General features: G+C 39.3%; 2 protein-coding genes across 2 annotated transcripts in view; both read left to right on the forward strand.

Annotated features, from left to right (window-relative positions):
* Nucleotides 1–20,105, forward strand: part of LOC139708666 (growth factor receptor-bound protein 2-like) — a 23,631-nt gene extending 3,526 nt beyond the window's left edge. Inside the window, exons 2-8 of the mRNA XM_071620601.1 lie at nucleotides 168–265; nucleotides 804–932; nucleotides 3,015–3,147; nucleotides 14,946–14,996; nucleotides 16,972–17,016; nucleotides 18,697–18,753; nucleotides 19,855–20,105. Of these exons, the coding sequence (XP_071476702.1) occupies nucleotides 168–265; nucleotides 804–932; nucleotides 3,015–3,147; nucleotides 14,946–14,996; nucleotides 16,972–17,016; nucleotides 18,697–18,753; nucleotides 19,855–20,052 (711 nt within the window). The 3' untranslated portion in view covers nucleotides 20,053–20,105. The remainder of the gene's footprint in view (nucleotides 1–167; nucleotides 266–803; nucleotides 933–3,014; nucleotides 3,148–14,945; nucleotides 14,997–16,971; nucleotides 17,017–18,696; nucleotides 18,754–19,854) is intronic.
* A 9,086-nt stretch (nucleotides 20,106–29,191) lies between these two features.
* Nucleotides 29,192–107,160, forward strand: LOC139708660 (zinc finger ZZ-type and EF-hand domain-containing protein 1-like). The gene is made up of 70 exons (XM_071620594.1): nucleotides 29,192–29,274; nucleotides 39,313–39,355; nucleotides 40,758–40,836; nucleotides 43,118–43,271; nucleotides 43,975–44,184; nucleotides 44,989–45,115; nucleotides 45,380–45,479; nucleotides 45,935–46,147; nucleotides 46,927–47,058; nucleotides 47,876–48,007; nucleotides 48,614–48,730; nucleotides 49,455–49,561; nucleotides 50,215–50,298; nucleotides 51,136–51,234; nucleotides 51,689–51,771; nucleotides 52,327–52,382; nucleotides 54,012–54,101; nucleotides 54,944–55,006; nucleotides 56,478–56,637; nucleotides 57,658–57,759; nucleotides 58,437–58,546; nucleotides 59,298–59,415; nucleotides 60,765–61,140; nucleotides 61,809–61,879; nucleotides 62,550–62,654; nucleotides 63,197–63,437; nucleotides 63,945–64,066; nucleotides 64,932–65,054; nucleotides 65,605–65,777; nucleotides 66,275–66,440; nucleotides 67,327–67,438; nucleotides 68,350–68,495; nucleotides 68,976–69,270; nucleotides 69,794–69,882; nucleotides 70,737–70,827; nucleotides 73,100–73,173; nucleotides 74,574–74,642; nucleotides 75,577–75,668; nucleotides 76,123–76,296; nucleotides 76,995–77,120; nucleotides 78,249–78,379; nucleotides 79,839–80,011; nucleotides 80,465–80,606; nucleotides 81,890–81,941; nucleotides 82,649–82,762; nucleotides 83,614–83,657; nucleotides 84,865–84,984; nucleotides 85,576–85,665; nucleotides 86,594–86,707; nucleotides 87,548–87,623; nucleotides 88,769–88,850; nucleotides 89,661–90,082; nucleotides 91,189–91,360; nucleotides 91,996–92,127; nucleotides 92,973–93,129; nucleotides 93,684–93,754; nucleotides 94,452–94,556; nucleotides 94,908–95,075; nucleotides 95,955–96,191; nucleotides 96,661–96,761; nucleotides 98,243–98,395; nucleotides 99,298–99,382; nucleotides 100,535–100,630; nucleotides 101,516–101,695; nucleotides 102,290–102,433; nucleotides 102,850–103,018; nucleotides 103,902–103,989; nucleotides 104,417–104,590; nucleotides 105,461–105,839; nucleotides 106,424–107,160. The coding sequence occupies exons 1-70, from the start codon at nucleotides 29,206–29,208 to the stop codon at nucleotides 106,625–106,627; spliced, it is 9,468 nt and encodes a 3,155-aa protein (XP_071476695.1). The 5' UTR covers nucleotides 29,192–29,205; the 3' UTR covers nucleotides 106,628–107,160.
* The last annotated feature ends 5,684 nt before the right edge of the window (nucleotides 107,161–112,844 follow it).

A 112,844-nucleotide genomic window follows, 5' to 3' on the forward strand; every position in this document is an offset into this window, starting at 1 on the left:
ATGTTTTTGGTTAAACCATTTTAGAATTCTTTTATCTCAGTAACAGCTGTTGTGAACGAGCCACTCTGTGTACAATGTACAGCTGTAATTGAAACTGAAATGAAACATGGTTCCTTTTGATAATGATGGAATTTTCTTGTGAATTTGTATTATTTTTATTTCTGCAGGTGATACGAAGAGAAGACAAACACTGGCTACTCGCTCATTTGGGTGCCAGGCAAGGCTTAATACCAGAGAATTATGTCACTGTAGAAAGGAGCCATGGGTAAGTTTGCTTTGATGCAGGTAGAGCTTGGCATGGCATATACATGACTGTACACGTGTACTACATTGCAATGTGTAGCTACAAAGTCTACCAATATACAATGTAAGCATTTCACCATGAATGCCATGAAAAAAAAAAAGGAGCAAAAGATTGGGTAGAAATTTAGCAAATCGAGTTGGGTACATCTGAAAGGCTGTGTAACTTCATTACTAGGCCTACTACGTACTTTTATCTAGCATGCAACAGCTGCCAGCACGGACATTTCTGGGCATTTTGAGGAACTCATCTTCATCTCATATCATAGTCCAGACATGTGTACAATACACTGAGACATTGACAGTATATTTTGTAATTGTCTGAGGGAGAAATTAGTGTGTGTTTTATGGCATATTTGTTCAATGATTATAATCCTTTCGCATGGATTAATTATCAGATGGATATTCATGTACTGGGACACCAATACTACTCACACAGTGCAACATGAATTCATTCATATGTTTTTTATCCTGTGTGCCCCCCCCCCCCATATCTTCTGTAGATGGTACGTTGGAAAGATTACACGAAAGCTAGCAGAAGACCATCTAATGGCCATGCCTCGTGACGGTGCCTTCATGATCAGAGACTCGGAGAGTAACCCCGACCCAGGAAATTTTTCCCTCTCGGTCAAGTGAGTATTCACAGATTTTTCGTGGAAGTGCTTCTCACGCACTGTTGACTTCTCATGCAGGAGGTCACCTCATGACCCTGTTTCACAGAAAAGCTGCTCTTAATAGTGACTCCTTCCAATACCAGGGGCGGATTGCCAGAAATTCCATAAAGAGGGGGCGCCTTTGCAAAAGTAAAAGGGGGGCGCACGCACCCCTCCCCCACTTTTTCCTTTATATTTCTTTTGTTTTAACACAAAAATAAAGGGGGTGCGTGCCTGGTGCGCTCCCACCTGGATCAGCCACTGAATACACATGACCTCAAAATTTGATATTACAAATTCTTCCACAGCAAGAAACAACAGGTCCCTGCGAGTGTGTGCAGTGCACTCCTGTTATAACGAACATGGTTATAATGAAATTTCGGCTACAACGAAATAAAAATTCAAGCCGCAACATTATCCGTTCTATGTTTTTTTATTGTTTATATGTCCGGTTATAACGAAAATTCCATATAACGAAAGAAAACTGCCGGTCCCAAGACTTCGTTATAACGGGAGTCCACTGTATGTCGTGGTGGCATTTCAACCAGTATTTCTGCGCACCTCTACAAAGTAATTACAAATTGCCTACTCCTTCTAAATTCTGTTCTGTTTAAGCCATGTTTTGAACTGAGCCAGTGAGAGACAAATGTGTGGGAAGGGCAGTGGTTTTCATCAGCAAGACTTTGAAAGCCCCCTCCTGCCCCCCCCCCCCCCCATTTTTGTCTGAAGATTGCCTGGATTGCTGTGGAGAATTTGAGGCATAAGAATCTAAGAAGAACTAACTGTACCTCCAAAGTTGGTATGAAGTTAAACCAAGGAGGTTTTATACATGGAGTTCCAACTGGCTGTAATTATTCAAGCAGTTGTCAGATTTCTATTGATGTACAAAAGAATTCCACAGGTGCACTTTCGCCTTTGATGATCGATGTTCGACGCCGCTGTCTTGCTGAGCAATCTGAAGATTCATTTTGAAAGTTATAATATTGGCCATATTTTGCTTATTTATTTATTAAATGAAGTGAAATTTTACGTAATGATAAAGCATGTAAAACAAAAGTCGATCCCGTCCAGAAATTTATGCAGAATTGTAAATCAGAGCTGTATCATGTGAAAATTCTTAAAAGTGTACCATCCTGGAAAGCTGATTTTATCACTTTTCCGCTCATTTCCACAAATAAAACTAATATGGAATTAATCTTCAAGTATAATTCTTTATTGATAGATATATCAGATTAGTGCCCGGGTATGCCCAGTCGAGTGATTTTCATCTTTATTTCAGCATTTTTTGCTCAATTTCTATTCGCACAGTATCCTCATGTCTGTACCACCTACCTTTTATGAGAAGGGATAGCGAAAAGTAATTACCATCACAAAGACATCTTCCTTTGAAAGTGGCTAGTGATTATGCAATGAGACACGAGTCAATTGTCTTCGTATCTGCGCGGCAGATCCTGTTTGGCACATGCTTCAAATATTTTTGAGCGGCGGCTTCGAACATCTAGCAAAGGAAATATGACAGTTGTGACTCCATTCTCTAGAACCTCTTTGGTTAAACAAAATAGTCTATGATATCAGTTGAATTCTGCATCAAATTTGCCACCCAAGTTGCATTTGTCAGTGATTGTCCTAGTCCTCTGTATACAAGACCACCTTTGGTGCTCCCTCAGTAAGCGTGTCACTCTAGGAGTAACAACTCCTAAGAATTTCTTGTATGCACGAAACTTTCGAGAATTTGCAGTGGAGACAAGAGTCACATATCTAAACTGCTCACCGAAGTTCAGCAAATCCCTCCATTACTAGTACACGTGTACATTTGTATACATACTTATGGTTTTTCATGGTTGGCATTTTGTGAAAGTTTCATTCTGCGAAAGAGACTGTTGGCTCTAATTTGTGCAAGTTTCATGCCGTAAATATTTCTGGTTAAACAGTATTCCATACACTGATTGAATACTCAATATCATTCCTGTGCTGTCCCATTGTTAGCAATATATCTTTTTACCCCCCCCCCCCCCCTTCTATTTGTTGTTTTATTATCATTATTTGTTTCAACCACTGCAGGTTTCAGAATGCCATTCAACACTTCAAGATCCTGACGGATCAGTCAGGGAAGTACTTCCTGTGGGTCGTCAAATTCAATTCACTAAATGACCTGGTAGAATATCACAGAACAAACTCCGTCAGCAGGACACAGGTAGGGACCCTGAATCCTTGTTGGTTTGCTGAGTTTTCTCTCTATCTATTCTACAAATGACTTTGATATGTAACTATCAAAGTGTTATTACTGTACGTGTACTTTTTTACAGATTTCCCATATGGCAAAACATGTGCAGACTGTTCAGAAAGCTGTGTCTGATTCCACTCTAAAACTGCTCTCTGTCTTGGGCAAAAGTTCATCACGCATGTTGTATCACGGTACTGCCAGAACTGTAGAGCAAGTCTACATGTCCAGATACATTTATTTGTAGCAAAAAAACAATCTACATGAAAAAAATAATGTACTAAAATAAACAAGAATACTGTAAACCGAGAAATGTTCGCGTGCATTTTAATTTCGCGAATTTCGCGAGCGCGAAGATTCGCGAAATTAAAATGCACGCGAAAGTTCTTGTCTACATTATATACATTGAATACCAGTTCCAGTTCGCGAAAATTTCATACCGCCAAAAAGGCCGTTGGCTCCAATTCGCGAAAAATTCATGCCACGAATATATCATGTTTTACAGTAATACAATTGCCCATGATGTCTAGTCTGAACTCCTCATATTATTTGTACAGCTTGTACCAGGGACAAGTGGGAAAGATGGTTTTGCCATCAAATTTCTTGAAATTGAAGTCCACTGTCCTATTCAAATGATGATTGCAAAAGGTTAACATGCAGAATTATGCAAAGCTAAAGATAACCAGTCTGCAGAATTTCAGAAAAGATGGGCTTTACAGACAAGACAGTGGTCTCTACCTATCCAAATATATATTCTAACAAGTTGCCCTCATAGACAACTACAAGTACTTTGTATACCCAGCGCCCAAGTAGACGTACATGTAGAGATTGATATGGCTGTACAGGTTCTAGCGTGCATGGGACATGTCCTCTTGAAATGTTGGTTTCATATTATTGGCTTGTCTAAGTGGTGTGAGCGACATAAAACTTACTTTTAGCACAAGTAGTTCATGGTGTAATTTTCCTGGTATCGCATCACAATTTGCTTTGCATTTGCCATGCTGCTGCAACACCAACTATCTTTTGTATAGCAGTGTTCTTCCATAGAAGTGTACAGGATGCTATTTGAAAAACTATTCATCAGCTAAAATTACTAGTCAGAATTGAGTTTGAAAATTATTCCCTATAGTTGACCTATGATTTGTATGTACATTGTATTCTGTGTATTTGTCCTTGTGTGTATGGCTTTGTTTTTTTTTTTTAAATATATGTTTGTGTGTTTCCAGCTTTGTCGCATTGATGCATTTCAAATGCTGTATAGGAGTGGTCGAGTACAGTGTACAGTACATAGTGTTGTGTTGTGCCTTCTCATCATTGTGTGGCATTTCAAAGTCTATTTGTATGCTGGAAAGGTCTCCGTGATATATTCACCCGTCATTCATAATACATTGGCCTATCTAGCAGCTGTACATATGGTGCTTGGGTTGTGCATGCACGATTTCTTATAATGTCAGCATTCACGTGTGCAGTTGAACACACATGATGCAAACTCCAAGTGGAATTATGGTGTATGATGGGCTTCTTGAGTACTCAGAATAAGTGTCCTTACAAACGTTTTGTAGGCTGGCACACACGTACCTAGGAAGAGAAACATGCTATGACAGGATTATGTGCTTCGTTATCAAATTCTCCCTATCCTACATAACTTTAAAAACTCAAATGGTGGTGGCACTATTCAGTTTCTGGAACAGTGTGTTGACAACACTACATGTACGCTGGTGCATAGCACGATCTCTATTTTATGTCATGCACTAAAGGCATGATGCACTCTATCTCCAAAGTACCATAGTTTTTTAGATTTTCTCAACAATTGTTACATGTTGGACAAAGAATATTAGCATATAAGCTCTGAAAATGCATTTCTATTGTGGAGTGACAATATCTTTTGATAATCATGACCGACAGAAAGAGAAAAAATAGCTATATCATATGCGATTATCGCATGTCTATATATACGCTTTGCCTGTGCCTGCTGCACAGTAAGTCTGCATTACTGGAAGTGTACAAGTGAACACCAAAAGTGTAACCTTGCTTGACCTCTGCGTGTCGCGTGTGGGTGCGTTAGATCACCTCATTCATTTGCATGTAACATATGGCCAGCATACGGACCCGACCGCTGGCAGCAAAACGTTTTCATTTGTATGCTATAAGGCAGAATTGAAGATTACTGCAATTTGTTTATGATGTATGTTATTCCAATTCCAATTCAATCATTTATGTCTGTGTCAGGATATTTATTTTGTTTATTTACTTTCTACAAAAAGCATACTATATATTAACAAGATTCAAATGACATGTAAAACATTAGAAAAACATCATATTTTGTCAACATTGTAAATCATAGAAAATACCATTCAACATATCTCATATTAACATCGATAATCGGACATCAACACATTGGTATATCTTGGTATATTATTATGTAGACTGTAAATGCAACTAATACCACTGAACTGAACTACATGTAATATCACTGGACTGATCAGGGGTGATTTATTTCCATGTCTTGAGGGTACAATAAAATGATACATGTATCATAAAATTCTACAAATCATTTGATAACCACATGGAGTAAGGCACAAAGGAGTTTCAGCTAACGGGATGTTCTTACTCTGATGGATTTCAGTCTCCTCCCATTCGTCAACATGTGCTGTCATTACAAATGGGCATTTCTCTGTCCATTGCTGTACTCCATTATCACGAATTCAGCCACTCGCAGAATTGTCTGGAAGTCCCAGTTCGCGTGAAATTACTGTGTAGAATCGCTATTAAAGATTTATGGCGTATACGGTAATATTCTGTCACAGTGAATACCAACATTCGTCCGAGATGACAACTATGTCATAGGGGTCTCTTTTGCATTATTTCGAAGTGATGGCATTTTCACAAACGAGTGAGTGATCATGACCTTCGTGCCTACATCCAGCACTACAGGCCACCACAAAAATGACATACCGGTACTTTTAAATCCTTATTGTTAATTTCCTGTGGTTAGTCTTCAACTGCAGAGATCCCCTTGAAATGAGGCTTATATCCAGACACACATGTTTGCATGTGCACACCCTACATTGCATGTTGAGTGGGAAGTAAATGCATACTTGTACGGAAGCAAACTTACAGTGTAGGTCTCTTTGTTTTTGCCTTATCTTCACACTTTGTGATGGTGCTGGAGGCAGCATGGTTTGGGGCAACCTGTCCGCCTGTCCTTGCACAATTTTAGAGTAATATTTTCTTAGGTTACTAATTAGGAACATGGAAAATGTTCCAATGGAACTTGTGATTGTACCATGCTCAGTGATCATCCAAGACTATGATTAACTTGACAAAAGTGTATGGATTGTGTGGTCTACAGCCAAAATTCGGAGTGAAGGTTAGCAGTTAAAGCTACAAATTTAATTTAAGAAATTTGTGTTTACAATAGCATGAGAAAACTAGTAAAATTTAATCACAAATAATTGGTCGGTGCAGAGCAGTGAATTCACAGGTCTGTGTGTCTATGTTGTAAGTTTTGTTTTTATTTGTGATCTTAAGACAAGTTACAGCCAAAACTTTGGCATTATGTAATTATAAGGTGACGCAATTTGATGAAATCTGGTATAGGTATGAGCAATGGGAGAGCTATTTTTTCTTCAGGCAGTCTTAATCTCAAATTTGGTTATTTAATGGTCAGAGGTCAAGGTCATTTAAGTAAGAAAGTACAGTACTGATGTCTCCTGAAATACTTTAGGGAGCTTGATCAAACTAGCATTTATATGCAAAGATACACTTGTAAAAGGTGACAACATTTTTTTTTTCCAGTTATCTAAATGCCAAGACTCTGAAGGGTCAAAGGGCAGAGGTCAGGAAGAAAGTTTTGGGGAATTTGAAAATAGATGGTGCAGGTCAAAAGGTCAAAATGGGTGATTATGAATGAAAGAGAAACACAGAGAGTCACACACACTCACACACCCTATATACACATGTACACTGTATACATAAATGTACATTGTATGCATATGTCCGTCTGTCTCCCTGTCATTTTTATTTTTCCATCTCTTTCTTACATGCCCGATCCTTTTATTCAATTCAGTTACTGTTAACGTAAATATTTTCATGTGATTAATTCTTCTTGTTGAGAGGCTCAAAAACATTCATGGGTTCTTGAATTCATGCTGCACAATTTTCAACCCATTCAAAATGTGCAGAGAAAATTGTGAAGATATGTTTTGGTTTTATAATTGGCGCTAGCCAAAAGTAGCACGAAGTATGCAAAAGTTAATGTACTGAGAATATTTCCATGTTTTATTCAGTTATTGTTTACATTGATTGTCATTAATTTACTTTTTCCTTTTCTTCATGAAGTCAAAAAGTCCATACTTACTTTGGAATCGTTAAAAATATAAATTATAAGTTCCATAGCTTTCTTTGATTTCTATGTATACTACAGTCTGTCAGTGTCATCTAATAAAGCACAGTGTACATGTAAGTTTACCTTCAACATGTTGATTCTATAAAGGACATGCACAGTGAATAGTTGAACTCTTTTTTTTTTTATTGATGTGCAAGAGCAGCATACGGTTTATTCCTGCATGGAAATAAATAAATGATTGTACAGCTGTCCAAGCTATTCAGGCACAGCTAGTTCCTTTTAACTTTGCTCACCCAGTCGTTATTTGCAGAACAATAGCTTAAAAGTGTACAAGTTACAATGTATATCATTGATCAGTAATATCAAGCAGTTATGTGTATTTGGCCTGGTAAAATAATGCTGGTAGAATACTGTACTTTGATATAAATAACATGTGTGCATTCCAGACATCAAATGTGAGACGTGAAGAGTTATTTACTCTACCATAAACTTCCAACACAAGTACATCATCAAAGAAGAGGAATTTCATGCACAACTGACTGAAAATACATAACCCATGACTTTTGCCCGGAGAGTACGCAGTACTGCACAAGTGAATGAACAACCAAATGGCTTACCCAACCAACTCCAGGGTACAAGTGCTTGATTAATTGGCCAGTGCAGTGTGTCAGATCGTGATATTAAACAGCTGCCCTGGAAGCAGTACAATGCATATTGCAGGCATTTATGAGTTTGTGTTGTATCCTCCCCAAAATGAGGTAGTTTTAGTATGTTGCAAATTGCACATTGCTACATTGTATGTGCTGAGGTAGAATGTTGATATGCAGTAGGTGCACAATGAATGTGATAACATTTTGTAGGTCTTTGCCTAGTAACAAAAGAAGGCATTCAGTGCACATATTCATATTCTATTCAGGTCAATGTGTTTAAAGGTACCCTCTGTTTAGTTTGATGACTCGTGCCTATCTCTGTAGTTCTTGATTTGAGATGTACTACAATGATGCACATTAATGTACCATCCGTGCATGAAATTTATGCATTCTTATATAATACCTATGAAATATCGTACTGAAACATACATGTGATACACGTGTCCAGTCACAAGTTCTGCATTGTGTGTGTGTGTGTGTGTGTGTGTGTGTGTGTGTGTGTGTGTGTGTTATCACCTGACGTTGCTCTGTTTCAACACATTTATCTTAGTCATGAAGTGAGTCATGTGCTATTCTCGACGTAGTGAATCCAGCCCCCTTCTTTTCACAGGATTCAGTAGATCGTAGCATTGCCAAAATGCATTGTAGGGCGTTAAGAGCCGCTCAGTTTTACAATAGCAACTGCACCCCAGCCTCCCCAACGCGAGAAATGCTTGCCTCAGAATTGTTTACAAAAGGTATCTGGGAAAAAACAAAATAGGAAAAAAACAGATACACCCTCATCTTTAGTTTGGAAATCAACCAAATGGAAGGGAAAAGTATTGTTGTCAAGAAGGTTACTCTTGTATGTGTTTTCTGGCATTTGCTTGTTTATTTGTGTGTCTCCTAAAGTGACTTAAAAAGGTATGAATGAGTTCTGATGAAATGTGCAGGATAAATGCACAGTTCTATGCAATAGTCACCCTATATTCCTGGAGAATATTTGTATTCTTTGAATGCTAGTAGGGGCTGTTTATTACTAAAGCCAAATAGATTATGGGGAATTCAGGATGCATGATGAACAAATGGCAAGGATTGAAAAGTAATGCAGTTAGTTACGATTACAACACATCCTGTATTCTTAAGAAGGAATTAGTCGTCAAGTCATTTTTGCAATGTGTTTGAAAGTCTGTAGAATTTTGTGATTATGTGGAGAATTGTGTAGCAATTCCTGGATGATGCAGGACTTTTTTGATTGTCCAAAACTTCCAACTGCAACACATTGGTTTCATTATGAGTGTGGAAGATCTCTCAGCCACACCCATTGTATTCTTTATCTACACTTACACATACAATGTAGGCAGACCATGACAAGGTCAATTACTACATGTATCAGGACTATGTAAATCTATACATCTGAGGAGTGTCTCAGAATGTTGATTATGAACATCAAAACTCAGTATGATTCAGCACTAAAACTTACTTCTTGGAAGAGAAATACAAGCAAAATCCCATTCAACCCATTCTATGGAGTAAATTCTAATACATGTTCGTCTTCATGTCAATCAGTGGATTGAAAATGGAAACTTTTATGTTCTGCATTGAAGCTTGAGCATGTTATGAAGAGCAGACACAGTTTTCAATATTTGGGACCAAGACAATTGTGATTTGTAAATAAAAACTATATTTGTAAGTGATTTAGTCATCTGGTTGTTTGTTGTGGGGACAATATACTTCCTCTTCTCAAGTACAGTACTCTTTGTGATTATACGTACATGTTACTTATGCATTCTGAAGCCGTTTTGTCGGGGGGGGGGGGGGTTAGGAAGAAGGGAGATGGTTTTCTAAATTTTCTTGATTGTCAGTTTGAATATTGATGTCATTTGGAGTAAGTATTTTGCAGTGGGTTCAATCCTATGTCGTTTTAACAGTTTTAATAACAGTTTTAATGGACTGTTTGTACAGTCGTTGCATTGTGATTGAAGAATGCTGTCATTTAGAAGCAGAGTATAATGTTGCTTCAGTTCACTCTGCTTTTTTGCGAAGTAAGGGTTAACAGGAATAAGAAACGCATACGCACATTATACACCAAACAAGAGTGAAAATGAACACAGTCATGGTGATTATCTTTGCCTCAGTTTGGTGTTTGTGCTGATATCCACAAATACAATACAAACTCTCCATTACGTCTTTCATGCGATGAAGTTTACCGGCTCATTTCAGAGCATGTTCTCTGTGGACGTCGTCAAAGTGCAAAAACCCAGGTACGCTGCATTAGTACAGGTACTGTGTACATATGTCATGTCGCACATATCCGTATGAAGACACACATTGGTACAGTGACTCCCTCGTGTGAAATGCTGATCGTTCTGTAGGCACTGCACGTGCAGTCAAGCAGTTCGACATTCCATGCGATTCCACTGTGTCTGGAACGGTGACAGAGTCTCAGCTCTAAGGAGCCTAGCTCCAGACCTCTGTACGAGAGTGATGAAAGTGGAGGGAATGAGAGTGAGAGATACTTCCTTGTTATTACATGTTCGTACCTGCTGAGTGTTTGTGGTTTTGGTGCTGTGTTTTCCTATATGAGTGACTGAGCAAGTCACTCTTGGCTCGAACATAGCTCTGTGAGCTTGCATAATGTCTTACTTTTTGCTTCCCTCTTTTTGGGGTTCACCCCCAAGGAATTAGGCAACACTCAGAGGATAGTGTATATGAACAATTCACCAGTAGGGCTCAACGATAGATGCATGTTCAAGATGTTGTAAATGGGTCAAATTCTCTGACACACTACATAGTGTTCTTTCTTTCTGGATCATATGTTTGTGTTTGTTTGTGTACTTGTGTGTGTATGTAAATTGATACATGTGTTTTATTTCTGTAATACCATACAGTGGTGTTTCGTTACTGACTTGCCAAGTCTTGAGAACATTTTATGACCACCTGATCACCAGTAACTTGATATTGTTATGGATCAGATGTGTCAATAATTAAGCTTGAAATTGTTCTGAGAGAATTGAACTTGCACCCCTTTAACATTACGAAAATTTTGGGGACTGCAGTTTATTCTGCATCAGTGGTCCAACACGTCATTGATTTGTCTTGTGTCCTAATATAAAATTTAAAATTATTGTTTTTATAGCTAAGAGGAATACTTTTTATGAATATTCATTTACTTATCTATAGATGTTATTTGTCAGTTAAACTACTTGTAATATTGTCCTTTTTCTTTCACTTGTGTGTACATGTAGTTGTATACACATATTCAATGTAATTGTCCAGGTCACTATAAAAGAAGGGTATATAAATCACACATTACCATACTGGTCTGCTGTTTATATGGGAGCTGTGCAAAAGTGCAGCATGTAACATGTATATACAAATAATGATGCTGGTAATATTTATCTTTGAGAGGTACTGTAGTTGACGTACAGTGTAGACCATTTATCACAATAAAGGGTAGAGAGTTACTGCATGCAATATGCATGCTGCATGCACATATGTTCATATGTACAATGTAGGCCTACTAGTACATATAATACATACTGAACAAATTTTTTACAATACATTATACAATGTACAAAACATGTACATGAAGTACAGGCTGCACAAAGTCTGCATACAAGCATACATTGTATGAACAGATACACTTGGATACGGGTTGTACAGTCTACATGTATGTGCACATGCATGCTATACAATTTGGTAGCAAGTTCTCAAATCTCATAGACTCTTTGCTCTGTGTGTATGCAGTAAGAATACCAGGAATTTATGAGGCAATGTTTAGCAGGGAGCCAAAATACATACTATTAAAGAGGAAGTGTTTAAAGCTAAAACTTTGTACTCAGAATGGCTCAAAATTCATATTCCACAATTTGGAATTTGCTTGCAATATATCGGAAACTCTCCTTAAAAAAAAAAAAAAAAAAAAAAAAAAAAAAAAAAAAAAAAAAAAAAATTGAATAAAAAATAATTAACTTGTCTGACTGACATAGTTTGCTGAGACAATGAGTTGTTTGGCAGTATTTCGAGATCAAAAGTGTAAAATGATGAAAGTCAGTATACCGAACACCTTTTATTCCTGAAGCACCCACCCCATTCAGTATAGTTGGTATTATAGAATGATGCTAGTATGCGTTGATTGAATTGTGTCCAGGCAGTGGTATTGAATTGCATGCAGACTTGCGTGAAGTGGATACCGCTGTGACCCGATATATTATTATCGATAATCGAATAAAAAATCCCGTAGCAGCCATGATCTGGTAAGCCCGAGATTGTAGTACTTTTGGCAAAGCTTTTTGGCTAATAGTTCTCATTTTTGTTATTTTACACAACTTAAGTTGTATTATGACAGCATTATTTAAACATTTTATATTCTTATGTGTACAAATTTGATAAAGAATTGACAGGTTTGCAGATATATGAGAACTGTATTTTGGCTTTAATGGTATATAAATGCCACAAATGTACTTTATAATTATTAGGTACAGACCCCAGGTTTTTTATTATTTCTAGGCAGCAAAGTGCATTTGATGCAAATGGCCTTTTGTGCACAGATGTAAAAATGATTGACATGCACATTTCGTTTCCAGGCCCTCTTTATATTCTGAGGGAATTCCTGCCCTATGCATTTCCCCTCTAATGTAAATGACACACTGTGTCATGTATTCCCACAAGGGACACAGTCCATTCAACATCAGGGTTGGGTATGTTTTCTTTGCCAGGTGAAGACGACAGGCTCTACACTGTAAAAATACTTGTCATTCATCTATTATGTATACGACATACAATATATACAAGTACAACTACAATGTATAACCTACATGAGTAGTACAGTTGTATTTACAAGACATCATGTGTTGAAGGGACTCACTCTAGTACATGAAATATGCATCATCGACAGAGTTACAGTGTATCTATAGAATGAGTTGAAATCCTTTGTTTCATAATATTTAAGCTTTCACCATTTCTTTATCTTATCTTTACATCCTTTCATCTTTGAGCGTGCCTTGATCATTTCATTCCGTGGATATGGTGCAATACAAATTTCAAATTGCAAGTGTTATTGCTATTATTTATATGGCATACAGATGCGTTTGTATTAGGCAACTTATGCTTTCTTGAACAGTGGCGCAAATTACAGTTTTGTAGGCTTGTTGGGGCATTGTATCACCGGAGTGTGTTTGATTGGATCCTTCTAGCTTGCAACAATATAACAGTTTGTGATGTCTTCACCTATTCAATGTGTGGCCTTTAGGTTTACTCTTTTGTTGTTTTTTCACTTATTGAATTGTTGTTGTTTTTTATCCTATGTCAAAATACTTTCAGAGTAATGTGGTCACATGTGTATTACTAATAGGTAGAGAGATTAGATCAGTACAGAGTTTAACTATCCCATGTCCTTGGACGAGCTGACCCACTAGTCAGTGGTCAGTGTTGCGATTGCGATCTTACGATTGTGTGCATTCCAGTGTCCAGCATGCGTCGTGCATCCTGAGTGGCCCATTGTGCCTCTCTGCCATATTTGTCACATTTGCATCTTCTGACAATTTGCAGCTGGATTTTGACCAAACATGGCAGGATTCATCAATGGCAGAGGGGGTCATACAGTAGTTCATACAAGTTGTCAACGTTATGTCGGCTAGCCCTTTATGTGCTCAGACAGTGTGCTTTGATAGCATACATACAGTTGTACCAAACTGTTTTTCACCAGCATTCAATAATCCATCCAAACTTGACCCAAACGAAGATTTACATGACCTAAGCAAGTTTAAAGGGATTGTACAGTTTTGGTTGAGACCTACAAGCAATTTCAGGTTTCTAACATTTTTGGGGTGAGATAATGAGAAACCTCTTATGAAATTTGAAAGAGCATGTAATTCTATGAGGAATTCAACGTTTATTTGATGAAAATTGGTTTTGAAATGGCTGAGATATCCAAAAAAGAGCGATTCTAGTAAAGTGTGGGACCCACACTTTATTATGATCGCTTTGTTTTACTTTATTTTTTGGATGTTTCAGTCATTCCAAACCCGATTTTCATAAAATAAACTTTCAATTCCTCTTAAAATGGTGTACTCTGTACTATATCATAAGTGTTTTCTTGGTATATCTCGCAAAAAGCTAAAAGCCCAATTCTCATCTCCACCAATACTGTACCATCCCTTTAAGAGACACAAAAGTACTGTTGTCTAGTGTACATCACAACGTTATTACTGACTCTGTCTGTGTTTGTGTGTGTGTTTGTGTGCATAAATTGTGGCCACCGATATACAAGCATGTAAGTCTGTCAGATTAAAAACAAAACAAAACACAATTTGGAGAAACTGATTTGGGTTTGATAGTGGCAAGTTGGAAGTGCCCATAAGCCAATGCATGAAATGCAATACCTGTGCCTGTCAATAAAAGTACATGTACCACAATTTTTCGCGAAGAAAACTTGGGATGAAAATGTGCGGCTTTTGTGAACGTATTGGCATAACTCCATGGCAGATGCATAAAGTTTGAAAACTTGTTCTGTGTAACAAACGTGGATGACTCTTAACTTTCTTGTGCATTTAATAGGTCAACTGTAGATTCTGGTCATTGTTCATGCCTCTACTCTCAGTAGCTATTGTTGACAGTGCAGCAATACAGTACCATGGATCATTCATTTCAAGGCCTCGGTACATCATGTATTTTTTTTTTCTTACCCTTGATCAATAACAGCTGGCAGACAGTGATACAATCTGCTGAGAATCACCTTCAACGGCAGGCTTGATAACTTTTTCATATTGTTTTTTCTTTCCTACTTGCAGGAGATCAAGCTCACAGACCCTTGTGTTCCACTCGACAACAACGGCCTAGGGGTAAGCTTGCCAGAATTTTCTGAAGTTCAGTACTAGCACTATTTGAGGTATTAATACAAGTGATACTTGACATATGTAGGCCTATATGAGTAGACGAACTTGTGCCTGTCAACTATTGGGTGCACATGCTCAAGGTCAGAGATCCAAGGTCAAAGATCAAATGAAAATAAAAAAAAAATAAATTAAAAAAAACACCTTTTTTCCCTCCATATCCTGGAAATGGCTCATTTTATTTGCATGAAACCAAACATGCACGTACTGCCTGGCAGTGATTCTGTTGAGGGGGTCATAAAACAAAGGTCAAGTGAAAATCCAAAAATCTGTTCTTTGATGCTGAAATTATACTATTTTCTACATATCTTGACAATTATTCAGTGCATATGTCTTGCACAGTGATTCTGTAAGGAAAAATTTGGGCCATGGAGTCAAAGTTGAATGATTATGTTAGAATATCTCTATCTTTGCCTGTATTTTGAAAATAGCTCAAATTATCATCCTGAAAATCGGATATTACCAGCTTTACTGATTATTTGAAGAAAGACGTCGGCAAGGGTCACAGGTCAAGTGAAAATGCTCAAATTCTTGAATTCTTTCTCTCTGAAGCAATTGACCCATCCAAATGAAATCTGGTTCAAGATATAAACACTAAACACATTTGGTGTTGTGCCATCAAACTTTGAAACATATCATTTCAATTTTGTACTAACCATTTGAATTGTTGGTTGATACTGTTAAAAATGTGAACAGACTTACAGGTAGGGAAAATAATGCCATATGATGGAAATGTACAGTTTGTACCAGTTACCATCCCATAGCAACATTTTTAGGTCTTTGTCATGAAGTGTATTTCTTAGAAACATGAGTGCATATATGCACTGATAGAATATTACAGATGTAATGTACATTCGAAAGTCAAACTTAAATTTGAGCATGCATGCAGGTAAGTGGGAGAAACCCTGAAAGAACTTGTGTGTATGTGTTAGAGTGATTGAAAAAGAGAAAAACCCTTGTGGAGGAAAATTCATACTAGATTGCCCTTATTTGAAAGTGAAAGAGTTATAACAATATCTTCACAGTGTTAGAATAATCATACAGCCAATCAATTGGTTGGTCACAGACTGTACTCTCAATTTCACTTTTACTGTTGTCACATGATTGGCATGTTATATGCATGATTAAAAAAGAATGTAAAAAAATATTTATATCAGTGCTTGACACTAACTTTCTTCCTTAGTGGCCCATTCGGGCTACTAAAATCTTTGAATTTAAAATTTTGTTGGCCCGAAAGGAGAAATGCAGTGGCCCAAAAATAATGGGAAATGTAAGAACTCATTTTGGATTTAAGCTGCCTGATCAGGCCACCAAAAGAAAATTTGGCCCGGGGACACCAGGTAAACCGCTAATGTTGATCCCAGTATTAAATACACATATCGCTGTTACGGTGACAACATTTCATATCTCAAAACTGTCAAAATGTTCAGGAGATTGAAAAAACATGGCAGCCAAAACACTCTCACAAATAGGATTGCCTTTCCTTGGACATCCAGTGGTGGCTTTATTTTTGGGGTAAGACAGCTACAGACAAGCCTGTAGGATGTGGACAGGAAGTCACTTAACTGAGTATCTGACAATTAATCCAAAAAAGTAATTTTCTCAGAGATTTGAAAAGACAAAGTCTTGTCACCCCACCAACTGTGTATATATTTATTTATTCACAAATATCGTGGAATAATTTTCCAACTCAAATTTGATTCGCAACTTCAGCTGATGAACAATATTTCAAATGGTATCCTGTACACTTCTATGAAAGAAAACTGCTACACAACAGTTAGTTTGTGTAGCAGTGGTGTAAAAATGCATAGCAAATTGCGATGCGATGCCAGGAAAATTATTCCCTGAATATAAACAGGTACATTTCATTTGCATGTTTTCCACCATTCAAAGATCTTAAACTCTGGTCCCTTTACTTTGACAGGATATGCCGGGAGCAGCTCACCAACACAAAGACAATGGCATGAAGGTAACCTGCCTTTTCAAGTCCTAATTAGCGGAGTATACTGTATACGCCATTATGTTTTGCAAGGTTTTTATTTCTTTAATTTTGCTAGTTGGATGCTTCTTGCAAATTTAATGCCATTCATGAATATCAACTCTAATCCCAACATGAATACAACATGCACTTGTACATTTCTCTGTTCGTTACTTTACTTCTCAGTTGTGAATCTAATCACGTGCTAAGTCTGGAAGTCCCGAGTCGAAAAAAATATAAATAAATAATAATAATAAAAAAATTGACTGAATATAGTATGGTGCATACAGTTTGTGACCCATTCCAACCTCTCTCAGAACCAACACATTAATCTTCTAGTGAAACCTTGAATTACAGTGTGCAGTTGCGGCTGATAACAAGGTGCATGAATTTGAACACAAGTAAAGGTCGAGTCAGAATGAGTCATACACAATCAAGCACCCGGACAGTTTGAGTCACAAAATGCACTGAAAGAGAAAAACCCTCCAAATTCTTTTGAGTGATGAAAAAAAAAGCAACAAAAGATATTTGCTCATACAAAGTGGAGTGTCCTCCTAACCTCTGTGCAATCATAAATTATCAAGTTGTGGAGACATCATGGCCTTATATTTAGTATCATTTCAGCATATTTAATAATCAACACCAAAACAACAAATTTGATGTTGCACATCATGTGCTCTATTGGTTTACCTGACTGGTTTTACGTGTGGTATAGCTTGGCAAGTGTCAAGCACATTTAGCTATCCAGTGCCCTCACCATATTTTCTCTCCTGATAAGTTTCTGTTAGCCCATGAAGTCATAAAAACCAACATTTTTGTGGTTCAGTTCTGCATCCTGTAGATGATGTAAACCAGTAAATTATTATTTTTTTTTTCAACTAAAATTCCTTGTTTTTGTTAGTGTTGTGCAGGGCTGATTGAACCTTTTGTTCATATCTGTGTGTTTTTTTTTCTTTTGTTACAGAATGCTCAAATGGCTCTGAATTGCCCAATTCATAACTGATGTTCAGTTGGCTACAAATTTCACACTGTCGAAGTGTCTGTATTTTTCTCAAATTGGCAAATTTGCATAGATTTTATTGATTCAACCAGTTCCAGCTTATCTTTGTCCATTACAAGATATGCAGCGGCATTCAGAGGTGCCAATTCATTGATGGCAAAGATGATGATTTCTGCAGCCAGTCCGCCCAGGACTTTTGGAATGAGTTAAAGGGATGGTACGGTATTGGTGGAGATGAGAATTGGGCTTTTAACTTTTTGCGAGATACCAAGAAAACACTTATGATATAGTACAGAGCATACCATTTTAAGAGGAATTCAAAGTTTATTTGATGAAAATTGGGTTTGGAATCACTGAAACATCCAAAAACAAAGTAAAACAAAGTGATCGTAATAAAGTGTGGGTCCCACACTTTATTAGAATCACTCATTTTTTTATATCTCAGCCATTTCAAAACCAATTTTCGTCAAATAAACGTTGAATTCCTCATAGAATTACACGTTCTTTCATATATCATAAGAGGTTTCTCATTATTTCACCAAAAAATGTTAGAAACCCGAAATTAGGTCTCAACCAAAACTGTACGATCCCTTTAAGAGGGCTAGTTATCTTGAAGCACCTTTGGGCTGTCATTTTAGCAGAGAGTCTTAACATTACTGTTGTTCATTCAGCCTGTCCAACAGAATATGCGAGGAGCCCAGCCACACAGGGACGATAGCATCTGCAAAGTAAGTAGATTGGAAGGCAAAACCTTAGTGAACAGCTATCACATGGGAAAGTTTGTGGGTTGTAGTATTCACAGTGTCCCCGGTACTATGCAGAGACTCCAACTCTCCCGTTTTCGACGGGAGATCTCCCGCCGAAAACCCTTTTTTGCAAAATCTCCCGTTCTCCCGCTTGAGATTTGATTTCTTCCGCACTGGCTCTGTGTCTCCCGGTGGAAAGGATTTCTTACTTATTGCTATCGTACAGTATGTTGAAAAAATAAGCCTTAGATAGCAACAGAGAGTCTAGAACCCTAGGAACTTCGCACACATCAACTTGGAGTCTCCCGTTTGCTAGGGGTTTCGGGCGGGAGAATCTCCAGATCAGAAGGTGCTTGGGGTTGGGGTCTCTGATTATGAGGTATTTGAAACAATGTCATTCATGATGCTAGAGAGAAGGGTACTGGGGTAAGTGCCCATCTGCATATTTTAGAATGTTTGTTATAATGATACTACAGGGATGATGATGATGATCATGTACCATAGTCCTTCTGCGTTGATATTGGCGGAGAGCAAGGGCATCCTGAGAAATCGGCAGAAATCTGTTTCTCCTTTCAGCCACTGTTGTTTGATGATGCTCAGGATTAGATGTCAGATCATTGCAATTAGAGTGTAATGATTGTTAACTGATTCGCTTTGTTTTAAAGTACATTTAGAAGTCAATATCTCCACCAAGTTATTAGTCCATGTACAGTGCTATGAACTGATTAGCAGTGGAGGTCTCCTTCTGAGACCACATAGAGTACAGGGAGGGATCCAGGAATTCCATAAAGGGGAGGCGCCTTTACAAAATTAAAGGGGGGCGCACTAACCCCCCATTTTTTCTTTTTATTTCTTTTGTTTCAACAAAAAATAAAGAGGGGGTGCGCACCCGGTGTGCCCCCCTCTGGATCTGCCACTGGAGCAACACTTCTAGTCGTCTATATCTCTAAATTTGCATATATTTGATTACAAATGTGTGTCTTTGGCACAATTTCCATCATGTATAAAAGATCAATGTGCCCCCTTCTCTTCCCCCTTCCCACTGACCCTTCCCCCTTTTTTTCTGTTTATACCTCCCTGCAGTGCAAGGCTCTCTACGACTTCACCTCTGAGGTCGACAACGAGCTGTCATTCAAGAAGGGGGACATCATCCACCTGATCTCCCAGCCGCACGCCGAGTGGTGGGAGGGCGAGATCCGGACGCCCACGGGGATCCGTTGCGGCATCTTCCCAAAGAACTACATCACAATACACGAGGGCAAACTCCCCGGGGGCTACTAGGAGGCGGTTGACGAGGCGGCTGAGTCTTCGCAGATCGGTTACGGTCTTATAAAGAAAGCAAATCCCAAAATACACTCACCACAAAAAATGAGAGCGAGATAGAAGGGAAAAAATATCAATCAATTGCTCTCTCTTAGTTTCACGCAAAAACCTAATGAAAGGGAGGAGATAAAGATAAGGAAAATATGCTGTCGTCTTCATGTTTCCTTCTTTTTATCATCTTTCTGCAACTCTGAGAAGAGCGCTGTTGTTTTGTTTCTTCAGTGTTTGATTTGTAGTAGCACTATTTTGCCTATATCAGAACTGCGAAAAGTTAATCACATATCATGTACAGACGAGGGGCGAACTGTGTACATCGGCCCGATAACCCGGATGAGCTGATTGCCAGCTTGATTGGTCCGAGGACCAGATTTAGAATTCCAATATAAAGACTCGTAGAGTGCTGAGAGGTCCCAAGTAAGAGTGTTCAGCATGTACAACTCTTGCTGAGAGTATCGGTTCATAGCATAACCTCCTCTCACCTTTAAATGGTCTGATCTCTCACGGGATAGATACGGTGAAACAAACGTACGGTCGAACAAAACTGTAACAAGATGTGAAGTGAAACAACTTGAGTGAAAGCTGGTGTAGTCTCAATCTAATTTTGCTCATTTACGACTGTGCATAAACATAAAAATGGCCATGGCTAATGCGAAAAGCTCCCGTGATACAAACGCAACATGCATGCCTGTAAACGTGTGATGTAAACAACGCTCTTCCTCATCAAGGCAAGTGCTTGGACTCCACAGTAATGGTTGAGATCGTAGGAGTAAAGCTCGTCTTGACATGGAATCCAAAAATATAAATAAATATATATCATCTATATTTTTTTCTCTTTTTTTTTACAGTAAAGTCAACCTTGCACACCAAATCGGTGGCCTGAAGTAGTCTGTGGCCTGTAAAAGTTGTGACTGCACTGTGAGCAAAATCTAATATTCCCGTCCGTGTGGTATAACATGGGAACAAGGCTCTTCAGTTGTCCCAGTACGTAACCTTGCATGACAGGTTGCTCCCGATGTCCTTCAGCAGGGTGTGTCACCCCACCCTGTTTGCCTATGTCTTTTTCCCCCCTGATTATATTTAAAAATGCTAATGGCGGAAAGATCTCGGTCTTGTATGCACATCATTTGCTTGGTATTCAAATCTGTATGCAAGCTTCCCATCACAAAGAATTCTTGTGAACTTCTGCACATCCTACCTGGGATTTTGTCAGAGGCTTGGTCTATGTATTTAAATGCAGATGTTTCAAACAGGCTCGTTACTTTGGGGTCCTGCTCCAGTGTTAGCATAGAATTAGTCAAATGCTTGGAATCATTATGATTTATTTGCCTCTTTTGAGGTGTTTTCTGCTGTCCCGCGATTGTAAGAGTTCATAAAGGTGTGTGTCCAAATGGTGGCGGAAGAGTTGGCAGGCACATACTGAATAAAATGTCCCATTATGTGGCATCATTTATCTTTCTCCTGCCCTCTTTACCTTTTTTCTTTTATTTTTTTCCCTATTCAAAGCTTTGATTCCGATGGATGTGTGAGCCATTTCAAGCTTCTAGGGACAGTTCATGCGAGATCTGTGACAAAAAAAAAAAGAGAAGAACATTGCTATTTTCAGAAATAGGCAAGTTAAACATTAAGGGCTACAGTGCAAACATGAAAAAGTCCAGATTTAACTGCAATTTACCTATCAGAAGAAGGGGTAATTCCATGATGCTTAGAAAGTGAGAGCTCCATATGACAGGAAGCTGAAAATACGATGGAAATATTGAAAAAAGAAAACACCCTCATAGATGGAGCTGTCATATGATCGTCGGTGAGCAAAGGCCACACTGTTGGGTTACATTTCTGCACTATCGTGTTGAATAATAGACTCTTCCGCCTCTCATTGGACAGAGCAGTATGACCAACCGCTGGTTTGTAGATCATAAATACGAGCATGTGACTAATAAGAAGAATGTGAAAGCAGTGCAATAGGCACGTCGTTGACCAGTATGATACTATTTTTAGGTCATGGATGTTTCTGGTCCTGATGCCAGGACAGCAGACCGTGTATTAATGCGCCTGATGGTTTTATTTGCATCTCTCTATATATATATCTGACCCAGGATTGCTGACATTCACTAGTGCTATGTTAGGCAAAGCACCTCAAAGTGTGATGGTGTTTGGAAGAAAGTATGTGTCATGGTACATTTTGAATATATCAGGTTATTGGTTCATTCTGCCTTTAAGCCAGAGCTAGGGATCAAACTGCTTGTCTGATATTTGTGTAAACAGAGTGGTCAGTCCTTTGCGATACATAATTACGTAAACCTGATCCTTTTCTCCAATTTTGCACTGAAACTTTGCCCTGTGAACACTACGTTCTTCTCTTACTAACCTAAGTAAAGAAACCTGAACACAATCATGAACAGTGTTAAATTTTTGCTTCATCTGTGGTGTGCTCTTTGTTAGATTATTGGCCAATTATGTACTGAAAGCAATAAATTTGATACAAAATTTTGCGTTATCGACGTGCACCATGTCTCCCTTAGAAAATAAAGTGGTATAAAAAAACCTCAAACAAATCATGCTCTTAAAAAGTGGAACAATGACTGTTCTATTTCTAAAACTGTTTAATGCAGAAGCTAGAAAATGATAGACTGTGTATACACAATGATATGTATATAATGCATAGGCTCATATCACCTCAAATGTCACACCAAGGTGTCCCATCTGCTATTTAAAGTCAACTGAATGTCACATTGAGAATGTGTAATATTTGCTGTAATCGGGATGTGTCCCACCTGTTCATGGTAGTGGGCTTAGATTCTTTACTCAGAAACAACCAAAGAAACTCCAGCGAGATTGAATACTCCCATATTCCTTTGGTTTTTTTTTTTTTTTTCATTGCCATCTCAGCAAGTTCTGAATTTACTAAAAACTCCTTTTATCAGATAGCATCAGAGGATGATAACTGATGCAATTTCAAACAAGATAATTTGCATTCATATTGTATTTTGAAGCAATTAACATTTGCCATGAAAAAAAAAGGAGAAAGTATAATGTATACATATGTGTATGATTTTTATATACAGATGCTTTTACCCCAAACTCTGCATTGTGTTCCAAATGCTTACTGTCCTCATGAAGTTCATATCATTGAGTCTTGGCTGCATTTTTTCTTCGTGTTTGATGCATTGGCCCGAATTCACAAAGATAGTCTAAATCAGAATGATAGTTTGCATTAAGTCCCTGGACTAAAAGCAAGCATGCAAGCAGGTGAACCTTCCACATGCATGCAACAGCATGCATTCGTTATGTCTGTCGGCGGACTCCATCGTAAACACACATTTACACAGACAAAATAGCATAAACCATGGACTAGATTTCAACTATCTGTGTGAATTCGGGCAGTTAAGTCTGGAAGATGTTCCAAATTAGCAATCAAACCTTTTGATTGATATGCCACGCCAGAGAACATGGTTGTAAGAGATATTCCTGGAGTAAGTCATGAGGGAAGTATGTAACCTTGGCTGGATTCAAACTCGGATAAGTTTTGAGATGTCGTCAATATGAAGCGTGTGGTGAAACTGATTTAAATTTGTTGCATGAATCAAAGCCAAGCTTGTCGTCTGAGCCACTTCAGCTCAGTTCCTTTGTCCAATTTTTTTATAAAAGTTTTCTTTATGTTGTAAATAGCTATTTCCAAAGCTGATATTTCTGTAATTCCAGTCACAATGAATACTACAATGCAGCTATCTCTTGTGTATGTTTATGACCAATGTTTGTGTTCTGGGAACAAAGGGTACCCAAATATACCAAGTAAGACAGTAAACGATGCGTGATGGCATGCAGGACACGGAATAGTTTCGGTTTTACTCTCCTCCCACTTCCGATGTTGGATTATTGATGGTGAAAAGGTAATTGTCTGCTTCCAGCGCATGGAGTACAAACCAAACCTATGTCCATGTGCTTCATCCACCAGCTTTAATGATTTATCTGCAGGAGAGTAAAAGGTGAGGCAACTTCTTTGCCGATTCTTCTGTACCTTCTTCTGCCTTGTGTGTGTTGACGTTGACCTCATCCCTATTACTATTACCTGGTTTAGTTTTGATTGATTCAAGATTTCAACCTTTTCCTCCTCCCTTGCCCCCTTCCTATAGTCCTATTCTAGCCATCCTTACAATCTAAAGTGCAGACTAAAGGGCAATTGTTCCTGTTGTAAAAGTTTGGTTCTGTTTTTTTTTCTTTATTTCAACTCGGCCAATTGTTGAAATTGACGTCATTGAAACAGAATGATTCAGGTTAAATATAACATGGCAGGCTTGTTACTCAGATACCAAATAAGTGTAATTTTTGGTACCTTTTTTGGTCTAAAGATGTATTTTTCATCAGTATATAAGGAAGTGGCATGGTACTATGCTATTCATTGCCTGTGTTATTACCTTTTTCTTTCTTGTATTTTTACTCTGCATGTGTACAAAAGCAATTGCCTTGTATTCCTGTCACCATAGCATATCAACTAGGACAGTACCCTCTAGGACCATTATGCCAAGGACATTTATCCCTGAGTAATTCTTGGCCGGACAGATATCCCACATTAACTTCCTCGTGGACGTATAACCTCAGGAAAAGTATGCGCAGACAGTGGACAAAGAAATGAAACTAGGTAGTCCTGTACTTTTCTCAGCAGGACAATAGCATCCTGGAAAGTAGCCTTTTGTAACCATCAATCCACTTGAATCTCAACAAATTTAGGGAGGGATGTCCAGGGATGGGGTGGGGAAGGGGGGGGGGGGGGAGATAGGAATGTGCTGGAGGGAAATTTGATACATTGTGTATCTGGAATCATTATGACTGAACCGATACCAACTTGTTATGCCTTTGGTTCAGTTTTAAGTGCAAAGATGACATGCTGTTCTTGCGCACTTCTCTCGTAGATGTGGGCAGCCATTGTGAGCATTGTATTTGCAAAAGAGCAGCAAGGCACAATTATCGTGTCCAATATTGATAAAGGAAAGAAGGCTGTATGCTACTTTCTGTCGTAAACGTATGTGCGTTGTATGAATCTTGAATTTTTTTTTAAAGCTTTCGTAAGTAAATGTTTGTGTGTGGTTGTGAATTGTAACACTCTGATATTATATGTCAACAATCAAGGATTTTTTTTTTTTACTTTGTGTTCAGTTGTTCATTGTTATCCTAGGCATATGTCTTTTCCTTTTCTTTTGCTTCAGTATGGTTTTGGGATATTTTAGTCCTATTTCCAGTTATTGGAGAGAAATATGATCATTTAGATGCATTGTACATATATAAATATATATATATCTATAATTGCATTTTATTTTCTGCAGAATGTAACAATGAACTTTCCTCTTTTTTTTTTGTATCAAGCATAGTGTACTTATATTCACTTAGTGATAGATTAACTGTCATCTTTGCTATTGAAATATATGCTATTTCTTTAGTTCTTGTGGTTATATGACTGTATGTATTAAAAGCTGCACTGGAGTGTTTATTTAGTGCACTGATGGCCTTTTATCTATGACATGGAAGGAGATTTGTGTTATGCAACTTGGAGTGTCCTCTATCAGAAGTTTTTAGCAGTTGAAGGGGACAGAGTGAGGTGTCGGTCAGGTGAAATGGTGCTGAATTGAAGTAAAGGGGACTGGAACTATGTTTGCATTTTTTTTGGGGGGGGGGGGGTGGGTGGGAGGTATTGAAGTCGGCCAAGTCTGTCAATATGTGCTGTCAAAGCAGAATTAATTCATGCATTTTTCCAGTCCCTGCTTTGCACACGTTTCATCAATGTATGGAGTGGTATGGATTATTGCAATCTAGTCCCCCTCCTCTTTGTAATTTCTCTTAATGCATGAATGATATGTCACCTAGCTGTATCTCCATTCATTGTGTTTTTTGTGTCTTTATTTTTTTTTTATTCACATATTTTTTATGTCTGGATTTGAAGATGCAAATGGAAAGGCATGTTCCAACTAAACTAAGTACATGCAAGTTGTACATATGAAAATCTGCAAAATGCCTTTACCTTGTGTAAATAATACTTCAAATAATTCATGACCACTCATCTGTTTTGCACATCATCATGTACACATTTAGATTGTTATTAACAACCTTAAAACATGCTGTAGGTATCCTTACACTCATACTTGCATAAGGAAAGCATTTCCACGTATGTGGGACATTTTTTTTTTTTTTTTTTTTGGGGGGGGGGGTGAATTTGTGAGTCCCAAGCCTGATGAATGATTTCAATAAACCACAATGTTGCTGTACAAGACTGCAAATAAAGAACAGAAACAAACATTACTACGTATGGTTAATAAAGAAAGGAAGACAAAAATTGTAACACATATAATGAAGTGTATCATGATTTGAATTTTATTGAGTATGGTAACATTGGCAAATAAATACTAATTTTCATGAATGCAGAGTGTCGTTTGTAGTTGTGCCTGGAGTTTGTTGGTTGATACTGTGTTATTGGTGCGGGAGATGGAGAGGAAGGTACAGTGTACTATGGGAAAAAGAATTCATTATATGTCAAGCTCTCCAGTCACTTCATCTCTGGAAAGAATGTGAAAAGTGCCCATTTATTTCTACCACCAACTCTTCAGCAACTTGTTAATGCTCTTCTGCAGGGCTCTTTCTTTGCTCCACTGAAATTTCATTTTCCAGCGAAAAGAAAAAAAAAAAGAATTCAAAAGAAAACAAAATTATGACATTAAAGTAAATAAAAATAATATGATATTTTAAGCATATCATGATTGTAAATAGATTGGAGCTGCGTTTTCAACAGGGAAGTGATAGAGAAAATTATATATATATATATATATAAACATGTATATATATATATATATATAGTAAACGAATCAGTAGAAGAAGAACGCCGTAAAAAATAATGGGGTAATAAATCCTAGATCTTGAAGATCTAAAAAACGGAGCATAGCTCTCAAATACTGAAAGGCAAGGTCACACTCTTCATCAGTGCCCATGGTGTGACAAAAGATCTTAATCAAACCCGTTGAGTTCATTTCATTTCATTTATTGTTTCTGCATGGTACAAATCAAATCACTTTAGAAAATATACACATTGATTCATCATTTATCATGGCTAACTTTGCATATGAAAAATAAAGAAATCATTGTAAGAGAATACAGGGATATAATACAAGGAAAAATCAAACTGCCATACAGGAGGATTCCAACTAAACCAAGCTTAATATTTGGGGCCTCATTATATACACAAAGCAATGAATATACAACTTTGATAAACTATTGATTCACTCAACTACAGCAAAACAACAGTTTGATTGCAAAACAATTCAACTCTATTCTTGTTAAAGGGTGTGTACAGTTCTGGTTGAGGTGAGGATTTAGCTTTTAACGTTTTGCGAGATATTCAGAAACCACTCTGAGATGTCAAAGAGCATGCAATTCTAAGGGGTATCAAAAGTTTATTTGATGAAAATCGGTTTTGAAATGGCTGAGATATCCCAAAACAAGGTGAAACAAAGAGATTCTAATAAAAGGCGTGGCCTGTCGCCTTTTATTATTATCACTTCTTTGGATATCTCGGCCATTTGAAAACCAATTTTCAACAAATAAACGTTGAATCCTTCATAGAATTACATGCTCTTTCATATTTCATAAGAGGTTTCTCATTATCTCACTTAGAAATGTTCAAAACATGAATCCCCACCTCTACCAGTACTGTACAGTCCCTTTAATGTGGGGTATTTGCAATTAAAACTGTTTAAAAACATGAACTATTAAAAAACAACTGATATGCTGTATTTTTACTCATAACTTTGAATGTACTTCTTGTTATGTAACAAGTGAGGTATCGCTGGAAAGGTTTTATTTTGCTTTATCGTCTTGAAGGACTTTATAATTTATGTATATATATATATATATATATATATATATATATATATATATATACAGTACAGAAATGTACTAATTCTACTAATTCTTTTACTTTTTATATATATATATATATATATATATATATATATATATATATATATGTATATATATATATACATACATGTTATCATTTTGCTTGTTCAAAAAAAAAATACAGCCACTGAACTAGATAAGTGAGTATAACCAGTAATGTTGTTAGTTGTTATTGTACAAGTACCGGTAAATGCAAAAACAAAACTAAAACTAAAAAGATGTCTTATTCATCAAGACAGCTTTGCACACTTATGATCGAGGAAACTGAAGATCAAAGAGGGGATGTGTGAGTACATCAAAAATGTTTATAGAGGAGGACATGGGAGTAGAATGATGGTTCATTCACTTGCAGAAGAAAAATTATACATTTTATTGTAAATGTCTGCTGATAAAAATTTATGTTTGCTATCATTTCATTTGAACTGATTGACAAATTGCCCTTCGATGATGTACTAATGAAGGGCAATTTGTCCGTATCAGTTGCAATAATTCAAAACAATCAATGTAAGAATTTAATCAATTTGACTGCTTAGCTAGTATTCTTTTTTAATTGTACAGTATTTCGTCTTTCTGTATAGACCTATCTGCCTCTCCCCTCTCACACACACCTCTCTTACACGCATGACTAGTATAGATTATATGTTGTAAATGAAATCATGTACACACACACACACAACACAAACATATAATGTGTACACATAACAGCTACGGGTATAGTCATATGACAAATTAATGTGATATGATGACACTATCACCTTGCCCCTCATGCCTTGTAGGAATACTAGTAGCATGTGGTATAGCGCCCTCTCAGCTCTGAGACGGGTTTTGGTGGTTTTAATAAGTATGGATGTTCCATTTGTTGAAAGGGGACATAAGCATAGAAAAGCCCTGAAAGCATTTTAATACCGAATCTCAAATGCCATCGGTTTATACAAATTATGAACATGTAATAAAAAAATTTCAAATGTGTTGTTTCAGTGAAAAACTGTTGCCTGCTATCACGCTCAATGACAGTTTTACTCCCAAGAATTTTGCTGATTCACCTCAGCCATTTCTTCATCGCCCAAAATGTCTGCGCCCTTGTAGCTGAACAGATAGGGAAAGACATTAGCAGAATCCCTTGTTTACAAAAAGAAGTATAAACTGACTAGTGATATTATCAGTTGTAATATCATGGGAAGCAGTGCCAGTAGTAGCGCAAGTGGAAGCGAAAGCGATGAAGAAAACAGTGACTTCGAGACAGTAAGTTATCTCAGGAATTTGCACCATGACTACAGAAAATATTCATTGCTTTGTATGCATTAGAGGTCTACATAAGACAGCTGGCGAGGTAGCTGTAGGCTACCTTATATTTAACTACACGCAGCGCTGGCGACAGCGCTGCACCTCTTTTCCTTCGCGGACGTTGTTATCGTTCACTGTTTCCTTCATGAATATCTTTATTAATCGTGGAAAACTAAAATATAAGGAATTATCGTAATCTATGACCATCATTCAATAACCGGTATGCGATTTTTTGTTTAATTACGTCTAAAACTTACCGAAATCTATGGCTGAAATCAGGTCTGTAAACGTCCTTACTGCTTCACTCCTCATCTGCGTGTTAAATGAATGGCATTCACTCTCGTATACTACAACGTAGGTAGTCGGGGCGGAAGTGATGAGATAGTCGGATGACCCCGACTAAAAAAGTTCAAATCATTGCCGGTGCAGCACGCGCGGATCTACTACAAGCTTTACGTAACACATGAAACGCACGGGCGCACGGGCGTACGTAAAAAGCAACCACTTCTGAATGCGCATGCGTAGTAGTTTGTTGCTTTTGTGAAGCTCTCGAAGGAAAAGTTGCCACCGCACGATCTACTCCGAAAAATTCAACAATAAGGTCTGGATACCAACAAAACGCCGAATTCAACTCAACCATCAGGAAAATACGCTGTAGGTAAGTGTTGCAAATTATATTACTCTTAAAATCATACAAAATAAAAGGTATTTTATGTGATTTTGCGGTCAATAGTGACGGTCGTTTACAACGTTGAAACACTAACACATGTCAGACCCTGTGCGCAGCACAGTGTCTGGTCAGGCTACCTTATATTCTACTCTACTCGTACAGTGCAGTGCAGTGCATGATGCATGTGCAGTGCAAGTGGGCCGTGGGTGGGTGGCCAGTGTAACGTTAGTCAGTGAGCGTGAGTGTTAAAGACCTAATAAAATGGTTTAGGCATTTTTTTCTCAATGATGTAATAATATTAAATGTTAAATTCTAAGTAATTCTATGGTTGTGCGGGTTTTTTTACTGTTCTGAATTTTGTTCTATATTTGTTAACATAATGGATGCAATTTCCTCGGTTTTGGAAAACTTGCTATACTTTCACCGCGTGCGGCGCACTATCACCTCTAAATTGTGATGACGTCTAAGAACGGAGTCGTTCACGACCAGTCTAGCCGTAGCCAGCGAGCTGGCAAGGCTATGCTAGCGCAGCGCAGCGACAGCCGGCCGGCGCGGCCGGCGCGGCCGGCGGCTGTACTGGCTAGCGCTGGCGGGGGAGCGAGCTAGCGAGCGCATAGCAGGTGCTGCGCTGCACTATTGTCATTGGCTAAGCCTTTAGACAAAAGAATATTTAATGAACTGTATCGGATTTAATACTGCCAATAATACAGACTACAACTGTGGTACGCTTGAATATCCATTATTTTCGGCAAACTCGTGAAATAGGCCCCACCACTGCGTGTCTGTACTAAAAAATAGTGTAATACTACGGCGACTCGCCTGTTTCAGCCCCACCGTGTGGCGTTCATCTCGGTAGGTAAGCACGGCGGTGGGGCTGCCTTCCACAGTGAATACTCGTGAATGCGGCGAAAATGACTTCATAATATGGTCCTCGACTAATTTAACGGCCAATTTAACCATAAATACAACCCTACCTAACCCTAAACCCAAGGAGGACCAACCCTTGCTAGCTATAAACGCACGGGTACGGTGCACGCGCACTGCGGTGGGGCCTATTTCACGATAGCCCCACCACCATTGCGTGTCTGTACTAATACTACGGCGACTTGCCTGCTTTATAGGCCTAGACCTACTCGTGAATCCAGCCCCACCGTGGCATTCATCGGTAGATAAGCACGGCGTTTGGGCTTCCTTCCACAGTATGATTTTTAGCATAAAACAAAAACTTCTCGACCAAAATTGACGATAATTCTTGGTATCGTTTTTCTTTAAAAATGGCGCATCTAAATTACTGATAACAAATATTGCAGAAACTGACTATGGGAAACTGGTTAGGCCTTTTTTTTTTTTTTTTTTTGAGCCACGACCCACCCTGTAACAACATATCCCCCTAACCGTTAGGCGTTAGAGTGTAGCCTCTGTACTACTACCAAAGATTCTGCTATTACTACTTACTAGTCTACTAGACCTAGTGCCGTAGTGGTAATAGTACTACTACTAGTAGTAGTACTAGTAGACTACTACTACTAGTAGACTACTATAACTACTAGTAGACTGCTACTAGATCTACTTCTAGACTACTACTGGTAGTTTAACTTGTAAGCGCCGGCCGACGGGCCAGGCCACGGCCGGGACGCTCCCGCTTGCTTGCTGCGGCCGAAGTAGCCGCTCACTTTGTGATCGAGCTGGGCCTGTTCTTCTAATCTACTTACTAGACAAACAGTTACAACTTACAATGTCAATCATGTAGAATACAGTATATCCTTTCTAAGGTTAAACTATATGGGGGCATACCAGACATACCACTCTGTATTTCCCAGGCGATCGTTTCCGTGAGGTCTATTCTCGGGCTTGTTGCCATGTTCATACGCTCTTGCACTGGCAGCGGGGGAGATGCAGCTGGTTCATATCGGTAAGGTACGGTGCAGCCCCACGATAACGTTCTGGTTCATCAGCTGTCTCTCCCTCCCCATCTTCCCCTTCAACTTCATGTGCCTCCTCTTCTTCTCCGCTATCGTCAGAGCTGCAGTCTTCATCATCATCATCAATGTCGAAGTTTACCCATATAGGGGAAGACATTATGCTCGAGGTACCAGGTATCTGTGCAAGCTAACTTAGTGATAATGTACGTGGTAATGCGTACATGTCGACAGTCAGTGGGTCGACCGGGAGCGCACATCCCGCGGGGCCCGGGCCTGGCCGGGCTAGCTATCGTGTACGCGCGTGTACCAAGCTAGTACAGAGTGCTTGTGCTGAGCGGCGTCTGCTAACTGAGCACAACTCCGTGCTTATACGTCATCAATCGGTTCAGGGGTGTTGGTCACGTGACTATCTTTTTCGCAAAAGCTGCAACGGGGTCCTCCAAAAATGTGATATTTGGGGGAGTTTCTAGAAGCGATAAAAACCGGAACGACACTGACAACATATTTACATTGATAATCATGACATATATTTTACATTTCTTTTGCATATTAAAACATTTTGCAAGCATTTTATTAGGTCTTTAAGGGTAGTCGCTCGTCGTTCCTCAGTGTGAAAGTGAAACAATGTTCCACACTGTCTGGTAATTTATTCCCCAATTTTATAGATTTTTGGATACCCTTGTGCATTGTGTCTGTACTATGAAAGATGAAGCCTATGTTATCACAACACTGCATTACTAGTGGACAAAAAATGTATTCTAATTGGTCTTCTAGAAAATCTAGACCTTTTTATGTGTAACACTAACAGCTACAGCCGTCAGACTTGAGGTAAATTACGGCGCTAACGTTAGACTGGGGTTAGACAGAAAGATCCGTCTGTCAGGAGGAGTCTTTTATTTTATTGACGTTGTCGCTCTCCTCCGTAGACAGACGGAAGCTGGTATAGTGAGGTGCCTGCACCTCGTCAGGGGCCCGAATACCGTCACCCCACTTAAAATTGTTTTGAGCGCACTAAACAAAAATGTATGCCCGGGACTGTGTTCAGTACGCTTGAAACTTGGCAGGGCTACCACAACCAAGCAAATTGTGGTGAAAACCGAACAGTTTTTCGCGAAAATCTGAAATTTTCATAGGGCTATAGCCAGTATAGGAATACGTGTTATAAGTCACCCGCACGCATCTTTTACGTGTATGTCTGTGGGAACATCACTGTCACCCGCACACGTCTTTTACGTGCTAAGTCTATGGGAGAGTGGGTGACGAGTTGCGGGCCCCTTCCTCAGCGCGCAACTTTTTCGCATCGTTCGCATTCGACGATGATAGATGCAAATTTTCAATATCAATCAGTGAACTTGTGATTCCATTGGAATTTTCAGAATTTTTCCTGTATGTGAGTTGGATTTCAAAGAATTTCAGTAGCGAAATGTGATTCAAATATGGGCAATCATTAACTATGACGAGGTGCGGTCACCCAAGTATACTCTGAGTCTATACATTGCTGTGTGGAAGCTCTACTACCACTGTCTCTATGGAGAATTGGGTTAGGTATCTCACCCTTCTTGATTGCGTCTAATTCACAGCCCTAGATTGGCAAATTTAAACTTGTATAGCAAAATCAACATTTCAAGAATGCATTGCACTCACCAGATTAATGAATAATTCAATATTTTGGTAGAATTTTCATGAAAAAAGATGCAACTTCCAGCCCGTCGCGTCGGTACGGTTGTAACAGCTCGTCAGCATATGAATCCGTTAGCCAATTACATGCGAGGTAGATTTTCCTAGTGTTTTTTATTAAAACACGTACCTCGCACGTGATTGGCTAACGGATTTAAAATGGAGACTTACTGCTAGCGAATGGTGATGTTGCGATATGGAAACAAATTTTTGCGATCCAACCTAGTTACTGTGAGTATTTCGATTGCACAATGTGAGAAAATTACCCCAAATATTACTGCATAATGTGTCATGTCATGTCAAACTTGTTTGAATGTTAAAAAGCGGTATGAAATTGGGTTTATCAATAACGTTTGGTCTGTGCGCGACTGCTGGCAGAACAGCCCTATAGGAGCGAGCATCAGAGCCTTCGGTCTGTATAGGAGGGGATCCGTGAAGCCAGACGCAGTCTCTGTGGAACATATCCCCGACGACCAGATACAGACCGATCTTTCGGTCAAGAGTGGGGTGTACAATGTACTTCCACACCTCGTCAGAATGATTTTGAAACATGCACAAACTCACCCCAGTTTGTCAGTAAAGCAAGTTACCCATTTTTCAACCGCCTAAATTGCGGAAGCAAAATAACGAGCATGATTCGAACGCCTGCGCTCATTGTTCGACCCCATATGTCCATGCTTCGAATTCGCGATGTACCACCGTGCGCCGCCTATGAATGGATTAGTGCACGTGCCAGGCGTAGACGAAACTGTATACATCGCGCTATGAGATCTTGATACTCGATATACTCCACGCTGTGCGAGAGATTCAATGCATACACGTTGCGGTCGAACCTTGGCGATATCACAAATTCTGGCACAGTGGCATGCAAAATATAAATAGCACGTAAATGCACAAGTTGTCTCAGAAACTGCTGCCACCGTGGCTGTAGGTGTACACACCATACAGATTCATTGCAGATAAGCGGACTAGTAACCTTGAAACTTGGAATGAAATAAGTCTATATGTGTTGCTTAGATGCAACTTTACGTACCCGTTACTTACCCATTGAACTGCTTATGCGAGCTGACCTGGGAGGGTCGCGACAATGATTTCAGGGGTCCGGTGACGTGGCCCACTGTTGTGCTCTTCGGAACACGTGTGGAGGTAGATGCATAGTTTGAATTTCGCACTCGATTTGTGCCATTTTTTATTCATGAATGTCAGGGAATTTATATTCGTAAGAGTGGTCTATTCATGGAAATGGTCAAATCAAGGGTAACATATTGCATTTGAGTCTCCAAAGTTGAATAGATTGTAGAAGTTGAGTTTTAACACTTTTACAAGTGTTGGAAAATCTCAATCACTTGAAATGCTCTGTATATACTCAAGTGATCGACACAGTATGAATATGTTCAGCACATGCAGTAAGCCTTAAGGGGCAATCGTTTGTTCTGAATGCAGTGATCACAGCAGCTTTTTCTATGGTGACTTTGAAAAGCTAAAATTTGTTTTTCTCTTTTCCTCAGCCAAGTCTCGCAATAGCACTTTTGCTCCAATACAATGCAAGAGTGCGCGCATGTGCTGCCCCTTCTATCTTTCTCTTTTTTGTCCTATCTTCTCTTCTTTCATTTTCAGGCATTCCTAACTTTCCCTTTCCTTCCTATCAATCATTTCTTTGTGGCTTTCCTCTAGCCTAACTTTCTCAATTTCCTCAGTCTTACTTTCTGCCTTGACCATCTAACGCGTCATTTGTTCTTTGTTTCCAGTCTTTTGTTTGCATTCCAGTCATCGAAATTGATCATTGAAAAGAAAGAGAGAGAGAGAGGGTGCGTTCGAGCGCTCTAAAGCGAACCAAAGCGAACTGAACTAAAGCGTACCGTACCGTACTGTGCCAGTTTGGGAGCGTTCGAATGCTCTGTTGAGAAAGCGTACCTCTCGAGTTATTTTTAGAAAAGTTCACGCTTGTTTGTAGCAAGAAGGTCATTCACCTTGCGCTTGACCTACTTACCCCCCCCCCAACACATTTGTACAGTGAAACGGAATGCCATCGTCTTGTAAATTGCCCAATGAAATCCACTCTCCCCACAGCTCTCCGCAGCTGCCCTTCCTAACCCAGTAATGTTTTTTTTTTTTTTTTCCCAGTCCCCATCTCCTCTCTTCCCCTCCCCTGCACCTGTCGACCTCTCCCCTCTTGCTATCTATACACAAACATCCGACACACACACACACACACCCACACACACACAACACGAACAACAACTCCAAACCTCAATCAGTCGCTACTGCAAGACTCGGTACTCGCTGAGGAAAAGGCGGGGAAAAAAACAACAGGTTTACACGTATCTTTTTAAAGATACCATCAAAGAACTTGCTGTGATCACCCTGACATTGCTACATTCAGATCAATTGCTGTGGTCGCTGCTGTGCCGTGAAGGTGTTGTGAATACCATGCTGCGCCGTCTGCTCCTGTGCAACGCAGTTATCGCAGAGCGAACTAGCTGCGATCGACATATTCCAACAAGTGTAAAAGTGTCAAAAAAGTCAGATACAAATATTCGTGGCTGTTGGATTTTTAGAGTGAGTTTGTGCATGTTTGGAGATCAATTGACGAGGAGGTGCGAAAGTACATTAGCGCCTAAATTTACAGTAAATAGAATCCTAGATAGGCCTAGACTTTAGTTTTAGAATAGAACTAAATTTACACAGCAAATTCACAAACAGTTCGAACATATATCATTACAGATAGACTACTACATCTACGGGTTTATAATAGATCTAGGCCTAGATCTAGACTAGATATACAGTATAGGCCTACCTGTATTCACTGTAATTAAAATTTTCATGTTATGCTGTTTGTAAACATCTAAGTTAGTAAAGTAAGCATGGTAAGAAATCAAATAGATTTTACCTTGTAGTACCTATTACTACCAATCACATCTTGCTCAGTACTACATGACTATCTTGCACCCCTTAGGGCGTAAACTTGCACCATTGGTACATGTGGCATGTAAATGTGTTCAGCTGAAAATGGCCAGCTAATTGTTGTGATGAGTTGTCAAGGTTAGCTACCCTTGGGTGCTCCACTGTCTCCACTGTGGGAGCGCCCTTAGTGAACAGCATAGTATTTGCATATATGCTGGGAGAAAACAAATTCAGGCACTTACTAAAAGTGCTATTTTTCCAGCAAAACTCCAGTGGCTGGCATTATGTTTTACATATACCTGACATTAATCCAATATATCCAAACTGTTCTCATGGTTTTGAAAAGACGTTTTTCTTCCTTCATTTTCTTTCCGTAATTCACAACAGAGAGAGTGGTCGGGGGTTATGTCTTTGATGCCTACGTACAGGCGGTGATTGGTTAGCCCATGCGTATAGGTTCCAAATCTTCAATTTCACACAGTGAAAGTGTAGAGATATCATGGCAGTTTACATTGTAATCTATACTTGGCCAAATCAAGAAAATTCATAAATTTTGACAGTAAAGGGCTATTGGAGGAACCAAATTTCACCCATCACAAGTTATCAACAATTAACCTACATTCGAATAAAAAATGAGTCAACTTTTAAAGTATAATTTCATGTCCAAATACCACCATGGATGATATATGAAATGCTAACGTCCGCTGCCTGAACGCTACCAGGCTGGTCGCAGTTGAGGGTTAGCTGGCTCCTACTATGTTTTTGAACTGTGGGAGTAATACAGCAATTTCCTATAAGTGGGTTTGTTTTTTGTTTGTACATACCTCTGAGCTCCACTAAGAGATTTCTCAGGTGATTGTTTCAATATGTGTGCAGTTACAACCACCACTGTCCCTATTCTGTTAAAGGTGCATAGTCCCGGTAGTGTAGAGGGTGCTGTTGATGATACTGCCGATCACCGTTAGCATTGATACGAAGATTACCGAAGTTGAGCTGTCATCAAGAGTAAAGTGCGTAGGTGTTGCTAAGTAACGTTGCCTTCGTTGTCTTCTCTGCGCATCGCGCAGTCTGTAGTAATGCCAGGATGCGTGCATATGTGCTTCTTATTATGACATCACAAAAGAAGTTTGCTGAAGCTGCCATCCCCCTCAGCCGAATCATGAGCCGAACTATGATCGGACCATTGACTACAGTGAATCGAACTTCTTCGGACTCGGGGAAGTGGGCCACAGCGTAAGCGCTAAAGAGGAGTCGGTAGCGTAGGTCTCTATAGGAAACTTGTGCCGTGCGCCTGTTTACTCATTTGACTAAAACATCAGGACCATGCACCTTTAAAACTTGAGAAATATCATAACTCCATTTCTCTTCATACAAATTGTATGTCGTGGATGTTGATGAAAGATTTTACAGTGATTCTGTTTGTTGCATTTTATTTCTTGCTATACAAGTAGAGTCAACATCAATGTGACATGAAACTGCACTATGCACATGTGTATATAATGTTAGAGGTCATCAAATATACAGAAATAATGCTGTGTTAATGAACTGTAAAAAATTGTAGTTTTTGGAGTTTAGCCAGCACCTTAAGACTAGTGATGAAACACTTCACGTACCCGTAATAGGGATTCTGGTTTATCGTATATGGGGAAACATGCCAGCGGAAGTCGATGTTCCAGAGTGTGGAATGAAAATGTATTTTTGCAAATGCTAATGTCCTTTTTAGGCAATGGCATCCAGTTTAAAAGTTGATACTTAGAGAAAAAAGAACGAAAGGGAAATGTTGCTTAATGATGTATCTAGCAACAGCTTTCACTTTCAGATTACTTCTGAGCGACTGGTTGATATTATGGTAGCTCAATTTAAGTAATGGTCATTAGTGAGATTAGTGATGATACAGTAAATGCAAGGGAAAAAAAGAAAACATTCCAGCATATATGCAGAAGTACTGTCGCTATCAAGAGGTCTCCAGACAAATGTTATCATAATGCTGATAAACCATTTACTATTACAGTAAATGGTTTATTCTTGCATTACTCTCTACATGTGAGTGTGTATGAAGAGAGAGAGAGAGAGTGAGTGAGTAAGGGAAATCTACATAGTCACACACAGATTTGTACTTTTTTGAAGCGTTTAGGACTTATTTTCAGCCCTCGGCCATTAAAAAAAACCCCAGATTCATATATGTATACAATACCAGAGACTCTGACTCTAGCGTGCAGGGTCATAGTTAACTCAATTTCTGTTTTTTGAACTGGATGCAATGTTGATAGGGGCCTTAAACACAATAATCTGTCATTGGTGTATGAGGGACAACTTAACATATTGTGTCAGCAAAGAGAGCTCTTGAAATCAGCAAGCTGCATACATGTTCATTATGTTTAGATTAATGCTGTAATCGGCACAAGTGCTGTGCAACCATAATAAGGCTAAATTTGTTGTCATTTTTCAAACTTGACACTCGGTGATCACACTCAATACTGAAAAAAAGATGTCTGGTGCATACTACAGAGTGTGACGTATGGGGAACATGCTAAACTGTTACAAGCATTATCCTTTAAATAAGAACCTGCAATATGATAATGTTTATTATGCCTTTTTAATAGAGCTGTTAAGGAAATTGTGAGATAAATCTTTTCATAGATGATCATACTTAATAATTTCCGTTGAGTTCTACATTATAAAACTTTGTACAATTCCCAATAATAAGGCAGAAAGGTCGCCTCAAACTTGCAGATTTAATACTTCATAGCACCTTGAAAGTTATGATTTCATTTCAAATGTAACATGTTTGTTTGTTTGTTCTCTTTGTTTTTTCTGCATCAGCAGGTCGATGAGAACAAACCAGTGCTAGTGGCACACCCTCCTGGTGAGTCTTGATGTACAAAGAAAGAGATGTACTGAACATACCATTCTCAATGTGCTTGTTGAACTCCTAGCCATAATGGGTTTACTGAAATTAGTTACTGTAAAACATGATATATTCGCGGCATGAATTTTTCGCGAATTTGAGCCGACAGTTTTTTTTGCGACATGAAATTTTCGCGAAATGCCACTGGCACTCAATGCCTATAGTGTAGACAAGAATTTTCGCGTGCATTTTAATTTCTCGAATCTTGGCGCTCGCGAAATTCGTGAAATTAAAATGCACGCGAACATTCCTCGTTTTACAGTATAGTGTGAACTCATTATATAACAATCATTAGTATACTCTGAACAGAGAAATTAGCGAACATTCTGTCACAGTCATTGATGATCCCAGTAATGATATTGGATCTGCAAAATGGTTATATGATTATATGGACATAATCTGAACCAAGCACAATCCTGTATTTTGAAATGCATTTGTCTGGATGCGTACATTTTCGTACAGCCTTCAGTAATGAATGTCGACAGGATCCTAGAAATGAATTTTTTACATGATTGATATCACACTGAAATGGCACTCCATGGTCAAATTGAATCTGGCCATTGGAGTGCTATCAAACACAGATAAATGAGAAGGGAAGCTAAAATCAGACATAGAATAAATGAGTGAGAGCTGTTCAAAGTTCCTCCTGCTTTCACATGATTACTTGATGTTTAATATACATGTATGGTACTGTACATTGTAGATTGTGATCTGGAGTATCCCCATTAATTTACATGTACTGACTCAGTGTAACATTCTACCTGCCCTCTCATCTAGTGAAAGATAGGAAAAACAAGAAGTAAAGCTGTTATGCTCTTTCACCGTATCAGTGTAATCGTCTAAGCAAAAAACAAAACAAAACAAAACACAACAACCCAACAACTGCAACAAACAAAACAGAAACAGAAATGAAAAAGGCACGTAATTAATTTGCAAAAATTTAAGATATTTCAATGTAAAAGAAAATTAATTTTTTAGTTAGTTACTGGTACTCTTGTTCTTGTGGCCTAGATATTTGAATACATTTCAAGTTGCATGAAATCTTTATTTAGAATGTTTGTTCCTTTGCTTAGTCATTCATGCAGTAAGTACTGTCATTTGAAAAGAGGAAAGGATCAGTCTGTTGTAAAATTGTTCAAAGCTGTGAATGACTGTAAACAACAAATAATGTATGAGAAGTGGGGGAAACTGAATGCTTTGTTTAGAATACTGCTTTAAGTTGCAGATTTACTTTTCTCAGATTTTTTAGAGTCGTTGATATGCAAGGGTACTTGTATGATGCATTTTGTATTAAGTTGAGTGGTTTATTTATTTCTTTTTTTGTGTCTTTATTTTGAAACGAAATTTCTGTCTTTAGCAGAATTGGACAACCTTAGTGACCTGGATCTAAACCAACTATTTGATCATGTGACCCTCCGAGAAGCAGCCTCCAAAATAAGGTACACAATAGATATGCATTGCTTATTTTATGTTTGTGAGCGTGTGTGCATGTGTGAGCGTATCTGTGCATATCTTTAAACAGGCATTGATGTTGTTTGGCAGGAATGCAGTACTTCAGTTTAGTGTAGTTCTGCATGATTAATAGCAGGCATAAAGTTTCTCTGATGCCACGATGATTCATGGTTTCCTTTCCAACCCACTGCTCAGTTCTTTTTGATGTAAAGAGTATTTATAGTTTCAATTATCAAACATTGCTTGTGAAAATAATCAGTGCAAGCACTGAATTTGAATCTTTGTGTATCTTTAACATTAAAATTTTTGCACTGTCAATTTGGACCTGGCATTTGTCATGTTCCTATCAATAAAATGTGCTTGAGGTATGCTTTTCAGAAAATGCCTCTCATGTGCCAGCAGAAATACACAAACATAGTTAAAGATATGTGAGTGTAAACTCTGTGGGAGTATGACCTGGTTACACATAGTAGAATGTGATGGCCTACATGCTCATTTTAAGTGAGCAGTGTGCTTTTTATGACAGAAACAGGCATTCTTATTTTTATATATTTTTTTTCAATTTATTATTATTAGTATTATTATTATTATTATTATTATTATTATTATTATTATTATTATTATTGTTATTATTATTATTATTATTATCATTATTATTATTATTATTATTATTATTATTATTATTATTATTATTATTATTATTATATATTTTTTATTTTTTTGCTGTTGATAAAGTGCGCTTGATGAGTTATCTATAACCGGGTGGGATGCCAAATATATGATTGCTTTGACGGAGATGATAGTGACTGTTTAGTATGTGATTTTGTGCCTGTGAACAAATAACAAAACTTGGTAGAGTATATATCTACCACATGTTATCTTCATCAGTTCAGATAGTTTCACACAGCTTTCCCACAAGGATGCCTCCCATACAGTGTATGTGTAATCTTGTCAGATGCGTAGACAGAGGCCCTAAGTTGCAAACTTTTATATGTGTAGTCTCCAACCAAGCCTGATAAAATATGCTGTGTCATGGTGATAAAATCTTTGTTAACATCATGAGACACATGTTGATATTGATATGAGTCTCACATAACACCTACACTTTGTACCCTCAGATTGTTGAAATAGAATTGTGTGAGAAAAGATAGTTCTCTATGTGCATCACTACTTTAACTCTTTATATGCCATGATGTAAAGCCCCTGTGTGCCACATTATTCTGAGACAGCAACGTAGGCATGCTTTTGGAAAATATTCTGTTTTTCAAATGTGTGTAATTTTTATTAATTTTTGTTACCCTGGACATTTAATGAGCAAAGTTGTTGAAAAATGGCAAGCTTTGCTTTGATGTAAATTGTATGACAAATCTATTATTGTTTTTCTATCAAATGACCAGCAGCTGCATTATTGTAGAGGCATGACTTTTACACACAAAACAGTGACAGAAACTTAGAATTTACTCTAAAATCCAGTAGGAAACGCCTCTTGATAGCCAATCACCACATAATATGCAAGCTAACTGTACATATGATAGGAATGGGATTGCGAGAAACGCTTTCATTGTACTGTGGCATTTGGCAATTTATTGATTTGGGCGGGTTTGTGTTGAGCAAAAATATGCAAACTTGGCATGCCGTTGACTAAGTCGAGCGTGCGAACACGGCACCCAAAGAGTTAAGTAGCATTTTGAACAGGTATATTGTGTACCCTGGTAGTCCATTTCCAGGTACATTCTGATCTCTGTGACCGATTCTTCCTGCCCAAATATTGTATAAAACTTTGCAGAATAATTCATGTAAGAGTTGATAGTTTAGTCAAACATTCCTTTTATTTGTTATTATCATTTCATTCATTACGATGATAATTATTTTGATGATTATTTCTATTACTGCTACTGATCTTGCTGCTTCTACTGTTACTGCTGCTACTACTATAACTGAAATTATAATTTTGATAATAATGCACGTTCAGTGTGCCCAATGATACATTTGCATACTTATCATTATCTTCATTAATGTAATGGTTATTGTTGTGGGTTTTTTTTTTTTTTTTTGCTATTTCTACAATCATTGTTTCGTAATCGCCGCTTTTTCTCGTGTTGGTCAATATCTTCATATTGCCAGTGTCATGGAGTATAGGATTGTGCACCCACTATGGAGAAATATACATCCCTTCAATGGCAGTTTAAGCATCTTGAGGTAATGAGCTGAATATATACCAATGTTGATTCTGTGTGTCTTTCTTGTTCCATCCTATCTTGTTCCAAGGGATGACATCCCGGAGACCGTTGTCCAGCAGCATCATGGTCACCTGCTGCGGTGGCTGGAGGAGCGGTTCCAGCGGAACGAGGAGACAGTCTCCCTCACCCAGTTCTGTGATGTCCTCATGAACAGGGGCGTCAGCCGGGAGGAGTGCACAATAGTTAGTACCTAAAGCTCAAAGCTGGTTTCCCTTTACTACTTGCTTTAGCATTGCTGGAATTATACAAATATTGCACAGGTTTAATTTTGTGTTGTTGGCGGAGATGTCAAGTTTTCAAGGGTGGTTATGATGATGCATATTGCATGACATTGTGAATACCGGAAATTGTGTTGCATCTCCACTGTTAATATCATAAACTTAAGCTTGTGCATTATTTGTTTTATAAAATGGGTGCATGATATTAGCTGGTAAAAGGTATTGCAACACAACTGGGTGGCTCTTCTATCAGCCTTGCAGACAACGGTGTGAATCAAAATAATTCTTTTTTTTTTGGGGGGGGGGGGGGGGTTGTGCCACGGGCACAGCTGCACAGAGCAATTTATAATCTGCTACAGGATAACACGCAGTGCAATTTTTTTCTGCTGTGCATATTTTGTTCTCATTCGCACTTTTTGCTCTCTTTTGCATTAGTACACAAAAAAATAACAGATCTTATCTGACTCATTTCAGCAATTCTGATTGGCTACATTCATAAACTCATTTTATGATAGTTTTTAATATGTCCCAGTAACGTCTATCTTTTGGAACTGCGTAGATATCCCCGTTTGATGATATCTCCATCAGCTTTGTGGACATGCTGTATGATATGTTTGGTATGTGTAAGATTTTGACCTTCGTTGTGTGAATTTTACTGACCACTCAGGCATTTGACCAGTTTGACGTGGACGGTGAGGGTCAGGCGTATGTGGAGTCCATGCTGGATGCGCTGCGATCGTCCAACGGTGCAAACCTGCGGGGAGAGCTCTCCCACGCCATACGGATTCTGACGGCGTGCACCCTCACGCCGGGCCTGATTGATGTCTTCTCGGCAGAGAGGGAGAGTGTCGGGCAGCATGGACAGAGACTGCTAAAGGTATTCTCTAGATCTTTGATTGTGAAGTCAAGTGATGTGTAGCTGTGAGCAAAATGTGGCACCATTTTTATCGTGTCCCATCAGACACTGCTGTCATAATTTTACCGGGTTTTTAATGCTGTCAGCCTTAAGTGAAATAATGATATTCCATGAAAAGGCAGCATTTCACTTACGTGTTTTCTTAAAGGGGAATTTAGCTAAAATATACATTATCTGTATGTGAATTCAGTGAATGCATAAATATTAGTAGTACACTGTAGTGAAATCCAAGGAAAATTGGACAATCCATTTAGGTTAAATTCATGATCTGTCATTGCTAGATGAGAAGAATACAACAATATGTGATGTCACAGTATTTAAAGTCAATGATATGAAAAAAATATACAGCAAATTCCATGAAATTCCACACAGTCCTCGGACTTGTTATTGGCATATGTTAAGGGTAGTGTTATATCCTCTGCCTTCTAAAAGAAGCAAGTCAAGTGCTCATACATTATGCCTGAAATATGAAAATATCTTGACTTTGTTGTAACTGAATGTTGGTTAATCATCAATTAAGGCATTACATGGGAATGTCATGTGTGTGACACAAGTAAATGTCAGTGGGCGATTATGGCTTGTAATTTCTGAGTGTTGGTTAATCATCAATTAAGGCATTACGTGGGCATGTAATGCATGTAACAAAACGTGAATATCAGTCGGCAAATGTGGCATCAATATCGGCTCAAAGCAAGAGATGAGGAGCTTGTTTACATCACTGTGATGATAACCTGACCTCTGACCTCTGAAATTCTTCTTTGCCAGTACCTGCTGCGGAACAGAGCCCCAAGCAGTGCCCTGCCTTACCCATCCCTAGACGGCTTCACACACACCACCACTATGAGGCTCTCCGTGCTGGACCAGCACCTCCAGGAGAGGCAGAGGCAGTCAGGTGAGTGGAAGGATGCGGTCACTATCACAGTTGCCACGGATACCAGAAACTCCTAGGCAGCATCCGAAGGGGTTAAAGGAAATTGTACTGATATTTGACAGTGTGTCTTTTGCCATGAAAGTCAGAATCTCTCGTAAACACAGAAATGTTTAGCTTGTGCGTATTTCAGACTGACATAAGATACATAAATGTTTAGCTTGTGTGTATTTCAGACTGACATGAGATGCATCTTTCTGTTTTTATGCCACAAAATGTCTGCTTTAGCCTTGAGAGAGAGCTTTGAAGTGGGAGGAGGGGAGGTAAAGCTGACCACCAAGTGCTTCAAGAGTCTGCAGGTGTCCACCAACCCCAAAGATGCATCCAGGTAAGCCCTAGATTAGTGCTGATCAGACAGTTACTGCACATGTTGGCAGAGGCAGACATTCATGGCATGTGATATGTAAAGCTAAGGATGAGTATGTTGCTAATGGTGATGATGATGATGATGATGATGATGATGATACTTGAAACTATTGTTTCAAATATTGTTTCAAATCTCTTCTAGAAACTTCCTTTAAAAATAATGTAATTGTTGTGTGGGAGAAGACTCGGCCTATAACAGTAAAGGTTATGGTTTGACAAACATGCACATAGTTTAATAACAAACTCAAAGTTATGATCAGTTGAATATGCGTAGTGGTACAAAGTCCACAACCCTCAATATCCAGTTAAAGTCAACATTGAGAAGAGAGGAGAGGGGTTTTCCCCTTTTAAGATTATGTTGAAGATGACACTGTCTCACTGCAGTTTTTTTTTTCTTTTTATATGTTGTGTGTGCAGGTTAACGGACGGTGATCCCAGCACTCACTGGCAGTCGGATGGCCCCGCCCACACCCACTGGATCCGCTTCAAGCTGCGACCGGGGGTGTGCCTGAAGCATCTCTCCATCCAGGTCGCCCGTAGCGACCAGAGCTACATGCCCCAGCACGTGGCCGTCCTCACGGGCCACTCCCCCGTTTCCCTCCAAGAGGTGACCGAAGTCAGGATAGCAAGGTATTGTCCACCTTCCCCCTTTTTTTTTCTCTCTCTGGAACAGCCACATCTCTAGGGTGGTGCATATAAGCAAAAGATCATGAAAGCTTCTTAGTGAAGACTAGTTATGTAGAAAGTGTTAACAGTGTCTAAGCTGGCTACTGGTATATAGACATGTATGTGTATATATACATATAACATTAAGGAGGTATCTTCAAGTATAATTAACATTAACGATCAAAATGGGCAATGAACATTGCCCATTTGTGTCCTACAGTAGAGGTGCAGCTTAGAGAAAAAATTTTTTCCTTCATTTCATTTCACAAAATATATATTTATCTTCTCTTCATTATTTTTGCTGAGATGCATACATTTAATATGCTCAGAAATAGCATTCATATGATAGAAGTACATAATTTTTGTGAGTACTGTAATTTTTAGTCATTTTACCAACTTTTAGTCTCTTATTGACTGTAGTATGAGTTCATGTTGACAAAAGTCAACAAAATGTGTGCATGTTTTTATTTTTGGTATCACATTACTATGCAGAATGGATGAAAATTTTTGCAATGTGAATTATGCCACACATAGGGTAGACCATATATTTGCTGTGCAGATGAAATGAACAACATTTGCATAGATAGGAAAATATTGTTTGTTGAAGTTTGGAGATATCCACAAGTATCTCAAAAACTTTTCCCAAAAATGTACAGGAAAAAAAACAAAATCCCACCAATGAATATCCCACACTCTAGTTACGATGTTGACATGCTTTGTCCCATTGGTTTACCACCCGCTAGCCACATCACTGGAGATGTTACCCTTCTGGAGAATGCCAGGGTGATTCGGCCGTACGTCCAGATTAGCATCAAGAGGTGCCAATTTGAGGGCTGTGATGTCAGGATACACGGCATCAGAGCTTTGGGCTACAGGTAGGAAGAGTAGACAAATTGCTTTGTCTTTCATCCAGTTTAAATCACATGTATATGGGTTAAATTTTCAAATGTATAGATTTACTATTACTGAAAATGAAGAAAACAAATTGAAGTTTGTATTTTGTTAGTACCTTTGGCAGAAGTATACGTAGAATATTTTGTATTCTCAGTTGTTTTGAATGTTACAATGTCACTTGAATGTTTGGGATTATGTTTGATGATTTGTTCAAATAGATTAGAAACTTCATGATGGTTATTACAGTCATGTTTAACTCTTGAGGATCTGACTCATGAGCTGTAGAAAGATAAAGGTGATGAAGCTGTTTTGAAGTGTAGTGAGAATGATAAGGTACAGTGATAAGGAAGAAGATTTGATCTCTGTTCAGTAAAGTCTAGAAAGGAACACACCCAAGGCCACTCATACCATTTTGAAATTTGATTGTTGAAATAATTGCTATCCATAGCTCACTCCAATGAAGGATGTGGCCATTCACTTGTACGGACTGTGTCAATCCTATGCTTGGAAAGCAAGCCGTTTCATGTGTTTGTAGTGCTCTTTGCAACATTTGCTTCTGTGAGAATGAGGAAAATGGGTTGTTGAGACAATTAGCCATTAGTCAACTCCAGTGAGGATGTGGCTATTCAACTGAACAGACTGTGTTTAATCCTTTGCTTGCAAAGCAAGCCCTTTGAAGTGTTTGTAGTGCTCTTTGCAACATTTGTTTCTGTCAGAATGAGGAAAAGTTATCCGTCAAAATACTTCTTGCTTTATGCATCCATAATTTGGTTTTTTGTTCACTTGTAATACCCATAGGATGGTGCAGAAGTCAGAGGTCAGTGTCAAAGATGCGTCAGCCATGTGGTACTTCTCTGTCTTGGCGTCCACGGCAACCGCTGCCATACCGACGGCTCCCCATCTGCGCAGTGCCATTCTCAACCACACAAAGTACGTGCTATTTTTATTTCAGAATGCTCAAATGGCTGTTATGCACATGCATTCATACTCTAAATGTGTTGGTTAATTCATAAAGTTGCATAAACCATTGTGTAAACAGCATCCCCAAATATTTCATTTTGTTCAATTTATTTGGTTTTGTCAGTTGTGTTATATTTTGTGAGGGCCATCAAAACTGTGCCAGATGTAATACTTTGCCATTAGTCTGCGAAACAAACAGAACCTACCCCATAGCCGCATTCACATCACCCTTGAAATTTCTTCAGAGATAAAATTCCCAATGACACTCCTCTGGCATGAGCTTCTGAGTAATTGAACTGATTTAGCCAAGCTTTGAACAAAAAGAATTATAACATCAGGACAAGTTTTCAAATTTTTATAAATCAGAAGCTGGACATGAAACTTATGTCGCGCGGCGTCTCAAGTCCAGTTTCTGATTTATAAGAATTAGGAGGTTACACTTCGACTAGATGAGTAATAATCTACAACAGGTCATGGCAAGTCATCAGGTAGAGCTTGGCCTTGACATGACAAAAGTGAGAGGTTTGAAATAAAGCCTGTTTTTTTCCCCTCGTGCCCTGTCCCTTTTCCCTCCAGGATGGCGCTGTCCCACATGCCCCCTCTCTCCCTGATGCCGCAGCAGCTCTCCAAGGCCAGCTTCCTCAGCCCCCATGTCTTGGACCAGGTGGCAGAATTCCTGCACAACATTGCCAGGTACTATAAAACTAAAAACGTTCGAGTGCATTTTAATTTCAGAAGAGCCAAGATGGCTAGATATGCGAAATTAAAATGCACACGAAAGTTCGTGTCTACACTATATGCATTGAATGCCAGTGACAATTTGCAAAATTTTCATGCTGTGCAAAAGGCCGTTGGGTCCGAAATAATTTGATGCCATGAAAATATCTTGCATAATAATGTACTTTGGGGATTTGCTCTTAACTCTGTGCCCTTCTGTAAAATTGCACATTTCAGTGGCTGCTTTGTTTTAATGTGATACTTTGCATAGCTTGATGTGAGGCCCAAATCTGCCCACAGGTGACTTGAGGAAAGCAAGTGAAACTTAGCAGGGCCATGAAAGCTGATTTTTTGCCGAATTTCTTTTTGGTATGCTCAGATTTAGATGACAAGGAATGGAGCAATGTTGGGAATGTCATACCCTCCCAACAACACGGGATGTCTTCTTTTCTTTGGATTCATCATCTGTAAGGCTAGCCATGTCATGTGGATTAAATTTAGTTGAACTGAATCACAATTTGTGAGGTTGTTGCAGGCAATCTCAGCTTTGTGATGTGTATTGTGAAGTAGCAAATAACTTGAGGCAAGAATGTGTTCTGGTAAAAAAAAAGAGAGGAAATGGTAGCCTGATATGTTCTGTGAGTTGGTTGATATTTGTCAGCACATGTTGCTACTAATTGCTGTTGTTTTTTCCCCTCAGAAATGATGACGGTGAGATGGAAATAGAGGGACTGAAAATCCTGCTGGAATTTGCCCTGGCACGAGGGAACATGGCAAGCATCTTGAAGGCTCTAAAAGATCTGTTAGGTAAGAGCAACACTGCCCTCACAATCTTGCTGTTTGGACCCAGGAGTCTTGGAAAGTGTTTGGAACATACGGATTGTCCAAGTAGTCGACAGGTTCTGTGAATGTTAAACTTCTCGGAAGGGAATTGTACGTAGCAGTTCTGATGGCTAGCAATCTTTGTACATTGATTGTCATTATAGAAGGTTTGATTGTAGGAGAGTTTTCCAAATGCAGGAAAATTGTCTGACAGAGACTGCATGTTATTCATTGAATAAAAGAGTTCCCTTTCACCATTTGTCCTAAGCAAGGAAGTCATCACTGTAAGTGAGCTCAAGATGTCAATGTAACAAAATAATTGTAGGCCAAGCTGTTTAATACTTAACAACTTGAATATATGTATCGTGTGCTTCAACCTTTTGTTTTGTCTTCCCTGATGTACAGGGGAAAAGAACAGAATAAAACACATAAACCTGTCATCTATTAAGTTTATTCTGTTTTCAGGACTTGAGCACAAATAATGATCCATACACTTCCATTTGATCTTTCTTGTGGTATTCAGGCAAGAATGAAATTAGATACACAAACTGTCAGACTTATGCTGTCTGTGAGTTATTTGCTTTGTCGTGTAGTCTGTGTGATACTAATGGATGTGTGTGTATGTTGTTTTCAAACAGATCACAAAGACAGAGAGATAAGTGGAGCTGTGAAGATGCTGAGGAATCTGAACACAGTGCGAGATTCCATCCTCAAGAAACATGGTAAGTGGTCATCCTGGGCAATGTTTAGGTCTGTGTTTTATATGTATCACCTAAAAGTGAGAGCAAATTGGAATGAAACAAGAAACAGACCTAAGTCCACAAATAACATGATCAGAAGTACACAGGGTGTCATGTTTTTTTCTCCATTAACATGTTGAAGACTAGTCCCAAGTATACCTGGGTAGATGGCTATGGGAAATGCATGTAGCAACAAAATCAGCTCACCCTCAATGATTTAAGACTTAGTGGGGTAGATGTTGGTAGCATTCTTCTGCGTTTACTGGTATTTTTATGTAATTGCAACTTATGACTTTGCTGCTTTAGATATCATTAAACAATTTTTTCCCCTCAAGGTAGAAATTTTTCCTTCATTCCCTTTTAATATTTGCTTGTCAGTGGCAATGTATACAAAGTACAGTGTATGGAGAGTATCTATTGATTCAGGCATTCTGTTGTAGCAAACACCCAACATATCAAAATATTGCCATTACTCATATTATTGGTTATCTTTCTTTCTACGTGATTAACACAATTGAGAATGTGTACACTTTCAGTCATGATGGAAAAAAGACCCTTAACAAACAAGATTGAATGATCAAAAAGATGGATGAAATTAGGTATGCTTTTCAAAAATAGTAGGAGGGTTTTGGAAATTTTTACACAACCAGTGAGGAGTGTTGGAATCAGACTGGTCAGCATTCTGTGTGTCACACTTTGAAGGCCCTATGCCTAGCATACTGTAGCATTGCATCTCTGATTATCTCTGTCACACACTCCCCCCCCCCCCCCCCACTCCATCCCTCCTTAACTTACCCCTTTTGTCATCATGATGTATAGGGACTCAAATCAGCATGACATTGGAGGGCTGCGACGGCGGTCAGAAGGACTCCACCACGGGACCCAGCAACGTCCTCGGGGGAAACTGGTCATCGACAGGTGAGAATGACCACTGAAAGAATGTCAAGTAGTGATCTGAAGAGCTTAGGCAGGACATTTCAAAGGAAATTGAAACCCAAACATATACTGTATATGCCGAATATTTTGCAAGATTTGTATTTTCGCGAACTTTGTGAGTTGGGTGCTATTTGCGAATTTAAAAACACACAAAAATATTAACTCTGAACCGACATGAATGTGAAGTGCACGCTTTTTTTTGCAATGTGAAATGAAATTTAACCACTAACAAAATTGTCGGCAATATTAGTAGAACACATCACTGAAAGTTTTAGGAAAAGCAGACAATCTGTTAGGGTAATGGTGTAATCATTAACCTGCTTCCATTAAGCAAGCACCACAGAAAGCTCAAAAGTCATCTCATTGATGTCAATAGACCAATGTCCAAATGGAAGACACCTCCACTATTAAATTCTGTTTTGTTCTGTGTCCACAGGCTATGTGTCTTCGGTTACGTCACGGGTAAACATGTTCTTCACAAAGGACACGCCCTTCCAGATCACAAAGGTCCAAATAAAGGTAAATAAAAGAAAAAAGAACAAAGCGCAAGAGAGCATAGTGACTGGTCAGTGAAAAAATATCCTTTTAATGTCCTAATATCGGTGAAATGTGACAGATTATTTAGTGCTTATATAGTTGAATGTGAAAATAGCAAGATTTCTGTGTTTATAGTGTGCCACTTAACGGACCCTGAACTAACCTATTAAGATGTACAGAACCTTTTACCAGGCTCACATTTATACACCTCACTGGAAAGAAGCATGTGTTACTGTGCACAAAGGCCAGTATTAAAAAAGGGATTGTTAATCTAGTCCGTGGATAATGCAAATGTTGATTGCGTAGATGCACGTGACACAGTGCGTGAAGACAGATAAACCTCCATTATTGAATGCAAGGCCTTGGATTGATTTAAACTGCCTGAGCAAATTCAAGCTAAAATGTTGCACTCATGTGCTGTGGCAAGGCTTTGAACCCTGGACCCACTCGTTGATGATACACTTTGCCATCCACAAGGCCACGATGCATCCTGATGCAGTAAACTTCTCATGTGCATGTTTCACTTTCCCCATCCAGGTTGCCAAGGGAGCCACTGGAGCCAAGTGTGGTCTAATCTTTGTCTACAATGATCCGTAAGTTGGTGTATTTTCTTATTTATTTTATTTTTATGCCTCCGCCAACGAAGTGGCCGGAGGCATTATGTTTTTCGGGTCGTCCGTCCGTCTGTACGTCCGTCCGTCTGTCCGTACGTAGTACGTACGTCCGGCCCATTTTGTTTTTGTCAATATCTTAAGAACCGTGTGGTGGTTTTACATCAAACTTGATATGAGGGTATATCCTGGGGGGATAATACTTTGTGTGGATTTTAGGGTCACGGGGTCATAGGTCAAAGGTCACAGGTTATTTTGTGAAAAAAAAGGTTGAAAATTCATGTTTTTCTCCATATCTCGCAAATGGTTCAAGGTATCTTCATGGAACTTAGTATATATGCTTGTTCCAACGGGCAGTGATTATCTAGGGAAGTTGGGGGTCATGGTTCAAAGGTCAGGGGGTCAAAGGTCAAGGTCAACTCCTCAAAATATCACTACTTTCCTTATATTTATGCAATGCCTGAAGGTTGTTGTTTTTTTTTTAAACTTGATGTATACATGTATTACCCAATATATATTCTGTGGGAAGTTTCTTGCCAAAAGGTCAAAGGTCAAGTGAAAGTGCTGAATTGCACTTTTTCCTCCATATCTTAAAAGTAACTCAAGGTATCATCATGAAACTTACATATTTATGCATGTTCAACCTAACAGTGATTCTCTTTGGAACTGTGAGGTCAAAGGTCAAAGGCCAGGTTTAGATAATGCTATTTTCCCATTTGATACTGAAATTATACTTTTTCTCAATACCTTGAAAATTACTCAATGCATAAACTTATAAAAGGGTCAAAAGTCAAGTAAAAATCATCAGTTCCCCAAATACCTGCACTCTGACATTTTAATCATTCATCCAGTTGAACCTACACTGTAGTTCTAGGAAAGTGAACATTCAGCACATTTGTGTCAAACCTGACATTTTAATATTTTGCCAATTGTGTGAAACTGTCATCACACATTGTCAAGACATTGTACTATAGACCTATTAGGAGAACCATGCATTATGGCGGAGGCATATCAGTCGCCGTAGCGATATATCTAGTTTTTTTTAAATCCCGGCACATCTCCCATGCCTCAACCAGAGAAAATTAGAAATATCTAGGGGGAGGAGATAAAAGCAACAACACTCCTCTTTACCAGCAGAGTCTACTTCTAGGCATTGGATTGGCACACGGAGCAGCAAATGATGTATGCAGAGTGGATTTTGACAACTGAAATGTTAGGAAGAGGAGGAAAGGGTGAAGGTGCTGGGTCCTCAGAGAAAATTTGCAAATATTAAAATACAGTGGTAAACTGACCAATTTACAGACTATAGCACTAAAGTGATTTTATTGCCCTGTTTCATGTAATGATGCCACATGTCATAGTGTTTTGGTTTTATTGCTGTATTGTCTCCTTATTAAATTATGGAAGAACAGAATATTTCTTATCAGTATCCTCCAAGTGTCTGATGAATTAAATCATATATGAATTCATATTGTAGCTTGCTGTTGTTTTACATATTTATCATATGGTTTCTGTGGAATATTTATCAAATTTTGCCCTATCAGTCAATATTTCTTATTAATTGATTATTTGATATGCATATTTGTGTATTTGTTGATTTTATAATTACAGGAAAGGCTTTGACCTTGACCGCCATATATCCATCTTTGAGAAGTACGACACTTGGTCCTCATCAGACTACAGGTTGTTCCAGGGTCTCAGGTTGGTTTCCTTTTGTCGACTTCAGTAGATCCTTGTTATGTGACAGGTCAAGACTTATTAAACTATACAACAGTATTCCCCCTTTTTTAAATTCCCTCTTGGTCAAAAGGGAAAGATTTTAACCCCACGTGACCATCTGCCCCAGACAGTTGAAGAAGTTTAGGCTTAGGGTAATGGGGGAAAAAAAATGATTTAATTCCAGTGTGATTTTTCATATAGGTGTCGAGTGATTGGTTTAGAATGTTTCTCTTCGGTCTCATATTATAGATAACTTTGGTCTTGATATTGTGATTACATGAGGTATAAAAGAGGCACCCGCACCGCGCCAAGGGGCTTAAAACTGCCACTCTGCGTAAAATGGCTACAAGCGCACTGACCATAAATGTATGCATTAGACTGTATGAAGTATGCTTGGAACTTGTACACAGTTACCACAAGCAAGCAAACTGAGGCAAAAACAGGCCAGTTTTTTTTTATAGCCTATAGGTGTGATCATTGCCCCCAACACACTTTTCCTTTTACATGCTTTGTCTATGGGAGTGCAGGGTGGTGTGGGGGGGGGGATGTGGACACTTTTTTTTAGCACGCAACAAAAAAATTGCGTCTATCGCGTTTCACAATGATAGCTACAAAATTTGGCATCGATCACTGAACTTGTGATTCCATTAGAGAGCATTTTTCCTTGATGTGAGTAGAATGTCGTAGAATTTTAGTGATGTATTGTGTACAAAATATAAACAAAAAAATAAACTATGGCTATGTGCGGGTTACCCAAATATACATCGTGCCGCACCATTCTTTTTATTTGTAGTAATAACCTCTTGTTTCTTTCGTCTTCCCAGGGCTGCTTCAATAGGTGGGAAGCCAGATAACCCAGTCGCCTACTTCAGTCTAGACAATGACTGGTAAGAAGTTGTGTTAGTGATTCATCATGATTATTACATAAAGATTGTGTCCAGTTAGCAGAGTAATTACATCACTCCAGTTCATGAAGAGCTTAGAATGTTTTGAAGTAACATGTCAAATCTTACCACTCTGTATTTGCAATCTGAAACTCAGAGCAAGAGAACAATCGCATGAACTGAATTATAGAATGATAGTCCCAGTAGGTAGGAACTTCTCCATTTGACAAAGACAAAACGAAACAAGAAAATGAAAACAGAGGACCAATATCAATTGTTCACAAAAACTCCAAAAACAAAGCAGTGTGTGCCATTTATTGTAGGCCTAAGCACATCCATGCATTCTTCTTGTTCAAAGAATTGCATTGGTTACTCGTCAGAAAAGAGATGCAGTTTGAATCACTTACATAAATGTACAAATATCTCAACAGATAAGCCCCACACCCCTCATGACTGCATGACCTCCTTATCCCCAGTCAGTCTAGTTACAATGCAAGATCTTGACAGCAACTACTTCTTTACATCCCTAGAACACACAAATCTGCTGGTGATCATCCATTTATCTCATGTGCCCCCAAATTATGAAATAATCTACCACACCATCTCCAGAAATCCTCAAAATCTGATTTGTTTTAGTCAGTGACGTTTGCTCTGTCCAGGAAACTGTGCTCCCATTGCTTTACCGTAATCTTAAAGGACAAGTTCACCTTCATAAACATAAGGATTGAGAAAATGCAACAATATTAGTAGAACACATCAGTGAAAGTTTGAGGAAAATTGGACAATCGATGCAAAAGTTATGAATTTTTTTAATTTTTGTGTTGGAACCGCTGGATGAGGAGACTACTACAGCTTGTGAGTCATACAATGCGTACAACAGTATAAAGAAATATAAAAGAAAATTCAACATATTTTCACTTTTTTCGCATAATAAAAGAGCAATTGACTTGCCTCTTTCTAAAGGCAGGGGGAATAATATTACCCATAACATTTATCGGTTACGAGTCAGGGGAATGTGTACTTTTTTCAAAAGATGGAATTTTGTGAAATTCTCTTTATATTTTCCTTATATTGTTGTATGCATGTGACATCTAAGTTATTCATACACTGCAGTAGTCTTCTCATCCAGCGGGTACTGCACAAAAACTTCAAAAATTCATAACTTTTGAACGGATTGTCTGATTTTCCTCAAACTTTCAATGATGTGTTCTACTAATATTGCTACATTCTCTCAATCCTTATGTTTATGAAGGTGAACTTGTCCTTTAATGTCAGAGTACAAATCATAGGTCAAAATACATTTCGCTCTTTGTACTAGTATTTCAATTCTTTGTAATGCACTTTGTAATATGAGATAAAAGTGCTATGTAAATGAATTATTATGTTATGTAACATTACATTATGTTGTGTTGTGTTGTGTTTTGTTGAGTTATGTTACAAATGTTAATGCACTTTCTCTCTCCTGCCATCCCAGGGATGAGGTTGAGGTCTTGTTGGACCAGTGCTTTGTGGGCCAGTATGCCCTCATCAAGTTCCTGGGTCCGCGAGGGGAATCGGCAGAGAGGATAGGGATAGTAGGAGTCCAGTTCTATGGATTCACCCGCAGCTCATCAGTACTAGATAATGTGGACATCGTAAGTCAAGTCAAAATTCATCATCATGGAAACAGCTAGTAGGGTTTGTTACCTCCGCCAAGGGAGGAGGTCATGTTTTCATTACCGTTTGTTTGTTTGTTCGTGTGCAAAATAACTCAAAAAGTTGTGAACAGATTTGGATGAAACTTGCAGGAAAGGTTGAGAATGACACAAGGAACAGATGATTAAATTTTGGTAGTGATCTGGAAATTTTATGGATTTTATGAAAGATTTTTGATATTTTGGCAGGTAGGGTCAATGAACTTGGGAGTTCAAGCTGCACATTTTTGAGGTTTTCATACGCGCACTGAAGTGCGTGCTCTAGTCTCTGCTAGGGCAAGGCGCGCCATGCAGCTGTAAGTTGATGACGTAACAAAAGGCTTCTATATTGGGAAATCGGACAATTTTCAACGTGCATACGTATGGGGGAAATCACAGATCTCTATGGAAGAACAAGATCATTGGTGGAATAACTAGGGCCTACTGCTTGGCGGAGGTCTGCGCTCTCAGAGTGCTCCTCTAGTTTTGTTTTGTTTTTCTTTTTAGTTAGCTCTGTTATATAAGAGATTCAATTTAAGCAGAGAAATGTGAATGTACACAGGAGCAGTTACGCATATTATGAGGAATATTATTAGAAATTAGTCTCATGCTTTGTTGAAGACATACCATGGACCTATTTTCTGTAGGTGATATTTTGTGGATGTCTCCCTTGGAGAGTGTGGGACCATGAATGTGTGACAACGTATTGAAGTCAATTTGTAGAATTTCCCTTCATTCCTTGCATCATGACATTTAAGAAAATTTGAAATATTAGTATTTTATATTTTGCCTGTAGAGCTTGATTGAATGATTTGCTAAAAGGAGGAAAGAATGAAGACAAATACAGGGAATAAATCGTCCTACAATGGATCCACATGAACATATAGTTATGAAAAATTATGATGGCATTGTGAAGATAACATGAAGGCATTGTGAAGATAACATGTCTTTTATGTTCAATGATGCCATCTTGACTCACAGTCCAGCGTGGCCCCTCTGCCGTATGACATCAATGCCCCCATCAGGACAGTGGTTCTGTTCACTCAGGTCATCAGCTTCATCGTACGCATCTGTCAGGATCTGGTGAGTTCTGGAAATACTGTTAACTACGCTTCCTTGCTGTGTCATCTTCTGACATTACCTACTACAGTGGACTCCTGTTATAACAAAGTCTTCGGGACCGGCAGTTCCCTTTCGTTATATCGAAATTTCGTTATAACCGAACAAATAAACAATAAAAATACATAGAGTGAATGGTGTTGCAGCCTGAATTTTTACTTTGTTGTAACCGGAATTTCGTTATATCCATGTTTGTTATAACAGGAGTGCACTGTATAATGATATGTGGACAAACATCACAACGTGTGTGTGATTAGGGTTTTTTTTTGTTGGTAATATAAAAAGAAAGAGGGGTGATTGATGAGTGTGATGGTAAGTGAACTTGCTGTGAAAGGCTGATATTATGTATGTCCTCACCAGAGTTATTCTTATAGACCAATCCAAGAATCGATTTGTGTATGACATAACTGCGGTGTCCTGTGAGCTAGCTGCAATATCTATCATGCATCCACCATCCATGTACATGCGTGGGACAAGGCAGTGAAGGCAGATTGTGCTGCCAAATCATATTGGTGTGTAGGCCCAGTATACTTTTGGTTAGAAAAATAAGAATAATGCACATCAATGTTTAAATCATTCGGTTGTCATAATCAATGAAGAGATGGTTTAATTTCTCTCTCAAAAAAATCATCTGAATATAGGAAGTGATGAAGAAACGGAAGGAGGGCAGCGTGAGTCGCATCCCGGTACCAGACATGCAACATCTCAGCCTCAACATCATCAGCCAGCTCTACAACACCATCCCACAGAAGTGAGTGCTGGTATTGGTGCTGCTAATCACTGGCACACAATTTTCATACTCGCAAGCAAGGCATATCACCCCTCACACTTCTTATTCACTGAAGTTGATCAGAAACTTAGGGCTTCATGGATTTGTGGATAAGATAGCCCCCTGACTTTGGGCAATGAATGTGGGGGTAGCAAAAATCAATGTACTTGATTTCAACAGTAATGGCACCAGCAAACTGAGATGCTTTGAGATAAGTTGTTGCTTTCTGGGTGTTGCAAAGCCCACTTTGGTTAGCAGACATTGGGTATCCAACAATGACCACTGCATCTTGAAAGAGAGAAGGGGGGGGGGGGGAACAGAAAGATAGGAAAAGATGATTAGAGCAAGCAGCATTGGAGAACATTCTACTTAATTATAATAAATTATTTATGATTATAATAATGCTGAGAATTATCCTCATGATAACAATGATAATGATGATGAAAACAGTATCAGCAGCAACAAAACCAACATCAGTATCAGCATCAACTTATCAGCATTGACATCAACCAACATCAACATCAACATCAACATCAACATCAACATCAACATCAACATCAACATCAACATCAACATCAACATCAACATCAACATCAACATCAACATCAACATCAACATCAACAGCTTTAGCATAAGCATTAAGATGTATTTGTCAATATTGGTAGGCATGGTCACCGGAAGAAGGAGTTAAAATCATAGACGTTGCCTTCTCTTTCTCTCTTTCTTGTCTCAGTGCTCCTGAATGGATCCACGCCAGAATCCTGTGCCTGGCCCTCCTTCACATCAGCCTCCCCAACCTGGCCAAGCACAGGGAAAGAGAAGCCCCTCAGTCCGGGGACCAATCCCAGGAGGTGAGTCAAGTCTTGATCCAAGAGGCTGCCGAGTCTCACTGGTTTAGTGGTAGGCTCCCTGAAACTTCTGTCTCTTCATATCCTAGCAAGTGAATACACAAAAACCATTCCGATACAGGAAGTATTTTTGCCTGTTGAGATACTGATGACATGCAAGCATTTCCGTGATTGCTGTTTGGAATGACCCTGACTATGATTTGTGAATGTTGGCAGCCCCTTGGACAGATGTGATTGTATCGTGGCAAGAATTGTTGGGTTCATCGTGGGATGACACCAGTTGCTGTTAAGACCCAAAAAGATATATCTTTGCCATTGTGACCATCAATCCTATGATTTGTGGTGCAGGCGGGAGGGGGGACCTTTCAGTATCTTTTCATGAAGCTTTTAACTCTTTATGTGCCACGTTCGCACGCCCAACTCAGTCAACGGCGTGCCAACTTCACATATTCTGCTCTAATGCACAAACTCGCCCAAACCGATCGATAAATCACGTAATGCCACAATACGATAAAAGCGTTTCTCGCAATTCAATTTCTGTGACATGTACAAATAGCTTGCATTTTATGCAATGATTGACTATCAAGTGGTGTTCCCTATTGGATTTGCGAGTAAATTCTAAGTTTCTGTTATTATTTTGCATGCAAAAGTTATGCCTCTACAATAATGTAGCTACTGGTCATTTAAAAGAAATACAATCATAGATTTGCCATGCAATTTGCATCAAAGCAAAGCTTGGCATTTTCTCTAAATCTTTGTACATTACATGTCCAGGGTAATAAAATCTATAAAAGTTATATTGATTTTAAAAACAGAATGTTTTCTCATAGCATGGTTGCGTTGCTGTCTCAGTATAATGTGGCACACAGGGGGTTTACACCATGGCACATAAAGAGTTAACAATGATGTGACTGTGCCAATTGTCAGAAAGAGTTTCGCAGTTTGCACGGTCTGGTTGAAATTGCATTGGATCCATGCTTTGTCTTTCTGCGGTCTAGTGAATGTCAAAACTGCCAAATCTCCCAGAATGTCGCAGGAGGCTTCCTGAAAATATTCAATATCTCTTCATGTTTGTACAGGAGAGTATAAAGCTTCCCCCTGATTTTGGAATTATCAAAATGCATGTAAAACATGAGAATCTCTCTTGATTGTTCTTTGGAATTTCCATGATTTTGATGTGAGAATTTTAGCAGCCCTAGTATGTGTTTTCTCATGTCCCTTCCACTGAGTAGCAGGATGTCACCATGTAGATTACTTGCGTGAATTTCTTACGGTATACATTGTACCTTCATCTGGACAAGATTTCAGTTTGCTAGGTATAACTGTTGGAGAAGTCTTCCTTGACGTTTCAGGATCATGCCAAGCTTGAAAAGGTAAAGCAGGAGACACAACTTCAGGTGACGGTGACCCAAGCAGACGATCTCCCCAGTCTGCAGGCTGAAACAACGATTGGCCCGCAGCAACCTGAGACCTCCCGCGAGCATAGTGACAAAGTGATGGCGGCAGCGGGGTCTGCAACCCCGGTGAGTGATGCCGCATCGGCATCATCGGCATCACGAGAAAGCGCTCTGCCGGCGGACGAGGCCGACTCTCCGGCAGTCAGGGAGCACCGACAAGCGAGGGAGCTGTTCAACCACTTGTGCAAACTGGCCAGCGACGACGTGGGGGAGAGTCAAGACGATCCTAAGGTGCTGCTCAAAATAGCCGCGCAAACATGCATCTTGGATGGTAGGTTGACATTCAAATTACAGTCAAGATTTCTTTTAACACCACATTTGAAGTCCTATTTTTATTTCCTTGTTAAACCTTATATCTTACTGCCCTAAACAGTTGTGATACATTAATAAGTGTGTATTTATGTATTGCTGATGATGATTAATGTTTTTGTTTATGTTCATTCCACATATGACAGTGTTAAGCAAGGAAAGCTATTTTTTCTTGAAGGGAATTTTGTAAAATTAATCGTTTTGGTCATGTAGGAGCAAGGGTGCAGTACTGTCTAATGTGGAAAAACTGATATGCTTCATGAGAGTCTCAAAATATTTTCAGTGTAGGTAGCAACACAACCTTGTTGTGTCAGTATGTTAGATCATAATTTGACTCTGAATAAAAAAGTAGGAACTTTTGTTAAGAAATTTTGACATTTTTATTTTTTGACAGTCATTTTATGTTGTTCAAATCTGCAGCCGTAGCAAATCTGGGGAAGCTACCAAAAAAAAAAAAAAAAAAATCCACTCTTCGATATTCTGTAGAATTACATGCATGTAAATCAGATTATGCTAAAACTTAGATATTATCATCTTTCCATCTTTTTGCACATTTGATAGAGTGCTTTAATACTCATGACAGTGCTAGTTTTGTTGAATTGAGTTTTCTTTTATTCCCCTCACTTTAAGGTGCTGCTGTGTTCTTCCCTGGAAAAGAAACAAGAAGAGAAGAACTCTTCAACATGATGAACTCAATGGTTGTAAGTAGAATAAGCTCATATGTGACTGAATTATCAAATTTCAGTTTGTCATGAATAGTGTACGTTGTGCTATTTTCTGTGCTATCTCATACCTGTTCAGACCAAGTTTACTTGCTCACATTATCTGTTTAAAATTCAGTGATTCAACAAGAAGCATTCTGCACATCATCAGGAATTTGTGTAGGAGAATGTCCAAAGTAAAAGTCTCCATGTGCCTTTGAGACCATGAAATCAAACTGAAATCTTTCAAGGATGCCAAACAGAATCACCTTATTGGCTTACACTGTATTTCTTTCCTAACTTTATCCATGTCACTTGCACATGCATCATCATTTCTAGGGTAGTATAGTTCAGACAAGAGTCTTGTGAAGCACTGATCTTGAACTATCAAGTAACACCTAGTTCAATGAGTTTGGTATGAGGAAGGTATCCTATAATGTTAATATTCATCAGTTTTGATCAGTTATTCTGTGGACGCTCATCAGTCAAAAATTTTTGATTGGAGAACTTCACTGGTTACTCCTGTTGACAGTTGCTCAGTCTGAAAAGGTGTAGTACATTGTACATTGTAGTCTATGAGTTGTTGCTGTAGCAGCACATTTAATCTGTTCATTCTGCCTCTCGTTGTTTGTTCACTTGTGGACCTTTCTTTTCATTGTTGACCGTGCAGACAGGAGAGGACACAGCAGTTGGTCTCGTGTTCCAGTCTCTTTGTCGTTTCTTCAGTACTGTCGACCCAAGCGGTCTGCTGGAACTGCCTTCAAACTCTCAGGAGGTAAGTCTAAGTGGTCTCTGTAGGAATTTGGTTGATATGATGTTCTCATCTATTTGAGATTGACACAGAAGTCTGCCTTACACTTATGATAAGATCAATTTTAATTGTGCCTGTATGGTATATGTGATACGTAGAATTAGCCTTTTGTGAGGTACAGTAAATGGAATGAAAATGTCAAATTGTGGACAGCACTGTAGCCTACTGTAATTGATGTTATAACTTTTCATTATCATGTGTCATCATTATCATTTTCATAGACATATTTATAATTTTCATGGACATCATTATCATTATATTTGTCATCACCTTCAGTTTTATTATCATTGATCAACTCCAGTGACATTACCATGGTTATCACCATTATCCGTTATTATTGTTTTCATCAACATGGTCACGCTCACCACCATCAGGATTGTTATTTAGTTGTGGTACACTGTACATCATCACCATGATGACTATTTATTACTTGGTACCTGTTCGATATCTCATTCTAGTTTTGTTTTTATTTTTTATTTTTTTATTTTTTTTTCTGTTTTTGTCAGGAGTTCAACGCCGGCTCCGTGCTGATGGTCTTCGACACCCTGCTGTCAGTCTCCTACAAGGAGTTCGCCGAGCTGGTGGATGAGGACGGACCAGAGAGTGCTGCACCCTCCGGCCCCTCCCACGTCTGCAGCCTGCTGGGGGCCCTGCAGACCAGCCTCCTGGGTTGGGCCAAGCACTGTCTCACCGACTGCAAGGGAGACGCCAAGCTCAAGGCCATGGCCGGAGACGTCCTAAGGGACTGTGAGTTTGGAGAACTCTTCTGGTTGTTGGGAAGGGAATGGGGAATGTTATGACTGGTCTGTTCAGGTTATAGACTAAGAATAAGGGAAGGGCATAAATAGGAGAAGAAGTTTGAAGGAAAAGAAAGATCATTACTTTTACCAGTACTGTGCTTCGTTTATCATTTGGCATATGAGTTTAAATCAAAGTTTCTTTGCCACGTGGCACAATTGTCCCCAAAGCAAATATTAATGGACGGGGATTTCTAATCTTTGTCATACCTATTGATTCATATTAGCATTGTTTAACATTAAAGCATTTCTTTTTTTTGGGGGGGGGGGGAGGATTAAAGGGTGGTTAAGTTTTATTGTTTATACCAACTTTTTAGTTTGCTTCATTTAGAAAACAAAAAGAATCTCTATCTGGTTATTGGTAACAATGTTATTAACATTTTATGTGACTATTTGTTCTGTGAAATCAGCCAGTCCTCAACGGGTTAATGTCCACATTCGATTGATTTTTGTACAGATTGCGGCATGCAGTGCTCCTGGGCTCGCAATGCCCTGTGCCTTCTTCAGAACCAGAGAGGGGCGAGTGGTAGAATCAAGGACCTCACGCACACCTTCATTGCTACTTCCTTCAGGCAGCTGGTAAGCACAACTCACTCTGCCGAGACTGTTGTTGGCAGCAAACCTTCCAAAGAGATGGAGAGTATCACCCTTGCCTCTGCGCACTGAATAATTTGAGAGGTCAAAGAGAGTGAATGGAGAATCAATAGAGGAAGATGTCATATCTTTGGTCATTTCGTTGAGAAATATAAGCATAAAAGTTCGACATTGGTTTTTTTCATGGTTTCATCATTAATGCTATTTATTATAGATATATGACACTGAAGATTCTTAATCCACAGTACCAGTGAGTGTACCTATATCTCATTTGTTCTAAAGATACTTTCCCTTTGTGTACGATTGTGACTTTGGACACTTCCTCTAGTGCTATTTGTTTATTTTTTATGAAGTTGACTTAAAGGTCCAGCCATGTTGGAAATTATCCACTACTCTTGTAGTAGCATGTTATGTACCCGGTATTTCTTGCAGTGCCCCATGGTAGACTAGTAAGATTTAGATCGTTCATTTTCTCAGATTTCAACCACTCAGACATTGGCTAGTGAGGTGGTGATTATTCAAATGTCAAAAAAGGCCATTTTGCCAATGCATGATTTCTGTGTGCCTCTCCGTCCAAAGTTGTTCATGGCAACTGGAACACTTCCCCCAGGTTTGCTCAGCGACTGAAGAAATGCCTACTGGGTAACAGTTATCAAAAATGCATTAAAGTAGCAATGGATGTCTTGAATTGGTTGCTACTAGGTCGTTATTAGGACACCAAAAGGTTATAAAAAAATAGCACTAAATATGAATGCTTCAAGGAAGTGCCAGTGGCCCATTCAAGTGATAAAAAGATATCAGTTCAATGAAGATGTGACCCAAGGAAACAATTTGATGGCTACTTTCACAGGTTCTGTGCATCACCCTCCTGGCTGACATGGACCTCCCCTACTTGCATCTGGCCCAGAGACTGCTGAGCGTTGCCGTGGCGATTAGGGAACTCCAGATCAAGCTCAACATCCGCTTTTCAAAGGTTGGCTATCGTACCTTATTTTGAAAATATAGCTTTGTGAATAACTGTTAAAGTCTGTCTATATGTATGTATGTATGTATGTATATGTATGTAGGATGGTATGTATGTATGTATGTATGTATGTATGTGTGTGTGTGTGTGTCTGTGTCTGTCTCTCCCTCTGTAAAGCAGGAGGATTACTTGTTACTTACAAGAAACTTTAAAACAATGTGCCAGTCTCATCAAGATATTTCTTGCAATGACCTTTTGGGAGCATTGGAATTTACAATGGTGTGTTGATTATTATTACCTCCAACAAGGAAGGAGAGAGTAAATGTGATCATCAGTGCTGATTTGTCTGTTTGCAAAGAACTCAAAAGTGGTGAATGGATGTGAAAGAAACTTGCAGGAAAAGTTGATAATGACACAAAGAACAGATGATTTAATTTTGGTAGTGATCCAGGAATTTTTATAGATTTTTGAAGGATTTTTTTTTCAATGAGCTGCTTGGCAGAGGTCTGCACTTTACAAGTGCTTTTCCTTCACTATTGTTTATTTTTCACCCATCCAGGAGGGAACCCCAGTCCAAGGGAGTGCCAAGGAGGAGGTGGTAGTCCTCCGTCGGTGGCACGTGGAGTCAGCTCACAACTATGACAACAATCAACATGTGACCCAGATATTCACCTGCCCTGGAGCAGACCTCTTTGAAGTGACCTTTGACCCCAAGTGTGAAACAGAAAGAAGGTATGGGTATTCAATTTTTTTTTCTTTCTTAATATTATCAATTTGAAGTGGGGAGGAAAACTGATAGATGTTTTCCTGGTTTTGACTCGCAGATGAAAGAATGTATTAAGAGCAATATTAAATGAATCAAAATACTTGACTGTTCTCTAACTACTTTTTTTTCTTTACTTACTATGTCTGCCCACATCATGACCATACACAACAAAAGAGTTGTTTCAAATGTCACTGAAAGCTGTCTTTGGGGTACAGTAACGGCTGCTATGCATCATTGATTTTGACATGTCCTGTTCTTGTATGAGGCACAAAATACTGGGAAAACCCCCCAAAACATTGCTTGAGATACAGTATACTGTAGTTCATTGTAAGCTAACTATGAGTCCTAACATCAATGACAAGCACCGTGTAGACATAACTGGTAGTTAGGAACTACTATACCTATCATAGATAAAGCATGACCGTGTGAACATGCCTGTCTTTTTTTTTATCATCTCGTGCAGGTATGACTACCTAGAGTTCACCGACTCCAAGGGAGTCAAGACGCGGTACGATCAGAAAGTTGGCAGCGAAAAGTGGCCGACCAACGTCACCTTCAACAGCGGGCATCGTCTCCAGTTCCTCTTCCACTCCGACAGCAGCAACAATTTCTGGGGCTACAGCTTCTCAGTGAGTTGTGATCATTTTGTTGTGTTGTGTTTTCATTTTCTCAGAACACATTTGTCACGGTGCTTTATATGATGTAGTGTGTTCAGGCCTGGAAAAGCACAAGTCTGAACTCCTCCCTTTTTTCAATGATTATATGATTCTTTGTATCTTTTAACCCATTGAGGATGATTTGATTTTGCTACAACACGCACTTCCCATAGACACCTGCCCGAGTATACTCGGAACATGTCCTCAACAGGTTAAGGCGAGGAGTGTAGCTGGTGTCATTCAATTTGACAAGATTCAGACTGGGTGCAAAGCACAAATGAAAGATTCTGCATTCCTTAGAGTAATTCGATCAGACATATATTGTCACCACCACAGCTCTTGCGTCTTATTCATGCAGTGCATACCCTATAATATTGCACACTGCTTCCCGACTTAATGTGTTTCTAGATGCATCACAACTAATCACTCTGTTCTCAGCATTGTACAGATACACAAACATTCGTTCCATCGATTGTGCGAAAAGTATCATTGTTGTATCAGACGGTATCATATACCATTTCTTGATGTGAAAATGTCCTCCTATAAGGGAAACATAAAAAAGGATCCATAATCACATGATCATGTTAGCTCTACTGTATTTCTGATTGCAGTATGACTCACCCTAATGATATCATGTTATGGTATGCTCCAATATTGTAACATGCGTGATATCATTTTTTTCATCAACATTGTCTGTTTTCAATGAATATCAAACATAATGATTAAAAGAAATGAAATGCTATCAATCTGTGCAAAAGACACTATCATCGTTTGTTTCATCTTTTTAATGATGAGCTCATCCCCAGTCCCGTCTCTGCTAATGGTCGTTGATGGCTGCACCTGTTTCTTGCCCCTGTAGGTGGTGGCCAAGGGAAAACCGGATGTATCCCTGCCCTGGCTCTTTGACCTCCAGCTAGGCCTAGCCAAGCTGATCGGGACTCTCGGCTCCCAGGTCCTGTCGCTGAAATCTGGTAAGGTCTTACCCGCCACTTGCATCGTAGTCTCACCGAGGCTTTTAGTGACCTTGTACTCCATGACCTTTGACCCCTCCAACTCTTTGAACCTCTGAAATAAGAGTTCAAGGTTCTAGTTGAATTTCAAGTGGGCAGAGTGTGTTCACCCGTTGAGGACGGTTTGATTTTGCTACAACACGCATTTCCCATAGACACCTGCCCGAGTGTATTCGAAACTCATCCAGTCCAGACTCAACAGTCCAGTTTGGGATGGGCTTATTTGTGGATTGCAGTGTTACATTGCAAACTCAGCTGAGACCCCGACACAGTGTAGATTTGGAATTAGTTACTATGTACTCGATATTTACCTTGCTCTCACTGTCCATGATATAGAATACCATTCCAGTCAGATTGTTTACTCAGACATAAATCAATGTTTTGATTGATTATAGGTTAGATATCATGCTGACTGTGTGTTCCTTACATTTTGCTGCCTTTCAATTTGAGGATGAATTGAATTTCATATCAATGATGTAATTGACTCTCAACTTGATCATAAACTGAATTTAGAATTCATAAATAGCCAAGCCCTAAAATGGACTCGACTTTCATTTGAAATCAGTTGTGGATGTTGAGGTACTCATTATTTGAGTTGTAACAGGTTTTGATATTACAATGACTTGAATCTAGGGATAACCTTCAACCATGATATGAAATGGATCTCATGATTGGGTTGTCATTGTTTAATAGTTAATTATTATTATTGTTATTATTATTGTTATTATTATTATTATTGTTATTATTATTATTATTATTATTATTATTATTATTATTATTATTATTATTATTATTATTATTATTATTATTATTATTATTATTATTATTATTATTATTATTAATTTTTATTTTGTGTTGTTTTGGTTTGACAGAGAGACAGATGTGTGAGGAGTTTTGGGAGAGTGAAGAGGAGAAGCACCAGGCACTGGAGGCCCTCTCCTCCCAAAACTTCTTCCAGACCCTCTTCCGTGGTGGCCACTGTGTGGGAAAGCCCCTTCGGTCACTCTCAGGGACTAAGGTGAGTTTGTCTTTTTGACCTTTGGACCCTTTTCCACTTTTCTTGAAGGCGGTGTGTACTCTGAAATTGTGTTGATAGTGGTTTTTTTTTTTTTTTTTTTTGCTTTGACACTTACCTAGCATAATTAGTATTACTATTCATTCATTGAACGTCTTTTTAGATCTGTATAGAGTTGTTTCAAAGTGAATGACAAGATCATGTCTTTTGAATCACTACCTCAATCTGATATCATTGCCCTGTTGGATGCTAAAATGTACAGTTTATGCGAACATTTTGAGAATGTGTGTATATGTATGTGTGTGAGAAGAGAGTAAGAGATAGATTAATAGAGAGATGAAAACACGAATACATGCATTGCATTTGTGAGAAGAGAGCGAGAGATGGATTGATTTGTAGACAGATGATGAGATGGAGGAAGGGAATATGACAAGACTAGCACTACTGTATGAACTTGTATTTCTCCCTCACGATCTTTGACAGAGTCTGGTTCCTGTTGGAAGCAAAGTGCATGCATTCTTGCAGCGCGTCGCTGAGGGTTCGCAGGTAGAGGAGAATGGTGGAGCGAAGGATACCTCCGGGGGCAACCGAGACCAGGAGGAGGAGGACGACGAGGACGTGGCCCTGAGGGAGACAGCGCGCCTGTTTGTAGAGGAGTGCCGCAGCAAGGGCCAGACCCCCAGCATGGGTGGACCGGTCATCACCCGGGCGGTCCAGGCTGTCTTCGGTGCCCTGCTCTGGCACTCTCATTCCCTCAGGGAGTTCATTGACTCCCACGGTGAGCATTATATCACCATCAAAGCTTTACATTTGCTTGCTATTTTCATTCCATTCATTCACCATCCAAGGGAGGAAAAGATACACACAGACATATTTGCAAACAAATGTGTATTTGCAAACAAACATACATGTATTAATCACAGAGATATAAACAATAGTGAAGTTTTGATAGCCCCACTGAGATGTGTCATATGTATTTTTTTGTGTGTGAAAAGACAGAGAGGTGCAAGTATGAATGTGGTTGCACAATAAGCCCTTCTGTTGATGCTCCCTTGTCTTAAAATCATGTAGTTGACTTTAGAGAAGCAATTATCATCTAGGAGACAAGCTGAATAAAGAGCAAAAGACAGAAAGAATATCTGTGCTAAATGTAGCTCTGAGAGCACACTTTTCTTATCGTACTGTTCATGGTATGGAGCGATGAAAGCATGCATCATTTATTGTATGCATTGAGAATCAAGAGAGCCAATATTCTGTTTTATCTATATTCTATCTGTATTTTTATTTATTTATTTTTACAGTTGGTGGTGAGGACAATATTAAACCCATCCCAGTAACCGATGAGATACTGTATGCGTTCCGCACGGCTGAGGGACTGCGTCCTTTTCTGGTAAGACTCTCTCTCTTTCTCCCATCGCATGTGTTTTGTCCAGATGTTTGTCTTGAAGGGATTTCTACTTTTATTTTCACATGGTCCTCCTCGATTGGGTCATGTGGGACAGCAGATAACGGTGAAAATTTCAGCAATATTGAACTGAAGAAATGATTTATACTCATTAAGTTTTATAGGTTCCCTGGTACATACAACTGTGTCAAGCATTGATATGCCTCATCTCAAGACCTTTCTCTTTTGTTTTGTCTTTTCAGATCTTATTTTTTTTCTGACATTTCCCCTCTCTACTTGTGTGATAGTGACTACCAAGAGAGGTGATTTTTTTTTTCAGAATGTGAAAGTGGAAGTCCCAAAGTGTAAACCACATACATTTGTATGCTTGCTAAGAATTGTCCTGTACTAGGATTGTATGATGTTTTCGAATTTGATTATTCAGATATTTTGCAATGATTATTTTACTAGATCGATATACTGTAAAACATGATATATTCGCGGCATGAATTTTTCGCGAATTGGAGCCGACGGCCTTTTTGGCGGCATGAAATTTTCGCAAACTGCCACTGGCATTCAATGCATATAGTGTAGACAAGAACTTTCGCGTGCATTTTAATTTCGCGAATCTTGGCGCTCGCGAAATTCGCGAAATTAAAATGCACGCGAAAATTCCTCGTTTTACAGTACTTCATATATATGTCATTATCTCACTTTTGATGTGCAGTGTATCATGATTTGTGTACTGCAATCATGTCTCCAATGCAGAAACAAAATCATTCACAAAAAAGTACTATCTATTAATCACAATGTTCTATCTATTCAAGTGATAATTTCCTGTCTTTGTTTTCCTCCCCAAGGCCAATTTACGACAGTTGTATGTCTGTGAGGAGGAGAAGAAGAAAGCTTCCTCCCCCACCCCCAGCAGCAATTTTAACCCGGATCATCCAGGTAAGAGAGAGAGACTTAAAAGATATAAACCTCCAAAGCAGGGATAGAGGGATATGCGTCAAGAAATATTTGTCGTAAATAGAGATAGAATGAGATGCCCCAAGTTATATATGTCCAAAACAGGGATAGTGAGAGATGTCCCAAGATATATGTACCCCCAGAGTTGGGATAGAGAGAGATGTCTCAAGAAATATAGCTTCAAAACAGGGATAGCAGATGCCCCTAGTTATATATTTCTAAATCAGGGATAGAGGAAGATGCCCAAATATATATATCTCCAAAACAGAGAGAGGGAAAGATGCCCCAATATATATTCCTTCAGAACAGGGATGGACAGAGATACCTCAAAAATATACCTCGATAGCTGGGATAGTGTGAAATACTCCAAGATTAATACCTCGTAAATGGCAATAGTGAGAGATACTCCAAGATTAATACCTCCAAAATGCAATTAGAGATGCCCCAAGTTCTTAATCTCCAAAATAGGTGAGTTGTATTAAGAGATGCGCCAAGATATATATTCCAAGGGCAGGAACAGAGAGAGGTGCATCAAGAAATATACCTCCAAGACAGGGATAGAAAGAGATACCTGTAGTTATTTACCTTAAAAACAGGGACAAGGGAGAGAAATGCCCCAATACTTTCAGAGTAGGACTACAGAGAGAGAGATGCTTCTAGAAATATGCCTTCATTACAGGGATACATTGTAGATCTTGTATGTTCCTGCTGATATATTTTGCTAGAAATCATATTTTCGTGGATTGTGCTTTATTTCTTTGTTATATCGTGATTGATAAAAACACAGCAGAAAATAAACTTTTAAGTAATTGGATGTACATGTATAAAGATAGAATAAAATGCAAACATGAAAACAGGTCTTCACTAAGTGTGAAGAACAAAATTGAGAATTTGAAGTAAGGCTCAAAAGTTCATTTTATTGATCATGCAAAGTAGATTGTGGTAATGTATGTGTGTTTGCGTAAACTATAATGTCAGAGCAAATTTCAGATGTATGATGTGTGCAGCTATGTACATGAGTAGATTATGTGACCGTGCACCACAAAACAAACAAAAAGTGGCACCCCTTGACTTCACGTGACAACTCAAGAAAGGTGAAATGGGTCAACCAAGTCAATTTTGAGTTTTCCATATTTTCTGAAAGAGCTATTCTTCTTCTACATTATTCTTGAGTTTGGGATCATGAAATGAATGGGAAAGTGCATTTTTTTCAGTAGTCTTTCTACAACCCTTTTTTGAAGAGTAGTGAGATCAGGTATGTCTAAGAGGCCCCTTTTCATTTCTTGATAACCCTTTGCAAACTCTTCACTTTCAAGTCTGATAACTTTTGAAAGGATAACACTACTGCTTTGAGAGGTGGTATTAATCACGGACAGAATGTTTCAATAGAGCATGCTCAATTTCAATTTAATCTGATAATCCCTTCATTGTTGTTGCTCCAGTGGTTTACATCCTGTTTTATGTCCCATTCATCGCAATAGCTAGCACGGTTTGGTAAAGATTAAACGCTTGAATAGACAGATAGACCCTGTACTTCAGAGCCTCTTTTCTCGATTCGCACTTTCCAAAGTGAGCGCTTTCTTTCCAATATTTAGATATGTTAGGAGTGTCCATTTGAATTGAGTTATACACCATTTTAAAGCTTAGAGTCTGCCCTTTTAGAATCTGTCCTTAACTAAAAATCCATGTCTGGCGACTTTTTGTTTGTTTTGTGGTGCAGGGTCACATATATATATCAAAGATTGTAGATGAACAGCAGTTGATTATCATCCAGACACAGTTAAGTTTGAGAACCTTTCTAAAAACGTCAACTGCCTTTAGTTCGTCAGTTGATGATTCATAGCATATATTGATAAATAATAAGAAGGTTCTGCTTGCCCTCTGGCAAAGAGTATGATGCAGATACGATGGCATGTTTCATCTCATTCCCCTGTTGGGAAACTGGCGTGATTCACACCGACCCCACACAGCCAACAAAAGTCAGTAAGAGGGAATCAGCCAGCCGCATCCAGCGGTAGGAAGAAGAAATGAAGGAATTGGGGAGGAGGAGGAGGAGGAGGAGGAGGAGATGTTGAAGAAGATTTGCATATGGTAGACAGGTTGGAGAAGTTGATACACACAAAATCTCAAACATTCTAGGAGCATCTACCATTGTTTTACTTGAGGTTTTGCAACCAAGTTGAGAGGCAGTGACCCTTGTGAATATTTATTTGAATCTATTGTTTTATTCCTTCTCTTTCTTTTCTTGTGACAGTCAATGTGTGCAGAGAAAAGGCTCTCTTTCTCCTCCAGTTTCCACCTCTGACCAGACGCGAGCAAAAATCCAAGGTACGAACCTCACTCATTAATGAGCTGTTGTGGTTCAGTGGATGAGGAAATGAACCATCAGTCTTGAGGTTTGTGGTTCAAGTCCCCTCTCTGGCTGTGGTGATCTGAGCCCCTCGTCCCCATTGCCTTGTCCTTCAGAGGCATTTGAAAGCTGTTGGTTCTGTGGTTGCTTGCTTTCAAGCATTCACCTACCTCCTTAAAGGACAAGTTCACCTTCATATACAATTGTGTACTGTCATGTGGATTGAGTGAGAGCAACAATATTAGTAGAACACATCAGTGAAAGTTTGGGGAAAATCCTACAATCCGTTCAAAAGTTATGAATTTTTAAAGTATCTGTGCAATCACTGCTGGAGAAGAAGACTACTACAGTGCATGATGTCTCATGCGTACAACAATATAAGGAAAATAAAAAGAGAATTTCACAAAACTTGACTTTTTGAATAAAGTGCACATTTCTTCGACATGTTACTGACTTATGTTAGGGGTAATATTATTTCCCCTGACTTCTGAAAGAGAGAAGTCGAGTGTTCTTTTATTATGTGAGAAAAGTGAGAATATCTTGAATTTTCTTTATACTTTCTTTATATAGTTATACTCATATGACATCACAAGCTATAGTAGTCTTCTCATCCAGCCGTGACTGAGCAGAAACTTCAGAAATTCATAACTTTTGAACGGATTGTCCGATTTTCCTCAAACTCTCATTGATGTGTTCTACTAATATTGCTGCATTCACTCAACCCACATGTCTATGAAGGTGAACTTGTCCTTTAACTGCCACAAAAAGCAAATTCTATTACAAGATACAACTTTAGTACCTTTTCCGTATATGCAGGCAATGATCACGTGTGCAGTGTGCAGTCACATTCAGTAAGTTTCCAGCACTCAAAACTTAAGTTATTGCATAAGAACAGCAGTGAAAGTAGTTTTAATGGAAAGAGATGTGTTCTTTTTTGTGTACAATTTGATCAAATTTTATGGTGCTGTGCTCCATGACTTTGTAAAGATGAGCTTTTGAGATGATTTCAGTACATTTCCTGTTTTGTGGATATAAGCAGATATATTTTTCTCTATATGCCAATTTGCAATTCACAAACTCCTCCTAGGTGCTCAAAATGTAATGAGGAATTATCAAGATTTCAATGTGAGAATACAACATAAAGAAGGAAAAAAAAAAACGTGAGAGAATAATGGTTTATGCCGATATAAAGTCCCATGTTCAATATATGTTTATTGTAAAAAAACGATCTGCGTTAATTTCACTTGAATATGCAGAAGTCACACTGTACTCTAATTTTTTTATATTTTTTTTTATGTACGCAAATGTCATATTGTAATGTATACTTTTGTTGGAAATTAAATAAAATGAAATGAAATGAAATTTTTCATTTGAATAGCCAAACAAAGGCCTGGTGCTGAGGAGCCTGTCCACAGCTAGCGTCACCACGGACCACGAGGGCTTTCCGGTGAGAATTTGTCTTTAGTCCTGTGTCCAGTCCGTTTGCCGTCATTCATTGATGTCTTTTCAGGCACGACCAGAATGGTCTGCCATGTGGAGAAGCCACAACAGTACAGTGATTGTGCTTAAAGGGATCGTATAGTTTTGGTTGAGACCTAATTTCAGGTTTCCAAAAAATTTTTGGTGAGATAATGAGAAACTCTTTACGAAATAAGAAAGAACATGTAATTCCAAGAGGAATTCAACTTTTATTTGATAAAAATTGGCTTTGAAATGGCTGAGATATCCAAAACATAGCAATCCTAATAAAAGGTGGGACCCACCTTTCATTACGATCGCTTTGATATCCTTCCTTTTTTGATGTCTCAGCCATTCCAAAACCGATTTTCATCAAATTAACTTTGAATTTCTCTGAGAATGGTATGTCCTATACTATTTCATAAGTGGTTTCTTGGTATCTCGCAAAAAGTTGAAAGCCCAATCCTCATCTCCACCAGTACTATACCATCACTTAACAGTGTCTCTCTGTCAAATTGGCTCAAAGTCTGGACGGCTGGTTTGGATAGTTACTGACCAGCAGAGACGTTGATCAATATGACAAGTTAATCAGGCTAGAAATAATCAGGCTTAAAATACATATTGGTCTTTTTTAGGAATGGTGTTGTGTACCCTCTTGCAAAATTATGGCCAATAGTGCAAGATAATAATTATGTTTTCATCCCAACCTGCTACATGTACTAGTACTTGATTTGGGATGCATCTCGTTCATTATTGAAAACACAAAAGCAAAAAAGCGGTAGAAATGTTGTTTTATTTTACATTTTGGTTAGCAAGGAAGAGTGGAATGAAATGAAAGGAGGTAGCTGTTGGTTCGAGGTGACTTTGAGCACTTTTAGAGAGTATGATTCTTATACCAGATGTCCATATCTTGTTGAAAGCAGGGCCCTGTTGAAGAGGAGACTGTTCTCAGCAACTACCCAGAGTTCAAGCTGGTGCTAGACTTCATCAAGAACCCCCATCTTGACCATAAAAGGTAAGTTCATGCATTTTGTCAACTTAGAATGTAACGTCAGTGGGATGACATGACCTCATGTCTCAACCAGCATATAGTCAAAAACCTTACTCGATGTAAAATATCAAACATGCTGATTTGAGTTTTAAAACATTGCAATTATTAATGTATTCCAAAACAATTTTTTTTTACTTTATTTGACGTCAACGCTGATGTTAATTTGCGAAAGAGTTTCTGAAATTAAAAAGTTGTTTGCCTCTCCTGAAAATTCATGATCTTTTAGGTATGAGGTCTTGTTACCCTAGGGACAGTACATGTATATGTGTGGCTTTTTTTCCCATCAAGAATCACTACCTTTCTAGATATGTTTATGCACAACATTGAGGATGCTTTCCAGGGGCTGTCCTTTAGATTATTAAAACCTCTGCTCTGTCATTCCATAATCTTTCTTTCTTGGTTTATGTCTTACCTCCAGGGTGCAAGCTATTCTCCAGACCAGGGTTCAGAGTGCCCGCAGGGTGTCCGAGGTCTACCAACTCGCCAGCGACTTCCTGACGGCACACAACCACCCAAACATCTTCCACGTCCTCTGCGTCCTCTTCCTCAAGGACATGCTGCTCCAGCGCCAAGTCGGCGGGGCGCCCCCAACGTGAGTTTTAAGTCCCGAGGCTGCATGCAGCTATGCCTTGCACACAGGTAGACTTTAGGGGCATCCGGTCCAAAAGTGTGATATTTTGACAAGCACTTGCATCCATACAAGCCGTATCTTGTGGTGCTAGTTTTTATCCTTACATAGGTACATGTACAACTGTGTTGTGATCATATATACATAATGTACATACCATAATGACACAGAGGGAGATTACTGTGTGTTCTGTTTTGATATTTTGATCAGGACTAAAACCTTGTGGTAATATAATGCACTGATGGAAAGGTATTTGCCACAATTGTATGTTTACCATTAATGAGTGAATAACAGGATTAATGAAAGGAAAGCTGAGATGAATGAATAAATGAACTAGTAGATGACTGTCTTAATTGGCTTGTTGATGAATATGCAAAAGTAGTATATTGTCATAACATTAAGATGACCTGAAGATGGTTGATGGAGTGTATCCATACACATATACGGATGAATATCATCCTTTTATTGAGTGAATAAGGGAAGTATGAATTCTTCGATGAATAAATGAGGATCAAATAGTATAAAAAGGGGACTTTTGATAAGGGGTACATTTTTAAAAGAGTTTGTGTGTGTGGTATCCGTTCCATTTAGCACACCTCTTCTAATGGGCTTGATGTTGAATGAGATACATTGTGTAAGTTCACCATTTTTTACTCTTCTAGGCACTATGCCTCCAGGCTTGAGGGTTGTGGCTTGGAGCTGGAGAACAAGGTCCGCTCAGCTTACTACCAATTTGTCAGGCAGCTCGTCACAGAAGTCAGGGCGGAAAATGCCGACCTTTCAACCGAGTAAGTAATTTTGTGATCCAAATGAGTGTATATCGGAGGAGCATCATTTCTTGCCCACTCATTGTCTTCTTTTTTTTTCTCCCTTCATTTTAATGTTAGCAGTGACAGTTATGACTGGGAGAAAACCTAACCTGTGCACGACTTCTACTTAAATACTTCAGTACATGAGTAATCTAGTTAGTCACTTCAGCCAGTGCGAAACATGGACACATGAGCTTCCTCGGAAGGCGCTTTGCTAGGTGGCTGTGATTTTTGCTGCCAAATGCTGGTAGCTAAATTTGGTAATTCTTGTTCTGGGCAGAAAGTTTACGAGTACAAGAGAATGAAAATTAAAAATTTGTTCATATTCAATATCTATTTCATTGTAGATACCAGCAATGGCAATGGACACAGTGGCCTAAGGTTATATTTCAAAAGAGAGATCCAGTTACTGTGGCAGTACTTTATTTGTTACCCAGCAGCTACAATTTGTACCATGGAAACTGAAATTTATCATTGTTTTTTGTGTGACTCTGTAAACTGCTCCTTTGAAATGGAATCCAGATCAGAGCAGTCTTTGTAGAGGATTAGACCTTAAAGGGATCGTATAGTTTTGGTTGAGACCAAATTCCAGGTTTCTAACATTGTTGGGTTAGATAATGACAAACCTCTTATGAAATATGAAAGAGCATGTAATTCCAAGAGGAATTCAGGGTTTATTTGATGAAAATTGCTCTTGAAATGGCTGAGATACGCAAAATAGAGCGATTATAATGAATGGTGGGACCCACCTTTTATTGTGATCACTTTATTTTACTTTGTTCTTGAATGTCTCAGCCATTTGAAAACTGATTTTCATCAAATAAACTTTGAATTTGTCTTAGAATGGCATGCTTTGTACTACTGTATTTCCTAAGTGGTTTCTTGGAATCTTACAAAAAGTTAAAAGCCTAATCCTCGCCTCCACCATTGCTGTACCATCCCTTTAAGGAGAGTGTTTTTCATATCCCCTTCTCCTTCCCTATTCCTTCTTTGTGGTTACTCATGCTCTCCCTGTCCCCATCTCCTGTAAGTTTTGAGCCCCACACTTGTCAGTCACTTGACAACTCCTCTTCCTGTTTTTTTGCTCTCATGGTAACTCACACTAAGGGAGAGCAAAGCCGCCTTCAGCTGCATCCTGAACCTCTTGCTGCAGCTCCTGGACGTGTCGTGGGACCCCAGCGACTGGCAGTTTGTGGCAAGCATCAGTGCTCCCAGTCTCCTCATGGACACAGCAAGGAGTAAGCCGACATTCAAAACGTTAAATTTTATTTCATCTGAGGTGTGAGGATTCCAGTCAGTTGTTGACTGTCTGTTGACCGCTGTGCGTCATCCCAAGACCATTTTTCATGTTACATGTAGTTTTCTTTTTTTGGAAACGCATAGTGGCATTTTGACCAAACCTGTGAGGAAACTTTGTAAAGGGGGAAGGGAACACACAAAGTTGAGTTGTTATGTACAAACTGCTTCAGGTACATACCTCATCATCAGGTATTCACCAAACTGCATGAATCATTCTTAGAGACAGGTCAAGACAAAAGTTTTTTTTTTTTTTTTTTTCAAAATGTGCAGGTTGCCCCTGTGGGGGCCCCAGTGCCAAAAAGTGTGTGAATTTCAAATGTCATCTCTGTTTGTTTGTTTGTTTGTGTGTTTGTTTGTTTGTTTGTTTTCAATGTCCTGAAGGAAATACAACCAATTAGTATTGTACATACAGTACATATTGTTATATGTTCAGAATTGCTTCATACAGTGCTCCTAGTGACCCACCATTTGCACTCTACATTTTAAACATGTTAGGGAGAGGGTAAACCCTTCCATTCTCAACCTTAAGACTCATTATATCTTTGGACCTTTCTTCTTGTTAACCCCTCCATTCTCAACCTTTAAACTCATTATTTCTTAGGAACTTTCTTTTATCAACCCCTCCATTCTTGACCTTTAGAGTGATTTTTTTTTTTCTTTGGACTTTTCTTTTGTGAACCCCTCCATTTTCAACCCTTAAACTCATTGTTCTTTGGACCTTTGTTTTGTTAACCCTGTAAAGCTCTCCTTTAAAATCCTTATTCCTTTGGACCTTTCATGTGTTAAGCCTTCCGGTCTCATTTAATTTTGTTTGTTTTTTCTTTTTCTTTTCTTAGTTACCAGGCAGTTATCCAATTTTCAATTGTCCTACAGGGGCCGTAGAGAAAAGTGCTTTTTTGATGTAGTTGTTCTGCATCAGCCATCAAATTTGACATCTTCTTTGTTTATTAAAGGTTACTTGGTGTTTGGTTTTGATGTTGGGCATCCAACATTCATTCAGCATTGCGAACCTTTAGTCAGCCGTGGGAGGACATTACATTGAACTACTTCCAGCATAACAAAACCCAAACAATTATGATGATATAACTGGCGATATTTACACCTTCGTGTAGCTTAGATTTAGATGTAATGACATCACATTGTGACATATTTGATTCCACACTGCATTAACATCTTATTTCTTATTACCTTGAACTATTTGCTGCCTAAAAAAAGAAAAAAGAAATATCAAACAAAACAAACATGGTGATAGGGCTGGTGACATTCACACCTGTATGAAGATTAGATTGTAAAGTAATGACATAATATTGTGATATTATTTTTTTCATTTCTTGCCCCTCCCTGGATTCCCCTTCCCCACTTATCTCTCTGCCCCCCCCCCCCAATACCTCCCCATAGCCTGTGGCAACGTGACCCTACGAGACAGCACGGCCCACGACAGGCTGAACTACACCCAGCAGATGGTGGCCTATAGGCAGTGTGAGAAGTGGATGAAGGAGCTGGAGGGTGACAGTGTCTTCACTGCGTGGTTCGCCGACATCAGCCGCAATCCCGACAAAGAGGAGAGGAGGGTAGGGTGGCTTGTTCTTGGTCGTGTTTTAGGTGTATCCAAAACCTCGGGGACATTTCGCTTAGCATGATGCTGAGAAGGCCAGTTGACATGATGCATTGTAAGGAAAAAAGCCCTCAATGCATGTTCCATTGTATGACTGATTCATTGGTTGATCATTTGTCACATGATTATCAGCACCCATCAAGTTGCCAAAAAGTATTTTGCTATGCTGCATTTTACTTATAATGATTGTTACCTTTGTGTGTGTGTGTGTGTGTGTGTGTGTGTGTGTGTGTGTGTGTGTGTGTGTGTGTGTGTGCTTGTGTGTGCATGTGTGTTTGTTGCAATGTCTTATCATACATTGTATGTCTGGTAAGAAAACAATGAGCATTCTGTAAATGCAGGTAGGGTTAAATATTACTTGCTGAAGATCTGAATCTTTTCTCTCATCTATCTTTCTTCTCGTCTGCAGGCGATGCACATGTTTGTGGCGCGCTTCTGTGACCGGCTGGACATTGATGTGAAGTGTGACGGGTGCGAGGTGCAGCTCCTCGGCCAGAGATACAGATGCTTGGTCTGTGAGGACATTGACTTCTGCTACAACTGTTGCCAAGGTAACCGTCTCCATGACACAGCATCACTTCCGTGGATGTGTTATTGGCATACCAGAGTTTTGTGGTGTTGTGTCATCACTATGTTAACAAAAGAAGAAATAAAAGTGAATGTGTCCTAATACCATCTCAGTTTTAGAGCATCAAAGGTATGACAGTGGATATAAGAGAAACACTGTCTTAAGTGGACGTGTTCTATCACTTCTGGTCAGTAGGTTCCAGAAGTTTTTGGATCTCCCACACCCCCCCCCCCCCCCCAAAAAAAAAAAATATATATATATATATATAGAGAGAGAGCTGATGCTGCAATGTATTGTGCTGACTAGCATGTGAATGTACTCTGGGTGTTCCACTTGCTACAATTTAAAGCCAAGTATTTTTAGCTGAGACTAAGCATTTTTATCTTTGCCAAGGGAGGAGGTTATGTTTTTGTTACCGTTGGTTTGTTTGTTTGTTTGTTTGTTAGTTTGTCCCTGAGCAAAATAACTCAAAAAGTTGTGCACGGATTTGGATGAAACTTGCAGGAAAGGTTGAGAATGACACAAGTAACAAATAATTAAATTTTGGTAGTGATCTGGAAATTTTTATGGATTTTATGAAGGATTTTCGGTATTTTGCCAGGTAGGGTCAATGAACTTGGGAGTTCAAGCTGCGCATATTTGAGGTTTTCATGCGCGCACTAAAGTGCGTGCTCTAGTTTCTGCTGGGGAAAGGCGCGCTGCGCATCTGAGGGTTTATGACGTAACAAAGGCTTCTATATTGGGAAATCGGGCGATTTTTCAGTGGGTGGAAATCACTGATCTCTATGGAAGAGCAAGATCACGGTGGGAAGTAGCTGCTTGGCGGAGGTCTGCACTCTCAGAGTGCTCTTCTAGTTTTTATTTGTTTTTCTTTATTCAAATTGTGTAGGTCATTGATCTTTTACCTGTATGAATTATTTTAGTCAATTTTACCAAAAATTGTTTATGTGGAATCAAATTTAGTTTCTAAATAGAGTTGGCATACCTATTCTTTTTCAATGATAATTGCCATTTTAATACCAAATCAATCAGTAACAACAACAACAACAACAACACTGTTTGTTTGTGGATATGGTAGCCCTCCACAAATTGACCATCGAGAGTAAATGGTGAGTGAGACATCTTTAGTCAGAGAGATGAGGGTAAAGATGAATACTTGCTCCATAGCTTAGCTAGTGCACAGATTTAAGAAACCTGGAGATTAGATTATGTAATCATAATTAGATTATCATTCCATTTGTTTGTTTGTTTGTTTGTTTTTTGTAGGAGGAGCAAAGCCTGAGGGACACACTGATGACCACCCCCTTGTCCATCTCATGTAAGTTTCCTTTGCCAATGACATGACTACCAAGTTACCAAGACACCTCATGCTATCCAGTTTGGTCAAGACATTAGCTGCTGAGTTGTGAATACTGCTTCTCAGAAATGCAAATTATTGTAACATTATGGTCAGCCCAAAGTCAGTTCATGAGAGATGTAGATTTAAATATGATTGCTAAAATCGAAAACCCCCAAGCATTGTAATTATGAATCATGTTGGGGCATGTCTATATGTATATCTATAGTATGTATAGCAATGTTTATCAAGCTGTTTATCTAGCCATCTTTCAATCTATCTAGTATATATCTATCTATCCATCCATCAGTCAATCTATCTATGTCTGTATCTATCTATCTATCTGTCTGTCTGTCTGTCTGTCTATCTATCTATGACTCTGTCTATCTTTATATCAATCGCTCTGTTATCTATCTGTCTATTTATCTACCAATTTATCAGTCTATCTATCTGTCTATCTATCTATCTATCTATCTATATATCTGCCTGTCTATTTACATTTATCTATCTATCTGTCTATCTATCAATCTGTCTGTTCATGGATCTATCTTTCCAGCCATCCATATAAATATGATGTATTTCATATGTGTATGTGTCTTGTGAAATAGGTGTATGTAAACAAAAATCACAGTTCTCTTGATGTTGCTGCTTTATTATTTCCTCTCTCTTTTCATGGGCTTGCATTAAAGGTACAAGTGTGATGGCTGCCATGGACTGATTGTCGGGACTCGCTACCACTGTAATGTCTGCGAGGACTTTGACCTCTGCTATGGTTGCCTGGAGACAGGCCAGTATCCATCGAGGTGAGGTCACATCTGTGAACTTATGCCTTGTGTGTGGATGAATAACATAATACCTGTCAACTAGTTAAGATTTCACCAGGGATTGCTCTGTATTCAGGCCTTTGCAATTTTCAATTGTAGTCTTATTGCAAGGGGAGAACTTTGGCACACACACACACGCACACATACAGACTTTATAGCTAAGTGTTTAAAGCCCTTACTTGAGCTCTATTTTTAAAAAAATCCCAGTATGTTTTGTTTCAGTTGGACAGTTTTTGTGATGAACAGTCATACTCATAACAGAGAACTCATTCAGGTCAATTTAATGCTCTTTATCAAAATGTATACAGGCTGTAAATCCCCATTTCAATGACTGTGTTCCTTTCAAAACTATCAACTTTGCTACTTTTTGATGTACAAGAATGACATTTGGTTGAATAATCATGTGAAGAAATTTGTGGATAATGTTACTTTTGTTTCATCTCCTTTGCAGCATACCCCCTGTACATAGGTGAGCATTTAGATATTGTTGACACAAACATTGGCAATTCAGACCAAAAAAAAAAAAGAAAAAGAAAAGAAAGATGATAAACCAGTGTCTGAATTGACCCTGCCGATTGAAGATTTCATCATACTGCATTGTGAATATGAAATGACTGACCACAACCAAACAATATTACATACCATTGTAAGTCAAACTGGTGGAACTGTTACGGCATCATGTTGCGTCCGAGGTATCTCTTACAAACATAATTATGTTTAGGTACAATTGCACGTGTTACCACGTTTGATCAGTTGTTGATATGTGTTCCTGACTTATCTAAAGTGCTGTTAATCTATTTCTTGACTTTATTTTCCATTCATTTTGACAGCCACAATGAATTTCACGACACAACTGAAATAATGATGAGAGTGTGTAAGTATTTTCTCTCTCAATTCTATGGTCTTCGTAAATGTTTCACTTTATATCTCTCATTAATGAAATCCTGGTCTGTACCCCTCAGAAAATAGTGCTATTCCTGCCTCTCTGGAATCCATAATTTCAACTAAAGCTCTCCTTGTGCTTGGTTTATTTGTTTAACATTCTTGTAATATTCTTCTGAATGCTTATAGACCGATCTGACCTGGCAGAAAATCATCCATTACTGCAGTATCCTAAGCATGTGTGCATGTGCTCGATGCACATATTTTGCGGCAGGCGCGAGCTGGTCGCAATATGAATCATACATTTGCATATGTGTGCACACATGGGACACCACTGTAATGGCAGGTTGGATCTGTCTATATGCTGATGTGTCCCTAAATACGCAAGTCTCCTTCTCTCTGTGCTTTTTTTGTGATGAGTTTATGACAGACGTCCTCGAAGCCTTACCCAGATAGCTTTCATCTTGGTGTTTCTGTCAGCACTCATACATGCAATGCTAATGGGGATATATAACCTAACTTGGTAGCTAAGTTAAAGAGATGTGTCATGAAATTATGAAAGTGTTCATCAATCTGTCATTCAAAGTTGTGATAGTAGGCTTTCATTGATTAGTATTTATATTGATCCTTCATGCTTACCAAGTTTTTTTCCCCTGCTCGATTTTTGATAATTCTGTCTTTGTTTTGGTGGTTTTTGCAACTTTGTTACATAGAAGAGCTTCGATAACCATATTCCTGTCATGGATAGAATCTTTGTGATGTGAATTTGTAGGTGTCCATTTTGAAGTATTTGTTTGATGGCTGTGGTGATGGGGATGAAGATGGTGGCAGCGAAGATGACGATGGTGTCCTTGCTGCTGCCTCTGATATTAATGATGATGGTGGTGATGATGATGATGATGATAGTGACAGAAGTTGTGTTGATGTTGATAGTGGTGGTGGTGATAATGACTATGATGATGTTGATGGTGATTAAACATTTTTGGTGATGATAGGGTAATGACAGTTTTAGCAGCAGCAACTGTAAAGAGTACGCTCACAATTTGCTGGTAAATATTTTCGTCCTCTGAATAGATGTGGTGTTTTCTCCTGATGTTTATACTGTGCCTACATCTGTAAACAAGCGTACAAGTATTTAAAATTTAGATCACCATCTATCACTTGTTTTTTTCCCCCTCTTTTTCCATGTTGTATTCCAGTGTATACAGGAAGTCAGTACTCAGCTCAACTCAACAACTACACACACCTCCACTCCTGGCTGCAGTTTGCCTTTCTCACTCTCTCCTTGGCCCAAGCTATCTACGACCAACAGGACAGAGGTAAACACTGCCAAATTCATTCAGCTCCAGATCTAAGCTTTTCCCTTATATGGCAGGAGATTTTGTGATACCCCATTAATCATCTGACCTCTCAGCAAGAGATTCAAATCCTACTGAAAATTATCATTTTTATCATTGTTGTCTTTAATGTGATGATTTAGTGTGTAGTGTGAGGTGAGCATTACTAAACTTTACTCAAGTTCATTGTGCTGGTGCTGATCATACAAAAATTACTCGTAATGTTTCATATGGGTGATCTTATGACCTTTTAAACATCTTAAAGTTCAGGATTATGTTGAGGCTACACTAAAACGGTGCAAAGGTAGGCTCTTTAGTTCAAGACCACCCCTTCCCCCCTCGTGATCTCCTTTTGCATAAAGGATCTCCCTGACTACATGGTAAAGAGGAATAGAACATAGTGGCTGAAACTTCAAATAAATAGGTCCTTTTCAGGACATGCAGGAACGAAACTTTGTGTGTTGCATTAAAAACCGATGGAAATGGAACCCCTCACCATGCGCACCTTCAGAGAACATTGGGTGCGAAAACATTGGCAGGTCCATTATGTGGTGTCTTTTTTCACCCCATCAGGAGGCCTAACCCAATCCCAGTATGAAGTGGGCAAGACTTTGCTGAGGAGCTGTGTGGAGATGGCCATGGAGAGCCTGGAATTGACATGCTGTGAGTAGTGTTGGTGCGAGGGCGCCATTTCACATTAGAAATCTTGTCTCACAATGAAATGCATTCTGCAGCCTGTGTTTGTAGTCAGTACTCTCTTGTGAACACTACCATATGCATGTGTAGAGCACTGCATTTTTTTTGTGTCAGGATTTGTTTTTGTGATGTGGGTCGGAATTCTTATTCTACTGCATTGAGTGGAGTATGATGAAAGTGTTCATTCTAAAAATGCCATTCCCACCATCTGAATGTTCGAATGATGAACGCCACTGGTACTGTCATGGTTATTCAGATATTGATAGCTTTTGAAAAAATGATGAACAAGATTTTTTTTTGCAGTGTATTTCTTTGGAGTGACAAATTTGTCAAAGTGTGTGATTTTGGGTAGTTTCAATTTCTCCCCACCCCCCCCCCCCAACATGTCAGAGTGGTACATGTCACATACAGCACTTGCATTGATTGAAGTAGCAATATTGAAAATGTATACTACTGTGTAAATGCATTGTGTTACATATGACATGTATGACAAGAAGAAGTAGGTTTTTGTATATCAGTATGTATATTATGTATGAGTCTGTGTGTTTGTGTTCAAGAAAAAAAAACAAATTTGCTCAGTTCCTCTTTAGTCAAAAGATCAAGCCCTACAAAGAATTTCAAAATTGAAAAGAGACAGTTGCTTCATCAAGTTAGTCTGAAGTGGCATTGTTTTTCTTGTGAGTTGAAGTGATGTGTATGAAGTAATGGCAACCAGAATTCTTTTTAGGCAGGGGTGCTTGGTAGGAATATGAGCTTGCCTCTATGCTGGATGAGTTTGTGAGATAGGCTGAGCATTGTGCCAGTAACATACATTGTAGGAGATACCATTGATCGTGCAGACCCAGGTGAAAGTGATAATGCATCCACTGCTCTTATTTGGTTTCCATGACAACAGCAGCTGAAGATGGGGAGGAGGGTTCCATGAGCATCCACGAGAGAGTCTTTGCCGAGCAGTCACAGGAGAGGATGTTGGGATTGCTGGCGGCCATGTTGCCAGCTGGAAAGGTAAGCCAGACTTTACACTGCTTGCACTCCCTCCTTTAATAGAGTATGGTGTGAAAGTAGCTATTTTGAAGATGCATCTCCAGAAATGATGTCATCCTTTAATGTTGGAAGGCATAATAATATTTGCCTTCACCACAAGATTCTCTTATTATGCTCGTACACAGACACTACCCTGGAATGATTTTTGTATGGGAGGAATTTCTTGAACTTGTCTTTATTTTCATATATTTTAAATCATTCTTGACAGTCTGATTTCTGCCGTATATTGGTAAATTTGTGCTTCAGCATTCAGAGTGTTTGCAGGGCTAACTCTGTGTGTACTGCCCACTTGCCAAAAGCCACACTATAAATTTGACATGATTGTTGGTGTTGTTGACTATGTTTTGGAATGAAACCTGCCACTGTCTAAATCCAACATTTAAACTCCATTCTTGCCATGCCATCGCAGGTTGCACACCCTGTGCAATATTCATTTACATGGACTACAACGTGTAGGTTATATTCATGAAAAGCGGATGCCTTACCTTGCTCAAACGAAAAGAGTCTTGTGTGGTTTGATGTAGGGTATTACATCTATGCAAAAAGGATGAGGCTGGAGATTAGCGTGTAAAATTTGAATCTGTTGCAACATTTGATACCTAGTACGTATTCAAAATTATATTACAATGATAAATTGTCTTGAAAGATGCTGACACAAAGTAATGACATTGAAGTGATGAACCCAAAATGGGACAGATGGGTATATTGGTCATTATAATTGATTGCAAAGAGAGACGGAGCGAGAGTTGAAAGGAATTCACAGCCACTAATGTGTCATTATTCGTTTTCTTCTGACAGAGCCGAGGTGACCCCTCCTTCCAGACTGCCATGGAGCTACTCAACATTCACAAGTTCCTGCCGCTACTCTTCACCATCGCACAGTGAGTGATATTTCAGGGACTGGTTCACATACTTCTTGTCCTCCTGCCAGATTTAATGCCTCCCAATTCACCCCTGCCTGCCCTTCTCTTCCCCAAGGTCTTCTTCCTCCTACCCCCTTCTTCCCATCCTTTCCCTCATGTCCTTTGCTTGGTTTAGAATGATTTCTAGCTTCGTTACCCTCATCCTCTTGCCTCTGTCCCCTCCATCACAAAAGTTAGGACTATGGGACCAGCTCTCACACTTGCTTACCCTCTCAAAAGATAGTCCTTGTCCCTCACTTTACTAACCCCCTTCCCTCTCCTCCTCCTTTCCCCTTCCCCAACCCATCTCTTCTTCTCCCCCCAAAATCTCCTCCCCCTTATTCTCCTTCCCATGTCCCCCCTTGTCTCCCATGTTTATGTGACTTAGAACAGTTCCTTGTTCCCCATTGCTTTTCTTCTTGCCTCTATTCCTATGATGAGGACCTCCTCAAGTCTGGAAGACTTTCCCTGCCAATGATCACCGAGCAAACAAAATTTGAAAGAGCTTTTGATTTCATAGCAATAGCTATAAAAATAGCAATTGAAATAGCAATTGAAATAGCAATTGAATTGAATTGAATTGAATTGAATCGAATCGAATCGAATCGAATCGAATCGAATCGAATCGAAACGAAACGAATCGAATCGAATCGAATCGAATCGAATCGAATCGAATCGAATCGAATCGAATCGAATCGAATCGAATCGAATCGAATCGAATCGAATCGAATCGAATCGAATCGAATCGAATTTTGTAATGTATTCTGCTGCCCTTGTAAAGCTGTGTTTACCTCAACCAGTGAGAAGCACCTGTGTTTGTTTTGTATGAAGAATGACTTGTTGTAAATGTGTGGAGACATGAATAGGTACAACCTAGATAGTCATTGTCATTTGACTATTAAAGCTACATGAAAGATACCAAGTAGATAGATATGACAAACTCAGAAGAGTGTACTTGGTACTCTATTTATTCAGTCTTGACTGTTTGTCTCCTTTAAATCTTTGCTGTTGTCTTCTAATAAATTCCAGCATTGCTTTGAAAACAGTCTGCTACATACAGTAGGTGATATTACTCGTCATTTCATCGCTACAATGTCACTGTTTTGCTCTGTATTTGAATTCAGGAAAGGTAGCGGTCACTACGTCCCCACCCAACATCTCTCCATGGGCCTCCTTGGCCAGCTACTACCCAGCATAGAACCAGAGGTAATCTAATTACATTTGATCCAGAATGTTTTAATTGTTTTTTTTTTTCATGACTTGTCAAAATAAAAAGAATCTAACTGAACTGATGAGAAAGCTGATGCTGTGTACTGTAGGCAAGTGGCATGGAAAGTGGTTGTATAAAATGTTCAGGGTTAGGTGAACATACATGTGTATCTCTGCTTCACAGCCTTTGATACAGCTTTGCAGTTTTAGTCACATTTTGTGGATTGTGGTTTGTTTGTTTGTGTTTTGTGTTTTGTGGGTTTTTTTGTTTTTGTTATTTGTTGTTGTTGTTTTCTTCTTTTTTTTTTTTGGGGGGGGGGCAATTTTGTTGTGTGACATACTGTTTTTGCTCAGGAGTGAATCTACCCATACTGATTTGATTTCAATCTCTCATTCTGTGTGTGTATGTCTCTGTGATAGTGTGTGTATGTGTTGTGTGTGTGTTCATTCAAAGATGCTGTGATTTTATTGGATGTGCCTGTAGAATGGTTGGTAGTTTGATGAGAAGTTATCGGCATGGAACTTCTTGCTCTATCTTGATGGATGTTAATGTTATGATCACAATATCATGCAGTTGTCAGACATTCAATGTGTGGCTCATTTCGTGCAGTTTACATCGATGGTACAATGTATGTGGCAAATGTTCTGAACTGGAGGTGTGTGAAAGACTCAGTTTATTAGCATATAAACAATGATATTCAATGTACTGTCATATTATAATACTTACTTTAAATTGTTCCTTGTATTTTGGGGTATCTGATTTGTACATTACTCATATTCTTGTAAATGATATCCTTGATATTCCAGATATCTGACCTGGCTCTGAAGTCAGTAACTCCACGCTCCACACCCGAGCCCCCGGATTCTTGGGAGGAGAGGGCGGAAGGCTCCTCCAAGGAAGCCTCGGCCGAAAACAAAGAGGAACAGTCAGAAAGTAACAGTACTATGAACAAAGAGGATGACGGAAACCAGTGGGATACTGACTCTGGAAACGTAGGAGAGACCGAGAGGACGGACGGAGAGGTTAAAGAGAAGGAAGGAGCTCCCGGGAAGAGTACGGAGGAAGGGAGCGGGGGAGCATCGGATGCCCAGGATTGTGGGTCAGTGGAAGATGAAGAGGTGAAAGGGGCGACTTTGTCGGTGGAAGGAACGGCAGTGATGGAAGCGCCGCTGGATGGGACCGGGACGATCCAGTTCCTCTTCTCGTTCGGTGCCTCCTGTCTGGAGAAGTGAGTTTGGTACCCAACTTTGAGGAGATGTAGAAAACACTTATCTCTGCTTTCATTCACACACACACTTTACACATACAATGTACACACACAGGGCGGTGAGTTAGCTCAGTCGGTAGTGCGTCTGCCTCATGTTCCAAAGGACCCAGGTTCGATTCCCGAGTCTCACTGAGCAATGTTGTGTGTAATCATACTGTCCCCTCAAGAAAGAAGCAAACCACTCTGTCCCTTTGATAGGACGTAAAATGGGGGTCTCATATGTGAGGGAGTCACAACTCATGCACGTAAAAGATCCCGCTTCATTCATTCATCGCAAAGAGCAGGGTGTTTAATTGGGTGAAGTGGTCCCGCCTTACATCCAACTGGTCCCCATGGAAGACCAGCTATTGCAGCTGAATATGGGCTCTCCAGCCATCCTCTCAGATGGAAATGAAAACAAACAAACACCCATAGTGTATGAGATGAAATCAGGGAACATACATACATGTACCAGTAATACAGAATCCAGATCAGTCATGTATTCTTCTGTGTATCTGCACTGTATTTGAGTCGGATAACAATGAGCTTGTCATATCAGAACCTCCTTTCTGACAGCCTCCTGGCTTCAGTCCTCATACCAGCCATCTTCTTGAGGCATGACAAGCTCATGTCTAGTATGCCAAATGTAAATTGAATTGAACTGAAGTGATTAAAATTTATTTTTCGTATTTCACAACAAAACACAGTACTTATTTGTACTGGGCAAAAACATATGAAAATCATTAAAGTCCCGTCCAAATGTAGAAAATAATTTTAAAAAGTGAAATAAATGCAGTAATTCATGGATATTTTAATATCAAAAGGTTTATTTTTGAATGAGTAATAGAACCAAATTGTTCAGTCCATTTAATACAAGAGTAAGTGTGAAATATGACAGAACCAACTAAAAGCAATGCTTGAAAATGCTAGATTCGTGATGGTGTAACTGAATCTTACCCTGACCTACCTGTGTACCAAAGGGAAACAGAACAATGTGGTTAAGTTGAAAAGTCAGCGGTTGTCAAGACAACAGGAACTTTTAATAGGCAGTTTTATTTAGTGTTGTTTTGTTGTTGTTGTTTTGGCAGGAGTCGACTGGAGTGGGCAGCGCTGCTACCCACAATGCTTCAGAAGCTGTGCCGCCACCCCGACTGGAAGTCTAGCATTGCTCAGCAGATCAGCCACAGCATCGAGAGGCTGCCTGAAGACTCCTCACTTCGGTCCGTTTTTGCCCTCTTTGTTGTGGCAGGGTTCCCTGAAGTAAGTAGCCAGTTTTACTACCCATTAGTGACGCATGAACTTCATGCAAAGAGAATGTTAGTTCAGACATCAAAAACAACAAATGAACAAACTATGTACATAGTATGAGACAAAAAGCTTTCAATGCGATCCGGATCTTCATCTAAATTTGCAAAAGCTGGAATTCTTTGTTGTTTTGATGTAAAGTAGGTTTGGTGGTAATTTGAAAAATGAAAAGGTAGTGTAAAGATTTTGCTGAATTTAGGCATATTGCTGAGAATTTCCATGGATGTAAACAGCCCCAATATGTTAGCATAATGATAGATGATTTTTATGCCGAATTACTCTTACATACCCACATCATCGTGATATGTGAATTTAATTTTGAATAATCTTCTGCTGTTGGAGTCTTCCTTCTAATATGATTTCACAAGAGTTTGTGATGATTCTGCCATATGATGACACATATTAGTTGATGGTAAGAGTTGCAAGTCCAAGAATGATGGACAGTGTTTTAGCAGATGGTGACAGACAAACCAGTGATTTCAGAGCAATCTTCATGTAACTTGAGTTCTCTCTTACTTTGTGATGTTGATATTGTGAATGCTATCAACCGTTATTTACGGCACTATGACATTTGTTTGTTGCATTGGCAGGTCCTGGGCCACGGGAGCACGGCATGGTACCAAGATGCCAATCGGGAACTGAACCCGGTCCTGGTCCTGAAGCACTTCTTTGAGAAGGGGCGGGTCTGCGTGGTGGACATCAAAACACGCAAGATGAAGCATGTGAGTGTCCTATCCCATCTTGGGGAAAAACAAAGCTAAAGCAAAGTTTCCCTACCAACATACATGAGAGAATGTAGCTGACCAGAAGCTTACATCAGACCAAATTAGGATAAGGAGTATGTTTCATGTGAAGAATTTCTCTGCTTGGATCAGGGGGAAGGGGTTGATGGTGATGGGGGTGGTGGTGAATGGTGGGAGTGGTTTGTTGGGAATGTCTGCAGCTGTACTTGATAAGATCCATTTTCATTTCCTGTGCAAGACTGGGTGTCGTGCTGATGAAATTGTTAGCGAAATTAACAATGGTTAGACTCCTCTAAATGAAATTACTTGATTTCCACAGACACCAAGAATCCATTTCCAAACTCATATCAACCAGATGCATCTTATTTTGTGAAATCAAAATTACCCGGCACAGTGCATTAGGATCACTCTTAATGGTCACGTATAGAGGAGTGATGCTTGTTCATGGATTTCTATATCCATTGTAAACACTGCAGCTTTCTGTCTTTGATGTGGAGATTGTGCACTTTGCATGCAATAGAGTTGGTACTGTTATGACACAGTGTCATAGTTTTCATGTCAAGGAATGATAATAAAAAGGTATGGTTTATGTATATATGCCAGTTTGTAATACTTTTCCCAATGTGTCGTATATTTAATAATGTACAGAGTAGGTGCTTGATAAATGTAGATAAAATCTACATGAGAAATTTACCCATACTGTAATAACTCCTGACAGAGGATGACGATCCACAAGTGATGTTAATGACTGCATGACTTACAAACACCCGATTACGGGATCTTTAAATCAGATATTCTTCCGTGTTTTTTAAATGTCATCCCAGGTGCCTGAGTACCAGCTGCAGCTGAGGGGGTCAGGAGGCCAAGTCTTGGATGGAGAACGATTCACAGCCTTCACGTCCATCGCCAGACTCATCATGTTACAACTCAAGGATGGTAGGCTGTCTTCCAGACCCTTACTTTTATGTCTGCAGGAGACTTGTGGCTGTCTTCACAAGTGCTGTCACACATTCTTAGAAGTGGAGGAGATGCAGCTTTTGCAACAAAATAACAACAGTTGGCTGACAGACAAATAATTTGCTCTCTACTCATTGCTGCTCTCTTGTATGCCTTTAGCATATGTTTTATCTATTTCTGTATAAAATGCATCCACGGTAGCCTAACTAATAAAGTCACTGGTTCACTGCCACATATATGAGACTTGGCTGCTGTGATCGTGAGATGTGAAATATCAAATCACTGCCTTATCAAAGTCCTTGTTATGAAAATTTCTTGAGAGATGCATTCTTGCAGGAACAATCTTGAATCTTTTGTGTCAAGTTAAAAATTAATTGTTGTTGAATAGTGTTTCAAAGAGTGACCCTTTTCAGTGCAAAAAAATCTAAAATACATATACACTTGTAAGCACACTACCCTGTTTCCTACTTTCATTTAAGTATTTAATGAAGGGAAAAATTTTTGGATGATGATGTTGAGTTATGAAAGTCAGCATCATCTTGAATGCCTCCCTCTCTCTCTCTCTCTCTCTGAAACAGGTGCATCACTCACAGTGGAGAATCTCTGGGTCCTGTATCTCGTCCTCAAGGCCATGTTGGCCAGTCTCAAGGTATGCCCACCTATCTAGAGATAAACCTTTCCAAAACATTCACTTCCATCAAGGCAGATGTATACAAAAAGATGCCATATGCTGGGCTGTCTCTCTGTGCTCGTGTTCATGCAAGATTTGCAGCAATTAATGCTGGGAGGATACATTGTACAGATAGTACATGTTGTCGAGTGCATTCAGGGTCAAATCATGCACAAAGAACAAGAAGAGGCCCTGTATATACCACATGAGGTCCGCAGGACTGAGTGTGGTATATCCAAGTGCTGAGTCACGCACAGAGTGCATCGTTTCGGCCTGTGACTGCAAATGCAAATGTACATAGTTTCTTGTTTACATAACTTCCCCCTCCAAACTGAGCTATGCTCCTACAAAAAAATAACAACAAAGAAATATGTTGAGAATTGAATTGTATTGTAAATGTAGTCACTCGCTGGAGTGCAGTATAGTGCATTTGATATAGTACGTTTCCTGCACTCGAATACAACTGCGTGCTCTCATAGTGCAGTCCAGTGAATGTAATGTGACCTGAATTGAACTAATCAGATTACATAGCTTTCTTGAAGTTGCATAATTTCATATAACATCCTACCAGCCGTGATTATACCTGTGAACTTCACAGAGGGAAAGTTACCATCATGTGTGCATATTTATCTTGACGAGTGAAGACATTTGACATGGATCATCACCTCTCTTGCAGGTCAACTATGCCCAGCTGCTGAACAGTGACCTACCTCCCCTGTTGGTCCACCTTGCTGGCCAGCCGACCAGGCTCAGCAAGAGGTGGCTTCTCAAGGACTTGGAGGTGAGTGACCTCTGGAGAAATTACAGCAATCTACTCTATTTGATAAGAGTATTTCCCCTTTTTCAGGCATAAAGAAGATGTAGTCATCCTTGTGAGCCCATTTTTGGTAAACACCTGCTTGTACGGCTGTATGGGAGATCGATGATAATTCCTATAGTTGCAACATTCTCCCGCTTGAATATTTCTATTCATTGAACTTCAGGGTTGCAGGTTTGGAATATATAAATAAGATGAATATATGCTCCCTCAAAAATGAAAATATTTCCTCTCTGCCATCCTGAGTAATCCCCATAATATTCGTCACATCCATTATCTTCCCACCTTCCACCTCCCCTCCTACCACCTACCCAGATCCTGTCCATCAAGTTGTACACGAGGGGGAGAGCCAAATCAGGCAGCTCCATCCAGCTCCCCTCCGTACCCCTCGGGGTGAGCACGCTGGCGGGACCGGAGTACAAGGAGCCCATCCCTTCTAAGATGTCCCTCAGATACAGCTCGGACAACGGCGACTCCAGGTTTGTCCAGCTACCAGCATTAAGATTACTATAATTTGACAGTTTTATGGCTTGACACGTACACACAAGTTTCCTTCCTTCCTGCAAAGCTTCTGCTGATACTCTACAGAGATAGACATGGTAGTATGTGGTGAAAACCGGAATACTTTGTGCATAACCAGGCATTTGTGATGATGGACATGTAAATGATTGGGATTACTGGGGATGTGTTTTTTACATATCATTGCCTAGTTTGTGATAGTTCTATATGTGTGAAGTTTGCTTGTTAAACTTGAAGAGAGCTGAAGTCAACATGCTTGAAGTCAGAGACATTTTGATATAGAGCAGCATTTGATTTGGCACGCCGTACACCAGGTATCATCGTAACCCTGGATATGGCATTTTGTAGCCCCATTTCGTGTCCATTATCATGCAGTTGGGCAATATTGTCATGGCGACTATTTTCTCATCATCAGCGCTGGCATAAATTGGCACAGCAATAATGATCCAAGTGCCGATTTTCCTTCCATGTCAACTTTTTAACAGTGAAGATTTCAACAGAGCATGTAAACGAGGAAAAAAGTTATGATTTGCATCCATTTATTGTTGCATAATCACAAACAAGAGAATATTTTTGTGCAACATAATACTAAAAATTATCTTTACACATTTTTTGGTAACCCAGGGTACAATGCTGACAAAAAAAAAAAATAATAATTCAACAAAATTGTGAATTTTCATTTGGTACCCCAGGGTATTGTTCAGTGTGAAGAATCTTCCCACGTAAAGGTGGGGGGGGGGGGGGGGGAGGGAGGAAAATTGAAGACACTTCATACTGCAAAATTTAATGTAAGCTGTGGCTGAATACTCTGCTTTGTTTGTGGCATGCCTTGACAGCGAGGAGAGTGAGGATATTTTCCTGAATGACGCCCTCATGGACAGCGAAGACTTCAGCAGCGATTCGGGCGACAGCGAGAGCGGACACTCCTACCTGACGGCCGACTCCCTGCCACAGTACATGTTTATGGACGATATTGCGGGCGGGGGAGGCGGAGTAGGAGGCAGCGCCGAGGCCGTGGGGGCGTCGGGGAGCGCCGACCCCATGGGAGGGCTTGATGACAAGGCTAAGGCGTGCCTCCAGGTTCGTGTGTACCCTTCCCCATAACCCCCTCCCATCCTCTGCCTACCATGCCACACCCACATTTTAGTCTATGCATCTTCTTTTTCTTTTTTCTTTTTTTTGTGATATCATTAAACTTTCTCCTGTTTCTCAAAAGCTATTGTAGGAGTTGCTTTATTCTGTAAAGTGAAATTGTTTTACAAAATTGTGATTGCAGCGGTTGTTTTGTTCGGTGGTACTTTCATGATGTGCAGTCAGCAAAACGGTTCATGGCTACAAATTTTTACATCTGCCAAACCGACATGTATATCTCCATCATTGCCATCTAACAGTTATAGCGCCTATTTCTCTATTAGTCGTGATATACACGTGTATTATTATCTATGTGCCAAGGTTAGCATATACAGTATACACACATATGCACTGAAAAATTCACATAAATATTATTGTTGTCATCAGGATTATAATGAGTTCTTTTCTTGGTATGCAGGCAACCCACGAGGCCATTTTGGCTCCAATGTCCATTCTAAGGGCCATGTATGAAAAGTGTGGACAGAACATCAAGGATCTTGTGGAGGAGGTGCAGAAATGGTGAGGACTTGACCCACAGCAACCAACTATATACATGTATAGTGAGCTAGAGACTTTGTAGAACAAAGTTGGCAGTCATCTTCTTTGACTTGACGCTAATTGTAGACATTTTTTTTTTTTTTTGAGGAGATGCTGTTGTCCCAAATTGTGATGACAAGAAAAAAAGATATGAAATTATCAGTTTGTGTAAGTTTCTTTTCCCTAACCTTATGTGATAATGCTACAATGTGAGTATCAAGACCAATGTGATATTTGCACATCAATATCCTGTGTTCCTGCTCGTCAGTTTGCATGTTTACTCTTTTGCAATTAACTCCATACCAGGATGAAAAAAGCGTCATTGAAAAATAAAAGACTAGAGAAGCACTCTGAGAGCGCAGACCTCCGCCAAGCATGCAGCCCATTTCCACCCGCACTGATCTTGTTCTTCCACAGAGATCAGTGATTTCCACCAAAGATAGTAGCAAACGTCTTTGATTTCCACCCATACGTACTGCATTGTGTGCTGAAAGCCGCCCAATTTCCCAATATAGCAGCCTTTGTTACGTCATAAACCCTCAGCTGCACCGCGCGCCTCCCCCTGGCAGAAACTAGAGCATGCACTTTAGTGCGCGCATGCAAACCTCAAATACGCGCAGCCTTAACTCCCAAGTTCATTGACCCTACCTGCCAAAATATCAAAAATCCTTCATAAATTCCCCAAAAATTCTTGGATGACTACCAAAAGTTAATTGTTTGTTACTTGTGCCATTCTCAACCTTTCCTGCAAGTTTCATCTCAATCCGTTGACTACTTTTTGAGTTATTTTGCACACGGACAAACGAACCAACCAACTAACTAACAAACAAACCAACGGTAATGAAAACATAACCTCCCCCCTTGGCGGAGGTAATAAAGATGAGACGGATATGATGAACAATGCACATAGCATGAATACATTGTAGTGGTCAGAATGAACGTCATGAGAGGGCGATTTTAAAGAAAGCATGGAAAAGCTGCAATGAGAGCAAAGTTTGTCTTCCAATTTGGGTATTGAGACTAGTCATTGAGATGCAATTAAATGTGCAATAAACTCCTTGATGTACACTGGTGTATATGAGACCTTTTGCCAGACTAAGAGAGACAGTTTGGTGCTAATTCAGGTATTGCTGGCAAAGAGCCCAAAAACAGTCATCCACGAGCGGAATATTGATTGACATCTCGAACAATTGTATAATCAAACATTTCTTTCCCATTTTATGATTATTCTATAATTGGTAAAAACACTATACCTGTCCATGTAGAGAGGCTGTTTTAAATGTGTGTTGATTTTGCCTCATTTTTAGAAAAGGGCTGATCCTTTTCAGCTGCCGCTAATTCTGTATTAAACTCATCACGCAAATGCAAGTAGCGCACTTTTCCCCATCTAAGCAACATAAACTCCTGATTATATTTTTGTTTAAGCAAACAATAACAAACAAACAAATTCACACCCAAAACAGTTTCCAAGGGGAGGAGCTAATCGTCGGGGATGAGATCAAACAGCTGGCCAAACGGTGGGAGCCCAAACCGTCGGGGGAGGGGCGAGAGGCAGCTGAATTCAAGTCCATGGATGCTGGTGCCGTCACCTACACACCTGTGGCTTCCCCTCCCAGGTAACACTATGTGCTGTGTGGTTGAGCTGGGAGCTGTATTCGCCATATACTTAGCAAGTCCAATTTTTCACGAATCGGGGACTTTACGACAATTTCGCGAGTGGTTTAATTGGTGATTGTGGAGTACAGTATTTGAACTGAGGAGTGTATGCATGCATGTCACAATTATTATTTTCGCATGTTCTTAAATTTGCGAATAGCATCAGACTCGCGAAATTCGTGAAAATAAAAAACCTTGTGAAATATTTAGCGTATTCAGTACTTTGTTGAATCTCATATCTTGTTCATCTGTAGAGCTGTATGTGTGTGTGTAACTGTTTGTGTATTTGTATGTTAGACTATTGGGATTACACACGCATGCAATCCACTTTCAGCAGCCTCCTGTTTCATGCAACCACGCTCACATCCCCCCTCAAAAAACAAGCAAACAAACAAAAGCCCCAAACCAAATTATATTAATATATTGAAGACTCTTTGCATAGTGATCACCTGTGTAGCCAAGGGCCACCTGATTATTTTGTTGTATGTACATTTGTAGTCAGTGTTTCAGTGCAGATAGTGACCACAAAGTGAGCCTCATCTTTTGTCGCACTGAATAGAATTCTATGTCTGCTGGGGTAGAAATGACAATATTCATTCCACTCACAGAGGTTCAAAGTGTTTCTGGAGTCTGAAGGGGGCCTATCTGAAAAATTTAATTATCTTTTCATATTCTGACAGCAACCTCTCTGATTTAGGAAAGCATTTCACCAAAATCACGCACCATGGAAGTAGCTCTTTTTTGGAAGCTTCCCCTGATTTCTGGTGTGTGGATGCTGGCAGCCATGCATTCACAGATGGAAAGATGTCAGGTGAGAGGAAATGTGATTGGATGTTTCATATTCTTTTTTTTCTAAATACAGGGAGCAGGATGACAACTACGCTGTACCTGAATTGAGCCAACATGCCCCGATACTTGTTGCCAACAGTGAGGCAGAACTTAGGGAGGTAAGAACATTCAGTGCTGCTTACATAGGGACATACACATGGACACATTTACACACTTTTAAAAAGAAGACAGGGAAACACACAGACGAATACACACACAAGCATGTGGAAACACATTTCTTTTTTTTTGGGGGGGGGGGGAGGAGGGCGGGGATATTATGTTTTCATAAACTACTGAACACACACAAGGCAGAAGTCTGTTTGAATTTCTTTTTTTCTATAGCTTTGCAGTTTCAAAAAACCTTTTTTGTTGTTGTCATGTAGAAAAAATAAATAGTTCAACAGAATATCAAATTATGTCACAGCTCCAGAGAGTATGGTGGTTTATTTTGGACAGTCTTTTGTTCTTTGTGTCTGAAATTAATTGACAAGTAGCACCTTGCAAATATGCTACCCGTATACATAGTGTACACTTGTTCAGGTACTTACCCATAGCTTAACCTGCCTAGCTTTTTCATCAGCACTCAGTAAAACTTGACCTCATAGTGTATTAAGTGAGCAAGCATGCATGCTAGGGTGGAGCACTGTGCCCCAGACCATCAGGAATGCTATACAGTTCGACCTCGATTTTCCTGCCATGTCGGGACTGGCGCTCATCCGGATAATTGGCCGGATATGGGAGACACAATGTAAATGTATATATAGCTGCCGTCCAAGCTGCCGTCCCAGTGCACTGGCAGCTTGGCAGTTAGCGTACCCCGCAACGGTGGTGTAATCTATGCTAGCCTGCGCAAAATTGTAGTCCCTTACTTTTACAATGATAATGTGGCGTGAATTTATGTTAGTTCTGTCAGGAATATTGCAGGTAAATCATGTGAGTTTTGTAGAAATTTTAATTGAGTTTAAAGTCACTGTTTTTTCTCAATTTTTGGATGAAAAAAAAAAGTCCTTCACTGCGTGAAAGCGTCCGGATAATAGAGATTTCCGGATAAAAAGAGGCCAGATAATTGAGGTCGAACTGTAGTAAAACAATAGGGTAATAGGGGGGTGTGGTAATACATGTATCTATTCATTGACAATTCAGATTAGTTTCCAGACATCCGTGCCAATCAACTCGGAAAGCATTCCAGTGTGAGTACCAAACAGCAAACAAAAGTACAGTAAGAGTTTGTGGCCTCTGTCTGATTTTAAATTCTGCGTCTGACTTCACAGAGCTACAGGAAGCATCAGAGAGCTAAAAGTGGAGAGCTGCTGAAGAAGGAGCTAGAGAAACATGGGAAGAGTGCCTCAAGGAACTACCTCCACACGGTGAGTAAGCTCAGTCATTAGCGTGTCTGCATCACTATCTAAAGGACCCCGGTTCGATTCCCTGGTCCCACTGAGCAACAGAGACTCCAACTCTCCCGCTTTTGACTGGAGATCTCCTGCCGAAAGCCCATTTTTGCAGAATCTCCCGTTCTCCCGCTTGAGATTTAATTTCTCCCGCTTGCAATGATTTCTTACTTAATTTCATTGTATGTTGAAAAATAAGCCTTAAATAGCGCGAGAGAGCATCTAGAACCCTAGACTGCAAGGGACTTTGCGCTTGTGATGTGCGCTTCGCACACATCAAGTTGGAGTCTCCCGTTTGCTAGGGGTTTCAGGCGGGAGAATCTCCAGATCAGAAGGTGCTTGGAGTTGGAGTCTCTGGAGCAATGTTGTGTGTAATCATACTGTCCCCTCTAGTGAGAGGCAAAACACTCTGTCCCTCGGATAGGACTTAATTTGGATGTCCCGTGTGTGAGAGAGTCACAACTCATGCACGTAAAAGATCCCGCTTCATTTATTCATCGCAAAGAGCAGGGTGTTTAGCGTGGTGAAGTGGTCCCACCTCACATCCAACTGGACCCCATGGAAGACCAGCTATAGCAGCTGAATATGGGATATCCAGCCATCTTCTCAGATGGAAATGAAACAAACAAACAAACCAACAAATGACTGTAGAGTCACTGTAATATTTCTTTTGATGCATATTTATGTTTACTGGTCATGTCAGTTGTGTAGGAAACAAAGCCATTCATAATGACAGGCTGTGCAAGTGCAGGATATGTGAAAAATTACAAAGACTATTGCTGCATACTGTTTTTAATCATGTACGGTATCACATGTATATTAATCCCCCCCCCCCTTCTTTCCTGCCCCTTCTCTGACCAGATCAACAATGCCCTGACCGTGATGTGTGCAAGACAGGTTCTGGCCGCTCTATTGGCGGACTGGCCGGCCGACGGGGAGCACGTGATCAGTACGGCCACCTGTGGGTGTAAAGAACACTCACAGCTGGTCAGTATCCTGGACCTCCTACAGAGGGTGGAGGAGAAGGAGGTCTTCCTCAAGGTAAGTAATAACCACAGCGAGCAGTCAATTTATTCATCCATCAATCCATCAATCAATCCATCCATCTATCTGTCTACTCTATCTATCTATCCATCCATCCATCCACCCATCTATCCAGTCATCCATCCATCCACCCATCTATCCAGTCATCCATCCATTCATCCATCCATCTGTCTGCATATCTATCCATTCATCTATCCATCTTTCCATCCACCCATCTGTCCATCCATCCATTCATTCATGCATCCAACCCTCCATCCATTCATTCATTGATAATCAATCTCTCCATCCATTTATCCATTCATCTATCCATTCATCTATCCTTCCATCTATCCATGCACTCATCCATCCATTCATTGATAATCTGTCCATCTATCCATCTGTCCATCCATCCATCCATCCATTGATTATTCATCCATCTCTCAATCCGTCCATCCATCTGTCCATCCGTCTTTCCAAATAAAAAGCAAAGCTCCACACAGCAGGGACTTATATTACATGCTGATTCTCACATTCATTGTGTACTGTAGAGTCACGTCCTGACATTCATCAATTAGTTTATCCTGTTTTCTCTGTCTTCTCCCATCTGGCCAGGTTGTGGACAACGTTGTAAACCACTGTGAGGACGGGTTGCTGGCCCCGCTGTGTCTGGCAGCATGCTCCTTCATGCAGGAAACCATCATCATGCCCAAGACAATAGAATCCAAGCACAACTATGACAACAACACCTCTGAACTGGTCAGTTGAATGACTCAAGGCTTTTCATCTCTTTTGGTGTTGATTAAAAGAGGGTTGATGAGTTTAGTGACAATACTCATGTAGCAGAGTGTAATGGTGTCATGTGCTTTCTTACATTCAGATTCAATGCAAAGTACCATTGCATCATGTAACTGGAAAGCTTTATTTGAAAGCTAGAGTATACCCTCTTAGAGATGATGATATGGAGTATGGCAATGATGTTGGCAAATGAAATATTTTAAGCTTTTCTTGCAGTACTGTCCATACTCAGGCTGTCAAAGTTTTTGAAAAATAAGCCATGTTATGGAAAAGAAAAACTATTGAAAAGTGTATCAACTTATGCTTCTTGTAGTCAAGATTTTGTAAATTCATTTTTCATTCCACTGTCTTTCCTGTCTGCCATTGACTGCAAACAGGGGAGTGTGACGCTGCAAGGAGCGACGCACCTCAGCATCAAGTTTGACGACCGCTGCTGCACAGAGAGTGGCTGCGACGTCTTGACGTTAGCGTCTGACGCGGCCTTCAAGCACGATGTCCACTCCTTCAGTGGTCTCCACCCTAACTGGGCCGACTTTGATATACCCGGTATGCAGAGCAAGCCCATGTCTCCAAGGCTGTAGACTAATGTAATCATTAATGGAGAGGAAAAGTAAAGTGTAATCATAAAATTTCCATCTAAAAGTAGCATAGGCCCTACCCTCTGGAAAACCATGGGAATGACTGCCATATGTATGGGATGACAAGAGACATGCTGATGTTAGAAGGGATTGCTTTGTACAAAGGAACTATTAGATGGCTGTTTTGGTTGAGACCTAATTTCAGGTCTCTAACATTTTTTGGTGAAATAATGAGAAACCTCTTATGAAATATGAAAGAGCACGTAATTCTATGAGGAATTCAACGTTTATTTGATGAAAATTGGTTTTGAAATGGCTGAGATATCCAAAACAGAGCGATTCTAATAGAGTGTGGGACCCACACTTTACTACGATCACTTTGTTTTACCCTGTTTTTAGATGTTTCAGTCATTCCAAACCCGATTCTCATCAAATAAACTTTGAATTCCTCTTAAAATGGTATGCTCTGTACTACATCATAAATGTTTTCTTGGTATCTCGCAAAAAGTTAAAAGCCCAATTCTCATCTCCACCAATACTGTACCATCCCTTTAATCCTTACAATGACAAGAGATTTTTGAGACTTGATCCAAACTTTTTATACCATTCTTCTACTAGCTTGATTAAGTTTGTCTTTATTCATTTTTTCCCCCTCCATATTCTCTCTTTACATGTCCTACAATACCTGAAGTTTCTATGCCTGTTGCAAACATGCAAAATCAGTGGATAAGTGTAAATCTGAAAGCAGTGCATTAGTGGCTGTGTAATGGTATGAATAAGATGATGTAATGTAAAGTTATTATTATTATTTTTTTTTTTTTTTGCTTGTTCTTGTCTTTGTTTCATGTCAGGTGACACACTGCACTACAAGTTCCAGTCGGACAGCAACAATACTGACTGGGGCTACAAGCTGACCATCACGGGCAACAAGCTGGGCAGGTAAGTTGCTTGCCTCATCAGTTTGCCCTCCTAAATATCCATTGAAGACATTGGAGTAGGCAAGACAACTCACAGTGCCATTGACAACTAACAGCCCTAAATTCTGTCATAGGGGAATCGTTGGTGAGTGGACAAATATCATTATGAAATCATGTGCATGAGCTTGAGAGCATGCAGGGTTAGGAATGTCATTCAGTGTCCAACAGTTGAACAGAGACGTGGTTACAGTGCCTCACATGAAAGTGCAACCAGAGATTTCATTGTCTTTATAAAATTAGTACACATGTGCAGTGGGTACTCACAATAAACCTACATTGATAACATGTTCTAATGTGAATTGAATTAAAAAAAAAATCATGTATCATTATAAAACACTGACTCACCATCACCCTCACTTGCTATCATCATCATCATTTACCGCCACCAGGTTTGAGACTGGATATGTGATCCTAAATACGGTGCTGTCCAGCCCCCAGCTGGCCCGCCAGGTACCCCTCCAGCAGCTCTGGGAGTGGGTGGTCCAGGTGGCCAGGAAGCAGATCGGCCAGAGTCGGCTGAAGGCCGTACAGCTCCTCCTCCGCATCCTCACCAGCATGCCCAGGTGAGGCAGTGATGAGAGATAGTCAGAGGTCTCCCAGGCATGGCTTTAAAGACCATCCCGATGTTATGTCATACAAAAGCTGCTGTTCATGATCTTTGAGCATTAGTATAAAAAGAAAAAAAATGAGACCTGATGCATCACTTTTCCTGTTGACCAATGATTAGACCCTTCCCAATCCTCCATTGACCAGTCAGAGTCTGACACAAGATTTGACCAGCTGAACCGTACTAGTGACTGACAACAATATTGTTTAGAAGGAGTCAAATGCTCTGTAGTAGAAATTGGCTGGAATGGTATTTACCAACTTAGGTGACGCGACATTTGCTGCTGCAACAATTGCTCCAGTATTATTTTCTCCAAGGATGTAGGGTTAGGGCTAGGGTTATGATAGGGTCTTCGGTTTAGTTTGATGTGAGGATTAGGATTAGGTATTGAGTTATGTTTGGGGGTAAAATTTGTGTCTGGCTTAGCGTGCAGATATTTCAAGGAAAATATTGTTGCGGGAGCAAATGTCATGGAATCGTTTACCAAATACTATATATTGACCACTTCCCATACCAAATTGTGTTGAGATGTGTGACACTTTATTTCATTTAAATGAGCATATGTGATTTTTTTTTAACTTTCTTTTCTCATGGTCACTTCCATAGTGCTCAGAAATCCATCTTGGGCTTAGTGCCATGATGTATGTGCATTTATAGGATTACATTTGCTTGATAGGACGCTTGTGGTCCACTACATGTAACTTGCTAAGAACAGCCAAATTACCATCAACCCATGAGACTGTGCAGGAAAGAGGAAGAATCTGAGAGCAAAGGAAAGGGAGACGTGATGAATCTTTGTTTGTATACTTCCACCTGTCCTGCACAGACCACCTGGGAGAGAGACCACAGCACCAGCAGGCGATATGAGTGACGATGTGGCTGCCACCATAACATCCCCACAGGATGACAGCAGCAGCGGGCCAGAGGCGAAGAGTGGCTCCCCAGAGACCCCCGTCGCCCAGTCGCAGACCAACAAGCCCCGCCCGCCGGTGGACCTCACCCGCCTCAAGCCCCTCTGGCTGCTCCTGGACTCCATGAACAACCGGCTAAGCGCCGACTCCGCCCCCCAGAGCCTGGCCGCCGCCCACCGCGCCCTCATGGAGCTCTTCCTAATGGTGGAGAACCTGGTGCGGGAGTGGGGCATCGAGGAGGAGTACGTCATCGCCATGAGCAACGACCATGCCATCAAGAAGATCTTCATGCAGGTGGGTTGATCATTGTGAGAGTAGCAGTTTAGTAGCTTCCCTGCACAGCTGTGAGTAGTAATGATAGTGATATGGTGATGGTGATGGTGACGGTGACGGTGACAGTGACGGTGACGGTGATGATAGTGATGGTGATGATTATAATATGATGACATGATATGATATGATGGTGATGATGATAATGATGATGGTGATGATGATAATGATGATGATTATGATGATGATGATGATGATGATGATGACGATGATAATAAACACGGTCTTCTTTATAAACAGTAGCCTCTTCAGTGTTGCCCCTGCTCTGCCAGCGGGCCTTGACGTTATTATTACCCTAGCGCTTACAGGTACCTATTTACACACATTGGTTGAGAGCGACATGGTGGATAAGGACATCTTGTCCAACGACATGTTAAGCACTTCACGGGATTCAAACTTCAGACCTTTGATTGAAAGTTGAGTTTTATCCACTATACCACAGTGTCCCGACAGCATCTTACACACACACACACACACCTGCTGATAAAACTAATAACTACAATGCATGCATCTCACTCTCGCTCTCTCTCTTTTTTTGTTCTCATCAGGGAGTCGCCAATGTCAAGTGCATCCAGCTCGCCCTCGACAAGACGAAAGAGGACGGACCGCCGACGGAAGAGGCTGCCCCCGTGCAGCCCGCAGAGGGCGCCATAGGGGGAGATCCTCATCACGAAAACAGCAACAACAGCAACAACAATGCCGAGAGGGTGGAGAGAATTAGCCAAGTACTTTACTCGCAGTCGCTCAGATAACAGTGGTTCTTGCTTCCCCCGCAAGAGACGTAGATAATTAGGTTAATATATACGCATATATATAATTATATATGAAATACTTCTTACGCAGCTTGTGACAAGCTAAACTGTACCTGTCTCTTCACCTAGCACCTCACAGAATTTAAACGTACTATCCTTCGTATGCGAAGTATATAGCAAGAAAGTGTGAAACACTTTCAGAATCACTTTATTATTTTAAAATGATAAGTTACTAACTAACGAATACGCAACTTTCATCCATGGGCACGATACAATATAGCCACATGTATTGTAATTGACCATTGACATGAACACAGGGGCCACATGTGGATGGACTGGATGCTCAAGATACAGAAATTAAAGAAAATTAAATATCCTCCAGAATTTTTTTGTGTTGTTTTGTTTTGCTCCCAACATGGAGAGACAGTACTCTGTTGATGTCAGCAATGTCTGCTGTGTGACGGCTGCCAGTATCAAGTAAAATCCTGTATGTGAATATTGGACAGTCTTGCCAAACATGGTCACTAGCCTTAGGGGAGACTCAGCGGAGTAGGATCCATAATACATTTGACCTGTTAACGATGTCACCCTGATAAATCTCCGACACTGAACCAGAGAAAACTGTGAAATGAGGTGATTATGAATAGCAATCACATCAACAACTCACGGAATATGATCTCCTGTAAAAAAAAAAAAGTAAATATGTTCAATATCTTTCCCAATTTCTGTCCTAATAGGGAATTATATCAGGACGTTCTAAAGTCCAAGCTGTTCAATTTTCATGAAGTAGGCTTTTGGAATTGCCCCATTCTGCTTATATGCCTAATTTCCCTCACTCTTAGCCGTATCTAAGCTTCAAAGCTTTTTTTTTTTTTTTTTTTTCTATTTCATGTGGTTGTCAGCTTTCTTACCATTTCTGGTTAAGGTTTTTAATTAGAAAATGAGACGAATTGTATGTCAATGGAAAGCTTAGAGTCTTGGGAAATAAAGACAAAAAAAAATATAAACGACATTACCAAATGAACATCACAGAACTAATATTTGCTAACTTCTGACTTTATTTGGCTGTAGCAGTGACTGTGTACATTATATGCCAACACAATGTGGTGTCATCAGTTTTGTATGCTCTTGTTAACTCTTTCACCACTAAATTTCTAGTAAAGAATATGAGTTAAGTATATTGTTTTTATCAGTTGGTCTCACCACAGTAGAAGTAGGCCAGGAATGCCAGTGTCTCTCCTACAGGCAGACTTGTAGAGCCAAATAGTTGTTCCCTCTCTACGCGTTACGATGTGGAACTTGTGACTTTTTGCCTCTCATCTGAAAATATAGATATCGTTATCGGTCCATAAATTAATATAGAATATATTAAGAGATTACTTATTGCCACTTCTTGTTGCCTCCACTTTTCTTAGTGCTTTGTATACTCCAAGCAAGGTGCTCTGAGTGGATGTGACATTATTTTGTTTCTTCTATTTTACTATATGATGTCACAATATATATAGTCATATCACAGAATATAATGATTGATCATTTTTGTAAGTTGTTACGCCCACAATGCAGTAATGTGTTGATCTTAAATGGTTTGATATATCCAGTTATCCTTATTCTTTATCATATCATTATAATTTTTTTAAACAAATGCCTTCTGCTGGAAGTTAGCTGATGAAATGAGGAGGAATATTCTGGTGCAATAGTGTGACAAGCATACTGGCGGTAAACAGGCCTTCCAAATTTGGGTTCACCTAGGTTTTGCCCCCTTCTCTGTGAAATGTGGCTCCTGTCAGACAAATTTCTAATACCCATGGGGTACACATATGTAGGCCAAAACCACACAAAACGGTGAAATGATCATGTATATATTCTACAGCTTCAGCATACATGCCTTCATTAGACATACGCTGCTTTAACATGCATTTTCATTTTTCAATCCATTTAAATGTTCACACATCCCCAACTCTGAATGAAAGGTAACAGTTTTTAAGAGTGAGCTATACTCATATGCAAGCTATGCTTTGCTCTCCTGTAAAATGATACATTATTATTCCTCCTACAATAAGCTATTGTTATGTGTAAATGCCTTCAAATTACACACACCAATGTATAAGTAAAATGACTTAGAATCTTCCAAGTCTGAAAGAGGCAGAAATAATCTGCAGAGGAATGAGAGGGGGAAAAAGGGCTCTGTTTAAGGAAGAGGAAAGAAAAAAGACCAAGAATTGATCAATAGAATAGACACAGGTGTGTTATATTTGATATATGGGACAAATTTCCCCCTTTTAATGTATGCCAACATGCCATTGTTGAAAATATGAACATACATTTATGTTTAACCTTTATGTAATGCTGTTGCCATGTCATGATGACATATGCATTTTTTTTTATTATTGGGATTAAGGAATAAAATAACATTTACAGGCACTGTGTATAAAAAATGTGAAAATGAGATAGTTATTATGAAGGTGAGATTTATATTTTTAGTCCTTTATGTCATTTGGCCTTTAATATGGGAATTAAATATCCTGTACCTATTTTGGGAATATCCAAAGATGTACCTTGCATTTAAAATGTGAACCTACATGAGCCTGTATACGGGCCAGATGAAGTTTAGTTGTTCCTTTAAAGGTCCTCTGTTCATTCCAGCATGGCAATGACACTCCGTGCCTAAAGTATAGATGATGAATGTGTAAACGCCCCCCCCCCCCTTGATTACTTTTTTTTTTGTGTGTATTCCAGTCTGATGCTTCCTTTAAGTGGCCTTTAAGAGATTACTTGTAAGTACTTGTAAGTGCAAAGATGAGGATTATACAGTTGTGTTAATTACGTCATGACAGGATTATATTTTTGATGTGATGAGGATAATACATAGTACTTAGTAACATTAAAGTGAAGAAGAAAAACAACTTGACTGTTCACAGAATACACCAGTGTATACCAACAGATGTAAGAAGTACACATCTTTGTGACATTTTTCATATTTTATATAAAGATAATTGCGAGCTAGATCAAGACAACAATGATATTATGGGCTGGTGTGATGGTGTTATTTTGTTGTTGTTGTTGTTTTTCTTTCATATCAATGCTTGAAGCCTAATCCAGTGCAAACTTATGTTTACATTATGTTTTTTATGAATTTACAACATCTATTGTATTATTTTGGCAGTATTCCACAGTCTCCAGTACCGATAGTTCTTTATGTTGCATTGATTGTTGCAGAAAGTGCCATCCAAAGATACTGTATAGGCCTACGCAGAATATTTCGGGAGGTTTTTAATTTCTTTAATTTCGCGAGTCTCTTTCTAATTGCGAATTTAAAAACACACTAAAATATTAACCAGGATCCCGACATGAATGTAATGTGCACGCATATTCTCCATTCAATGTACCCTGCTCCACAATCGCGAATTTAACCATTTGTGAAATTGTCGGGAAGTCACGATTCGCGAAAAATTAGACTCGCTAAATACAACTTAATGTATATGGCATATGCAGCATACAGTGTACAGAAATAACCAACGATAATAGTGAGCATCTGAGCATACATGATGCCCTATTGACTTCCCTTGCACTGACATATTTGCAGGTGGTTACACGCTCAGTTACAAAGCATCAAACCGAGTTTCTAAAAGAAGCGGGATCACAGTAGCTTTAAATGGCAACCCCTGTTAACGATAATATCACCAACTTTTTTTTTTTCTTCAGTAGTGGTTACGATGCACTTTATGGGCATAACCACACACTTTGATTTCATACGGTGTGAGCATTTACAGAATGAAGAGGGTGGCTCTAATAATACAATATTGTCATCTCTCACTGCTTAACTTGCAGTTCTTGGATTTTTACTCTAAACTATTCTTGGATATACCAAACTCCATCAAAAGATGGACATTACATAGGGTCATAGAAATGGGGGTGTGACTTACCCTGCAAGGTTTGATGCAGGGGTGATCGTTTATACACATGTTTACACCAAAGCAAGCACTAGATTATGTACAGCAGCACTCTGTTAATGCTCCATTTTGTCTATGTAGCTCTCTTGAAATTACATATCTCTGTGTATGTTGCCCCTCATTTATCTACTTTCATTACAAAGGGTGATTTTTTTTTTTAAATTGCATTTTTTTAACAGATTTAAATTGTCAGCATTGTAGCGTGCCCGTCTTTTGTTAAAGCACTTTATCGTAACTTGGCTATGAACGATATATTGGCAGAGGTGCATGTTACACTGTGTGTGTATTTGTTTTTCCAAAATTAGACCTCTGTATTATGCACAAGCTGCATAATTTTTAAGTCCCAACTATTTTAGATTTTTTTCCCCAGTGTGACATGTGAGTTAATACACTTTTGTTTTACTTCAAAAGCTTTTAGTTCCTGCTGATTTTTTCTTGGATTACAAGTCATTCTGTTATATTTTATTTAAGAAGTTGTTTTAATTACCTTGTTTAAACTTTTACAGGTGGAAGTACATGTGTAAACACAACCATATGAAAATGTGCCATTTCAGGTGTGGGTTTTTTTTTTTGATAGATATAAATATTGGTGGAAAATGTCTTTGAAAGGTGCTGCCAAATTGCAAAAAGATGTGTAGATTTTCTACTTGTTGCATCTACATGTAGGGATAAAAAATTAAAAACTATAGAAAGAGACAAATAGTATATCCTCAGATGGTGTTTCATTTACCAAACATGTGGAGCTCAACGTCATATATCAGCTACATGTATTTGCAATTGATGTGTTACCGTCAGTCACAAGGTTCCTGGTTCAAATCCCCTGTTAGCAGTGGTTGTGCACCTGGGCAAGGCACTTTATCCCTAATTGCCCAGTCCTTTGGAAGGGACTCGAGAGTGACGGTGCCATGGTTGCTTACTCATAAGCATACAAGGCTTCCATAGCAGTCACATGAAACAAAATTAAAATCTAATATCAAATAACCAAGTGTGAAAAAGAGAGGTTGATGGATATTGGACAGAAATAGGGTAGCCAGCGCGGACACTGACAATGATATCATAGTCTCGTGTGATTTTCTTACCAATAATCCACCAACATTCTACAGAATGGGGGTGGAAGATACCCTGAACAGTGAGACAAACTATGTCATTTATAGATAGAGGTTTCGGTGTTTTGTTTTGTTTGTTTTTATATGTGCACAAAGTATGTCAGACAGGCCATACCAGCTAAATTCTAAATGAAGTCCAGCTTGTGCATAATCAAGTGTTGTCAACTCGAATTAGGAATGCCAAGATGTCAGAAAGCCTTTTAATAGAAGAATGTTTGTGTCAGAGATTGTTTTTTCAAAGATTGTTTGGTAGGATGTACTTGGAGTCTGCTTTTTTATTCTTTCACACTGGTACACTGCATAAAAGAGTGGGTTTGTTAAATTCTTTCAACCCATTTGTGACTGTGAGAGAGAGCATTACAAGTGCTAAACATACCCCAGAAGCACTCACAGAAATCATAATAACATTGTTAAAAGGCATGTGTAGATCAGGTCAAAAGTGAAAATCATGGTGCATTTCCTTTGCCATAACAAGAGTTTGCCAACATAAATGAGTGATTTTTTAAGAGACCAAATGTCATTAAGTCAACAGTTTCTGAAGTGCATAATATTCAAAGAGGATAGGCATTTATGAATAATTCATGTGAGATGTTAACATTGCCTCTGACAGTGTAATAGTGAGTATAAACCGTCAACCAGTGAGATTTTGATGAGTGATTATGATATGGTTATATGATTTTTGCTGTTGGTTTTGGATGGCTCCTGTACATGTGAACTACATGTGTATATTGTGACAGCAAGCTAACATTACTGTAATGAACACCAATTGGAAATAGATGATCTGGGAAATAAATGATCTTACATTTATTATATTTGATCTTTTGTACTTTGGCCTGTTTTATTTGAAATATGTATGTTTGTAATGTATGTGTATACAATAGTATGTGCGTGCGCATATTTGTATATCAGTGTCTGCATGGAAGATCAACATTTTGACACACCAAAACATGAAAGAAATGCAAGAAGTGAATTCCAGACGTACACTTTGTTAAAAATGATGCTTAATCGATTTAATAATTGTTCAACAAATAAGCATTATCTGGTCAAGAATATGTTTACCCAAGTAAAGATAGTGATCACCTTCTCCACATGTATATTTTGTACAATGTTATTCTGAGTTACAGTGTACTCCCATTATAACGAACATGGTTATAACGAAAT

Source organism: Diadema antillarum, unplaced genomic scaffold (genome assembly GCF_040938485.1).
Source record: "Diadema antillarum isolate AM-2024a unplaced genomic scaffold, OU_Dant_1.0 seq00001365_RagTag, whole genome shotgun sequence".
Classification (NCBI taxonomy): Eukaryota; Metazoa; Echinodermata; class Echinoidea; order Diadematoida; family Diadematidae; genus Diadema; species Diadema antillarum.

Coding starts and splice junctions, on each gene's coding strand:
- LOC139708660 (XM_071620594.1), top strand. CDS start 29,206: ATGGGAAGCAGTGCCAGTAGTAGCGCAAGTGGAAGCGAAAGCGATGAA. Junction 75,669..76,122: donor CCCCATCTTGACCATAAAAG/GTAAGTTCATGC, acceptor TCTTACCTCCAG/GGTGCAAGCTATTCTCCAGA. Junction 82,763..83,613: donor ACAGGCCAGTATCCATCGAG/GTGAGGTCACAT, acceptor TCATTTTGACAG/CCACAATGAATTTCACGACA.